The following is a 144,179-nucleotide window of genomic DNA, read 5'->3' as shown; positions in this document are numbered from 1 at the left end:
AAAAAAAAGGAAAGGTGGGTGTTTTGATAGGGAAAATCTCACAGCATTGTTTAAGATATTTTTCTGGTACTTTTTATTATCCTCTGAAGATGCAATTTAATATTTTCTCTTTAAGAAATTCTACTGTTGTGACAGTTATAGGAGCAGGGTGCAGAGGTTCATGGTGTATGTTTTCTGCTAGTACAGGAAACACTTCTTTGAGGCAGAGGCAGGTCGTTTTGTTTAAGATAATGTGTTTTCTTTGAAATAATTGTTGACCATGAAAGTTTGGGTTTTTGTTTGTTTGTTTTTTTAATGCTTTTTAAAATCACCATCTGTCAGTGCTTCACGTACAGGCATCCCTACTGACTGACTGAGAAATGGTCATGCTGAGTTTGTCCATGTCAGAAATAGGAAGATTTGAATTGGAAACCAGTTCTGGATTTCTGCTAAGCAGAGCTTGCACAGTCCAGAAGGTACTTAACACCTTTCCCTGGTCCTTGCATCGGCTATAACAAGAGGCAGCTATGCATGGTTTTGTAAGCAATGTGCAATTTACAGCTTTTTATTCTCAAGGCATTCATTGAGGAGTGGTTTTGCAGATCAAGATGCTTCCAGAACTGGCATTTAGTGCCATAGCACTCTCAAACCTGTGCTGTTGTCTTCAGTTGTACTTCTGTAATAAGTGGGATGACTCTTCAAGAAAGAAGCGGCCTTTCCTTATGTGGTCTTTGATTGAGATTTCTTGTAAGCATCATGGGAAATCTCCTTCTATGTTCCTTAACTGTAATGGCAGGGTTTGCTGCCTAGACAAAAATCTGGTGGTGCATCCTGGCTGGAGTACTGCTGTTGTGAATGTCAGTTCCTGTGGGAAAAGCACTGGCATGCGCTCCCAGACAGTGAACAGACAAGGGTTGGGTTTGGTTTAAAGGCTAGTTGGCTTAATCTGAGAAGTTATATAGATGAAAGAGGCTGGGTAACAGAGAGCAGGTAGGAAATGTGAGAGCATGTGCCAGAAGAGGAAATGCTGAAATAAATGGAAAAAAATCCAAGAGCAGTCGGGTCAGTAGGAGCAGATGGTGTGCACCTGAGAGTCCTGGGCCTCGCTAAGAATGAGGTGATTGAACATAGATTCATCACATCCAGGCTCATTAAAGCTGGCAATTCTGCTGGGCAATAAGGTACAGCAGAGGTTGTACCGATTTCACTTAGAGCCAAGATTGAACAATGAACTTGTCAAGAGTTAGTCCAGGAAAAAAGGTTCAAGTTAGCACTAAAATTAAAAATGTCAGACACTTCACAGGACAGAGAAGGGCATGACAGGATGGCGTGGTTTTTGTGGACTGTATAATCATACTTCCCCACTGTACTGAAAGTCTTTGGCTAGCTGTATTGTGTGATTAAAAAGATTTTATTTAGACTTGCACAAAGCCTGTGGCAAGATCTTTTACCAAGGGCTTTTAAAGTAACTCTGTAAAATGTCTATAATTTCTTGCCTGAAAGATCTGTGCTGGGGTTGTTTTTATTTTTATTTTTTACAATATTTATGTAGAAGCAGGAAGGAGCAGACTAGTCATTCACCATGCAGTTCTGTAGACTGTCAGAATTAGAAGAAACTCAACAGCATCAGCTGGAGATATATGTAGATATATATATACACACACACAGACACACACACGCATCCATGTTGGTCAGGTTGATGATGGTGTTCCCTATGCCTCAAGAACTGAATTTATGCAAAGAAAAAAATAAATCTTGAAAAAAACTGTTTTAAAGTCACTGAGGCACAAAAATATCGCTGAAGTGAAGGTGATCCCACAGCATACTTTGTCACATAGATCAGTATTGGTAGCCCTTCTTACATGGGGAGAAGGCGGGCAGAGGTGTGGGAGCAGTTGGGAGGAAGGGATGAGTGAGGGCAGCTCAGGGCAGGAGGCACTGCTGATGGCCATCAGTAGATGACAGCAACGGGTTTGTGTGCCCAGGAGGGCAAACTCCCTCTGGGGTTTCCAGCACATTCCTTGGAAGAATCTGTTTGGTTATGCTCCTTGAGTGCATTGAAATGTCAATACTCCACACTGTCTGATGTGCCCCAGGTGCTGACCATGGCTGGTTTGCCTTGTCTCAATTTGGGCAGTTGATTTGTGACCCTCTTTTGAAATTGGCTGCCAATGAGGACATACAGCCTTCCAGCCTCTGCTCCTGTGTCTGGGACCCCAAAGTGCGTTTGTTATGGGTACCAACGGGCTGATATCTGCAGGGATTTCAGATAAAATAGTGCATTGCAGAGTCAGTGCCCACTGATCAGCAAAGGAAAGGTACCTTGTGCTAGTTTTACTGTTTGTTGATATTCCTGTGGTCTCTGAATATTTTGTCCTAAGAAATTAAGGAGCAGAATTGGACTCAAGATTTACACTTAAATGCTTATTTCTTTTCATTAGTTTCTGACTTATTTGATTAATTCTTGCTTGGTTGTCTGATGTTATCTTTAATTCTCAGCTTTATAAACCTTATTCTTATTTGTGGATGTGGCACTATCAGCACAGAGATCCGATTTTCTTAATAAAATGTGTTCTTTCCTCTGCAAATGAACACACTGTTATTTTGAGCTCTGAGGATGACAAGTACTAATTGTGTGATACTGGAGCTGTACAGGCACTGCATTTTTTAGCTGGGACTCTCCTTCCAGCACTGTGTGAATAGGGAACACAGACCAACGATCGTGCCTTTCTTCCCCAGGCTTCGTGAGTTAATTTGTGTTTATTGTGCCTTGTCTCTATAGTTACAACTCTGCAGTTTAACTGTATTTCTGTGTTCAAAAAGGAGAAGTGAGAATAGACTAAAAAAAAATTAAATTGATATTTCTTTGGAAAAATGCCAGTAAGGATTGGCTTTCTATATAATTTTTCTTTTTAATTCCATAAGGATAAATTACTACCTACGTGATAGCTGGGGTGGGATTAACTTTCTGCCTCAAACAGGAGGAAAAGAACAAGAACTGTGGCAGTTACAGTACGAACTGTTTAAGTGAAGAAAACCTGGATTTAATGGTACTTTACCAAAGATAAAATTCACTCTGTTGTAGCCGTTGGCAGAATGTGGCATTATGGTAGTGCTGGCAGTGTGATTTAGCTGACTGAACAGCAGGTCCATCAAAAACTGGTGTTAGAGAGAAGTGGCATCCTACTGACATCTTTGAGCCAGGAAGAAACAAAAGCAGGGTACAACTTTATGTAAGTGATGCAGCAAGAGGAAAGGAAAACTGATATTTCAGAATCAGTACTTCTGGCCACAATCTCCTAAGGTGTCATTGCCTTTCTAGAGTTACAAGCAAACTTATGTTTATGTAAGTAGGAAAATGAATAACCCATATGCAAAAAACATAGTAGTAGTATTATTAAAAAAAATTATAAACTGTAACAAGGTAGAAGGTAAAGATTCACCTGAAGCAATCTTGATGTGTTAAAAAAAAAAAAGAAATATTGAGGTCCTAGTACATCTTTAAACTATTTTTTAGCATTTAAACTATCACTTCATAATCTCTGCTTCAAGATTAGAAGTTTTGAGTGGCTCAGCACTGAGATACACAGTAGGTGATTTGTAGGAGCCGTTCCTTCCCAAGTGTGTTTCAAATCGCACTGTAAAACCAGAGACTCTTAGACCTGCTTGTTACAGGTATCCAATGGGGTGGTCAGAATTAGCCTGGTCAGGGCCTGCAGCCTTCAGTAATTAACCCTCATAACAGCCAAGTGTCAATTAATTATTCCATTTTCCAAGTAAATAAGGCATTGCTGTGCCAGTGATTTAAAATAACTCTGCAAGAGGGATGGAGAAAAAAGTTCCATTTGGATAAAGAGTAGCTTTCTTTGTGAGAGATTGTTTAGTATGAAGCAGGAATGATGAAGAACAGGTTTCATTTTTATGTTTTAAGTAAGTGGTTTTGTCATGGGACTTACGTAACTGCAGTGGGGTTCACTAAACATTTGATATAACCCCTTCTGCTCTTGCCTGTATCTACAGCAATATGCTGTCAGTATCATGATGTTTATACACTGATTGATGATGTTGACACAGTCTGTTTTGCGAAGGAGATGTTGAACACAGAATTCACTTCAGTGGCTGAATCTGGTGGAAACACCCCCTGCAAAAGAGGGATGGTATAAACTCTGAACACATGAATTTAGCTGAGCTGAAAAACTTAGTCAAGATAGAAATGCTTGTTCCATCTTTCATGAATCTGTGACAAGGAATCAGGATAAATAACCTATTTAAATTTAAAATACTATGATTTGAGAAATACAACTGATATAATATTTGTAAAGCAAGATTCTTTGATGTATTAACATCTGAACATGCCAACAGTATGGTAAAATAAAACATTAATGAGCCATATGTGCTAGTTCAACTTTTGAAGACAGTGAAACAGTTGAACAGCTGAGTTAGTGGATAATTAACTGGAAAAGGTTGCTGGAGTAGAAAATCAACTGTGGACAAATAGTAATCCCCTCTTCCTGAGCAGGGGGAATATTTTCTTTTTCCAGTGTATTCAGCAGCATTATTTGGTTACCACTGCATAAAATTGAGAACTCTGTTGGGAATAACTTTTTCTTTGTTTATTGTTATTTTATTCCATTTTTATTTTTTATTCCTGCCATTTAGATATGATGATGAGGTGGAAAGATGTGGTGGGATGAGATCCATTCTGTGGACTAGTAGGACACAGTGACCAGAAATAATTGGCTAAATCAGTAACTGCAAATTATATTTAGTTTATTTATCAAAGTGTCTAAAAGACAAAATGTGTGTTTATAAACTTCCAAATCTTTGTATATATAAGAAATGTGTGGCTTTTGTTTCTTTTTTTTTTAGTAGAGGAAGGCTGGCTGTGTATTTTTAAATGGATTCCAGTTTTCAGCTAAATTTGACTTTGCATATATCACATGTGCCTACACAAGTAAGTGTGTCTCTTATTAATTGAGAAAATTTAATATTTTATAGTAACTGAGATGTATATTAAATTTCTGATAAAGTAAGTATTAAAATGTATATTAAGTAATGTGGTTGCTTAAATGTGTTTTAAATTATTACTTGGGGGTAAAAACAAAAATGTTACCATACTTATTTACAAAGAGTAAGAATCTTGTTTTAATGATGACCAATTAATTAGACAGATCTTTATCTAGAAAAATATGAAGTTAAGGTCTTACCTCTTTGAATTCGAATAATATTTTAAATAGCTTATTTTTCCCAAGAATCTGCCTTGCAAACATTAAAGTTAGGATGCTTCATGCTGCCAGTTGTTTCAGACTGGGTGGTACATTTGGAGAGGCGTGTTGAAGATGCTGCCTCTGACAAGTGGTGTCACCTGTGCAGAGCACACCTGTGGTGTGCTGTGGGTGCTCTCTGTTAGCGACAAGGCTGCTTAAAACTACCCCAAGGTTGCACACTGGCTGCCTGTCAAGTCGTCTGTTGTACCTGTTTGAGCCACTCAGGCCTTCATAATGAGCACAGATCACTGAGCAGAGCTAGAGGAGTGCCCCACATCCAGCAGCGTGATTAGCAAATGCCTTAAAAAAAAAAATGCGGGGGGGGTGTCTTGAGAAACTTTAGATACCTTGACTACCAGAGCACATCTTCAGTGTTTCCTTCTGTTGCTTTATTTTTCTGTGTCTGTGGGATTTTTTTGTGCCCTCAGCAGTCTTTCCCCATTCAAAAAAGCTGTGAATGTTGGTTCTAGTATCTTACCCCTGCATCTGTGTCGTCCTACAGGCTCAACATGCAGTACTTGGTTGCTCCCTTTCTCTGGCAGAGGGTGGTGGGGAGGTACTGCCTTGAGCAGGGCCATATTGGAACGCTGGATTTAGGACTCGCAAACCCCACTGGCTTAGTGGCACTGAAAATGTAGAGTCACCTAATGGGAAACACTTGGCTGAGCTTGAATTCGAAGTGTCTGAGCATGGCCATGGTGTCTGTTTGCTCACTAAAGTATGAGTCATGAAGCTGAACTCTACTTTCAATACCAATTATCTGTAACATTACTTTATTATTATGAATATAAATTTCAAGTGTTTTTTTGGCATGAACCTCTCAAATTCATTTATCTTTTTTTTTTTTTAATTCTTTCTTTTTCTTAAAGTGTCTTTCTTTCCACACCAAGAAACATTAGATCAGCTTTGGCATAGGCAACATTTCACATTTCATGCATTATTTACTTCTGGCATAATTTACACAGTGATGTCCTATGGAAGCCAAGATGATGGTATTTCAGATTAAAACAATGTGTCTAATCATTTGCAAAACAGTGACTGCTGTGGGATAACAATTAGAGTCAGAATTATTTTGTTATGAACAGTAACACCAGTGGAGCAGTAAAAGGTGAAGAACTTTGAGGTTCCAAATGCCTGAAATAAAAATAAAAGGGGAAGGAGGCCAAAACTCAATAGTGTGATTCTGTATTCATTTAAAATTTTTTTTTTTTACTTTCCCTTCTCTGAATAATTGCTGCCTTTGGAATAGCATCTTTGTTTTAAAAGCCATAGGCTGCTTTTCCTTTACTGTGTACAGATAGAAATGCAAATACAGGTTTTGATATAAAGTGTGCTGTAAAATCCTGGTATACTGTGCATGGGCACTGGAGATGATGTCGTCTTTGACGCTGGTGTTGCTGCTTTGAAGTTCCATGCTCTTCAGCTGAATTGAGGACAGACACTTGGTTTGGACCCGAACAAGTAGGTTCTCGCTGACTGAATGATGCATTTCTGCACATAAGCTTGTTGGGTGAAATAGTGATAATCTTAGTGCTGTGTTTAGTGCTGTAGAAGAGAAAGAATTTGACCTGCTTTTCCAAGTGACGTGTTGATTCCAACTGGAGGTACATGGGATATAAGATCAAGGAAGAGCAGGAAGCGTCTTCTGCATACACTGTGTGCAATGGAATTACCTATAAGGGTATGCCTTCGGTTTAGATTGACAACTCTACAGTCTTATAAAATAGTCCATAATTCTCAACTAAAGAAGGACTTTAATATGTGTTATTGATTAAGATAAGAGCATGACTGTAGAAGGTAGTGTTTTGGGTGTTTACTGCATTGCCTTTAAAAAGACATGCTGTAGTTGTAAGCACTAGGGAAATGAACTCAGGAAATGTGCTGAAAGTGATAAAAAAGGAGGGGTATGGGAAGCATCAAGGTTTTTTTGGGGTAGCCAGTCTAAAAAATGATATTATAATAACTATGGAAGAAAGAAACTCATTTTAGAAAATTTTGATGGAATGGGAGGTAAGTCTGTAAGGGATTTGTTTGTGGCAAAAATGCGTCATATGTCCCTGAGTTTCTGTTTTTCTTCTGTATGAGTTAAGTCTCATCTTGTCTAAAAGTGGAACAAAACCCAGAACTGCATTTTTATGGGAAATGCCAGAATTTCTTCTGGTCTTCTAGGGCAAAGTAAATGATGAGAAATGTTTGCAAGAGAAATTTCTTTGGAAATGTTTAAAAACTTGTAATTTGTTGAATTAAAACACTTTGTTTTGAACCACTTGGATGTTGGAGCACTGTGACATCTTAAACACATAAATTTTGGGAAGAAAGTTGTTCATGTGCATCATCTCTTGTTCCTTTTCTTTCCTTAGACTAATTCTGCCAATACAGATAGCAGTGATGGTGGCCAGGCAGCTTGTTCAGAAGGGAGACTGTGGTGCCTCAGAAATGTCACCTCCTGAGTAACCACAAGGTTTGAAACATCAAAACAGCTTCCACAGGACTCTATGGTACCTTTGTATTAAGGTGACCTGGAAAAAGCCATTTTATTTCCTGGCAGAAATTTGAAAGGCTCATTGGAATTGTAATGTTGGGTTTTTTGGTTTTTTGGTTTTTTTTCAGGAAGAGATTCAAGATATTGCAATATTTTCAAGTAGTCTAGTTCAGGATGACTAGATCTGGTGACTGCCATCTAGCTGGAGAGGATTTGTCAGGTTTTCCATGTGGTGGTTGTCACTTCTTGGATCCTAACTCCTGTGTTTTTTAGCAACTTGAAGTGCTTTCTGCCATTGCTTTCAGAATGAAGGAGATGCCAGCTGTCAGATCTGCCATGCAGACCTGACCATAATTGATTCTCATTCTGAGAAGTGGGAAGCAAATGTTTAAATCTCTGAAGAGTGGCTTTTTCTATCGTCGTTGAAAGTTGTGGAAGACCTAGATAACTGTAGCTGCTAGAAATGTTCTCTTATTTAGCTATGTGGACATGTCCCATATGTCCAGGCTGTCTGCTCTTCTGTGAAGTCTGAATTCAGTATTAATGGTGAAAAAATTTTCCTTTGGACTGAAAATACAGTAATTCCCTTCTTAAAAAGAGTAAGCGAGAGAAACTGAATAGAAGCCTATTCCAAAGTGACTGTATGTTTTTGAAGGTCATTGTGGGCTGACTTGTGGGTTACTGCCTGGGGTGCTTTCTGGGCTTGGTACCTGTGACGTTCATGCCTCACAGCAGCTTTTTGTGCTTCTGGTACTTATGAGATCCCTTGTGGTTCTGGTAGGAAGCATAAAGAACAGATAGGTTAAGACTTACCTAAGGCTGAGGGAGCTGGGAGGTAAGTAGAAGCAGGACAGCAGTGAATCTCATTAAAAGCAGTGGATATTAGAGAGATTTAAGGAGAAGCTAGGAAGAGTCATCCAGGTGGCCAGTATGTGTATTGGGGGATGTCTGGTTTGGGAGGAGATCAGAAGGCAAAAATAAATAAATACCAATTATGTTGTTAACAGCTGCTCTCTGTTGTTGAGTAATAAAAGGCAGGATCCAGGAAGATGCTTGTTTCTGGTTTTTATTAGATGCTTTAGATATCATGGGGATGAGCAGGTTATAAATATAAATGTCTGCTGCAGATGGAAGGTGGAAGATGCTTGAACCTGGTAACCTTTAAAAAGCGATAACGTAAGGTTTAAAATTACGCTGAGATCTGAAGCTTCCGACAGAGTCCTTGGGTAGTCCCATGGAAAGCCTGTCAATAACAAGAGAAAGACCAAACCCAAAACAAATAAACAACCCCCCAAACCTTCTCAAAACAAGGCAAATTTCAGTGCCAGAGTCTTACCCAGTTTTCAGGTTGTTTCTTACAAAGTGCTACCAAGGTTAGAAATGAAGAGAGCCTCAGCTTTTTTTCTCCACCTGATATATGATGGAGCTGTACCACTGTGACAAATAGTATGCTTGGGGGGTTTTTTGCACTTTTATTGTATCCTGCTGCTACCCTCGCTTAACCAGGGACTTCTTTTTAAAAACAGCACTAGATCATTATTCTGGAGATACAGTATACCTCTAAAATAATACAGCTGTGAAGTCATGCCTGTCAAAACATGTTTTGAGTGTTGTAACAGGAAGGAACTGGGATGGGGGAGCCTGGAGGTGACGATGTTACAGCACCTGCTACCTCACAGTGTGACAAGTCCCAGGTTCACTGGCCAGAGCAAATGTTTCAGGACAGAAAAGAGCAGCACTGGGCTGTGCTGATGTCAGCAGGAAAATAATTCAGTGTTATTTACATCAAGTTATCAGTCCCTTATTTTCCTTCTCTCTCTCTCAGCTCCTTCCTCCTCCCACAGCTGTATGATAGTAATTATATCTTTTATTTGATCTAGTCTAAATCAGGACTGTCCTTGAGGAGGATATTCTCCAAAGGAATATTTTTCCATAGGAAATACTCATTAGCTGTTTTTAGACTGCATTACTTACTGTGCATATATTTGATTGCAGGGGAAGTGTGCAAGAGGTAAAGCTTTAAGTCTAGCAAGGCACTGTGTTTTAGTATAACTACTGAATTTAATCCCTGCAACAAAACAGGTCACTCTGGACGTGGAATGAAGGTCTTCTATTCAGGTACTGAAGGACAGACCTTAAAGTAAATATCTATGAGTAAAGGAAACATCCAAAAGGGCACAAGTAGGGGATAGATTTATGAATCTTTCTGGTTTTCTTTTTTTCCCACTACATAGTTTAAATTTTATAGTTAAAATTATTTGGCAATATGTAGGTACAGATATTAGTAACAATCAAATTAATACTTGGGCATGGTAATACTTGTATTGTTCTTCTAGTAGCTTGGTCACTCATGGCAAGTTAAGTTTCAAAACATGAGTGTTTGACATTTTAATGAAGAGAAAGAGGAGCAATGTGTCAAGGGTTGGAGACGTGAAATACGTTTAACAAAGTGGATGAGTGGTGATACCTAGCTTTCTGTGTTCCCAATTCCCTTCCATATGGAGAATTTTGGTAATATATAGAACCCTAAATAGATGGTTGTGGGACTGTCCTGTGGTCACATTGGCATTGGCCGAGAGCAGCATTTCTACATTTTTCACAGCACCGTCGATTTGAGTGGCATGGGTGATATGTGACTGTAGGGAGAGGAACTTTGTTTGGAGCAGTGCAATGATTTGTGCCAGCTCTAAATACTTGAAATTTGTCTTTGCTTCCTGATGACTTTTGCAATACAAAGTCTTGCAAGAAACATTGTACAGCAATTTTCGTTTGTGGAAGAGCATTAAGCCATTTTGAAAACAGGTCACCAGTGCTGTAAGATGTCCAGAGCTATAGTTTTATAATGAAAGAGCATACTGGAGTTCCAAGGAAAGGTGTGTTTGAATCATAAGCTAATACACACAGCCACAGTAAACCACTTCCCAAACTTAACACTTAAAAAATTTTAACCTAAAATGGCTTTTCAGTCCCATGTAATATAAAATGTGTCTTTTCCTTTGCTGCTTATGTTTCTGTTCTGTTTGAATTTTCTCTGTCAATGCTTTTAATAACTTGTTATGATAGTTTCACTTCCTGTTGAGTTACCCTTTTCTTGTGGTCCATCTAAAACTGCTGCAAACATGATGCTAGAAGTACTCATTTGCAATAGGAACATTCAGTCTATCCCTCTGTAGCAGCAGTAGCTCATTTATTACCAAGGTTGCAAGCAGAATGTACTGGCTATTTATATCCTTGTGTGCACACCCATCAGCCTCATTAACCATTAAATAGTCAAATGGCTGAAGACACCTTTGAGTTTCTGAATGTGTAATGTATACTACAGGGAAGGTATCCTTCATCTGGTTCTGCATTAGGGGCTTGCTTAACACGTCACTCTGCTTTTTATTCAGTTCAAGGTTTTACCACCTGCCAGCTTACCGACTTACCAACTAATGGTCTTTTTGTTCTTTTGTGTTGCTAACCACAAACTTATATTCCTGAAAGATCTTGCCATTTCCTGTATAGCTGTGTGATTTCAGCTCAAAAATGAGCACAAAAATGAGATGGTATCCTTTATTACTACTTAGTCCACTTCATCTTTCTAACTGTCATCTAAAATTTGCCAATTTCCCATGTCACAGGCTGGGGTTTCTTTGGTCTGGTTTTCGAAAGAGGTGATGCTTGTGTAATGATGCTATTAATTCATCCCAGTAATGACTTCTGAATTTGTTAACTATTCAGCAAAATTTCAAGAAAATTGAAAGACTTTGAAGAGTTCCTGAAGTTATGTGAAAGACCTAAGTCATTTGGTAGAATAAAACCCATTTTCCTGCTGAGAGGAAGGTCCCACAATTAAGTCAACCCATACTAAACATTAAAGAATCCATAGAGGAATGTCAACTGAAGATAAGGATCTAGAGAAAGTTGGGGTTTGTCTGTTCTGCTGCTCATTGACAACTACTTAGAACTGATGTAGGCTGGCCAGGGAAGTGGTCGAGTCACTGGAACAGTGCTGGGTTAACAGTTGGACTCAATGATCTTAAGGTTTTTTTCCCAACCTAAATGATTCTGTGATTCTAAATAGTGGTGTGGGCATGAGATAAAAGATGGCTGTAGAATAACATTTTAAAAATTACTGCAGTGATGAGTGGAGAAGAGCAAAAGGGAAAGGCAAGAGTCTCCATATCTGCTCTGTGTCGCTATTTTTGTGCCCCTCTTTGCTCCCCCCATCTCTTCCCACGCAGTTCCACCTGCACTGCTCTTTGTTCCCCTTGTCTCCAGCTGGCGACTTCCACCAGCCAAGAGAGCTGCTGGTTCAGCACTTCTCTGCATCTGCCAGGAAATAAATAAATAGTGGGAAGAGAAACGGAAGGGATGTGTTCTAGCTCTTTTTGTCAGCTTTACTTAGGGCTTTTTTTTCAATTGTATGTCTTGCAAAAATGTATTACTGTGAGAAGATTTCCTTGAAACTAGAGCTGAATCCTGTCGCCTTCTTGGTTTCCTTAGTTCCCTGGCATTAAGAAAAATGCAAGTGCTTCAACATTGATGCGGTGGAGAGTGATTCTCATATATTCCTATAGTAAATAGGCTGCCACCATTGAGAGGTGTAATGGAGCCCCCTAAGGGCTTGCCAGGAGTTTTGTTTGGGGGCACCCCTTGTCCATGGAGTGCTTTGCAGGGTGACCTGCACCTGCAACCCCCCTTTGATCCCTGCAGGGCTTTGGGAACTGTCTGCCTCTCTGTCCTATAAATTGCCTCTTAACTCCCTGTGAAGCTGAAGACAATGTGCCCCAGCACTATTTTTGCTCCTTTTGTGACAGTTCTTTCTCCTAGTGTTTCCAACCTTTGTGACTGCCATCTGCCTGGGACCTGGAGAGAACATTTCTACTCCTTTTTTCCCCCCATTTTTTTAAAAAAATTGTACTTAGGCCCAGGTTCCCTGTGACCCCAAGAGATGTCTCATGTTATATTGGGGATTCAAATGAACAAATGGATTATCCATGGCACTACAAGCAGGTGAGCCCTTCACACACAGTGGGCCAGCTCAGCATGTTGCATTTGATGGCTGCCTCTAAATTAAATACCAAGTTCATTGCCATTTGCTCATTTCTCATTGGTTTTTGTGAGGAGGCATTAATGTCTTCATCCATGTCTGACAAGTCTAGATTATTTAGCAGTGGTTTCCCTGCAGGAATTTTCACTGCCTGTGATGAGGGAACTGCCCTGGTTTTGCTGGCCTGCAGGAGATTCTCCTGTGTGCTTAAGTCTCCTTTGCAGCACGATTGTCTTAATACAAAACATTTCTTTTGTGATGGATATATCTCATTAATTATGTCCATATCTATTTCATTCTTAATTAAGAGAATTGTGTAACTTTCTGAAAGTATTTACAGGTTTTGTTTATTTATCTTTTAAAAAATTCGGTGTTTTTTATTATGAGTAAAAATGAGTAATAGACTTCCCTTAATTTCTTACTATGTCTCTGTTGCCTGTTTTTCTGAACTTGGAAGGAACATATATCTTATTTTTAAACTTTCATTATAGAAATGTTTAAGTATAAACATTACAGGAAAATACTTTCTTGTGCAAAACCTGCAGAACTGTGTCCAGTGGAATTTAAAAATAGCAAACTTCACCATTCATTTCATAGCAAAAACATTTTTGCTGATACTAAATCTTGGAAAAAATTATGTAATATTATCTAATTATGACTCAAACTTTCCTTGACTATGTACCTTTTGACTTTGTAAATGTGTTCTAGGTCTTGAGATACACAAAACGTTTGTGACATGGTTTGTTTGAAAGACTATTTGGAATGCAAAATAATTTCAAAGAATGTGAAATCCTATATGCTTCTGTTTAACCAGCTTTCTCAATCTAGAGTGACCTTTGTGCATGTTCTGAAAATGCCAGGGCTGAGCTTCCTCTGAGAAGCAGGATGTGATCAATGGGCTGTGCACATCTTCATCCCTGTAGCTCTGCTCAGCTAGGTCTGAACGTCTCTCTGCTCTTTGCTTCATTACTGACTGCTGCTTTCAGAGCACGAAACTGGTAGGGAAGAACACCAGTGAATCTGGAGTGATCATGGATCCCTTTAACATACAGAAGGAAGAGGGTTTCACCATTAGAGAGGCTGCCCAGTAGGATGGGACTCCGGCTGTCATTTTTACTTTTCAAAGTGTGACATGGAAAAAAAGAAAGGATAATCAGTAAAAGCGTGTCTGAGGTTTTTCTGGCTATTAGATGAAAATGAGTGGTATTTCTGTAGTTTTTTAATGAAGTGGCTATTGAGGTAGGGACCGGTGGATGGACATGGTCTTGTCTTGCAGTACTTAGGTCTTGAGTTGCTGTCACTTGCTCCTGACCTTGCGCACTGCCTGTTCATGGGAAAAAGGCAAGTGGCAGTGTGAGCACAGTGTAGCACTTTTCATGGGCCAGTGATAGCAGAAACATTAACTGGTTCAGAAACAACCCGTGACACCTGATGGCTGTGTCAGCACAGAGAAGGGGCTGAGCTGCATCAGCGGTGCTGATAAGACCTGTGAAAATCGCGGTTTGGAAAATGCTTTTCTCCGACACTTGTGCCCTTCTTTCAAACCAAATGGACTCCGAAGCTAATGGGCTATGATAAGTATTGGGCAAAGTATTCAGTGTGGTGTGATTGCACTGACCACATCTTTAAAGGCTGAAAAAGGACCTCGGGCCATCCCTATGTTCTCTCTCCGGTCCACAGCAAAATCCCATTTCTGTGTATTCAGCAATTTGTTAATCCCTGGTGCTAACTCTATAACTTTTATAGGTAATGTCCTCTACTGCTGCCTTGTCTTTAGATTTAAGAAGGTTGTTTTTAAGCCTGATGTTTTTAGCCTGTCTATGGAGGATATAAAGAGTAGATTGTTCCTCTCCCTTTTCAAGCCAACTGTTACCCTCCTTTTAGCTTAGTGCTGCAGACTGATGTTTATATGTTTGGACATTTCTGCAGCAAGTCTTGGAAAAATGGAAGTAGAGAAAGTTGTTTGGTTTTTGGTTTGGTTTTTCTTTTTTTTTTGACAATCTTGAGGTAGCATTGGCTAGTAAGACAGAAACCAGTGTAAATGGTCACACTGGATGTAAGAATAAAGGCCATATGGGAGTGATTGTTCAGAGAAGTGGGAATTTCATTGTGGCTTTCCTGTGGGCTTTGAATGGGGGCTCCCTTGTGCCTTAGGCACACCAGCATGTTTTCAAAATCCCCTGGAGAGCTGTGGTACCAGGAGAGGTCCTCCCTATGGACCAGGTTGTGCCACCCATTTATAAGTCTGCTGTGTGCCTGGATAGTGCCACTGATCACAGCCCTCAAGACAGTTAAACTGCATCAACCAACTGCAGGATCTTTACTGTCCATCAGTGAATTGTGTCTGGGATTATTGCCTGCCCCCAAACGGTCTCCTTGACCCAACAGGCTAATCCATAAAGAATTCATGAAGATTTTGAGATTCATGAAAGGATCATAGTTTCCACCAAGGCAGACTTGAAGTTAGAGTTCCTGCAGATGCTCTGAAATGCTGAATTGTATTGCATGGTGTTTACCTGTGTCTGTTTTTGCTTTGAATTCTAGTTTTAAAAACATGGTTCCTACTACTAGTGACTTCCTCACATGGTCATGTACACTCTTTGCCCCTGAAATAATCTTGGTTGTGGACCAGGAAAGAAGAGCCTCATATTGGAGCCCAGTGTTCAACGGGTCCTTGGTTGGCAATACTGGCACCAAAATGAAAAAAAAAACCAAAACAAAAATTAAAACCCAAACAAACCTCAGAAGAGTAGTCCCTCTGTAAGGGAATGAGTTCACAGTAAATGCCTTGTTGAGTAGGAAATATTTCTTATTAATTCCTTTAAAAAACAAGCCATATATGAAGCTCATGGGGGCAAAATAAGTTGCATGGTTGCCATGTTATATGTCTGTCAAGACTTAGAGAAGATCAGCAATTACTGTGAAAACAGTTTCATTACAGGAATGCTTAAGAAGGAGACTTAGAAAAAATATTAAACTCCTGAATTGTTTGTTTTGTTACCTTCCATTCTGCTCCCCTGGGACTTCTGTTCTCAAAGTTGCATTTGATGTGAGCTTGTTCTGTGTGTTGGATTTTTATATGCTGCACTCTCACTACGGGCTATGTTGTAGGTTTGGATCTAAGTGGACTGTAAATATCTTGCACGGGAATTAAAGTTGAATAGTTCACAAAATTTTTGTGGAAAATCAGTTTCCGGTGGAGAGTGTCAAGCTTTTTTAAGGCTAATACTCTGTGGTAGTGTCTCCAGCATTTTTTAGCAAGCTGGAAAAAAAAAAATCTAGTTTTATTATTCAATCTGAATTAAATTTGTACTCTTGGTGTGCAATAAGTACAATTATATACCTCATTAAAATTTCATATTTAAAAGGACAAAAGGTTTTGTATTTTTTCAGTTTGAGTTAATTCCTTTTGACATTGAAGTATGGTGCCAAAGATTTTCACTGTTGTGGGAATTATTATTATGAAAGCAGTTCTAAGGGCTTTAAAACAGTAACAGCCTGGGTATGGTGCCCAAATATTGTGACATTAAAAAAAGGTGCATAATACAAATAAATTCTGTTATAAACTGTAGTTTAATTGGATCATTTTGCATGACTTGTTAATTATGAACAAAACGTTTTCTGTATTTCTGAATCTGGAAGAATGAAACATACAGGTAAGCAAATAGATTTCTAAAAGGACATGGCTATTTTAAGAAGTCGGAGTCATCTTCGTGAAAAATAGTTTTTTTAATTACTGTTCTCAAATTGTTTGTATTATTTATGTGGCATTTTGCATGCTTTTTGCTGCTTAATGGAACATTTGCAATTGTCACAATTTTTTTGGGATTCTTTGCGTAGGAAGGTCCAAATTATCAGTAGATTTGTGTATTTCTCACTGTTTATTTGAGAGAAAAAGGCAACACAGTTTGCCGTCATTTTTCAGAATTAAAATCAGCCTGGTTTTGTACGTACCTCAAAATCACCAACATCTACAGGCATAAAGTTCCTCAAAGCTGTTATTTTATCTGTCAGTGTTAAATACGTCCTTTGTGCTAGTAAGGTACATACAGTGCTCAGATTCAGAATTATATATGCCATCAGTCCCAAACATGATTTTGAAATTGTAGTGAGTTAATGGAGTGTATCTGCTGTACATATTAAGAAAAGGCTTTTATTTTATTTGTTTTCCCTCAAATATGTTAGGAATGTGTACTCACCAGAAATCTTTCTGAGAATTAGACAGTTTACATTTTTTTAATTGTATAATGGACAGTGCTGCCTTTAATTTCTTGGAATTAGTTAGGGCAGGCAAGTTGTTTTAGTTCAGAACTAATGTCATGGCACAGATTATTTTAAAAATCATTTTATGTTGATGTATTATTTTTCATAAAATCTAAGTCTAGATAGTGTTGCAAAACATGTATACACTGATTAGTTTTCAGAGGAAAAAGTGCTTGTGGGTGAAAGTGTTGATCTTTTCCGCTTGAAACAATTGTTTCTAGAGGTTGAATATGCTCTGTGTACATGCTTTAGAACAACTTAGTTGATATGGCTAAGGAGTTGCAGAAAGACAAAATTGTTCACACTTGTGAACAACTGAGATGGGAAGCAGGTCATCAGTGGAGATGCTTTTTTTGATTAGTTGGTGGATGGGTCAATGGGAGAGCAGAGGTAAAACTGACATTTTTCCCCTGCTCCTGTGCAAGCCCCAGCAACTTGTAAGCACCCCCCCCAAAAAAAAACTCAAACAAAACAACCAACCAAACAATATCTTGCATCACCTTCTTTCCTCCTGTCAGCCTACCCTCAAACCCAATGATGAAATGCAATCTAGATCTGTTGTAAGTATTCACACACAGAAAAACCACTCCTGGTTTTTTGACTGAAGACACAGTTTCAACAGCAGAATAAAACTAAGCCACAGTTGAAAAATTACAAATGAAGAAATGTAGCAATAATTTTTTGTTTTATGTTTTCTGTTTTATTCAAATGTTTTCCTGTTCCATTTAGACTTGCTTTCAGTAAGCTGTCAGTAATAAGAACACCTGAAATTTAATTTCGTACTGTAAAATAAAACTTGAGACATCCCAAGTTGACGGGACTTTCTGTAGCAGCAGTCTTGCTGGGCAGCAGCTGGGGAGGTAGAGCAACATTTGTTAGGTAGGACTGGAGTGAAGAGTGTTGGGAATAGGACTTTGCTTGTTATGTGGCTTCTCATGCCTAACAAAGTGGTTGTTGTAAGTCTCCTAAGCCAACAGATTCCTGTGCAAAAGCACTGAGGGAATTAAAAGCTTAAACTCTGAGGAGTTTAAATGGTTTAGTCAAGGAAAATAGGGGAAAGAGTATATATTTGGTAAGTACTAATGCTTTTGCTTGTTCTCAGGCTTCAAACTAACAAGCAGTTAAGAAACTTGGGAGTGTTCAACCTGTGAGCTTTCCTAGTGAATTCACATGGGGCTGTTTCAATGTGAATCTGAGAGAGAGAAATTTAGAAGAAAAGAATTTCTAACTCAGTCATTCAAAGAGTATGTGCTTACTAAAATGTAAATTATTAAGTCTTCTGTGGTTTTGCCTTTTTTTTTTTTTTTTTTTTTTTAAAGCTGATGCACTTTGACCCCTTTTGTGAACATGTGGGGTTTAATTGCATGATAAACTATTTGCTCTGCAAGACTCCTGTTTCATTTAGTGCAGAAATTGTGCAAAGTATAAGACAGAGGGTTAGGATAAGGAAGAGAGGCTGCTGCCTTTAAGACGTGAATTGGCATGCAACACAAGCTTGGGTTTTGGTATTTAGCTTTTGTTTACTTTAAGCAATAATTTGCCTAGAGACTTTTGCCTAAATATAAAACTTCCCAGTGTTAAAGAACAAGAAAGAAAATAGAGCAATTGAAAGGAAAAATGATTGCTAACTAGTTCATTTACTGTCCTGGTGCATAGGCTTAATTTTCAATACTGAAGCAAAGTAATGCTAAAAATGAAGATATTTTGAAAAGCTGCACGTGACAAGCTTTTGCAAATAATTTTTATTCTGATATGTAGTAATATGTACAGATGTCTTTTTGTTTTTCTAGATTAACTCCAGAAAGTCTTGTAAAAGTCATAAAAGCCTTGCAGCTAATATTCTTAAATACTTTGCCTGCTGTGTTTTGTCCTAATAATGGAGGTGTATTAAAATAAGCATGTTGTTAATTGTTGCATTAAGACCAAAGAAATGACAAACTGAATAATTTTGCATTTCAAGTACGTTGTGAGCTCCTCTTGCACAGACCGCTGTGCCAAGAGCGGAAGGTATTTCAGCAACAGCCATGAGTGGAATTGGTACACAGTTGCTCTTTCCCAGTGCATCTCCCCTGAGCTCTTTTTTCTCGAATGATGGAACAATGCGAAATAATTGCTTAATATAGTAATTATTAGAGCAGATTGTGAATACTGTGTATGCAGCACAACAGGCTTTGTGAAGACAAGCATGAGTTGTCTTCCTAAGGCAAATGCAGATTTATTGCCCTGTTTTGGGGTTATTACCCAAACATGGGAGATGCTTGGTTTCTGAATTGTCCCTTGTGATTGCAGAAGGATTTTTTTACAGGCTTAGGGATAAGTCCTAGCTCACATACTTTGTGTCAGTCGCAAATAGATATGAGCATAGCTGTTTTTGATCCAGGTTTCATTTGACACAGAATTCACAAAATTCTGTTATTTCTGTGTCAAATGAAACCTGGATCACAAATAGCTATGCTCATATCATTATAAAATCACCAAGACTAGATTGGACCTTTCCTTCTTGCTTTGCAGAAACAGTAACTTTCCTGCAGTTAGTGCCTTTGGAGATCCAAAATCAGCATGCAACATAGGTCAGAGATCACTCTCCATTTTACCCATCTCTTCAGAGTCAAATAAATCAACATCTTTTCTCTGCCCAATGTTTTAATTTCTTCCTTATTAATTTGCTATTTTGAGCCATAAATGTTTGTTGAAAGTTGTGCCAAGAATTGAGAAATTAAACAGATTTGCATACCTATTGCAAATCTCAGCCACTGAGTTGCTCCCTTCAGCTATGCAAGAGTGTGAGTTCTCTGGTGCAGTGCAGCAGATGCCCTGTGTGGAGAACGATTGAAGTCCAGAGCAATTTTTGACAGTCTCTTGCAAGTGCAAGTTATGCCATCATTATCTTTATTGGATGACAGGAGCAAAAAGTTGGGCAGAAATGACTTGGTAGTGATGTGTGATGGATTGTGCAGCATCTCTGAGAGCTGAGAAATAGGCTGTGCCATTAGTGACTTTTTTTTTTCCAGAGTGAACCAGTCTCAGTTGTTTCACACAAATTGCCACTGACCTGGTGGTTAGAAAATCCTTTCACAGAAATTTCATTCCTGACTTACCCCTTTGTCAATGAATTATGCCCATTTCAATTGAGTGCAATGCTCCTAATAACATGTCAATTAATTTTAAACTGCACAAATCTTCACTCTGCTATCAAGACTTGGAAAACAAGTCTTCATCAAGTCGCTCCCTCTGGGGCTTTGGAAAAGACATAATTTAAAACACTTTTTGTCTCCTTTTTTAATGTACAGAATTTGATTTTTGGACATGCTTAAAAAAAGTTTGCTGGATAGTTGGCTGAATCTTTAAACTCATGTTGCTAAAATTTAATTCTGGACATTAATCTCTTTGTGTAGTGCTGTGGAAGATTTTGCAAGAGAGTTACGGTTCTTAAATGAGGTATGAATTATTTTTGTATATTGTGACATTTGGATCTTACAGTTGTTTTAAGCAATTAAAAATTAGGGAGGAAAGGCTAATGGAAACAAGCATAAAGGTGTTGCTGAACTGAATGTTTAAGCACTCATCTACATTGCACTGACCAGAGAGAAAAAAATCTGGTGATATAAATGTTAGACAAAAATGCATACAAAAAGCTTTATTCTTATATTTCTTTACTGGAAGCAGGGCCCACTGAAAACAGATCCAGAGAGATTAACTTGAGTTTTGTTGTGTAGAAAAATCTTGCTATGAACTTTGTATGGGAGAGGCCTTCCTGCTTTGATCCATGTGCCAGGCTTTCTGCAGTGAAATCCAGAAACCTGCAGATGATAACTTTGCTGCTGTATTTTTTTGACCTACTCTGGTATGTATCAGTCACCAGTGGGTTTGGGTCAGTCTATTTTGTGGGGTCTGGGAATGTTTCCTAGGTGCAAGCTCTAGGAGTTCCTTCAATGTGCTTGCAACTGGTGGTGCTACTGCTGCTTGTGGTCAAAGGAGCTTGGCAAAATGAGTAAAATCCTGATGATAACTGAAAGGGGAGTTTTGATTACTGCCTCTGCGAGTGACCAGAGTGACTTTGTCTGAGCCATGTCTGCCTGTGGCTTTTAGTTTCCCAGATGACCTCATTATTTGGGTAAAATTCTGCGTATTAGAACTCCAACAGCAGAAACTCATGTTTATGCAGAAGCTTCAAAAGATTCAGAGTTTCCTCACAGACCTTGTACTGCAGTTATGCAAGCTGTCACTAAAATGTAAAAAGGTAAACGTTGGATGTTCTTCTATAATCTTTCTAAATAACTTTAGGTATCCTCTGTGTTTTATCTCTTGTCATCTACAACCACTTTTTTTCCCACACAATTAAACTATTGCCAGTGTGGCTCAGCATCTGAGCATCTTATCCGGGTGCAGAGGAGAAGTGAGCGAGGTGCCTTATTTGATTATGGTCCAAGATGATGAATTTATTTACGTCTAATTTGGATGAAATGGGTGATTGGGTGCATCAGGGCTGCAGTGGTGACTGGAGTGCATCCCATCAAGCACGCACTGAGAATGAAAGGCTGTTTGTCTTCCAAAATAAGTAGAGAAATGTTTTTGCCTGGATATGTAAAGATAACAGTAATTGTCATGAGGTTTGCTGTTGGTCACTCTTGGTATGCTTTCAGCTGTGAAAACGCCTACAAATGGAACAGATCGTAAAGTTATCCTGGCATAGCATCTGAGAGTGAAACTCCTGAGATATTTCCTTGTAGTTGCAAAGAAATGTGGAAATAATAAGGCAGCTGTTGTAGAGGCAGCAGGAGCATACTGTGGTACCGTCTGTAGGCAGTCCTGTAGACCTCTCAGTGGTGAAGTTAAAACAGCTTTGTTTTCCAGGGTTCACCCCTAGCAATGCAGTTACTGGGTCAGTAACTGAGGAAAGATTTGACTGTGAAAGATACATGTTTTGAGTAGCCTTGGCTTGAGTTTAACAATGAAAGTGTCAGAAGAAATTTCTGATAGCACTTAATTTTCATATATTTGCAAAGATTATGTGCATTTCTGCCCATTTTCCTTGTTGTACTTTGACTTCAGCGTTTATCTAGTGGTCGTTTCCATTGTTTTTCCTTAGGTGCTAAAAGGGTCTCTGAATTTGAGAACATATTTTGATTGCCTATTCATAAAACATAATAGGAGATGTTATCTCCTTGCTGCTAAAAGCTTCTCACTTTTTCAACTGTTTTCAAGTTACTCTTTGCACCTTAGGTGAGTTTGGCAATCTTCTTTATGAGTGATGGAGCAATATTTCACAAACTGTTATTTATACTGAAGTAGAATATCATTTTACTGATGATATTTTAACATGAGAACAAAACGGAATTGTACTGCTGAGCTTCCTAAGTTAACTCATTTACTGAAGAGTAAATCGCAACAAAGAATTGGTGTTTGCTTCTTCAAATGGTAAGGTAAACCCTGTCTAACAACACTTCATGCTGTGTCAAAATGAAGTGGAATTTTCTATAACACATTTGTTTTGTATGAGTAATACCTAAACTGAATTTTGACTTCAACTAAAAAAAAAAAAAAGGCATCAACCCAACCAATGGAGATTTTTTTTTTTTCCTTTGGAAAAATCTATGATTTCTCAGCCTGTTGTGCACTCTTAAGAGACTGAAATTTGACAAACATAGGATAAGGATTCTTTGTATGAATAAAAAAATTGCAAGATTCAGTTACATGGTTTTGTGCAGGCTTGGAGTGTCTTGCGTTATAATTGGCTTCATGATCTATTATAAAATGTCAGTGTTCTCAGTTTTTTTTTTAAAAAAAAACCCTCAAGGTCTGTCTTCTAATTCATATCTGAACTGCAGCAATGGAGGGACCATTTTCCCTTTTATAAAAAGTCTCAGATCACAAACCTTTTCTATGAAGGTTTGATTTTTTTTTTTAAGATTGAGTTTCAAGTTACATTTAATTTCAATTTTGCATATATATATATACACACACACAGCATTTTGAATAAATTTTACAAAATAAGCATTTTGAAATACATTGGAGTGCATGATAAATGTCATTCTAAATAATGAACTCAAGCTTATAAATGAGTGCTGTATTTTAAGTCAGTGAAAATGTACTCTCAAGATCAAAATATGTTAATGGATATGCTGCTTATGTAAAGTATTCCTTGAAATAATTAACAACTTAGTTGCTGAAGTGGTCTAAAATGCCAGAAACACAAGGATATACACTTCCCCTGATAAAAATAGTGTTGTCCTTTAATGTTCCTGTGATCATCCTGTATTTTCATTCCCAAAGGATGCTGGTGCAGCTCCTGTGCAAAACATGGCATTTCCACTTGAGTTAAAAAGGAACTCCCCATTCACTCTCACTACTAGTAAGGTTTAGATACTATTTTCAGCTCAGCCTCCAGAAAATGAAAGTTTCAGGAACAGATGGGTATTTCAGCTGGCCCAGTGCCAGCCCTGTCCAAATTCCAGTGTAGATAGTTCTTTCCTGCTTCCATCAAGCTCCTTTTGCTATGTCAGTTGCTTGTGGGTAATAGGGTTCGGGATTATGTCTCTGCTGAGTGGGCAAGAGTTGGAGGGTCTGGGTTCTCTTCTCTCATGTTCTGGAGCTTTACTGTGTTGTGCCCCTAGGTCTTGGAAAGGAAGAGGTGAGCAGTAAAATGAACAGAAATCCTTGGATGACTAGTGCCTTTGAAGAACCATATTTGCAATGTTTAAAATGTATAGTGTTAACCATCTGTAGGATGGGCTTTACGAAACTCATGTGCAAGAGAATGAAATGCTCTTGGCAGAGACATGCATCAGAAGAAATTTGGATAACCTCTGGGCAGACTTCGTGCAATCTACTTGTTAGGATGGGATGGTGTGATAGCTCTGTACTTGCCATTTTACTTAAGACATTGTGCTTGCTCTCATACTTCCACAATAAGATTTGAAAAGCAGATAAAGCATCCATAACAATTCTGTGTACTTTGCAGATTTCTGTGGGTTTTCAGGTTTTAATAGTGATTTTTGGCAAGGCTGTGCATGCAGCATTTAAGAGAGTGACCTGCTGAATATCTGCTTTGCCATATCCAGATGCTGAGGGACTGATTACCTACAAAGAATGTGAAGCAGTTCAGTGAATAAGTGGACTCATACTTTTATGAAAAATCTGTACTGCTTGTTGGTATCCTTATGCCAAGTTCTTAAAAGATGGAGTAACCTGTTTTCAGACTTGAAATTTTTGTGTTTTAAGCTTAACTGAAATTTCACTTACACTCCTACACACATTTATTGACACATGCTGTATTTATCGACCTTTTTAATATGAATTTGATACAGACTAGTGCATATGAAACACAGAACAATTTTAGGTGGATGAATGCTGTTCTTGGAGCATTCCTTTTCTAAATAGTGAGAAGAAAAAGGCAAGGAGGTTTTGAAAATAATTTGCTTCATCTCTTTCACCCCTGCAGGCTGTTCACATACTCCTAAAAGCATGTGTTTAGTGAAGGTGGTGCTAGGTTTTTTTTTCAAAGGGAAGACAGATTGAAGTATCAGCAAATGTATAAAACAACCTCTGACCTAAAGCTGTAGGCACTGCTATCGTGAAAATTATTTACTTGGTGTGGTGACTGGCAGATTCTTCTCAGGAATGGAGGTTCTTAAACTCCTCAGTAAGACTGACATGAGATGAAAATGTCCACCTTTTCCACATCATATGCAGGTAAATGATTGAGTTGCCTTTGCATATTAAAGACAAAAGGTTGAGCATGGGAGATGGCATTTCTTTCAGGTGTATTTCAGTGGTTGTAAATATTAGCATGCATCAGCAGCCTTTATTCCCTGGCAGACTTTTTCTTACCAACACTCCTTAATAACTGAAATCTTTTGATTATCAATGCTGACTTGTGTGTCCTGATAGCTGCACAATTCAGATCAATATTTTTGTGATGTGCAGTATGCTGGCATTACTAATCTTCCTACTTGAAGAGGAGTACTGCATGATTCGTGTGCTTGAGTTTCCATAGGCATCTGCAGCTCACTGTTACACAGGAGAGAGGACTGGACAGAGCCTTGCACTGACCAAGTGTGACTGCCTTGCTCCTGCCCTGCTCACAAGGCTCTTTACTGATTGAAAACAGTTGTGTTTCAGGTTGGGGCTTTTTTAACCTCTGCTCAGGAGTCAACTTTTTCTAGTACATAAAATACTTCTACTATTAAGCTTCAATATAAGACTTAGAGTTGTTTGAAACCGGTTTTAGTGTTTGTTTCGTGCAGTTCAGTTGGAGGCTGCGCACGTGTGTGCGCACAAACAGGCACTGAGTCGTAAGCCTTGCAGTTCTCAGTGTTGGCATAAAATGTTCTGCTTGGAGCTGATGGAAAAGTCTTACCCTGTTCCTGAAGTGAAGTGCTTTCCTCAGAGATGTGCAGTGGTGCGATGGCACATGGAGCACTGGTGCAGGCAGATGTGAATGGTTCTGAGTTGTGGTGGGAGCAGGGAGTTTAAGGAAACCCTGATGGTTTTTGCCTGACTGATGGGGTTGCTCTCTGTTGCTTTTACCACTCTGTTAAGTGAAGTTGATAAGCTTTGGCAATTTAGTAATAGCTTACTTTGCAGCATGTGTTCTTGTATGTCAAGTGATGATTGTGCAGAGCTTAAACCATATCTTTTAAAAGACAAGATGACAGAGTAAAATAAATAGTTACACAAATAGCACTTATATGAAGGAGAGGTAAGGAGTGTAATCCATAGCAGAGTCTCTTCCTATGTACAGCTGGGTATGTAACAGCTCCAATATATTCCTTTACCTTTTGCCTTCCCAGGCAATAATCCTCCTGGATTCAGGCTGTGTTGTTTCGTACTTTGCTTAAAATAGTAAAGAAATAGATATATAGCCCTGGGCTCCAAATAGTTTTACAAATGTCTGAACAATGATCTGTTCAGAGAGAAATACCTGTTTAAGAATGTAGCAAAACTTGTCCGTAACAAGCAGATCAAAGAGTCTGTAAACGCAAATAAAAAAAAAAAAGGGTGAAGTGGGTCAGATGCATGACACAATTTTGAGATAAGCTGTTGATAAGCCACTGCTGCAAATATTTGTCTCTGAAACAATGTTATAAGCTGGTGGTTGACCCAGAAGGGAACCTGAGGTCACTCTGTGGTTGAGGTCTGAGTGGTGGCGTCACAGCTGGCTGTCCTCCGCAGAGCGCTGGGTGAGGCGTGCATGGGCCAACGGCAGAAGGTTTTCAACATGTTCCTGTAAGTCAGAGGCAGTTGATGAACTGGAAAATATTTCTACCTCATTATAGGTTGAGCAAGGACGAGTGAACAAACTGCGCTTTCTGGGGCTAGGGTGAGATGGAAAATGCAGTGAGAAAATTTCCTTTAAAGGAGCCAGTGACGCGCGTTTTCTTTTTCCTTTCAAATGAATTGACTTGTGCTCAGTTTACATGATTCGGTTTACGTGTGTTCTCACAGGGCCTCACAACCCACATTGAGATAGGAGCACCTCTGAGCTAGGTTTGCCCACAAATGACAAACAGTGACCATCCATGTGGCAGGTAGCAATACGGTGGCAGAGAACAGACAAAAACTGTGTGCCAGCTTCATACAGAGGATACCACAGCAGTGTTAATGGCTAAATGGAAAAGCAAAAATCCCAGGTGTACCTTCGCCTCACAGCTAAAAACCTTTCCCTCGAGGCTGCAGGATGACCATCTCAGCCTGTCCATAGGTATCATTATTTCTGATTTTACTCCTTTTTCTACTTACAGAAAACAGACTTCAGTTCTAGGCTTATACTCCATTCCCTAAGTTTAGCTCTTGCAATCTGAATTAGACCTGCCCAGCATGTTTGCAAGGTCAGTGCTCTTGGAGAATGCAGTGGAAACTTGTTTGGAGAGAACTGGAGAGAACTGGAACAATTTCAGTTTGTGCTGGGAAAAGCTGCTTCATGTGGGATGTCTTCAAGGAGGAATTATAGAAATAACACTTACTGTCAGCCAGAGTGAGTGGATAAAATTACAAAAAACTGGTTTGTATTCCAGTACCTGAAGATGTAAAGCTTTTCTATTACAAGTTTACATGGAGAACAGTAGTTTGAAACAGCTATCCTTCTGTGGTTTATGAATTGGAAATCTGTTGGTTTTTTTTTTTTACAATGATAGAAAAACTTCTGACTTGTCAGAAGGTGGACAGGCATGTAGATCTTGCTCTTTCTCTCCTTATGGATGCTTGATAGGGAAGGTGGCGTGATTCATGTACAGAACCTGTGCGTTAAGGCTACCTGCTGAAATCCCATTGAAATGAGAGTTGCTGTTCCAGGACTGACTGAGAACAAACGTAAGATTAGACACTATGGTTTTTCATCCTTCTCTGAGAAATGTTTTTTTCACATGTTGTGTGAAATGAGCCTTTTCCCTTAATTGGTATATGACCTGTGAAATTGTTTCATATAAGCAGTTACATCTTACAGTAAGTGTAAACTCAGTCCACTCAGCAACAGTGTTCTTGCCTCTCAAACTGTTGAACAGATCAATTTTCCACAACTGGAATACTGTCATGGATGGCTGTGTATTTTATAGGAAAGACAGGCCAGCAAGATGAAGTGGTGGAGTTGGTTTTAATGTGAGAGAACAACTGGAATATACTGAACTCTGTCCAGAGCTATGGATGAAGAACAAGTTGAGACTGTATGGGTCAGAACTGAGGGGCAGGCTAACATGGGTGACACTGTTGTGGATGGGTGTTTATGGCAGACCACCTGATCAGGAAAAGGAAGTCAAGGCTGCTTACAGTAGCCTCACAATCACAAGCCTTGGCTCTTATCTACCACCTTCTTCAACCACCCTGACATCTGCTGGGAAGACAACACAGTTGGGCACACGCAGGCAAGGAGATTCCTGCAGAGCACTGGTGATAACTTTTTGATACAGATGGTGGAGGAGAGGTGTGCTGCTGGCCCTCGTACTAATAAACAAAGAAGGACTGGTTTGGGATGTGAAGGCTGGGGACAGCCTTGGTTGCAGTGACCGTGTGATGTTGGAGTTCAGGATCCTGCGTGGAAGAAGCAGGACAATAAGTAGGATCCCAGCCCTGGATTTCAGGAGAACAAACGTTGGCCTCTTCAAGGACCTACTTGGAGGAATCCCATGAGTTGGAGCTCTGGAAAGTAGGCGGTGGGTCCAAGTGGTTAATGTTCAAGCATCACTTCTCCAAAGATGACTAGGAAACTGGAGCATCTATTAGGAGGAAAGGTTGAGTGAGCTGGGCCTGTTTAACTTGGAGAAGATGGAGAGGGGACTTTATCCATGTATGTAAGTATCTGAAGGGTGGGTGTTAAGAGGATGGACCAAGGCTTCTCAATGGTGCCCAGTAACAGGACAACAGGCACAAACTGAAACAGAGTTCTATTGGAATATCAGGAAAAGCTTCTTTACTGTGAGGATGACAGAGAATTGGAACATGTCCTTCTCTGGAGATATTTGAAACCCACCTGGGCACAATCCTGTGAAACCTGCTCTAGGTGAAGCTGTAGCAAGGATATGAGACTAGATGATCTCCAGAGGTCACTTCCAACCCTAGTCATTCTGTGATTCTGGATCAATTCTGTTTATTATCCTGAGGTTAGATTTGGCAAGCAACATCTGTAACCTGCCACCATGAAAAATTATTTCCAATACTTTTCTTCAGTTTCCAAATACTTCCTTCAATATTTGACTGTAACTAGAGGATGGCAATTTTCCGCTGAAGACTTAAAGGAAAAATTACAATGTATATTGACCATCAGTAATTCTGTATCAAAATCCCTTGAAGTATCAAGGTGCAAATTGTTTTGATTTATATGTGTGTCTGTTTAGCAGTGCATGAGCAGAAAATACCAGTTCTTTCCTTGCTAGCTTGCTGAAAAGTATGCAATCCAAACTGATAACAGGAAAGGATTTAAATTAAAAATTTCTGTATCACATTCATATGCAATGCCTTTAATTTGGATGGATCGTGGAGATTCCTATTAGTATGTTGCACAAACTAGCCTAATTTAAGAATTGCATATCACTAAATGTAATCTGCCCATCAAAAAGCTATGAGCACTGACCCTATGAAAGGTAAAACTAGGAAACAAAAAAATAGTGCAGTGTTCAGTTTAAGCTGCTGTGGAAATTTGAGCAGGCAGCATGTTCTGAAGAATTACTTTTAGATAAATCTAATCTGCCACCAGCCTCTTTGGTTGCTGGAGAGAAGGCCTGGTCCTCTTTGCAGCTCTAAGCAAGGTCCTGCTCCAGATAGTATAAAATGCTGTCTGGAAGGAACCCAAGACCCTCTCTTTTAACTGTACAGGGAACCTGATGAGAGTAAATGCCTATACCTGCAGTTAATCTATATAAATACCTACAATTAATTGTGTAATAAATTTAACTACTCTGTCAGCTTCCTTTTTTTGCTCTGGACCCTTAGCAAAGAGCTCAGAATCTGGCTGCACGAATAACAGAGACGCTTATATCTACAAAATTAATTCCTGTTGTTATCATCAAAAAGCAAAATTATGGAGAGGCAGTTTCAGACTGGTTGGCTATAAGCGTGCTTGAGAAACAACACTGTATTTTTGAGGGGTGTTATGCCCTTGGTAAAAATTTTTAATGTTCTTATTCAGAATAAAATGTTTGTATTTCCATATGAGGAGCAAACAGAGCATTTACAGCATTCAACAACCTTAATATTTCAAAGCGTAGAAAGTACAAGGAAAATTAACTCTTCGTATCTGATACATGGAAAATATATAATAAATAAACATGGAAAATTAACTCTCTTTAGGAAGATAGTAGCATCTCAAATCCCTATCTGAAAATCCCAGTTACTCAGTATTGCTTTTTTCCAGCAGCCAGCAAGAGGAAGCACAGATCACGGTAATGCTGTTGCTCCGTGTCAGCAAGCGTAGGCACAGCAGGAAGCGCAGCCATGGCAGGAAAAGAGCCCGAGAGGAGAAAAATCCCTATGGGGTACACACCGGTACACCCATGGATTTTGTGTGCCATTTCTGCACCACAGAAGGTGCCATCCCAGGCACTGTCGTGCAGGAGGGGAGCAACCACACCCTCGACAGGAGGACCTGAGTGCCAGGTCCTCCCCAGCTTTTGCCAACTACCTTATTCAGCACTGGCCTTTGTTTAACAAATGCCTCCCATAACAGACCAGAGCTGTGTATCCGGGTTGAATTTCAACTTAGTTGTGTCCCTTGTCCATCTGCTTTGCCCCAGGTTGTTGAATAAGCCAGTGGCTTCCCCCATAGCTGCCACAGCAGCGTTGTCCCCAGAACTGCTGGAATCTGTTGAACCTGGGCTGTTGTACCCACGAGGGGCAGTGTCAGCTGTAGCTGCTGTGCATATTCTGTGTCCAGGGTCAAGTCCAGTCATCTGTGCTCCACACCACTGCATCAGGCAGATCCAGGGCTGCTGGTCAGGAAGGAACTGTGCAGCAGTAGGTGGTGTGGGCAGCAGGACTGAGTGAATTGGAAGCTTTCAGGGACGAGGGAAAGAAAGCTGCTTTGGAGCTCAGAAAGGGTACTGGTGCTCTGCCCAGACCTCCCAAACCAGGGAAGGTGCTATGAAGGTGCTGTTGTGACAGCACACCCATGCTCTAGGCAGGCAACCAGGTGCTGCTCCCACAGCACCATGGGCATCCACCTGTGGTGTGAGTTCCTGCCATGGGACCCTGGTAGGGTCTGTGAACATCTGCTGGGGGACTCGCTGATGCAGCAGGACCAACCCTACAGTGGACAATGCTACTCCCTATGCTGGTGGGGAGCACTCTGCAATGCTGGGGTCTCTATGGTGCTTTCCATGCTATCCACTGAGGTGATGCAACGTGCTGGGCTCCTTTCCGTGCCCTGAGTGGAGTGCAGCTCTCTTCCAAGAAATTCCACTCCACCTTTTCCTCTTGGGCACACTCCATTTTTAATTACGTTTCAGCACCATCCATTTAGGGTGCATCCCAGGTACCTTGCATTCCCACCAGAAAATAAAAGAAGCAAGACCAGTGATAAAGGGAAGAGTGGGATAAAAAAAGGCCAGAGTGACTAAAGAAAGAAAATAAGTAGAGGAAGGAGAATGGCAAATGCTGCTGGTTTAATTGGATCTGACCTTATACAGGAGACTCAATCTCCCTTTTCATCTAACAGTAAGAGAAAAAACTGCTTGATGCATCTTGTGATCAAGTCTGAAACTTGCAGGAAGAGAAGGTAGCCAGAGCTCATTCAGTTAAAGCAGAGACCACATCCAGGGAAGAAAGAGTTTGCTTGAAGACAGTTTTCTTTGATTAGTAAGCATTACTATTCCAAAACATTTGGTTTTTTTCAGTAATTGTTTCATCTGACTTTTACCAATGTCTGTGTGTGTGTGTATATATATATACACACACATATAAAAATAAATCAGAAAAAATAGACTATTCATTTGTGCTATTTGCTTATATACAGTGTGGGGCTACTTTCTGTCATGCTGTTGTAGCTTGGGAGCGTTTCTGAGAGAGCAGCACTTGTCCATGGAGAACCATGACAGTTCTACTGTCCTGCACGCAGGCTGCACTTTGCCAGCCAGGAGACATTGCTAATCAAAGTGTATATTGAAGAAAACAATTTGAGCCTTCCCTTTATGTCTGGGGCAAATGGCATTTTGTTCTAACCTCAGTGCCCGTCTGAGATTTGTTTGTGAACATCTCTCGAGCTCCAGGCATGGGAGAACTGGTGCCTGTGCTTTAAACCTGCTGATAGCGGTTGTTTGTTTAGCTGTTGTCTGAGTGTTGTGAACATAGAACTGCTTGCTCATAGAGGTGGCTGAGTGAAGCAAATAGTGAAGTATACATAGAAGTTAAACTTCAGACCATGTTAATTTTTAGCACAAAGAAGTGTTTGTTGGAGTGGTTTGCTGGGGTATTTTGTTATGTTGTGCTTATGTTCCAGTTACAGTAATTGTCTAAATTGTTGTTGTAAGGGCTAATATTAAGCACAATTTTCTAAAGATACCGTAGCTTCTGCAGTGGAAATGTTTTGCTGGAGAGGCTACTTAAGAAGATATAATTTCACCTGCTGTTAGAATCTTACATAGTATAAGACTCCATAGCTTGTTTTAGGATAGCAGCATTACCCAGCAGTGCTCCTGAAAAGCATAACTACTGTCCTGTCCCTGGTATACCAATGTCCTGAGTCGAAACAAAGAAAACTTCAAATACAACAAGCATTTTGTCTTTTTAAAGACTTTTTCCTCTTGTTTATGTAGAGGTGTTGACATTCCCTGGAAGTGTGAAATGCATTTGACCAACAATGTGTCTCTTCTCTTTTAGATCACAGAAGTTTGTGGAGCTAAGCGTGTGGGTTATTTTGGTCCTGCTCAATTTTATATTGCTTTGAAGTTAATTGCAGCAGCACAGTCAGGGTTCCCAGTACGGATTGAGAGCATTAAGAATGGTAAGTAGCAAATTTTGCTTGCAGCACTGTGCAGTTGTTTCTCACTTTCTTTAATGCTTGTCAGCTCTCCATGGTGGTTAACTTTTTATTACGTGTCTATGAACAATTTTAAGGAACAGAGAAAGAGCAGAAGGTAATGTTACATGCTCTAAGTGACTGGTAGAAAATTGCAGTGAATTTACATGTACGGCAGAGGTGAAACAGCATCCCCCTCTGGAAAAGGCATTACAAAGGAGTTGCACAAATGACAGCTGATAACAGTGATGCATTTCTCTCTCTCCTTCAGCTTCTGATCTTGACAGCTGTCCAGAGTGAGAGCAGATAGCTGCTTTGAGTGGAGGCATGTTGTGGGGGATACGGGCAGGTCAAGGGGTCCCTCTGTGCAGGGCAGCTTGTAACACTCACCTGTTTTAGCAAATAATCTTGCAGAAATAAATGGGTAATGGTGACAAAATCATGTTTCTTTGTATGAGTAGGTTTGAAAATGTGTATTAAGTGTATTTTAAAACATCTTTTTTCTTCCCAATGAATTGGCAATAATATTAAATGTACCATTTTTGATGGAGAAGACTTTTTTTGAAAGAGGCTTATCAAACTGAAGTGATGAAGAGACAAAGCAGGATCCTTTTAGCTGCAGAACCTTGATAGCAACTAAATGGAAGGAACTTCATGTTCTTGCCCTGGTGATGCGTGCTCTGCCTCAGCAGGGCTCAGGTGTCAAAGCATGTGGCTATTTGCCTGAGTTTGAACAGGTTGGAACCCTCAGCTCCCATATCTCAAGTGGACATTCAAACTGTGCACTGAGGCTGTGCTCTGGACTGCAGGGTGTGCCACCATCCCGCTGAAAGGGGGATGCAACTGGTTCAAGATTAGAGAGATGGTTGGAAAGGCAGGACCTACCCACAACCTTGCAATCAGGTCACTGCTCCCAGCAGTTTCTGCTCTGCTGTCCCTGGTAAGGGCAACAAAATGTAAAACTCACGTTCATTACAAGGCACAGGGAGGGGGTTCCCAGGTCTGCCGCATCCCAAGGAGGGAAAGGCAGAATGGCAAGCACATGCAGACCTGTGTGAGCTGAGCTCCTGCAGCGCAGAGTTCCCGACCAAGTGGAGAGGATCAGATGCAGCTGGTGCAGTTCAGTTCAGAGCCTTGCTGGAAGAGGAGTTTAAACCAAGGGTGAAGAGAAGCAGACAGGATTTGTCTGTCAGTTTTCCTTACAGGCATCTTGTGCGCTCTCTTATTTCATTACTGTCCTTTTTAAGGATGTTAATTTAAGAAAAAAAGGCAAAAAACAAAACCAAGCCCCCCAACTAAATTAGAAACCTGAACTGAGGTTTACTGTCTATGTTTTACAAGTCCAGCGTCTGCAAATAATCCAGAAATTTGACTGAAAAGGGATACTTGCAGTCCTTGTATTGTTATCCTGCTTACTTACTGTTTCAGTACAATTTCAGTAAAAATGCTTCCAGTGCTAATTACATTTTCTCTAAAAATATATGAGTGCCTTTAGAGTGGGGTGAGTAACATGTACTAAACTCCAACTGATTTCTTTCTCTTCCTAGTAGTAACTGTAGGTATAAATGATTACAGAGGTGATGAATGGCTTTGCTTGGTTTTGAGCTTTCCGTTAATTTTAATTGTATTGATCTTTCAGGGTAACTGTGCACAAAAATAAATGGTGTTTCTTCAAAATAATTAGGAATTGTCTTAAAGAGTGACAAAGTGTCACTCTCCTGCTCTGCACAGCAGACACAACATGGGACCTTTTGACACAGTCGTCTCACCAGGCCTTGGTGTGATCTCTGAACCCTACCATTTTTAATTTGTTCCTTTCATGATGGCAGTGTTGAGGATTCTGTGATCCTGACTGATTAATTCATCAGTCCCACAGTTTCTGTGGGAAACTATTCTTTTCATTACAGGCAAGGTTTTGAAGGCAGGAAATGAGTTTGCTGCTTGCTTTAATAATGTGCACAAGGCTTACTTCTTTCTCTTTGCATAAAGAGATTATATATTAAGCTGTACATTAAGAATGTAGCTTTGTGTAACATTCACATTTTTATTAAGACATAAAATAATCAAAGGAGTTCCAAACTTAGAAATGTTACAAAATATAAACAGTAGTCTTTTACAGAAAAACTTTTCATTGGTTTTGCAAGACGATACTGCTTAAAGTGGTTCTCATGTTCTGTACTCTCAATTGAATTTTTCTCTCTTTTAATAAAGAATTGCCTCTGCCACGATTTATGGCGCTGAAAAATGACACTGAAGTACGTTATGGGACTCCATCAGAACTCCATGGAGTTAAATTTCAGGTTCCACATGCAACTTTGGAAAAAAATTCCTACAAAAGAGCAGATGAAGGGGACAAACAGGTAACAGGCTTGTCTTCTTCAGGCTGATATATCATTATGCATCCTCCTTTTGGGTCAAGTCCTGTAAATGGTTACACTCACGTTGTTTTTCACCAGTTTTTGAATGAGAAATTAAATGAACTCCTTATGTGCAAATGATCACCATCGTGTCTGTATTCTGGTTTTGATGCATCCCATTTACTTCCCTGAAGAAAATTCTCTGTATGAACTTGTATGAACCTGTCAACCCTGTAAATATTCTGTGTAAATTCTTTCAATGTTGTTCTCCTACTTAATCCAGCGCTGTTTCTTGCAGAGGACCAGGGAGGAGCAGCAAATAGAAGTCTGTCTGTGAAACAGAACAGGAAAGTGAGTGATATTCCATGGCCAGTACAGTCCTTAGTCACTATAGAAATACTCAGTTGGAGAAGAGATGTTAAATCATGAGCCACTATTTTGGGGTGGGATAAGGCCCCCAGGTTTTCTTTCATTCTAATGTCCCCAAGGAGTAGTCCAGAAGAAATCTGCTTTTCTTTTGTCCTCAGTGAAACATTTCCCAGCATCTCTTGTTCTAAGTTGGCAGTTTCATAAAGCTGTCCAAGAGAGGTTTGTATTGCCTGTACTTAGCAGAGTTGAGAGCGCTTGTTCAGGTACTACCAACTTCACAGTGCTGCATAATTTTCATAAATATTGATTTGCATAATTTTCCCCAGGCCCAACACTTTCTCCTCTGGTACCGTATCAGGTCATGTTGTAAGTGTCTGGTAGGAGCACTTTATCTTCCCGAAACGTGCACACACATTTACCACACAGTGCATTGGCGTCAGTAACAGTGTTCCCTGAGGTCAGCCAGCAGGAGTGAGCTGATGACAAGATACACAGGTGGAATAACAGGATGAGGAAGAAGAACATGTGTGCCTATCTATCCGTGTGTACTGACACTGAAGCAGAACACTGCCCTCAAACCCCTGGCTCCATCTGTATTGTCTGTGTTGTGTTTTATTTTCCTCTTTATTCAGTAAACTCTTTCAGGATTACATTCTCTTCTCAAGCAATCTCAGTAAGTCAAAGGAAAGAGAAAGCTTTAGGATAGTTTACCCAGTGATACCTACTGATCCACAGAGTGTTTAAAATACCTATTCAGAGATTTATTTTTAATTTTTGGTATATTTTTTATATGAAAAATGATCTGCACAACAAAGGCACTCACACTAACTAAATACATAAATTCAAAGATGCCCACTCACACTGAGCCTTCAACATGTGCTTCTTCAGGCATCTTTAGAATTAAAATATCTTGAGCTGGTCATTGTAAAGCTTTGCTATAGCACTGCCATGCTTTACTCCCAGAAGACTCAGTACCGAAGTCTGTCTTTCCTATTTTATGATGCCTTTTCTTGGAAATAAAGGGCCTGAGAATGCCACAGCATTTGCCTCGTCTTTGTCCATCATATTGTACGCCTTTGGATTGCTGTGCAGCAGGATTTTGTTTCTTACATCTCATTTTGTGTTGGTGTGTTTTTGAAATAGGAACCCAAGTCTCCTCCAATGTCTCCAATCTGCTCACCTCCTGCTTCTCCATCTACTTACCAGAGAATACCCCTAAGTTATGGATATGGTAAAGCAAGAAGTGGGCTGGAGCAGCAGCATGGAGGTAGGATAAAAACTGCAATGCACACTGTATGCAATTCTTTTTGCCTTTTTTTTTCTTTATCAGAAGTAGCTATATTCCAAATGCAACTGACAATCAGCCTAATGATTTTAAAATTTAATTAGACTTGTGTTTTGGAAAATGATTTGATCTACTTATTTTGACTGTTCAATGCTGTCTTCCTATTTCCTTTCTATTAAATTAGATATGTGTGACTTCTCACAAATGCAACTACCTAATCTCTGACAAGACTACGTGCAATCTATCCCACTGGCAGAGAGCTTGAAATTATTGTCAGAGTGCATGATGCTTTTGGTTTCATTAGAGGGAAAGAAAACCTCATTTCAATAACCACATGTTAATTTTCAGATTGAAAGTGAACCTTCCTTTGCAGGAAAGGATAATAATGGCTCTGGTTTTGTAACAGAAGTAATAATAGGACATGAATATAAAATCAGTGCAACTTAGGCAATACAGACAAAAGGCACTGCGTAGTTGCGCAGTCCTTCATTTTGCTGCCATCAGAGGGGGTGGCAAAACATTCTAATAAGAGGGTAATGGGGCAGAAGCCATTTTAACTATGTCTTTAGAAGCTCCTATTAATAGTAGGCATCTGTGAACTCCTAATTGCAACATATGGTAACCAAGTTGGTGGGGGAAGTAGGCATTGGTGAATACTGACCCTCCCTCATCCCTCCTGCTTTAGGTTAGTGTGTTTGCAGTCAGTGAGGAGTGGAGCATGCTAGTCCTTCAGCTTTTGTCCTTATTTATATAATACATCAGTGGAAAAACAGAGCTATTCAACCTTGCTGTCCCAAGTGACAGTTTAGTACAACAACTACTGGCTCTTCCTGGCCTTTAACATTAAGACCCTTCCAGTTTCCTGAAGAGCACTCCAAAGGGGAGGACTGGAAGTTTCTGCATAGCATATGCATGAGAAGTGCTGTGCCAGAAGGCTGGGCTGGGCTGGGCTGTACTGCAAGTCTGACCCTAAAATTGGACAACATGTCTGAAGGGCAGCCCTTTGCACTGCAACCATGACTATATATGTTTTTCTTGATAGTTTTGGAAGTATTTCATGCTAGCAAACACACAGCAGTGTGGCCTTGTGCTTAAATCTCCTCTCCAAGAATGTCTGTATGTTTCCAACTTTCCTTCCTTTTTTTTTTTTTTTGTTCTGAAATTAGTAGTTACTTGTACAGGAATAAAAATAGATACCAATACAGGATAAGACCACTTAGGAAAACAAGGGAGTTACGGTGTAATTTTTAAGGTCTGCCTGAGCTCAAAATTTTCAAGATTTTTTGGTCTCCTTTTTCATCATGAGTCTTTAAGGTTCTGACTATCTTTGTGGTAAATTTTAAATAGGGTGGCAGCAGAAGTTCTCAGGTCTGCAAGGGTTTGCAAGTGAGATGTCTTTTTGTTTGCATACTTGCCCTATTTTTAAAACATTGTTCCTAAACGTGCTGTTGTGTCACCACTTACCATATTTGCTGCGGTGGAGCTTAAACAACTTATTTTAAGAAAAGAAGTAATTGTTACTTTTGTTCACTAACTTTACTCCAAATAGGTGAAGTGATGAGTCATGTATTTTGATTTTCAACAGAAATTAGGGAAGGGAGAGGAAGCGTATGTGGAAAAATAGTGATTTGCTATTTGATAGCATTGTCAAAGCATATTTTTTTGGCAGCTCAATTGAATGATTTGTTCTTATTTGTAGTGCATTCTTGTGCTTTATATGGCTACAAGTATATAAAAAGTATAAATGCAAAAACAGGCTATATAAATATGTATTTCAACATGATGAACAGCAATTTCTGTTACCCAGTAGTATATAACTGACAGTGTCTCAGTCATGTATGGAGAAAAATGATGCAACATGAAAGACAAATATGTGGCTGGAATTTTGTTGCAGAAGACAAAATGGGCTTTGATACTGTGATATTAGGTTTGCTGGGTAGATACTTGACAAAATGGACTTTGATGCTCTGATACTGTGTTCACAAGCTGCATTCTTGACCTTGAGGTATTTAATTATTTCTTTTAGCCTAGTAGAATTTTTTTGATTATCCTTTCATTTATATACTTATTTTAAATGACTGTAGCTCCTTATGAAGTCAGGCACTCTACTCACCAGCAAGATGGACCATCATCAGGGAATTATGGAGCCAAATCTTCACTCACCTGTTCAACTCCTAAACGGGTAATGAATTGCACATTTTTCCTTAGTAGTACTACTAATAAAACAATAGAGAAATTTAAAAAAATGACAAAACCAGAAGAATTCTCACTTTGAAAATGGAAAGTGTTCTCCATGGTGTTTTTAGAGTAGAGACTGAAGTATGCTTTTTTAGTATATGAGGAAAAAAAGAGCTGATGGGATGAAGAAATTAAAATAAATAATCAATTAAATTGCTAAAAGTAAGTCATAATAAAACATTTTCATTTAAGATACATGAGGTTTCACAGAGATTCCTGCTTGATTTAGAATAACAGTTGCACAGAATTATGACTTAACATTCTTTATATTTTGGTTTCTTACCACAGTTGTTAAATTGCATCTCAAACAGATTAGATTAATTTCTGGGCATTTGTTTGCTTTTGTGAGATAGGTCTTATGTTTTCCTGCTGGTTGCAAAAGCAGATCTTTCTGTGTTTCAGTGTGCCTGCTGTGCATTTATTATGCAAGCAGGTAGTTTGCCCTAAGGAAGGACAAAGCTCTCCTAAACTAGAGCTTTTCCTAAATAAGTGAAACTCAGAGACTCTGCTTTTTCCTCAGTGCTTAGCACTTCACACTCACAATAAAATGTCATCTCAGCCTCTGGAAAAGATCTACAGGTAGTGTCATATAATTTATGCTAACTTGAGTTGAAATTGGGTGTATTTGTGTAGCACTTTGAAATGAAAATTAGTTTACAGCTTTATGGTGATTCTTGTTTCGGGGATCTTTTGATGTATTTCAGAACTGGTGTTTTGCATTTGATTCTTAGGAAATAGATATATCAGAGAAAGGGTTTCAGAGCTGATTGGAGCCTGGTTGTTGTTCATTCTTGCCCTCACTCTTAAGGAGTGTTATCATCCAGGCTTAAATATAGAATACTAGCCTCAGTTTTAACAAATAAGTAGTGGGATGGTAATTAGTGTGGCCATTTCTGCTTCTTGTCTTCTAAAAATAAAAAATAGAAGAGTGTGAATTCTTGAGGTTCCCAGTGCCCTTCTGGTCCCCTGCCTGTGGCTGGTGCCAGTATCCCTCCCTTCAGTCTCTTTCAGTGGAGCGGGAGCAGCAGGATAGCAGCACCCACTACTCGGATGACCCTTGGAGGATAACGGAGGAGCAGCGGGATTACTACATTAACCAGTTCAGGTCCCTGCAGCCCGACCTGAACGCCTTTATTTCAGGTAATTTTTACCAAACACAGTGCATGTTAGGTAGGGGGACCAGGCTGGGAGGTGAGAAGTGTTAAGTAAATAAATTCTTTTTTCTCTCTAGCGGTGGGTTTATAAGAGTTGGTTGTGTTTCCTTTTTGAAGGCAGACTACTCAAAGAGCAAACCATTACTGTGGCCATTACACTTTTTTTCCTAAATATCATGATTTTAGAGAAATAATTACATCTAAGGGAGAAGTGTTAGTGATTTGGTAAAAATTAAAATGAGCTTTCTGTATTTGATGCACTATATTTTTGGATCACACCTGCAGTGTATATTGAGTTGAAACACCCCTGAGGGTTGTGCTTGCTTTCCCAGCAAGTGTAGTGTCTATGTGATGACAGTGAAGCATGCAGTTCACTGTCCTCTGTGTTCAAGCCTGAGGTTTATGGCTCTGAGGGGCTGAGATTTTGACCTTTAGGTCAATAAAAACCAATCCTGGAGAGCACATGCATAGTAGAAGTATTGTTAAGAGCATATTGAGATTGCATTTCTATCTTGAATAGAAGGATCAGGCTGCTGGTGAGAGGTCACTGCTGGGTACAGACAATTGGTGTGGCAAGGAAGATGTCACAGGTTTTAACTTGTGGAAGTTTTAATGAGCTGTGCTGTATCACTAGGGTTCAGGAGGCCCTCTGGTATCACTGAGGTTCAGGAGGCTTGGATCTAGCCTCAGTTAAGTCTCCTTCATGCAGTTTGCTTCAAAGAACAAATGGTTTTTCAATGTTGATTCTTCCCCTGATGGTTGTCCAATGGGAAGAGGACTATAGTCCTGCAAGTCTGTACTTTGTTTCCTTATGTTTTGTAAGCCTATATCCAGGAAGGGCTTTCAGGATACTCCTGACAGCCTGTGCATATGGGATGGTGAATAAGTGGATTTGTTAACTAGAAGTATGAGAAGGGCTGCTATGGCAGGGTGAGTGAGGATGCCTGCAGTAGGACAGGAGCTATGTGCTATCTGATCTTCCGTTTGGGGTTTTTTTTTTTCTTTCTTTCTTTTTTTTTTCCACCATAAAATTTGAGCCACAGCAGGGAAGAGTCGTGGTTGAAACAGCATCTTGGGAGAGCAGTGCAGATGCTACAGCATTGTACTGCAATACAAGTGACTTCTGGGTGAAGCAGGGCTGTTTGTGTCTATTAGTTCATCACTGGTGACATACTAATTATGCTGGTTAGAATTACTAGTACTAAAGCAGATTTTCCTTTATTTATTTTTCCCATATGGAGGGAATGGAGAAATGAGGTCAACAGCTCTGTCTGGCTTTCTCTGTCATTTATTCAGAAGGAGACAACAGCTATATTAGCATCTGGTTGATCTGAGTGTCTCTCGGATGTAAATTAATGTTCTGCTTCTGGTGCAGCAGACCAGGTAAAAGGTAAAAATTTGGTGAATTAATTTCTAGTGGCTGATAAGGCATGCTTTCTCAACAGGTTCCGTAGCAAAGAATTTCTTCACAAAATCAAAGCTGCCCATCCCAGAACTTTCTCACATCTGGTAAGGACTGTAATAGTGTTGGGGATGTGTATCCTGGTTTTTTAAAAGACAAGAGTTCTTGTTAAATTTTAAAAGTGCCTTCAATTATAATTATTTCTCTTATCTCCAGAATCACTTTGAGGCCCAAGCAGCAGGGTGCTCATTGATCTTCCTGACACACTTGTTTTCTGGAGAGATGTTGGCCTACTCAGCAGGACTGGGAAGGTTTGAACAGCGAAATAAATGAGAGCTGTTCTTAAGTATATTGTAAGCAGTGTCATTATCTCAAAGAACTGACGTTTTTCATGAAATGACACAGAGGAGAAGCACCTCTGGAATGTTATAGATGTGTTGATGGCTTTATGTTTCTGTCCTTGTTTTGTCAGAGGAGGCCTAATTAAACAACTGCATAATTCATCAGTGCTTTTCTAATGAACCAGTACACTTGCTTTTAATGAGCTTATTGAGAAACAATTGTGGATGGAACTGTACATGATAAAATTTGACAAGGATTCTATTATATTTTCATAAACAACATGGTGCTTTGTAATTCAGTGTCATCCTTGCATCTCTGATAGGAAGAACAAACAGTTTTAAACATGGATCAGAAATGCTGATAGAGGTTTTATTTTTATATATGCTTTTTTGAAGAGAGATGAGAAGAAAAGCTTGCAAGAGCCTAAACATCTGTCAGGGTCAAAGGATATGTCTGGAATCTTTTCAAAGCGGATTGTCAGTTGTGAAAATAAAAAAACAATTGAAGAAACATAGTGTTGGGGGAAGAGAATATTGGAATTTGAGATTACTTAAAAAGAATGGATTAACCCAATATGTTAACGAAACACATTTTATTTTTATTGCTGATGCAACTTGTTTTCTGTGCAGAATTTCAAGAAAAGTATTCCTTTCTAGTAGATAAGTATATTTTGTGACAATGTGATTTATAGGTTGTCTTGCTGTGTTAAACACATGGTATGTCTCAGTCTTTGTCACTGTAAGCTCAACAGCTTGAAAAGTGCTTGTTACCTTCAAAGAGCAAGAAGTTATGTTAATTTTAGACCATAGGCTCAAGATAAAATATGACTCAATTCTTGCAAAGAGTTAATTTATAAAATCGAGTTCTTGAATTTCTGAAGTCCAGCTTTGTGTTTGTGAAGTATTCTAGAATTAGACAGAACTACTTTAGTGAGAAGCTGCCAATAGTATTTAAACTTGTCATGAGCATTAATTTAGCCCTTTTCTTAAGACTAGCCAGTGGTGCTAAGTAACCATTGCTGAAATCCATATTGAACTTTTTCTGCTTGAACTGGTTTAAGATCCTGCATGAATTGGCCAAAAAGTGCTTCCAACCATTGAAATGTTGATTTCACTCTTACAAGAATGTGTGCTTGCAGCTCAGAAGGCCAACCATATCCTGGGCTACATCAGAAGGGAAGAGATTTCTCACCTCTGCTCCGCTCTGGTGAGACCCCACCTGGAGTACTACATCCAGCTCTGGGGTCCCCAACACAATAAAGACATGGATCTATTGGAATGAAGTTCAGAGGAGGGCCACTGAGTTGATCACAGGGCTCGAGCATCTCTCCTGTGAGGAGAGTCTGAGAGAGTTGGGGCTGTTCAGCCTGAAGAAGAGAAGGTTTCAGCGAGATCTTACAGCAGCCCTCCAGTATCTAAACATAGTCCACAAGAAGGCTGGAGAGGGACTTTTCACAAGGGCATGTCAGTGATAGGACAAGGGAGATAGGCTGTAAACTCAAGGAGGGCAGGTTTAGATTAGACATTAGGAAGAAATTCTTTACTATGAGCATAGTGAGGCACTGGAACAGGTTGATCAGAGAGGTTGTGGATTCCCCATCCCTGGAAGTATTCAAGACCAGGCTGAATGGGCTCTGAGTAACCTGGTCTGGTGGAAGGTGTCCCTGCCCACAGCAGAGGGGTGGAACTAGATGATCTTTAAAGTCCCTTCCAACCCTAATCACTCTCTAATTCTCTAAGTATAGGTTATGTATTTCATGTTCTACTATATACATACCATCATATTGAATGGTATGATGTGTAAAAAAAAAAGTACTTTACTGAAAAAGAAAGAAGTGGCAATTCACTATTAGAAAATTAGCTGGCTTCATCTTCCCTGAGACCAATGTGCAAGTCAGGGTCAAGTGCAAATGACAGAGATGCTTGTCTTGTGTTAAAATATCCCTTCTCAGAGTTGCATTTTTGTCTCCCTTGTGATGGCACACGTACATTTCCCTGAGGTAACAGCTTGGAAAACATGTACCTGTTGTATCCACAGGGAGCTGAGTGACGTGGATTGTGACGGGGCGCTGACACTCTCGGAATTTTGTGCTGCTTTCCACCTTGTAGTTGCGAGGAAGAATGGTTACCAGCTGCCTGAGACACTGCCGGAGACGCTGCTGCCCAAGTACCTCCAAGCAGGTAATGTTCCTGCGGCAGGTCGTGTCCCTGTAGCCATCCCAGAAATCCAGCGTCTGTGTAAGACAGGTTCACTTTCCTTCCTGGAATGGGCTTCTATGCTGTGTAGTGGTTCTCTGGCTGCTTTTTAAAGCATGCTGTTGTTAATTGCTGAAGAAGTGTAATATATCAAAGCACAAAAGTAGGGATGCAAAGTGTAGCAGTTTCCTGCCTGTCGATGTCTGCCCCTTTGCTCCAGTGTGCTTCAGGTGACATTACAGCTGAAGTGGCAGATGATTACCTTTAGCAAAGATAATCCAGCAATGGCTTTGAAGTGAAAGAGGGCAGGTTTATATCAGATTTTAGGAAGAAATTCTTTACTGTGAGGGCAGTAAGTCACTGTAACAGGTTGCCCAGCGAAGCTGTGTATCCCCCCCACACAGGAAGTGTTCAAGCCCAGGTTGGATGGGGTTTTGAGCAACCTGGTATAGTGGGAGGTGTCCCTGCCCATGGCATGGGATTGGAACTAGATGATCTTTAAGGTCCCTTCCAATCCAAAACATTGTATGAATCTATGATACAGCTTTTAATTCTTTTGATAATTTTTTCTTTAAGTATCTGTCTCTTGAAGATTTGTTGAAAATGATACTGGACTGCTTTAGAACTTAATATGCTAATGTATTTGTTAGATGCAGTTACTGGTTGTATCAAAGGCTGAATTTTTTTGTAATTCATTTCATGTTATCCACAGATTCTTCCATAAATAGTTTACATTAATGATGGGAATTACAACAGTTTGTGTAGCACAAAGGTGAATTAATCCAAAATATAACATACCTCATAACAATGTGTAGTGAGAGACCTGCCCTTTCATTTGTTCTCTTCAGTTATGTCTCTTTTAATTATAAATTAACATTGAAATATGTTCTGTTCCATCTAAAAAACGTGCATGCCTCTCTAGGGCAAGGAGGATTAATCACAGATGATAATTACAGTGCTAAGGGATAATATTTAAGACCTAATAAAATCTCCATTAAATTTGATGACACTGAATATATTAAAAGGCAGGAAAAGAATAAATCAAGCTGCAGGTAGGAAAATACAATGTTGACCTGTATCAGATTTGTGAAGTAATTTCTGATGGAGTCATGTTCCCTGTAATCCACTGTCTTCATATCCAAAGCAATAAGCTCCTGGAAAACCTGCACTTCCAAGTCTTCGTCACTTTTAGTCTCTCTAATTACATTCCCTTGTCATAATTACAACTACCCTTTTCCCTCCAGGACCACAACTTTGTTCACTATTGGCTTGTAAGCTCAATCATGCAGGTTCTTCTTGGTGTGTCTTCACATTAAGCCTTTTTGGGTAAAACTGCAATTGAAATAACTCTAGAAGTAGGGAATAATTGTGTCAATGGGAGGAAAAGAATGGTAAGCTTAGTTCCCTGGGAGTCCTCTTTTCTTCTGTTTGTCCCTTTCAGCACTTAGACCTACCATTTTCTTAGATGATTATTGTTTTCTGGTGTTCCATGAAACCAAGCATTTCAAGCTAATCTATGTGGAAGAAGTGAAAGGACAAATTATTTCTTGTGGATCCTTTAAATATCTCGGCTAATATACTAATTCCGGTTAACCTGAGGGTCTGAAAATATCTTGTGTTTATTCTGTCACCTAGTCAGGATTCAGAAATCTGTCTTTTGAAAGTTTTGCATTAATCAAAAGTAGACTATCTCAACACACTGTATCACTGTGAATCACAAGAAAGCATAGAGCCCTGGCTGTGTTGCTTCTGAAGTAAAAGCATTGAGAAGTAAGCAAGTGCCTCATACAATTACCTAAAATGTCAAAAGAAATGTTCAAGAGAAATCTTGTGTTTTCATGTTTTTGTAATTTGATTTCTGCGAAACTTGTAGTTTTTTTCAATTTTTTTGGCTTGTTAGGAACCCAATGAAGGTTACTGGAAACTGTTCTTCATTAGGTTGTTGTATTAGTTTCAGAGCATCTGATAAGAGTGTTGTTAAAGCTTCAAATAAAATGATTTGGAGTGAAAGAGCATTTAAGAATGCATTAATCTAGCTAGTTTTATAGCTTGTACTATAAACTACAAGCACAAGTCCAAATGCTATCCTGGCACAGCTCCATTGACCATTTGACCCACCACCTTGCTTTCAGAAAGTTTTTATTAAAATTAATTTGCAGAATCTGGAGAGCTATTTGCCCTGTATGTAAACCATGGTATTGTAAATTAGGATTGATTTCCAAGAGCTTAATTTATTGAGATAAAATAGATGCTAGCCAAAAAAATAGAAATGTGGTTATTCTGCCTTTTGATATATTGATGTTAAAAAAAGGTGTTTTCCAGCTTTTAAGACAGATGTGTCTCAGAGGGACTAACCCAGAGTGATACCAGGAGAAGGACTTGAGTTTGTGGGATAGAAGGTAGCTTGTTGTGAATATTCCTTTGAGAAGTTAGAGTTGATATTTTTTTTCCCTTTTTTTTTTTCCCCCTATCAATGTTATTTGGTTAAAGATGTTATATACTACAGCATCCACTGTGTTTAGTGTCCTGGTTTTTTGGTGGCCTTAGATTCTAGTGTAGATTCTGCTATACTTTTCAGTCTTCAAAACGTCAAAATTGCAGCTGAAGGTTTTGTAAGTACCCTTAACATTCCAAGGAGAGCAAGGTATCACCTGTAAGATCAGCTAAGTTGATACTGAATTGGAAGGAGGAAAAAGGCGCACAAGCAGTGTTTGGTACTTAATGTTTACTAAAAATAATTTCTTGCAAATCTCACAATTATTTCTACAACAGAAATGAGACATTATCCCTTTCATGACGCTGACTAATTTAAAATGCAAGATAGAAAGATTTTCTTCATTGTATTTGTCATTCCATGTCTTATGGATCAGGTCTGATATGTAGAAATGAAGGGCAAAATTATGCTAAAACAGGTTTTTAAGAACTGTGTATTAACCAAAGACTTGATATGTCTCTGTGGGTTTTTTTTGGTTGTTTTGTTTTGTTTTGTTTCCATTTTTTGTTTTGGTTGTTTTTCCTTTCTTTTTCTTTCCCCTGCAGCTTCTTTGAAGCCTGTGCTTGACTGTGCCCTGTATGATTCTTATTCTGAGCCATTGCCAGGCAGTCAGCAGACCCGGGACTTCAGTCGGACCGAGGTGAGAAAGCTTAAGCAGAGTGCTTACCTTGCAGAGTGGAGGGGAATACACCAGCTTCACAGTGACTGTGCTCTGTGTAGCGGCAGAACTGCAGGTCTCTAAGAGGACTTCAGGAGTCTCCAGGCCTCCTATCTGCAGACTAGACCTAACCTGCTCGTGTGCTGCAGGGCTGTGTTTCGCCCCCGCAGTGTTGGGAGCCAGTGGTGAGGGGCAGAGCCTGTGCTGCAGGAGGGGCAGTGTGGCACACAGGCAGTACTCATGTGTCCTGAGCAATTCTCCTGAGTCTGCATTGATTGAAAATGTGAGGCTTCTGGCACAGCGCTAGAATCATAAAATCATTTAGTTTGGAAAAGATTTCCAAGGTCATCAACTCTGTTAATCCAGCACTGCTTCCTTTCAGGTAGTTGTAGAGAGCAATAAGGTCTCCCCTGACCTTCCTTTTCTCCAGGCTAAACAACCACAGCTCCCTTAGCTGCTCCTCATAAGACTTGTGCTCCAGACCTTCCACCAGCTCCACTGTCCTTCTTTGGGCATGCTCCAGTGTCCTTATTAGCAGTGAAGGGCTCAGAGCTGAACACAGTAGGTTCAGTTGGATGGAGCAAGGGGTTTGGACTGGATCTGCAGAGGTCCCTTGCAACCCCAGCCATTCTATGAGTCTGTGAAGACTGATGCAAGAAAAACTAAATTAAGCAGAAGAATTTAACACTGAGGTTAAGACATGAAACTTTGAAGACCCTGTGAAGCTGAATTAATCATGGCCACCAAGTGGTGCCTGAATATTGCAACTCTGAATATATATACTCTGGGATTTAAGGGTTTAGTTTTTACGGTAGTTAATCAAATGGTAGACTGACTGCAGGAACTGGCCCTTCTGGCACTGCTTCCAAGTTTAAAAGTAATGGGATGTCATGGCAGCTCAGCAAGGCTGTTCTCCAGTTATTTTCTCCCAATGCCCTGCTCCGGGGAGTTCCTGGATCAGAACCCAGCTGCTTCCTCATCAAATTCATCTTGGTAGTGGTATCACCAAACATGATCCTAAGCTTCAGTTGAGTACAGTGTTCACTTTGGACAATGCTGCAGCCAACGTTTTGAGCATCCAGTGTAGAACTGTTAAAATATATGCAGTATCCCTGGGAGGAGTTGCTCATCTTACAGCAGCTTGGCCACAGCACAGCAATCACACTGGGTTTTGAAAGCAGTGCTGCTGGTCTGGTAGTGCAGGCTGCTGGTATGTTGGCAGTTTAGGTAGGTCCTTTGCCAGAAGAGCCTAGTCCCTTGCTTATGACCTTATAGGTGGCTTGCAACCTAATGTATAAAAGAGGATATAGGTATAATATAGAATTAAATTATATTTAAAATATAAACAAATATATAATTATGTATCTTTTATACTCATAATTAAAAAGCTTCAGTTTATGTTGTCTGAGATTAATGGACTTTAAAATCTCTTCTCAAAACTGATTTGAGAATCACTTTGATTTGATTTTTTTTCTGTTCAACTTATGTTTTTATGTTCAGAATTAATACACTGAACGAGTATCATTTGGAAGGTCAGTAATTTATCTCCCATTCATCTCCCTCTATGGGAAGTGCAGTAATTCACTGTTGCAATATAATTTGTATCTTGGCTAGTTGAGGTATTATAGTTTAGAGACTTGATCACTACATTAAAAATATTATCAATGCAATCTGTTATGCATTATCTCCATGGCTTTGTCTCTTTCCACTTATTACCCATTCATTAATTTAATTTCAGAAGGCCATTTTTACTGTGACTGCTGAACTACAGTACTGCAATAAAATGGAAACATTTCTTGAATGCATCTGTAAAGAAAATAATGGCAGGAGACACGTCCCCTGGATGCTAGGCTTTGTTGAACTACAAAACACAGCAAGACTGCTGATATTATGCTTGAGAAGGACAAGGGTGACTGATTTTTGTTTACCAAGGAAGTTTTGTCTTCCCAATGTTTTTTCTCAAGTTTTTATCTATCTCTTTTGGTTCTTTTTTACAAGCTTCCTCATTACCAAAACCTTAAAGATAAAACATGAGATTTCACACTATATGCACAAGATGACTGGCTGGGGTTGCTCTGAACTCCCTCCGAAAGTTCACTGAAATTTGTGAAAGTCATTCCATTGATTAAAGCAGGCACTGACTTAGGTCTTGAGTCTCGTGCTCTTCACTTGAGAGTGTCAGGGCTAGCTATGAATGTGAAATCTTTTGCTCATACATTTTCAGAGTCTTCAAGCTCTATTTTTGCTGTGTTGCTTTCTCAGAAGTATTAGGGTATCCCATTCCTCAGCAACTTTATAAAACAGATCTAACAGACCTTTACTCTGGGAGTTTTCCTTTTTGAACTACTGACTTAAGATTTTTGTGGTCTCTTAAAAATGCCTACAATATCTAGGTTTCTCAATTTATTTGTTTAGGCCCAGTTTATTTTAGATCATTTTTAGGTCATACCTCTTCCATGCTTCTTGGGGAAAATCCAGCATCATTTAATATTTAGAGAAGGTTAGGGTTTCTGACATTTCTTTATTGTTTTTTTGGTTGCAGAGTGTATCCTCATTTTTACAGATAATGGAGGTAGAATTTGTTCCTGTTTCCTTCTTGTAGGCTACACAGTTGCTGAAGTAACAGAAAGTTAAGGAATAAGACTGGGAAGAAGTTCTCTGTTTTCCTATCAGAGGCCTGAATGGGCATCCAACAGACATACTAGTGAATTTTTTTTTCCCATCTCAGTGACTGCATGCTGAAAGAAAAGAGTGGTTCAAGGATCAGCCACACCAGCCAGAAGCCTTTAAAGCATAACTACCAGGCTCTGCATTACAGCTGGATTTTTGGCTAGAGAGACTTTTCTCATGGAGACAGACTCTTGTGAAGGAGCTTGAGAAGGTTTCATCAACCCTAAACACAGGTGTTACACATGGCTCTGTTGGGAGAAGTCTCTCCTTACATATAGTCCTTACCGCCTTGTGATTTATTGTTGAACTGCTTCTCTAACTAATTTCAGGTGTGGAACTGCTGTACCTTGAAAAGCAGATTTTTATTGTCTTTCTGTAGGTCCTTTATGCTTCTTTACCTGACAAAGCAAATTGTGGTGCAAGGGCAAATGTCACCATTATTTGTGTTGATTAGTATTCTTAAATATTTGACTGTGGAAAGGTGTGAACTATACTAATCATTATAAATAAACAGATCTTTTTTCTTTAAGAAGTCATCAGCTGAAGAGATACCTGATAACTCTGCACTGTTACAAGATGGAAAGAAAGATGACAAACAAGGTATTCAAATAAATAACTATTTTTTTTCCACTAGGGATTAAATTCTGTGTGTTTTTAGTAAGCCCCTAAGTTTACTGACAGAAGAAATGGTACGTTTAATTTCTAAGCTGGCTATGTGTTGCTGTAGGTTTAAAGAGACAACTCACTGACAGCAGCTGAGTTAAAGACAAATAAATGGAGGGATTTGCTTCAAAATTAGCTATATATGAATGATATGAAATGCACCATCTAAAATATGTCTAGTTCTAAGGCAGTTAGTGTTAAACTTCTTTTTTAAACAAAATTCTAGTTGTTATCAGGAATTTTGTAAGAGTAAAGATTACGTTGGGTCCAATTTTGCATTTCCCTTTTTGCAGGAAACAGCTACGCTTCAAAATTAGTTTTTATTCCTATTTGAAAAAAAAACCAAAACCTGCATTTTCTTGCAAAACAAAAATTTTAGTCAAACTGGAATGAAAAAACTTCATTCATTCATTTCACTTGAAGTCTGTCAGTAGAAAGCCATGAAAAATTGAAATGGTCTTTTTCCAAGCAGTAGCTTCTATGGCTTCCAGAATTGGCACAAGATCATTACACAGTCATTCATTCCCTTTTATATTCCCTTTTACCAACCTTTCAGGTTCTTACTTGCTGTCTTTCAATTGTGGAAACAAAACAGTTGTGGGTATTTTGTTGCCTGATTCTCAGAGCTGCAGATTATGTATTAATTAAAATAAAAAATATCTTGACCTCCCAGGTGTCTACACATTAAGGTTGCATCAGAGGTGTGAGACCAGGTAGTCCACATTCCTGAATCACTAAGTTTGACAGATTCCCAGTGTCCCTGTTTCAAAGGAAGGTTATCAAGGTTGATGTGTGTTTGTAAAACATTTTGACAAGTCATCATATTCCAAGAAATTAGTGTTTTGTTGACAGGGTTTGTTTTGTTGTAAAATGCATTATGAACCACAGGAGGACTTGAACCTTCAAGGTTATGGCTTTGAAATGTCTAGGGAAGCTTTACTTTCTACTAAGAGGGTTTTTTCCCCCCTGTTTAGGTGAAAAACTTGTGCTTTGATTTTTGTAGCTGGCACGTTAAATCACGTGGGAACCTGTTTTGAGACATGCAGTCCTGCAGGACTGAAAATTTGACACAGATTCTTACCTTTTCAGCCAAAGAACAAATGCTTTTGTTCTACCATTTATTGCTATTCTGACAAAGCAGATCACTTTCCTGACTGAGGGGATCTCCCTGGAAGTCAAGGATCTGTAGTTTAGGACTGTAGAAGCAAATTTTCCTGCATTTTCAAAAGTATATATGTAAATTAGCTTTACTTTGTCAGATTATAATGTATTTAAATGTGGAAGATCATGTAAATTGAACTGGATCACAAGAACCAGACTTTTCTCACGTGTTTTGTTTGATAAAGGTGGATCACAGAATCCCAGAGTGGGTAAGGTTGGAAGGGACCACAATGGGTCATCTGATCCAACCTCCCTGCCCAAGGAGGCTCATCCCAGTGCTCAGGGTCATCATAGAGCATGAGAGATTTCCTTCCAAGTGGTCATTTAACACTGTTTTCAGTACAGTAAACGTATTGCAGTACGTTTAATTACACTATGAAGCATTAAAAACTTCTTTAAAAAGTCACCAGAAAGGATGCATAGGGTTCAGTGGAATGAGAATAAGCACTCAACCCCCCAAATTATCAGAATTTAAGGTTATTTGGCAACTTGGTCATAGGTCTTTCTATTCTTGACTTTTGTGCTCTTAGAAATTGTTACTTGTTTGAGTGTTTGGGTTTTCTGAGGGTATTTGGCTACTGTTCAAGTATGTTTGGTGGTATTAGATGTTCTAATACCAGTTTAGGTTCTTCTTTCTTAGAGCTGATGCCTGTAGATTTTACCTACACATAATTAGAGTAATTATCTTTTTATTCTCTTTTTATTTTTTCTTAAGCTCTTAAAGTAAGCACTACTTTCAAAACTATACCAAAGGAATTTCAGCACTTGACTGTGAAAACAGGTAAGAAAAAAATGCCATATGTTACTTACTCTAGAATCTTGACTAAATATTTTTATATCACAGTAAGCCTAGGTTAATTTTTGGAAGAACCTTTTGCTCTCATTTTACTACTGAAATTAGCTTTTACCTCATAATGACTACGACTTGCAAGATAAATATTAATTACTACTTCAGATTGTCAAAAGGTTTTCTTGCTTTCTTTCCCTCATTGTTACTGTATGGGCTCTTGATTCGTGGGAAATATTTTAACAGAGCAGTTTTAAGGAGTCTGAAGTTTTTCTGTGCTACAAACAAGATGCAAGGATGTGAATATTGTACCTTTTTGTAAAAACCTCATCTAAAGTATAGAATGACTATGTAAAGTTTCAGGAAACATTCTGAAATGGCTTATTTCTTTGTGAAAGCTAAGCTTTCATAGTTTGTGTTAAGGAGTTAAAAGAAGAGGACCTTTTGGAAACGCGGACCTGGAGGCACTTAAGACTCTGACGAAACCTTTTGATTCAGGGGGTGTTTCTTCGTTGAATCCAACCCTGATTTTTCTCTCCAGCTCCAACATACACTTCTTGTTCCTATCTTTCTGGAAAATGTTATTTTTGGAACAGCATATGTAAAAATTACTTAGTTGCTCCAGAAACTTCCCCTGCATTCAGTTCAGTTCCACTGACCTCCCTTGCCTTCCTCTTTGTTAGTCTCTTTCCTAGTGTGGTGAAAATGTTTGTAAGCCCTCCCTGGTCCCAGCCAAGCTAAAATTTGGACTTAACTTTCTTTTCCTTTTGCATAGATGATTTTACTCATGAAGATATCCTTGATTAAGAAAATGGACCCCACATGTCTGTCACAGCAGTTTTGTCTTACAGCTCGATTTATTCATGGCTTCTCAACAGCTGCATGCCTCATTTCCCAACTCTTTTTTTTTTTTCCTGGCTTCTTCCCAAACACTTGGCAGCTGCCAGATTTCCTATCTTCAGCTCCTATTCTTGAGTGATTGCTGCTTCTCCTTCACACACACGCACTCTTGCACTTCCCTCTCAGGGGAAGGGGAGGGTGGTTGCAGGACTTTCAGTTCTGTTCTCCTTCCCCCCAGTTTTGCCCAGGAGCATACAGGGGAGTTTTATTTTCAGTTCACCAAGTACATCTTCAGTACTCTTAGGTAAAAAAACCTACTGCCACCTGCATGTCTCCTTTGCCACCAACCTCTTTTCCACAGTGTCCTTTGTATGCTACTCAGTGAGGTCTTCCTGCTGCCTCTGTGCTGCTCCAGCAGTGTTGCTGTGTTTGTATACCAAGGGAGACGAGGGCAGAGTTTCACTCCATCATCGTGGCTCCTGCTGCTGTAGGGGTTCTGCTCTTGCTGTCCTGCACATTGAGGATTTGAGAAAGCACATTCTCAAGTTGCATGCTACAACTGATGTGAGAAGTAAAAATGTTTCTCCAGTGGACTAGATGCAGCATGGTAATTGAGAGGTAATTTCAGAATCAGTCACCACTCTGAAAGGTCACTGTAATCATTAACCTTCAGCATGAAAACTCAGTCGGGATGAAGTGGGAGAAATTTTACATGCCTCTTTGGTTATTTGGGTTGTTTATGTACTCAGGAAAGATAATAGTGCTGTACTTCATTATGTGAAAGTTTTCTTTGCCATCAGAAGGTCTAGAAATTTGAAATCAGTAAGAACTTTATAAATTCAGCATCTCTGAATATCTGGCCAGTTTATTTAGGCTCCAAAGTGCAAGATCACTGTTGAGCTTAGACTTTTTTAAGTATTGAGGGCCAAAATTGTGAGTGTTTAAATTGTGTTAAAGCATTTCTCCCTAGGCCACCAGTAAGAGATGAGTTAGTGAGGTTGATTTAGACTAGTGGGGAATGCTTTGTTTTTTTTTCCTTTAGCCACTTGGCATACTTGCACCTTTTATGGCACAGATTTCCTGTAAAGCGAGGAGGCACCTGTTGAGTATAAGGTATTAGGCTACAGCCAAAAGTTACTGAACTGTTATCCTCAGGAATGTTAAAATGAAGTTGTATTGTAGGAAGGGTGTAGGAGCAGATCTACACCCAAAACGGGAACCTTCACACTCTCCTTTGAATGAATAAATACAGTTCATGACTGTATGTGACTTTAGTTAGTGCAGACCAAGCTGTTCACCCGGCTCTACTACTCCAGGAGTCATACAGTGTAAATTATTTACTCAACAGTTTTAATTTATCCATTTCATGAAAGTTAGGCTTATGTATCCATGGCAATAGATATATGGAAAACTCATGAGCTGGATAAATAGTTTTGTATTGTCTTGCATGATTATGTCATGTATGTGTATAAACCTGCACCTCAAACACTAAATACGCACAGACTGAATGTACCAAAATAACTGCATATTTTATGGAAATCCTGCCACAATTATTTGCATGTCCTAATAATGAACTACCTGTTTTATAGTATTTTTTATATTACACTACTTCTTCTGAAAGGTAAAGCTAAGTCTAGGTATTCTGTAATTGTAGCCTTGAATTTCCTAGTTTTTTAAAAGCTTAAAAGAAAATCCTTGGCAGCAGTATTCTATTGCTATAATTTTTTATTAGTAGTCATTTTGGGATTCTCTCTTCCTTATGTACTTTCCTCTTTACCTCAACAGGATGTCCTTGGAGAGTTTGAATGTCAGTTTTACCTATGGGTTTTTATATGAAAGACTTTCTAAAAGTATAAGCAGAATTAGTCTCCATAAGAAAAGGAAAATCTGAAGGTTCTTAAACATGGTTTAGCTTGGAAAGGATTTATACTTCTATTTCTAAGTGGCATATTTAATAATTTTGCATGTAATTTAATAATCAGCAATTTCAGCACTGGAAAATTGGGTCATGTGGCTGTAGGGAAGCAGTGTCTGAAGTTGTATTCTCTGAGAGTTTGACACAGAGAGAGAGAGGAGGATTATCACCACTGCATATTTTAATATTAATTCTCTCTCCCTCCTTTAGTTGCTAGGAAGAGTTTGTTGCACAGAAATCTGGAATGACAGTGAACCAGTTTGATCATGGCAATAATCTTGGTTTCTAAGTGGTCATTTGTGTCACTGCCAGCTGCATTTGGGTTTATTCCATCCGAAGCACCAACTAGCACTGTGTTACCTTAAAAGCAGTTTCTTTTATGAAGATCTAATGTGTGACTGTACATGTGCCATATGCTCTAACTTGTGTTTTTGTGAACCTAAAGCCTCCTATGGAGAGTCTATGCAGTACTACAGTGCAGGCTATTAAAAACTCGGTATTTACCAACTGCTACCACTGGTAGTTCCTGCTCTTGTGTTTTGGAGGATCTGTCGTATTCTCAGGTAGTGCTGTATAGAAGCTGGTGATAAATGTCTGACTTGAAAGTAGGGATATATCTGAAGGAAACTGGAAACTGAGAATTATTTTTTTCCCTAACATACTTACTTGTCTTAAGTGTTGTACCTTGATTAGCAGATAGGGAAAAGTAAAGGGATTTACTTTGTGTGTGCATTGGGATCATTGATGCTGCTGTAATACCTTGAGGATGTCTCAGTGGGATGAATTTGAAAGCAATCATGCAGATACATTTTCTCATAATTGTCTGATGTTAGTAAGGCGAGTTACAGAAAAGACAATGTAAACCAAGCAACAGCCTCAAGGAATTACCTAGAAAAGATAAATCAGCGCTGTTGTTTTCCTGTCACGTAAGACCTGCATGTGGCAGGATATTTAGAATTCATCCAAATAAAAAAAAAACATTTTATATTGATAGAAATGTATTTGATCAGCATTTAGACTTGAAAGCTTTCTACCTTCCCAATGTCGAAATGGTCTCAACCCGATGTGTTAATTTTTTTTTTAATGGGTGATGAGATAATGTACATTTATACTAATTAGTTAAAGTATTTAGGAAGGACAAACCTTTGTGCTTTTGGAAGGAGGACAGCTAATAGATATCTGAACTAAGAAGATTTTTTCTGTAAAAAGTTTATGCTGTTCCTTATGTTGCTTGGTCATAACTACATCCATGAGTACAGGTCAGAGCTGCCAGACCTACTGCTTTTCCTGTATTGTGGTAAGCATATTAAAAAGATGAAGCTCTGCCTGTATGTGGGCTTTTGAATTCTTAGGACATTCAGACACTACAAAAGCAAAGGAGAAGGAGAAGTGAAAATCAATCCCCATTACTCATGTGAGATGAGCACACTCTCACATCCACATTTGCAACACTCACATTTTTCATGAACACTGATTCTGCAGCTAAAGGCATTTGTTTAAAATATGATGTTTTAGCAGTTCTTTTTTCTTTTCTGTTCCAGCTGCTCAGGAATCTAATGCACTTAAAGCCAGACCACGATCCAGGTACTGCTTTCACTTCTATTTCAGGAGAAATAGACACCTCTGGTGTTAGACACAGAGCATAAGAACTGGTGGTAGATTTTTTTTTTTTTAATTGATGTGGTACTGGAAGTACAGCTCAGATCAGACAGATTTACCAGGAGGAATCTGTAAGCTATAGACCCTACATAAGTACTGCTCTGGGGCCCCATGATCTCTGGTCATATGGTGCTGGAAGTTTTGCCTGTCTGCCCAGCCCTGCTCTCTTATCAGGGTGGTGACTGCCTCCAGCCCAGCCCCAGAGGCTTCCTGGCAGGACAGCTGGGACCACCCCATTGCAGGGAACATCCTCAACATTTTGATGCTCTTGAAACCTGCAGGGTGGTTTCATATGGAGGGAGACACTGCACATTGCCACAGAAACAACAGTAGTAGCTCAGCTCTCTGGTGTAGGTGAGTGAATCCTTTTGTTGGCATGTGTGTACTTGGCTACAGTTGGTTGATGTGTGATGGAAGGACTTAAGGACTGACACTGTTGTGTGCTAGAAGTGACACACACTGAACTTGGATGTTTGAAAGAAAAGGGAAACCTGTGCCAGAAAATATTGTGTATAAATGGATTGCATCTTGGGTTTGGCTGTTCACTTACTGGTGTATAGCCATATTGTTAATTCACCTTCCAAGTTTTCTTCTTTGGTGCCAGTTAGAGGATTCAATTTTTTTTTTTATTTTTTTTTCTTGGGTAATGAGAGTGTAAACAGGAACTCCCTGCTTACAAGCTTGTCAAAGTCTGCTAGTAAGAGAGGGTCAGCTATAAGCAGGATGATTGAAGATTGAAATCCTGTCTTCCTAGGACCTACATTTGGGAAGGCTGAACTGCCTTGCGTGCCTGTTTTTCTGCTGCTAGCCAAAGCTTTTTAGTTTTAACACAGTTTTAAATTTTCTTGCTTTGTTATTGAATTGCAAGTGCTCAAAAAATGTGCAAAAATGCATAAAATAGCAAATGCTTAAGTTCATAAAAAGTCACTTAAATGTGACTACTCTGTCACACATGAATGACTGTCTCCATCTGACTGTATGTCACTGGTTCAGTGCAGAAGTTGAGACTAAAGATGCCTCAGCACATCCTTGAACTCAGGCCTCTTGTGCTTGTTGAAAAATGGGATGAAATGCCACAGCTCGATTTATTTTTCTCTTTAAAGAATGACTGAAATGTTAAAAATAAGTGTATTAATGGACTTTAAACACCTGATAGGAATATATTCAGTAACTGAGAAAAGAGGTAAAAACATTGAAAGAATTTGTGGTGTGAATAGGAAATCTAATAAACTCGGTGATGATGATAAACAAATAGAATTGTTGGTGGCTCCTCCAGGAGGTCCTAAAAACTAATTCAGTGAGTGAGGGGGAATCTGACAGTCCCATGTCAGGCAATGTTAGAGAAAGAAGTAAATCAGGAAGTCCTGTGTCTAGCAGAACTAGGGGAAGAAGATGGAGTGATTAAGGCTCCTTTAAGACAAGCTGTGGGACCTGCTGGGAAAGCATTCTATGTGCACATACTGTTTACTAACTCTGATTTATTGACTTGGAAACAGAATGTTGGATCTTATTGTAACAATCCTGATGGGATGTATAGTAGTATTAAGTCTGTGATGATGACACATAACCCCATCTGGGGAGGTACACAAGCTTTGTTACAATATTTGTGTATTTATGTAGCAAAAAAGAGCAGGTTTAGAAAAAGGAAAGGAAGGACTGGGGGTGGGGGGGGAGATTGACGGGCTAGATCAGAAAATCAGGAATACCACATTGTGATGAACTTCTCCCTGAAGAAGATCCTGAATGGGATCTGAATGAAGATGTTGGATTAAAAAGAATAAAAGTATATCAAATGTTGATTTTGTATGGAATTCAGAATGGAGTGGAAAAACCCGAGAGTCTTGTGAAGTTGTATGAGGTAAAGCAAGGAGACACAGAATCTCCATCAACTTTTTTGAGTGGTTGTGTAAAGTGGCTCTTAAATGGACAGACTTGGACTTGGAGAGTGAGATGTTCAGTATATACTTTTTATCAGACAGTCAGCACTGGATATAAGGAGCCTGTTTGGCAAAAAATATTATCCATTTCCCATTAGTGGGAGTTATTTCTGTTTTACTTAAATGTGCTTTTGGTCTTGCCCTGACATGCATAATGTGTTACAGTGAGTATAACATCTCACATTGTCAGTGCTCATTTTGAACAAAGTCTCCTCCTTGCAGGAGAACTGTAACTACAACAGCTGAAAAATATCGGACAGTATTCAGCAAAATCAGAATTCTTAGCAAATGCACCGCCCTTAATTGGGATTAATTGATGTGTGAGGGCCTGGAAGATGTACTGAACCATGTATTTGACCAGTTTTGGTCACTGGAGCTATTCAGTTTTTCTGGGTTTTGTGGAATTAGGTGACTGTATGCTATGAAAATTTTTTTCTAATAGAATTTTTAAAAATTACAAAATGTGTACTTGCAAGAGGTATGTTGAAGCTATACCTGTATAAACACTCCCCTTGCAGTTAGAAAAGGCAACAGAAGCTCTAAGGGGTGTGTGTATGGGGCGTTCTATTTGGATTTCTTCAAAATAGTTGCTGCAATTATCGTGTTGACAAAGTTACATAAGAAGGCCTGAAGCTGTGTTACAAAAGACCTTAAAAAATACTAGCCCTGTAAGCATGACTCGTTCCTTTCTCCAGACGCTTGGGTCCCTCTGTTGCCAAATAAATCTGTCTTGTTATAAGGGGGAACTTTTAGTCATTAGGGCAAGGAATTTCCACCATGAACCTGAGTTCAGGTCAGTGTATTTTTAGGTACTAATCACTGTAGCTGTGTAAAATTAACGCTTTTCCCCTACCTATTTTTCCTTAGGTCTTATTCTAGCACATCAATAGAAGATGCCATGAAAAAGGGAGAAGAGCCCCCTACTCCGCCTCCAAGGCCTCAGAAGTCGCATTCCAGAGCTTCCTCTTTGGATCTGAACAAAATATTTCAGCAAAATACACAAGGTGAAGTTTGCTTTCTTTCCTGTTTTTGAGACCTTTTAGGTTAACTGCATGCTGGGCAACTTGATCTGTTTGCACAAATGCTTGACAATATGTGCACATGCTGGCCTTTGCTGTAGACAGTATTGTGCTACAGAAGAGGAGTAGTTGCACTTGCGTTACGTCGCCACTGAAGGGAAAAATCACTGTTGCTGTAATTAAGGTGATTATAATGTTTTCTGGCACAATAATGGGAAGCTTAACATATGGTAGTCTGTCATCACTGACTGTTTATAACTAGGCTGGCTGTTTAGACAGCTCTCATCAGTAACTGCAATATAATTGATTTTTATTACAATTTATTTTTTGTAGTTCAGAAGCAGTAAGAAAACCCTTAATGTTTAAACTGGGAGAAAGAAAGCAAACATTTTAGATGTTAAAGTCTACCATATGCGTATGGACAATGAAAACACTTTTTGAGTAAAAAGAAAGGGTAATTTCTTTTGACACAGGTGCATGTTGAGGGGAGAGAAAGAAAATGTAGAATAGTAGCTGGGGTGAACTGAAAGAAAATGGCTTTTCATCATGTTACTGTTCAAGTGTGCCTCTTGCCTTGCACAGTGAACAGTGAAAAGAGGAGCTGTTTGTTCACGGGCAGCAGTCATCCAGTATTGCTGTGCCTCACCAGTGTCCTTGAACCACGTAAGAGGTTTATATGGGGCACACCAATCATCTGACTCAAGGACCAGGTTAAACATGGTCATGCTTATGCTTCAGAAGAAAGCCAAGGTTTGACTGTGTCAAGGAATGTTTGACTGGGCTCTGTAATGTGGTTTTGAAGTAGAAGTGTTCTACCTCTTGCTCTGTGGGACTTTGTGCAAACACTAAAGAAAATTCAAGAGTCCCACTATGTGTGCTGAACCCTATTATTCCTATTCAATAGGAATAAAATTGTTTACTTTTTGGTTTTTTTTTTTGTTTGTTTGTTTGTTTGTTTTTTTTACCTTACATGGAGAAGTAGTTCCTTATCTTTGACTATGGTTCCTGTTGAGAGATATGTTGCCTCCAATTTTGATTTTGTTATACATCAAAATAAAACCCCAAACAGAGCCAAGTACACATTTTATAAGGCAAAAAATCTTCTCAGAATCCAGATAACAAGTATAACTGGAAGGAAATAAACTTGGATTTAAGTTTTGCTTGGAACACAAAAGAAGAATGTAAATTCTCAAAGAAGTCATTCTGTGAATGAAAATTAACATTTTGCTTTTGCAGTGGATCATTTTGAAAGTCACTATTAATTTTGAAGTAACATAACACTCTCAGGCACGTGATGTGATTCTTGGGGTGTCCAGTGCAGGGCTTCGGTGATGCATTTGTGTCCCTTCCAACTCCTGATATTCTCTGAGTCTGTATATGTCCAACATGATTAAAATAGTTCTATTTTGGCATATTAGTTTTTGTCCTACTAGTTCTAGTTCACAAATAATTCCTATTTGGGGAGTTTGGTGGATAATCTGCTTCCAGACCTACAAAGGAGTGCTCAGTAATATTGAGCTCTGTTTTCAGTTCCACACAGGTCATGTTGATCTATAGCTATCACTTCTTTAATTGTAAAGCTGTCTGTAGTTTGGAGCATTTATTTTATTTATTCCCTTTTTAAAGGGCAGAAAAAGAGAAATAGCTTTTCTTCAAGTAAATTCAGTCAAAGACTGTGGCAGATCCTTGTTGCGGGCGATGGTGGGGGTTTTTTTGCAGTGTTTTTTTGTTTTGGGTTTTTTGTTACTCATTTACTGCTGCTGTATCATGTTTGTCACCATCTTACTATGCCTCTCTCCTGGCAAGTATACACACAGAACATTTATCCATGATGACTGGGATGTCCAGCAATGCATTAACCACAGAAACTGTGCTTTAAAATTGTTGAATTGGGATGTAACTGGACTTGAAGGAGGCATCTTCATTCATACTTCATAGCTGCACTCCTCTGGGATGCTGTAACTAGTGTTACCTAGGAAAAACGTAAAAAAAGCAAGAGAACTTATTGAAAGCTCCCACTTTCTCAAATATCCATGTATGAATTTCTGTTAGGAGATGTTAAGAGACAGAAATCTTACTTTTTTTTTTTTTTTAAATGCATGTAGTCTTTATGTTGGCATCTGAGCATCTGAGAAAAATTCTGTACTGCTAGATTCTTTATGTATTTCTTTTTGTTGAATATGTAATCTCTGGCATTTGGGCTGTGTATGTATTAAGAAAATACTTGGCTAGAATGTATGAATTCCTGGAAGGACAACAGCAGGCTTTAAGTAGAAACAAAAATGTCAGTTTAAATGCATACTTGACCTAGTTTACATCTTCATTTCTTCTCTAGCCCACTCTAGTCATTTACAAGCCAAGCTTCCAGAATAAGACCTGGGTATTGAGAGGGCCAAAACTGGGGCAGCTCAGAGCCTGACAGTCCTGCAGCAGAGCCCCCAGCAGTAAGCTAGAACCTGTTCTTGAGGTAACTCTGGGGCTGGGGCAAGTCTCAGCTTAAGTATTAAAACCCAAAAATGCATCCATTGTCTTCTGGTGTTTTGCTCAGTTACGTTTTCTGCCCACGACAACTACTTAAAGAATTTACTTCTGGGCAATTAATAGGCAGTGACAGCAGTCTGGGTCTTGTTAGATTCATACAGATGCCTCTGAAATACAATTTATTTCCAATTAGTTTCATTTCTGAATCACATAACCATTTTTAATTAACAGTTCTGTTGAACAAAGGATACTTGTTGGGAAAAGACCATTTTCTTTGATGAAACAACAGAATTGTCATAAACAGTGTAGTTTCATGTTGTTCTGGAAGCAGGTTGAATATTGCTGTGTGATTCAACAAAACAGCCATATAACTATTTACAGATGAATTTTTGACTGAAGATTTTCAGCACTCATTTGCTTTTGGAACTCACCTCCTGCTGTGGCTGTCCCTGCAGTGAAGAACGTGTGGAATGCAGGCACCATTTTTTACATCAGCTCTTAAGCAAACACTCAATGTAACCTGGATTTGCTCCTTCTGGGGTGCTGCTTTCAGCCAGCAATGTGGGGCTAATTTTGGGGGATTTTTCTCCCTTTTAAAATATGAGATGTTAAGTTCCACACTTGGGGGGAAACACAACAAGCATTTTGTTGCAAGTGCAGTATTTTCTGTTACAGATGATGTTTTCCTGGTTACAGTCAGATCTGTAACCTCTACTTGGCATTGCTGCGCTATGATGACTACCAAACAAGAAAACATCCCTTTTGCTCTAAACATAGTGTTCACAGTATGGAAACAAAGGAAGAGATTTATTGGTGGGCATCAGCATTCCCAAAAGTGATACAAATGTGTCTGCACATCACTTCTGTACTCCTTCATATACATGTTTCTCATGCAGTTTAAAGTGGTACTTTTATTGTTAAAACTCACTACAATCTTCTTTCTGCACCCTTTCGTTTTCATTAGCACCAGGAGAAAACTGTGTTCAGCATCTATTTTGTCTTCTTTTTCATACCGTTGAAGAAGAGTCTTCATTACTTCCTTTGCTCCATCAAACTCTCATGATTTCATTCAATTAGAACATCCTTTCCTTGAGCATACAGGCTTGGTGGGTTTTATTTGCCAAATGTGGAGATTTGTGCATAGTTAAACATACGTCGAGATGTCTTTGTTTTTCCGTATTTGCCTAACTACAGTCAAATTCTTTGTATTTCTGAATTGTTTAAATCTACACGACAAATAAAACCATTCTGTAATTTTGTAAGAAGCAGGATTTTGAGAATTAAAATCATGGTTGCTCTGGTGTCATATGTTTTGATACAAAGAAGCCCAAATAGTTACCATAATACAGTGTTTCCAGTTGTTTTCAGGAATATCTCTTCAGCTAAATTGTCTTTTTAACTTAGTGAGCCAAATGCGGGAGACTTTCCCTTTTGTACATGTGGAACTGGTACCAAAAAACCTGTGAAATTTAACCGAGATAAGTATGATTACTGTATTATCTTCTGTATTCTTTTATGCTTAATTGTATTTGCTGGGAAATGTATGTGTTCACTGAGGTTAGCTGTCTTCAAGACAGTTACTAAAGACAAACTTTTAAGGGGTGATTCAAGGAATTATGTTTTTGTGTTGACCATAAATACAGATTTCTTAACTAAAATTTTATTTGAAAGCCAAAGTGACATGGAGGAACTTAGAATAGTAATGTTCTTTTTTTAAGACTGAATTTATATCAAAATGAATTTAATTAAGTAATTAATTTTCAAGACTTCTTTCTCTCATGGCTTTTATATTAGTCTTGGTTTAGTAAAATCCAGCTACTTTCTTGAGTTTTGCTCATGCTGTAGTACAGTACTGTCTTGCATGTTACTGTGTTGAGTTTATTAATCAGACCATTAAATATTAAATTAGGAAGATGACAATTCTGAAGGACCTTTATTTTAGAATAATAACAAATACCATCAGCAAAACATGCCATTTCATGAATATTGTTTGCGTGGTGTACAAGAGCTGTAATGTTGCAAGCTTTGTCAAGTGAGGAGTGTAGAGTCAAGTTCATGACTTTGATTGTAAGGGTTGTTACAAATTTAAATTAAAAATGTCTTATGCATAAAACACAGAGAACACAAAATTGGGCTGCTTATCATATTTTTCTCTGGCTATGAAACACTTTTTTAAAATAATTGTTGCAAAAATATTTTTTTTGAATTGGAGAATAGATTTTTTTTTTGGGGGGGGGGACACAGTTCCTGATCTGTTACTGGAGCTACTGTTTTCTTCTAGTCCTATTCCTCTTCAGAATATGTGATCACTGAACTGAGCTTATTCTGAATAAACTGTTAATGTCTTCTTTCTGATTTGAATGGAAGAGTTTTACGCCTCTCAGTCTATCAGAAGTTTTTATGAAGGATTTATGTGTTTACAACTATGTAACTTATTTCTTTGCCCAGCTGGATAAGAACATAATTAAAGTTGAATAAGATGGAGAAAATAGTGACAGCATTAATAGATGAATGGTTCTTACGTGATAGGAATCTGATGGGGTAACTTATATTGCATTTTTAGATTTTTAAATTTTTATGTCTATCTGTAAGAGGAGAATCCAGAGAGTACTTTACTGGGGTAAGTCATACCAGCCTTTGAAGTGTAGCTGTTCCTTTACAATTTGTGTAAATAAATTGAACTTTTTAAAAATTATGTTCTCCCATTTATCTAATCTTAGCTCTTTCAGGGATTGAGGAATGATTTGCAATCTGTTTCCATTCTGTTGCAGGTTGTTATAAATTAAATTTTAATCAAAAAACTCTTCTACAGAAAATTGTAAAGGTTGACATGTTCTTGACTGACCCTATCAGCCCCATAGACCTTTTTCATGATCCCATGTGGGTTACTCTGTTCCATGAAAAAAATGTTGGTCCATTGTAGAACAGCTTTATAGGTTAAAGAAGAGAGGATCTGCTGTTTCTCACATGGAGCAGTGGTCAAGCTGCCTCCCTTGTGGGGAAGACCCTGGAGATGCAGATGTCTCCAAAAAGTGTATGTGCCACACGTGGGACCAGAGGGGTGATGACTGGTAGCCCACTGGTGTTCCTGGCTCCTGTGTGCTTGTTCTGAATGTATCCACGTTGGAAATGGTCACAGGCAGTAAGTACTGGAGCCTCCAGCACTTACTACTCCAGTCTCCAGAGGTGAGAAGCTCTGGCAACAGGGATCTGTGGGAGCGTAGGTGGAGGGACTGTGCCTCCCTGTGGGTGGAGAATGAAGCTAAATGCAGAGTGAGACAGAACAAAATCTTGAATAGTTTTGTTTAGGGGGGAAGGGAGAAGGCAGAAACAGTCCTCAAATAGAAACACGCAGGAAAGGAAAGGGTAGAGTAAACAGTAACTAGAAAATTAAATGGTTTAGAGAAAATAAGGGCCAGGAAGATAAAAACACAGATGTTGTGCACATATGATGCAAAACAGAAAATAGATGTTTAAAAAAAAATCTCTTTTACAGATTTTACTTAAAACATGCTGAAATTCATGGATAGGGCATTAAAAACAGGCATCATAAAAACCACCTGTAATAATGTTTTGCTTGCTTGATTTGTAAGTGACCCGTTGAATATGTTAGCATACCAGTGTCCTGTATGATCACACCTGTGAGTTCATGGTGCAGAAGCATTAATTACTTAAGGTCTGGCTGTATCGCTTCCTAATTACTTGGAAAGTACGTGGATAATTTTCCATTCAGTTGAAGTACAAATGATGTTTTATATGATTAGCAGGTGAAACAGACCTGTAACAAGTGTGTGTTTGTGACATCAGGTATATGTATCACTTGCTATGACAAATGAAGCTTTGCCTGCTGAGCAGGTTCCCAAAACTTACTGTGAGAAGAGGGGTTATTCTGCCACAGACAGTGCTTCCTACAGCATTTCTACAAACCTGGTAACAAAATTAATATCAGGAGTCTAAAATATCGTTTTTGCATTGCTGTTACCTTCTGAGGAGACATTAGTAAGAATTATTGAAACAGATCCCTGGATCAATAGGTATTTTGCAACTCTATTACTAGAAGCCTTCATTAAATTTATATTCCTGGCTACAGCTTTACAGTTTGGTGGGGTTTTTTTTGTAGATGTAGTTTTGAGAATTAATAAATCAGATCTCTTGAGAAACAGTTATTTCACAATTACCTTACTAATGCTGTTGTTGGAATGTAAGTAAATGAAGTGTAAAGAATGGTATCAGTGTTATGGGATAACCAAGTAGCAGTTTCAGTGAACAAGAATGGAAGTTTTGTAAGAACGAGGTAAACAGAAACCAGCTTAGACAGAGAACTTTTCTGTGGTGTGCCCTTGGCAACAGAAGCAGGAAGAGTATCTCAAAAAGCTCTCCGAAATACTGTCAGAGCGGAAGGGTGAAAGTGCTGGCTTCCCTGAGGAACCAAAACCTTAGGTGGTTGTGGGAACTAAAGAATAATTCCTCCTGTTAGCTTATCTTTTTTGAACTGATTTCAGTATTGCAGACCCTTTGCTCCCAGATAAAATGAATTGGTTGGTCTTTTGTTAAACCTGATCTAGAAGCTAAGGACTCTTAAGCAGCATGAACTGATGTAAATCTACTGTGCAACCAGCTTCTACCTTCATCCAACAGTGCTGTAGCATCCACTTGGAAAATACCAAATACATCAGCCAGACTCTACTGAGGGACCCTATCAGAGTTTTTTCCCAGATTTAAGTCCCTGGATGGTCCCTGTGCAATTGCAGAAGGTCATGGTGGGGAAGCACAGCAGAGGCAAGAACCAGGATTTAAGCCATCTGGATCTGGGTCAGCCTGGATTTAAGCTGGGTTTGGTTAGACCTGCATCCTTTGTATGAGCTGAGAAATGCAGACCAACAAACTCTGGGTGCCCTTTTCATCGTGGGTTGAAGGGTGTATAGGCTTTTGACCTGAGATGAGGTCAGTCTCTTTTGGTAGGCTAGCAAGGGACAAAGTGACCCTTGATCCAGGAAAACCACTCTTCTTTCAGGACACTGCTTATATAAGTATTCAGTTTGGATGGGAAGGAGAGAGTACATTTTTTCCACCCAACTTGTCTGATGTGACACCCAGTGTATGGTGATAGACATCAAAACCAAGATGTCAGCCACATGTAAAGAATGAATATTAAATAAACACCTGACATGGAAATGTTTCAGGAAGTGTAGTTGTATATGCTGCTGTTACAGTATTAACTAATTTTAAAGAAAAATAGACATCCAGAAGCTCAGTGTATTATGGCAGTTTTCTTCAATACTGAAAAACAAGAGGACAAGTGACTGTTATTGAGTGAGAGAAGTAGAGTACCTTGCTCTTAGGTTGCTCTAAAGGATTCCATGGGCCTAGATTTCTTCCATCCTAATTTTGGCATCCTCCACTGCTACTGTGCCTGGTGAGCTAAAGACCTATTTCCCATAGGTTTGACTGGGCTGTCATAACTTAGTTTTTCCTTTGTCTCCTCTTCCTAGGTCAAATAAGTCAAGTAAAGGAGCTATTCAAGTGGTTACTGTGATTGATATTTTTCACTACCGCAAGTAATGAAAGTGCTGAGGGTTTGTGTTGTCTGCTAGGGAGGCTAGAGGCAGAACAGCAGTGTGGCCAGATAAGATGCCATGACCAGTTCTCACAGTCTACAATTACAGCCTGGTGTTTGTTTTAAAATGTTAATCTAGCTTCGGATTGGAAAACTTGTTTTTTTAATCTAGTGTGGTGTCATTTTAATACTATCAGACCTTTGTGATTGCCAGAATAGGACCTGGGAGGTTTCCATGCAGATAATCTGTCTTAAAGTGTAAACATGCTAAGTAAAAGCCATGATTTTTGAACTGAAAGCCTTATCTCTATTTTTGTGGGAGTAACTAGTGCATGAAAGTGCTGTCACTTGCAGGAAGACATATGATATGGATACTTAAATCTGTTTTACTGGTACCTGTATGTGCTTTCCACATTGGGGGATTTGCTTTACATGATGGGGCTTTGAGCAACCTGATCTAGGGGAAGGTGTCCCTGCATGTTGCAGAGGAGTTGGATCAAGGTGATCTTTAAGGTCCCTTCCAGCCCAACTGTTCTATGATTCTGTAGCTCAGCCTGGTTTGAATGTCACCAAGTTGCTCAGTAGCAAGAGGACCTGTGTGAGGTCCATCCAACTCCCTCAGCTTTTCTGCAGAGTATGAAGACTTTATTTCAAAGAGCAGGGGCAAGCAGCTTTAACCAAGCTCTGAGGTGTGCACCTGGAGGTGTGACATTTGTCTGTTTGCTGCTCAGACCCAGGGTACTTGCTTTTATTTTGGAAACAGACCTTCCTCTGTATTTATATTTGCTTTGAGAGCTAGCTAATGATGCCACCTCTAACAGCAAGAGCTGATCTGTGCAGGGTACTCTCCCAGGAAGGAAGGTATTATGGAATAGCCTAATAATAAAACAGTTCACCTACCTGTACACATGAAAACCTATGAGTATCTGTTAATACTATCCTCTTTAGAGTAGTGACACTAGAGAAGGCTGAAACATGGGGTTTTTGTAATAAGTTGTTATGAGTCCTCAAAAGTCAACTAACTTTCACTAGTAATTGTGCTCACATAAGCATGATTTCCTTCTAACAACAGGCCAAAGATCTTCTGCAACAGCAGGAATTTTATTAATATTTCATGAGTAGATTAAGTTAGAATTTGCAGGATTAAAAAGAGGAAAGTGGGTCAAATGCATGTGGTGTAACCATCTAACTTCTTTAGTGCTAGATTCATATATGTTGTATTTGAAAGCTGAAGAAGCAGGGTTTTTTGTGGTGGTTTCTTTGTGGTGTGGTTTCTCCATTTGACTATTTTATGGAAAAAATTATTTTTTGCTTTGGAATTTTGTGAGCCAAATCTCAGGAGACTCATGGAGTTTCACAGTGTGTCCAACCACTTCAGGAGTTGCTTTTCTAGCAAGCCCAGCACATTTCTGCACAAAGACTACACTGCTGCTTTCCAAGGCATATTACTGGGTTTGAAGAATGAGAGAGTGAGGATGGCAAGTGCTGTATCCTCACAGCTGAAATTTGAATTCTCAACGCATGCAGCTCTTGCAGTAGAGCTTTTGAGGGCCTGCAGGAGCATAAACCAGCAAAGACAAAAACGATGGGCCCTAGAGGGGGCTCAGAAGGGCTGAGGGGACCTCTGGGTCTAGTGCCTGCCCACAGGACCACAGACCCCGACCCCACATGTCCCTTCCCAGGGACCCCTGTGCTCATGGTGACAGGGTACTCCATGGTCTGGGCTGCCACGGGCTTGTTAAGAAGTATGTGTGATTCATGCTTCCCAAAACGTTAGAACTGTTCTGAGAGCAGAGATGATTCCCTAAGGTGCACACAGGACTTTTCATGGAGCACCACAGCACAGCTTCCACAAGGTTTCCTGAAGCTAAACAAACCACACTGAACATATGTACTGTTCCACTGTAACAGCGTGCAGCTGATGGACATACAGAGCCACTGCCAGCACACAGATAAATGAAGTAATAACCTGAAGTTCAGACTAAAGGAAAGGAAGGTTTCTTACTCTGCTGTTCTTTTCTCAAGACTGGTTGCACAGGATAGATGGAGAATGTAGTGATGACATCATGCTGTTATTGCAGGGGTCTTATAAACTGAACTAATGAAATGCAAGAGAAAGCATCCTAATGACCATATTTTTTCAAATCTCTCTTACACCTGTAGGTGTGTTAGTGGCTCCCTTGCATAGCTTCAGTTCTGTTTTAGTTGTTCTAACTCTCTCTTCGGCATTATGTGCAGCAATACTAGGCTTCATTTTGATTCAGGAGATGATGACACAGAGGATGGAAAAATAATCAATGTATTATAAGCCTCTTTGGAGCTTATATAGTCGATATGACTGCTCCCAGTGTTTTCACACACACATTTTTATTCTCATGTCACAATTATTCTTAATGGTTGATACCTTTTTTCTTCGTATTTTCAACCAGGCAGACATTTTTAGCGTTGGTGTAAAAAATATATAAATGGCTAAGCTATAACAAGGCTCTTAAGGGTCTTTGTGGCTTTGTAAAATATGCGTGGAAATAAAAAGTGTATTAATGTAATTACTTTCTTAGCATTATTGTGGCAAAAGGTTTCTAAGTTTATTATTGTTGGAGGTTTTTTTGTTATACAAAAATACACCGGTGCAAGATGGACTCTTGGGTATCTTTGCCAGTGCAAGTCCTGGAGCACTCAGTGCAACTGGAGCCTGGGGAGGGTAACCCACCTAAGGAATCTCACTAGTCCTGGTTGGTGTCTCTTTGCTAGCCTAGTCTTCCTCTCTGCAGCTGCCTTTGGAAGCCATCATCTGTCCTGTAGTTTTGTCCTGTGAAGGGGTTTAGGTATTTTAAGAAAACTGAGAAATACAGTGGTTGAACCTACGTGATTATTATCCTCCCTTTGTGTTGGTTCAGATTCAATGCTGACATTGCATTGTGTTAAAGGGGACCTGAACTAACTACTAGGATTTGTCTTCCTCCTCCCTCTGAAACATCTCCACTGAGTAGTAACATGCAAATATAAAACATAAAGCCAAAGAAATGGATTTGTTTCTGTTTCATTTAGGCTTTTGTCCTGTTAATTCCATGGCAGATGTTTTCTTTCTAAGGCTGTACTATAGTGTGTTTTATCTGAAGTGAATGCCAGTGTCTACACTGGATGTTAAAATATCACTTTTAAGAAGGGCAATATTGTTAATGACAAAGAACACAGTCCCGAGGACAGGAGGGCCCTGTTTCTGGGTTTCTTTAACTAGAATTGGATTGTTTTAACTACAGCTTTTATGACTGACTGGCTTCTATCTCAGCTTTTTATCATAACATTGGGGGTTTTTCAGCAATTAAATCACTACTCCTTCACTACTTGTGAAGTTATTTCAAACAAGGTTTTGCTCAGTAAAGATCAAGTTTGGTTTCTGTTATTAAATGTTATATACTGCCCCTTCACTAAGAGGAATTCCACCTTCTCATGGGAATTAATTCTGGTTTTACTTGGAATTGAATTACTGTAGTTTTGTTTGGTTGCGGGTTTTTTTTATCATCATCTTCTTCTTTTCCCACTGTTCAGCTGTGAGGTCCGGCTGGCTGCCCCCACCACCACCTGCACTGCCCCCTCGACCTTCTGTGTCTCAGGTATGGACAAAGCTTTAGCCCTTTTCTCTGTATTATTTGCTTATTTATATTGCCACTGCAGTGATTAGCAGTAGTTGGCTTGGACACAGCAGTTGTCCTTGCTTCCAGGTTCATGCAAATCTTCTTGCTCTGTGGTTCCATGTCCTCCTTCACTGGTCTGTCTAATTGGTGTGTTGCAGCATCAAATTACAGACTAATTAAATCTCTTTGTAGTGGAGCTGACATGCACCCACTAGACCCAACTGCAAATTAAAAGCTAGCAAGGCTAGTCTACTAAAAAGTTTCATGTGTGAAGGCATGGGTTTGATATGTGCTATTTGCTTCTCAAGCTACAAATGCTCAGAGGACATCTGCTAAGGGAACCACGGCACGTAAGAGTATATTTCACCCGTGGGTTTAAAAAATAATGCTAAGAGGAAGCAAATGCAACGCCACTGAAGTTGTTAAGTTTCAAAACATTAGTGACTTGCTTTTATGACAAGTCTTTGGTTTTTGTTTTTTTAGAGTGTCATACAACCACAGCACAACACAAATTGAGAAAATCACGCATGTCTGCATCCAGATACTACTTCGTGTTTTAGGAAATGATGGAGGATCAGCATCCTGTTCTTTTTATGTTGTTGGCTCTGTTAAGTCTTAGGCAGCAGTATGCTTCATATATTAGTCCTTTAGGTGAAATGTATAATAGAAAACAAGTCCACAGGGGAGTTGACAGCCCATTAAGTATAAAAAGCTGGTGAGATACCTTCCTTGGGCCAGAAATGGTCATCACTTGAGTTTTGAATCTACTCTTAAGTGTGCTGTTGAACACCTTCTACTGCACAGTACTTACGATATAAATGATTAAAGGCTTGTTGCCATCCCCAGCTCCACCAGCAGCTTGTTTCTCTCTTCCTCTCCCCAGCCCTTCTTAACACCTGAGTGCAGTTAGTTTCTGCCTCAAGGACTGTGGAGCATCCTGGTTGAGCTTGCATGCTTTCTCCCTGTCAGTATGGCACATGCTCCTTAGGGCACCCATCGCATTCCTGCTTTGTCTAACACATCCTGGAGAGCAGTGTTTCCCTCTGGCTTCCCCTGATCTGGGCAGCACAGCTCCCTACCTCACAGTTGTATGCTTGCAGCAGCTGTTGCAATCCAGTCTCCTGCCCATGCTCCGGCTTCCCACAGCACTGGCTCTGTGCAGTGCAAACCCTCTTACTGTCATTGGGAAATGCAATAAATACAGCAAATCCTGTTCTTAGACAAAAAAACCCATTGGTTTCAAGCAAGGTTCTGTTAGTTGTTCGTTTTCTTGTCCTGTGATCAGTTTGCGTTTCCTTAGCGGGAGAGTGAGAACTTTATTTATTTATGCATGTCCAACATCTTCCTTAGCAAATACTGAACCAACTGCTCATCCTACACTAGGCCATGTAGAATGTAGGACCTTTCTAAAATGGTAAACACAAGAAGATCCTCATGTGAAATTCTTGATCCAGTCCCCTCTAATACAAAAGTCTGATTTCTAAAAGGGAAAAAAAGAGTTGCTTCTGTGTCTGCTCAGTAATGAATATGCAACTGATGCTTTACTAACATGTGTCACATTTACTTAATTTATTTCTGATTATATTTAAAGATATTAAATCAAATATCTTATCAAAATACTATTGTTTTGATGTCTGTCAAAAATGTACATAAAACCAGTTCTTGAAAACATAATAAACTTCACACTCATCACATTGTTTATTTTATCTCCAAGTATGCCTTTCTGTGATAGAGGTAGCCAACAGTAGGGAACTGTGTGTGATGGGGTCATAATTCAGCTGAGCTGACCCTTGCAAATACCATGTAAGCAACAGTAAGCATATGGATTACATTAGTCCAGGGGGACCCTTGATTTAAAGAGCATGAAGAAGTTGGAGAGAGGGATCTGCTTTCAAAGCTGAGACAAGATCAAGAACTGAAGAAAAGCCATGATGCTGAAATTGCACATTCAGCTTTTTCCTGTTTCAAGATTTATCAAATTCTTCTTAAATTTCTGCTTTAACTTATTTTTCAACAATGCTATTGAAACTCCTTCTTTATTATCATAACATTTTGCTATATGCCTGCAGTTAAGCACTGTGAATGACAAATGTAGCTTGGAAATGAAGCAAACCCTGCATATTTCAGGTGACCGTGCACCTTATAAGTATGCTCATGGTGTGATTATTTTGGCTCAGCTTCGGAAATCAGTTGACGGAGGGGAAATAATTTCTTTCTGAAGACTACAGTTTTCTGTGGATGGCTGAGAAGCCTGAACCAACTACCTCTTCAGAGTGAGAGTAAAGGGCTCATGGGATGTAAAGACCAAAGTGCATAAAAAAGAGGTACCAAGGGATAGGTATTACATTTCAGTGGAGCAGAAGTCCTGCTATGGGCTTAATCAATAGCAATATAGAAATGGCATCTTGACTTTAGTCTTGTGTTGCTAGTTTTTTTAGTAGAATTTACTTCAGCCTTTAGGAAAACATTATTTTTCCTGTCAGAACCTCCAAGGTAATCAGCCTTGGTGAGTTACTGAATCACTGGTTGTTCAGAGTGTGCCAAACGTCTCTAGTCATATCACAAACTTATTAAATTACGTCCACATCCAACTCTGCCTCCATAGTGCAGTCAGCTGAATAACGAAGGAAAACAATTGTATTTCTGGGTGAGCATAGGACAAGGTAACAGAGCTAATGCTGCTGTGGTCTTGATTCCACAGCTCAGGGGAATCACAGGCTTACTGTGAGAGGCTCAAGTCTTGGGATGCTGTGAGGACTTGGCCAGTTTATGGGGAAATAGCAGCGGGGCTGCCTCTGCTCTGGGTTGCTGCTGCCAGCCCATGCTGTTCCACGCCTCTGGTGGGCAGACACCTTTACAGGTGGTGGCTGCATCTATTTTTATTTCTACAACAGCTTTTAGAGTTGGTGGATTTAACTCTGTGTTTCTTTCTTCTTGATGGCCTCTAAAAGCTCCTTCTCCTCGGAATGTTTCTCACTTGGCAAAGTCAGCATTTTATCAGCTTTGTATCAGTCTGTGAACTGTACCTAAGTTTTCCTCAGAGCTTTCACCGCATGCTCCTCTGATGCAGTGGTGCTTTTATCTGAGGTCCCTATGGTGACTATAAATAAAGATGAACAGAAGGCAAGTTTAAATAATGTGGATACACCATTATCTCCAATTTATGATCTTTTAACCCAAATTCCAGCCCATACCTCTCCGCACTGCAAGCCATTTTGAACTGATGTTTTCAGTAAGACATTGTGAGTTGCAGTATGAAATGTTTTATTAGAATCATCAATTCATACTGCTTTCATATTAAAAAAAAAAAAAGAAAGTAATTAAAATTTTACCTCATTTATGTAAAGAGTGCTTGGAAAGATTATGTATAGAAACAGGCTTATACAAAGACTTGGAGGGGTTTTTTTGGATAATATGTTATTTTGAAGCGTTTTACTTTTGTGTGTATCTTCACTGACACCCTCTTAATCTCTAGTAACGCTTATCACCTTTTATCAAGTCTAAAGTAGCTGGCTTGGATTTAAGGATAATTTTATCTGTATCAGTTTCTCAATTTCTTTGGACCATAAGTATTTAATATGCTGCAAACTATTGTAAAGACTTAGGACATGGGCAAGGCCTTACCTCTCTGCTAACTTCCCATGGCATGCTGTAGTTATGGTTTTTCTGCCTTTTTTGTTTATTACTTTTAATTTTTGTTGTTTTTTTAAAAATTTTTAGGTGTGTTTTTTGTGTCATCCTCATCATCATTCCCTCACCTCAAGTGATAGTGTAATAGAACAAATAACCTGTAGCTTGTTGAAATACCTACTGTAGTTTATTTCTGGGCTTGTAGAGAACAGAATTCAGTGGCTTGAGTAAGTTTTCCCGATCCTTTGTTCCTAACTTGATAGTAAACTTAAGTCATTGAGGAGGACTGGCATAAAGATGGCCCCAAAACTTTTGAGCAGATCCAGGGCTGTACAGAGAAAATTGGTGTAACTTGGACTTGCAAGAATCATGGTAGGAAGGCAATAGCTATGTAGCTGTTTTGCAGGGGCACATATTTCAGATAGGAAATAACTTTGAATAATGTTCCACTGAAACCAAAGTTTCATATAAGCATTGTTGTTGTTGTTTTTTAATGGAAATAATACTTTATTACTGTTGGCTTTTAAGCCTACAGAAGTCATTTACCACAGCTGCTTTCTGTGGGAGATTTAGTAACATATTTATGTTAATAGGAATTACAGATGAACAGTGTAGAACAACTATAACTTTAGGATTTTATCCAACATCAGCTAACTATCTGCAGTGTTGGCCAATTAGATCAACATTCCTTTATTTAAATTACTCTATTTCAGTACCTTCCTGTCCAGTTATGAAGGCATATCTTCAATCCTGTCTGTGCTGTATAAGGGGATTTGAAAACAGTGGAACTGGAAGAAAACTCTGTATATCTTGGCTGAAAAAACTGATGTTCCTAGTCTCTTCCCAGAGTCAAAATTTTAAGCCTGTTGGTTTTGTAAATTCACACTGGTTTGTGCTGGACTTTTGTTTCTGGAGACCTTGGGATGTGTTTTTCCCACCGGTTCCATGCTGGCAACTTTGGCAGGCACTGAAAATTTATGGGTGAAGGAAAAGCGTTCAAGTGAAGTGGAATAGGTAGGCAGCTGTTAACATTATCAAATTGAAATATCCTGAGTACAGTGCAACTCTGAAGATTAAAATCTCACTGTGTTATGTGAGCTCAGAATTCAGCTGTCAGTTTAGTAGCCATCATTACCATTAGATGTTATTGATTTGGTGAAATTGTGGAAATGAAGCACTGTGAGGGATGATGGGTGGGTCACCCTGCCCAGTCACAGGCATCTGGTGGTGTTGGAAAGCAAAGATATTATTCTTTTTAACATATTGTATGTTCTGCTCTCCAAATGTTACTTGATACTTCATAATTCCTTGAAGCTTTTTGGCCATTTATCATCCTGAATTGCAAGTGAAAACTGGGACCCAGTTCAAGAAGTTGTCTCTACTAACATGCCTTCACGTTCTGCTGAATCCATGGAGAGCCACAAGTGTGGGGTATGCTCAGGCTGGATTTGTAACCATCATGCCCATGCTGGTGTGTGGTGCTGAGGCCAAGAGATGGGGCAGGACTCCTGTCTGTCCTGCTGAGACCTCTCAGCCTCCTGAGCAGGCTGACCATGTGCAGGCTCTGTGCTGGGAGGTGGTCCAGGCATCCCCCCACTACCAGCATCTTTGGGTAAAGCAGAGATACAGGTTTGCTTATCTCTTACCAAGTTGTTTGGAGAAAATATTCAGCCCACTGAGGAATTCCTTTACTCTCTAAAATTATGTGAGGAATTTCAAGTGCTGGCAGGACACCTGGAGTTTTACAGGAAGAAACATTTTTGTTATATAAATAAATTACTCCCCAAAAAAGTAAGATTTTCCTTTTAGCATCCTGCTGTTTGTATATCTGATGGTATTCTCCCAAACAACCATTTTATATTAAACCAAAGGATACTTGTTAGCTTGCATTTACAATCACTGTGCTAGAAGAGGGTGGGTTTTTTGATCATCTCCATAGTTTTGGCTGCAGAATAACATACCTTGTATAAGCAGTGCAATAAGTACTGAAGAAGGCTGTAACAGTAATGAAACTGAAAGTGTTCCATAACATGAAAGATTTTGCCATCTGCCACTTTAATATAAGTGGATTATCTTCCTCTCATGAAAATTATATATTAAATCTAAGATGGCCAGACAAAATAAATTATGATTTAAGAAGTGGTGGAAAAGTAGCACAGTTAAAATTGAATTTGAGGAGTAGTTGATGGATGCTATAAAATCCTTTCTAAAGAGGTTTTTGGGAGAGTATCTTAATTAAAATATGTTGTAATAATTTTTTAACTTGGCTTCACATTTATCATAAAAACAACAATAAAAAGAAGCTAAGAACTCAATGTCTGTATCTGTAGTGGAATTCACATAGCCCTTTCTAGTTTACGTTAATCTGGTTTTGTGGAAGTTGAAGCATTAAAACAGATTGTTAATGCTTCCATCTGGGTCCCATTCTTTCCTTGCGAATGAGCTGAACATTGCAGCAATTTGTTTGTATTTACTGCCTTTCTCCTCAACCTTATCACCAGCTCTCAGATAGCTCAGGGAAAGAAAAAGCTTATCAAAACTTCTGGGCTGCACAGTGCTGAGAAAGCAGTCAGCACACTAAGACCCTGGCAGCTTGTTGCATTTGCATCCCTGTGGGTTTTTTCCTGTCTTACCATTTTCAGTTTTTGTAACAAGCAATAAAAAGAATTGATGATTCAGTGTGGGATGCAGAAGACTCACAGAAACTGGAATTGAGATGTCTTGACTTCTCAGAAATTGGCTTTAAGCACAAAAATATGAACGTTTAGAAAGGAGCAAAATACCTATTAAATGAACTTATGTAGAGATGATAGAAGATTGCAATGGGCACATACAGAGTGTTAAGTATATGTAGTATCCTACTTTTTTTTACAGATAAGCTATTCTCAATACTTTTTTTACAAAGCTAAGCAGTGGCACTGTGTAGGTAATGATTATAGGCTACTTCAGTGAATGCACAGAGATAATTTCATTTCTGTGAGTAGTGCCATTGACTACAATGGGACTATTTCCATATGTAAAGTTAACCTGGAGCACAAGTGTGGGCAAAATTGAATTGTGGGAAAGACTGAATATATATTTCACCTCTTACAAAAAGCGTCTCAGGTAACAGAAATATGAAAGGTCCATGTAGACCTTGTGTTCTGGAAGATCAGTTACGGATTATCTTGAAATGAGAGTGTGAAATCTACGTATAATCCAGCATTGCAAAACAACAGAACTGGAAATGTAAGCAAAGACCCAGTTGTTAAGATGCTTTGTTCTTTTACAGTTACGAAAATCTTTTATCCAAGGCTTTCAAACACTTAGTGCTTAAATGAGTGTTATATAGTCTTTTAGAAAGGTGCTGTTAAGTATCATCACATGGAGCTGTGAGGAGATTATGAATGTCTGGTCAAGGCTCATGTGATGAAATAATGAGCATTTGCAATTCCTAATGCTGCCCTTAATGATGAGGAATTATCTGTCCTAATGATCAGTGTTGGCCGTAGGCCACAGGTTGGGCTCTGGCTGTGGCTGTTGCACAGAAAATTCGTTGGCCAGTTTTACCTTTTACCTGGAAGAATGGGAAGGCTATGACTCTTCCCAGAAAATTCAAGACCGTGCTGAGGAAAAAGTAGATACTGTCTGTTAATAACACACTGGTCTCTGCAAAGAGAATCTCTTCAGGAGGTTTGGAATAGGGCACTGTCTTGCTCTTTTCTATGGTCGCTTAACTCTGCTTCCCAAAATCAAGATACTCTTTTAGACCTGGTCTGCAGCCTCTGTTTGCACTGCTGGTAGTGCAGATGAGCAGGATATTCTTTGCTCATCTACTGTAACCCTGGGTGTGTTCCCAACCGTACCACCCAGCACAGCAGCACTTGGAGTGTCAATAGCTTATTGTGTTCTGTGGACGTGAGTGAGACATCTCCATTGAAGCACTTCACTACTGTAACTGAGATTTCCTTTGAAAGACCGTATTGTATAATGTATAATCTTTCCGTTTTATGTACCAATGGTGAAGTATTTAAATATAAATGTGCTAAGTTTCCAGCATGTGGGAAAATTCTAAGACATTTCTGTGGTGGAAGGAGGTAGTTTATGGCTGTGTTTCTGAATGAGATTAGTTGCCCAGAGACTATACTAAGCATGGTATTAAAACGATGAAGAGCTAAAGAGAACCCACCTCAGCTGCTCCTGATGGATCACCTTTTCCTTGTATACCACTGCAGGAGCTTGGACTAGAGTACTATTGAGCCAGACTCACTCTGCCCATACTAGAAGGCTACTACTACTGGCTTTCACCCCATATCCAAATCAGTGAAGGGAAGGAAATCTGCAAGGAATCCCTCTGCCAAAAGAAAAACCAGGAGTTATTTTTCCTTTAGAATCTGTGTAGGGACAGTGTGGGGAGACATCAGCTTGGAGATGTATTTGTAAAGCTTCTCAGAGAAGACTTGGTTGTGTTAGCTGCATCAACAAACCTTTGCATTGATGCATGATACAGTTAACAAAAAATTTTTGCCGGAATTAAAAAATTTTTACCTGGGTTAAATGCTGTCTGTCCCTGAACAAAATCCCCTGCAGCAGCACACAGATCTGTTTTTATGCTTGGGCTCTTGTGTCAGAGTCATTGCCCTGAGGAGTGGAGGTCTTTCTAGAGGAGAGTTGTAACTCTGACAGCAGATAATTCATGTATAAGAGCTGGTTTCTGCGTGAGAGGGAAAGGTGACTTTGGGAAGAGCCGAGGCTCAGCATGCCCAGTGGCAGCGTACCCGTGGGGCAGGCTCAATCTGCAGGCTCCTAGTGATGCAGACACCTTTTTTTTTTTTGGTACTTTCCTCCGAGCAAAGTATTCAGAAATGGCCTGTCCCACATGCCACTAGGTGGCACTTTAGGGACATGTCAGTCGCTCGGTTTTGTTCATTATGCATGAGCTGCATCACCAGAACTAGTTGTCTCTTTGGGGTTTTTCCCCCTTTATTTTTTTTTTTTTGGTCAGATATTTCTTTATTTTTACCAGTCCCTGCTCCGCTGGCTGCTGAGCTTTGCCATCCTCCATCCTGGCAGCAGGGAGAAGTGGCCAGACCAGTGACCCAGCCTCAGGCAGCGGGTACTGCAGCCCTGCAGCACAGCTGCCACAGCCACATCACAGCCCTCAGCTCTCAAAAAAATGTGTCTTGCATCACTAGGAACGGCGATACCAAACTGTTGGAAATTTCGGCATCATCCCTGCAATTTATATTTGCTTTTACCAGGGTGCAAAGTTTACCCTTTTTTTCTTTTGTTTAGTTCTCTTCAGTTTAAAGCAGTGTTCTTCTGCAATGACACCATTAAAAAAATAAATAAAAAGAAATAAAAAAAAAAAAGGGAAGAGAGGAGGAAGAAGAAAGGGTGTTTTTGCTAAAGTTTGAGGTTTGGTTTTTGGTATTTTTTCTTCCCCTCCAGGCCCTTTATCTTACCATGACTTTTTCCGCTTTTTTGCAACTGACATTGTAGAGTACTGGTCTATTCAATTACTCCTAAGAGGTTTGAACACACTGGTTCTTCAAAAGCTGCATTTTTTTTATCTATACATAAATAACATGGGGTTGGTCTCATTTATTTTTTTTAATTCATTATGTGAAATAAGTCAGAATATTCATGCTTTTGATGCAAGTTTTACTGTATGCTCCAACAAGAGTGTGTGCACCAGAAACTTCCAACCTGACCAGGTTAGGGAGGGTTCTAGGACTTCCTGTCCAAGAAGGGTCATTAAGAGCTGTCTCTCATGTACCTTGTCACTGTTGTGGGTTGTGCAGCAAAGCTATACCATGAGGAATTTATAGTATGCATATTACATGGCTCTCTGAAAGGCTGGGTTTACTCTTGCTGTCCTTAAGTGAATGAAAGATTTGTCAAAGTGATGTGGACCAAATTTACGATGTGGTTCTGTTTGTTATTTGAGCTTTTCTATCCCCAAAGCATTCATGAAAGCCTTGCGGACTTTGCCAGGCTGCTGTTACCAGTGCTTAGAGCCTTCATTTCTTTCAAACACAGAAAAAGTGGTTGTAGAAATCAGAGAGGTTATGGGCTACTCAGCTTTGCTGATATAAAAAATACTCAGTTGCATTCAATGGACTTTTTTGGTTTTTTACCATTTCACTCTCATTGGACCAGAAATCTACAGTTAGAGAGGAAGCTCTTCAATACATAAACAGCTTTTCAGAATTCAAATGTTAGTATTCAGTAGTTATTAAAATTTTTAAAAATCAAGATATTATTATTCAGATACTGGAATATTACAGTGTGAGGGGTTTGGGGTTTTTTTAACCATCAAGTAACACTACAGATGTACCACACTTAAAAGAGGGTGGGAGAGAGATCTTGTCAGTCAAAATACCTTTTCCCTCTCCCCTGGGGCACTTCACATGTGTTTTAAAAAAATAAATTCCAAATTTCCCTCCTCTGTGCACATGTTTGACACCATATGGTTGGAGAACAGCAGTAACCTGACAGAACCACATTTTCCCTGTACCTTCCTCTACAGTTCTTATTGTGTCTGTTATGGACAAAATGAAAGTAGTATGAAAAAATTCCTCCTTTTTAAATATACCAAAGTCTGTGCTTTCTGTCATTTTTGTTTAACTTACAGTTAAGCACTGGTAAACTTGTGACTGCTACAGAGCTTGGCAGGCTATGCAGAAACCTCTTGGCAACAGTGAGTTAGGTTCTTCAGTGCGCAACAAGTTATTATGGCTAAAATTTTGGTCCCTTGAAAGTTTGAGGTTTGCCTCAGGCTTGGTTTTTCACTTGTATAGAAATGAGCCTTTCTTGTGGAGGGAGCAGAATGGCAAGTTGCCCCTTCTGCCTGGGGGCTCTTGCCAGTGTGGCTCCAACTTGGCAGAAGCTGGGAAAGAGGAGAGGTTGTCTGCTGGTGCCAAGTGCCCTCAGCCTTCTGCTTCTACCTGCCTTCCCCATCTTGGAGAGCATTTCCATACTTTCTGGACAGAAAACAGCTGCACTGTGTTTATACCGTGTTTGCTGCCGTGTGCCCAGGGACAGGCAGCTCCAAATCCTGCCACCCTTCCCTATGCTGTGCCCTGTCAAAAGATGCAGAGAGGTTTCACAAAAGGCAAAGCAAGGGATTAACCCTCTATTTTAATTTGCTGCTCAGTCAGATATGTTGGCAGGAGGGTGTTTTGTTTTGCAGATGTGTAGACCTGGGTGGTGAGTGTTCATCCCAGTTTCTGTTTGAAACGTGAGAAGGGAGGAGGGAAGATTTATTTGTCTGCTTTTATGACTCGTGTTTTCAGTAACTTTGCTGGAATTTTTGGTATGATTCATGCTTTCACACTTCAGCCTTGCAAACTTCAAAGACAGAGGTTTACTCCAGTGAATTTTCATCGGTTTCAGGTGATAATAAGGTGACAGGGTGCATCCAAGATCTTTCTAGCTTTTATCCACCCTCCTTAGTTTTTCTCTAAGTATCTAGGCCATATGGGTAACTCTAGAAGAAATTGTGAGTATTAGATTGTTTACATTCATCAGTTCCTAGTGCTTCACAAAGTTTTCTTCTGTTTTCTAAGCACAGTAAAATGCAAGAAAATGGTTTCATTAAAAATCTGCAAAAGACATATGTCATCCATTCAGCTGTCACCCGAGATCTCCATTTTCCCTACTGTTGAATTGTTAAAGTAACTTTTCTTTTGTGTGTAACATTTCCTTTCATTGACTTTATTGTATGTGACTGGGTGTAGCACTGACTGATTTGTTGTTGCAGACAGAGCAACCATCTGAGGTTGATTTACATCCTCAGATGAATAGACCCCCATCGCAGGCAGAAGAAAACAGTTCAGCAAAAAAGGTGAGACCTGCACACATTGTACCATTATGGAGTGATTTGCCTTCATCAACAGATGTGGTTGTTTTAAGTTTTAAAGCAATTAAACAGAGGGTTAAGGTTATGTTTTCAAATGTTTACCTTCTGTGGAGGTCAAGACGCTGGAGAGAACTGGGATCGTGTGTGACATCAACTTGGATAAATCATTAAGAAGCTCTTAGTACATACACGTTGATGCATGTGCTTTAAGAGAGGCAGCTTGCCATTTATTTCAAAATCAATAGGAGAGCCTTAGGGAGCCTTGTGGAGCCTTAGGGAAGACAAAAAAAGAGTTTGATTGTACTCGACCCTTGTCTCGCTGTAGTTCTTGCACTTCTTGGTTTCAGTTATTGAGGATTTAATTTTGATGTAAACACACCTGTTTGCTAGAGGTCAGGATCTACCACTAAATGTACATAGACTGGGAGAGATTTACTCAAGATGTGCAGTTTCTAATATGTTTTTGTATGAGCATATAATTGTATAAAGTAAACACTGAAATTGCAATGGCACTCTTCAAAGGGCCTTGCTTAGGGATGGACTGGCCTTAGCAGTGGCTGTGAGCATTTCCCCTCTCCTGGTCATGGGCCCACCACCTCCTTCCACCAGCTCCTGGCAGAACAGGTTTTGATAGGGGGCAAATACAGATTCTCACCCCTCTGGCCCCTCCTGCAGCCAGAGAGCACCTGCAAGACCTTTGCTTAGCCCAGCCAAGAACTGTTTGCAGGTGCTGTGTGTAGTGTGTACCTTGCCCAGGGAGCACCATCACCCTTCTTACTCTAACAGGAGGCACAGACAAATGTCCAGTGTCATCATTTTCTGTGTGTGATAGGGCTTTCCAGGCAGTGTCCTTGTTCCTGTAGTGTTCATCACATGCTACTTCTAGCCTGTCCCAGCTTCTTCCTTGCTCTGCTTTATAGCCCTGCTGGGGAAATGAAGTCCTGGTAATCCACTTACTTCATGCTCACGCTTATCCCACCTGGATCTCTAAAATGCAGCGAAGCCCCAGGCTGTGGGGTGTGGGAGGCAGGTTGCTGTTGTGGTGCTGACCCACCTTCCAAAGCCTTGTGCAGCAACAGGCAGCCAAAGAACCCGTGCAGAGGGATCTGCTTTTACGTATTGGATTATTGCTTACAGTATTGTGTTTCAAATGGCAAAGGAATTTATCCTGTGGATTTGGTAGGGTTTGGACAGTTTAAGGTAGACTGGGATTGTATGTCTAGCATCCCACCAGTTTATACTTGTAGAAGGCATACACAAGTTCCTCACTTGCCACATGTGGTGTTTGTAGGGACCTGTGCATGTGCACGGGATTTCAGAGCATGGTATTACCAGAGACCTGTGCAGTCATGATGTGCTGATGTCCTGATCAGAACATCTCATAATATTTTTAGATCTTTTTTTCCAGTAATGACAGAACTGTTTTTTAATGTTGAAACCCTTTTTTCCTTATAATTCAAATTCCTTTAATAATTGCAATCCCTCTAATACTAATGATTGATGGTCTTATGCTGGTTTCATTTTGTATCACTCATAGTGGTCTCTTCTTGTGTCAGGCTGCTTCTTACAGTGTTGGTTTTTTTCTCATAATTGCTGTGTCATTAAATATTTCCCCATTTATTTTTTTCTTATTTTACTAACATTTGATCAAAACTTAGTAATGCATGTACTCTAGCCCAGTAAACTGTTCAATAAGAAAATTTGGTCTCTGGTTTTGTCTGTGGTGCTAAAAAAAACTTTCTCAAGTCCCTTCAACTTTTGAGTCTTAGCTTTCTCATTCATGAAATGAGGCAGTAATAGTTATATCCCTTGTAAAACAAATCCAATAATAAAATACACTGAAAATGATATATTTATATTTCAGTTTTAAAACAGCTATAAGGCATTAAAACTGTTCTCATTGCTAAAGAAATGATGTCTTAATTTAAAATAATTAAAACTCTTCTTACCACTGAAGTCATAAAAATCCAAGACTCTGTTTGACCTAGAAAACCCACACTATTTATTTGATGTAATTTATCAAGAGAAATAACTGGCCTTCTATACTTCCAACATGTTAATTTTGCATGGATAATTTTATATATTTGTATTTCTAAGCTATCTTCAGTGTTGCTTCATGTAAGAGAGGAGGGGAGAAGGGAGAAACTCCACACCAGATGTGTGAGGCAGTGAGATGGGATACAATTGATTGATTCATTATTAATTCTTACCAACTGAGCATAATCAAAATTAAATCTTGCTTTGGTTTTAATGCTTTTGGGTCAACTGGGGGCCAGTATATGTATTTATACCCCTCCCTCCACCTTCGCCCATTGCACACAGAGCTACACAATACAATCCAGATGAAGACAAAACACTAGCATAATCATTTAATTCATTAAGGGACTACAAGCGTTATTGTTCCTTTTTCAAAGTCAGAAAAGTGAGAAGCTATTACCAAATTTGAATTAAGCTCTGTACCTCTTTAAATTATGAAATCTTTGTCCAGCTGTCAGCAATTTATGTGTCACAAATATTCTCCAGCCTAATGATGGGACACATATGGCCTGACTTAATGTTGCTGTGCTTCTTCCTTTCAGGAGGTTGTTCTTGCTCAGCCACCCTCCAAACCTGCCCGCAGGAAGCTCCGGACAGAGGCACAAGGGCTGGAGACCCCTGAGCTTTCTCCCACTATAAATGTGACTTCTTCCCAGCCAGCAGCCAAGGCTCATCTCCCAGTTCAAAAGTAAAAACCTGTACTTAGCATGCCAAACTGCACCATGAGGTCTGATGTGGCAGGGTTTCCTCTTTGCATAATTCTGTGCTTAATAGTTCTGGTTTTGAGAGTGCTTCACTTGATACAGGTCTCTGAAATGTACATTGGTCTTCTAGAATGCAGACTAAGCCTGTAGTGACTGTTGGTGGTATTTGATTGATAGATAACCTCTTCAAAGGTGTCTTACTTCTGTACCTAATAGACATGTCTGAAGAGCAAGCCTAGCTGTTCAGCCAGCATCTCTAACACAACTTTTATTTACGGCGGATTAGTTGGAGGGGGAACCTTCAGGCCCTGGGTGCCAGCCCAGGGTCCCCCTGCCCCCACCACATGGCCTGGCAACCCCATAAGGAGCTCACACAGACCACCAGGGAGAGATGGACGAAAGAGGAAGTTTATTGTGGGGATAGGGGTTTATAAGGCTTTTAGGAGGGTCAGAAGGGGACCAATTACAGGTTCAGGGTCATACAGAAAAAACCAATCAGGTAAGGAGTTAACAGCCAATAGGAAGGGGTTAACAAAGACCAATGAAAAACATCTCAGGACATCTTCCCAGGACATTCCCATATGGGAGACAATAGTCCTTCTCAGGGGGTGTCGGGAAGAAGGGGCAATGACTTTGCAGAAAAGCAAAAGCCATTTTAAAACCTGTTTAAACCACCTTAAAAACTTCTGTTTCTATAACATTTGAGCGGTTTTCTTCTTTTTCTTCTCTAGTCCGTCTCTGACAGGACTTCTTCCATCCTACATATGGCAAATCCATTGCCACATTTTATATGTGAGGGTGTATGTTTTTGCCTTGTGCACATCTTCTGGAATTTTGGTCGTTCATTTGGACAGATATGACCAAATAATTGCCCGGGAAACTGAGTCATGAAATGCTTGACGTTGGTTATATCCTTGTGATATTTTTTCATTGCAAGGCATGTTGGAAATGAGCTTGCCAGTGGTGTGAGTTGAGCCACTTGTAATAATCCAGTAATGGCCAAACCCAACATGTGTTGTTTGCTCTCATAAATACAGCTGTCAAAGCTGTCAGCAGCAAAGACTTGTATGTGTATTTAATAGCAGTGGAGAAGGGGCTGTACAAATGGTAAACAAAGGCACTTGAAGCCCTATTGGATCTGTGCATCTCCCTCAGCTGAAAGACTGTGCAAACATTATACCCCACCGTCACTCAGAGCCTTGCAAAGCCATCTGATTCAGCTTGAAACAAAACCAAGCTGCCCAAAGCAATTGAGCGTTTCTTGGCAAACTGTTTATCAGTAGACTGAATCTGTGCTGCATAATTGGAGATTAGAATAAGTAATAAGACTCCTAGGATGCTCTTAAAGTGCTATTTTGTGTTTTGGGAGTGCATATTCCATAGTGGTTCAGAGATAACAGCATTTGTTAACATCTCAATCCTGTCTTGTCTGTATCTTTCCTAAAATGTTTAAATGGCCACAGACATATATTGCCCTGCTTTTATTTTTTTTGCATCATCTATTACTTTATAGTCTATGGAGAGTAGTTTGAACCAAAATAGTGAAGCAGAAAACTGACAGTTCACTGGAAGATAACAGCATAAAGTCCTGTTGCTGTACTGTGAAAAAGATTCTGTTGCAAAGATCAGTGCCATCAGCTCTGTTAAGACAGAAGAGCTAATGGGGACTGTGTGCCACTGCGGACTGTATTTAAATAGGGCATCTGGTTTAGATCAAATTTGGCATTAAAGAGCTCTTTTAACCTCATGTAAAACTTTAAAATAATCTTTTTGGATGAGGGATTGGATATTGGAGCCAGTATATTCTGTATTTTCTTTCCTTTTCCTGTTGTTATCTCCATTTCTTGGAATAGGATGGTCCTTACATACAGAGCTGTCTCTTTTTGTACCTGTCTGCCTAGCTGTCATTTCCTCCAGATCAGTTACCACAGGCTATGAAGTAATAATAATGAGCAGCAAAACAGATGAGGAAAGTCCATAAGCCATTCCTCTGTTCCTGTTTGTAATATCAGGCGGTTTGGGTGGAAATGACTGCTTTGAATGAAAGAAAGATTAATTTTTGAAGTAAAAAACCATCAGTATCAGCAGTGCTCCAAAAATCTGAGGCAACATTTTCATGCCAATGTCTTTTATTTCTGTATAGAATGATTTTTATATTTTGCAGTAGCCACTTCTGACTCTCTAAACTCTACAAGTGTCTGAAAACAGCTAGTGCAAAGATGCTACAATAACCACAGCTATGCAGGGATTATTCTTAAACTCAATAATGAAGTGATTTCGAAATAATTGAGACAGCCTAAAATGTTTCTGTCATTCAGGTTAACAGGTTGTGACTGTTTTACTTTAAAAACTCTACCTGATTCAGGCATCTAATTTCAAGTGTTACCTTTTTCTTCTCTTGAATCTGTAGTTTGTACCTTGTCTTTGAAGCATAGTCCAGTGTGTATAGAGTACAGTCATGCAAAATGGATGGCTGGTCTTCTGGCATCAGCCACTGTTGAGGTTCTTAATTGAAATGTTTTGTATCTGTCTGGCAGACAGTCTTCCAAGCAGAAAAGGGCTATTCAGACTGCCATACGAAAGAACAAAGAAGCCAATGCTGTGCTCGCCAGGTTGAACAGTGAGCTCCAGCAGCAGCTGAAGGTAAGGAATGCATTGCAAATCAGTGACAAAACTCCTTGTAATCAGTTATGTGTCACCTCCAGCAGAGAATCTTGTTCATCCTCTCAGATGAGACCTATTTCATTCCTTCCTGCTTTCAAGAAGGGAATAACTGTATTGTATATGTGGGTAGGATGGTGCTTCCTGTGAAAAATTACAACCTATGAGTGTACAGCTCCACTGGCAGCATAAGTCTAAAGAATGAACTTCATCTTTCTGAAAAGTTTGATGTGATGGTGTCACCTGCTGCAGAAGACCAACTCAAGCCAAGCTTTCTTGTCTTCTGATCAGTTGTGCTACATAATTGTCTCCTGGAGTCAGGCATTTGAGATACATGGACCATGTTTTATGTGAGCATCTAACACTAATTTTTAATGTCTGCTGACTTGTCCTTTAATGTGTTCCCAAGGGGCTGTTTTCTTATAAATATCAGTTCTTCATTTTTCCATTGTCTTAGTCCAAATGAAGTAGACTTCAGGTTTTTATCTCCTACAGCTTTTTCTTCCTTGCATGTTATGAACACGCTTGTCTGGAAAGGGTGGTGAACCTGCAGATGCACTTTTTTTTTTCGGTCAGGGGGGAAGTTTGATTGCATGTTCAACTTTGCTTAACGTAATTTCTTAACTGCTTTTCAAGGATCTCCCAAGAGAGATTGAGGGTGGATGCTCTGCACTGAAATCAGAGCAAAATATAGAACAGTAATTGAAATAAGCATAGAGATGAAAGCTTTTAATGACAGCACATTGTCATCATTCCTTGACTCAGGTCTTACCTGCTCCCTTCTTCAGCCGACCAGTGCTGTTACCTGTGTTTTACAGCAGGAAAAGACATAGAGGTTTGCCTAAGTTCACACAAGAGCTTGTCCTTTAAGCTGTGTTGCTGCCTGGAAACTTTCTGATAAAGCAGGGCTCTGCTGTTTTTATGGAGACCAGAAGACTTGATGGGTACTCCTCAGGCACATCTTACACTGAGGATGGGGAAGGTTCAAGTGCACTCCCCTGCTGGGGCTCTGAGCCTGCCCAAATGGGGAACCAAAGCCTGGAGGAGGTTCAGCCCAGCTCCCACACTGGCAGGGAGCCCTTTGATGGGAGGTCAGCGAGAGCTGGGTGCCTCTCCATACAGGGGCACCCTTGAGACAAGGAGAGCTTTCTGAAAATCACTGGTCCCCAAAGCCTTCATGCTTAGTTTCTGACTGAGACTGATGATCTTCCTGCTGCAGCAGCCACAGAGGTAGATTGCAAAATCTAAGTCTTGTTCATTTTCCAAAGGAAAGAGGCTGCTTGTAGAACAAAATACTATCAAAAAGCAGTTTTGAAGGAAACCTTATTTCAAAATAGCCTGATTTTCTTTGGTAAAAGTGGCCATTTGAGGCTATCTTTGCTGCAGCCCCAGCTGTTCCACTGGCCAGTGGATGACTGCTCCTCTCCGTGGTCACCCAAGCACGTGGTTAAACCTCTGTGTTGCCCCCTGTAAGGAGGAGGCAGCAGAAGCTGTGCAGGGGGGTCGTATGGAATTGGTGCTGTGTTTTGAGACCACAAGGACAGTTACTTTAACAGCAGAGCCCCAAGCCTTGAGTCAATGCCAGTGGTTTGCCTGGCTGCCCTTTGCCAGAGCAGGGTGGTGCATTCGAGCATCCCAAAAGTTAGAACACACATCTCTCCCTCCTGCAGGAGGTTCACAAGGAACGAATTGCCTTGGAAACACAGCTGGAGCAGCTACGTCCTGTCACCGTCTTGTGACTTCCCGCACTGCTGTGCTGAGCACGTGTCCCGACAGCCTTGCAAGGAGAGGACCTGGGTGTGGCTGAGCAGGGTTTCTGCCAAGGCAGTGGGGAGGACCAGCCTTGTCAGGTCTCCCCTCACCCCACTACACGCTTTTGCCTTTGCAGGTGAGGAAGAGACAGAAAACAAATACCTGACTGCCAGATATTTCTGAGTGGGGGATGCTTTGCCTTCTTTCTTCCTTCTTCCCAGCCTAATGTGTAAGAGCAGTTTATCACTGAAATGAATAACCTAAGAGTATTTTATTTATGTAAAGAATTCCTGATTTATATGCATTTTGGCAACACCTCCTGCCCTGCTCATTATGAGGTACAGCATTCCTGAATTCTTGCTTAAATTGAAAACTCATCTGCTGAGGATGTGCTTCTGGATGTCACTGATTCTTGTAGGATTGTATCATGGTAGAGTACCCCTGGATTTAACATACCATAGGAATAAAACTCACAAGATGTACAGAATCTTTATCCTCAATCACATGTCAAATAATTATTTTCTTAGTACTGTTTATTATGCAATCATGGATGTATTTTAATGTTAGAGAACTTGTATTTTAGAAGTTCAAGGCATATGAGAGAACAGTAAAAAATACTAAAATGTAGTTATTTTGGAGATTAGGAAAAATATCTTTTTTTGAACTACAGTTGTTTTTTATCACCAGTGTTTGATCACTTGCTTGCAACTGCCAGTGTCTGTGCATTCTTCTGGCATATTTGAGATCACTGGTTTATAGCTTTTTTCTTCTTTTTTTTTTTTTAAACCAACAGTGTGTTTCTAACAACAGGTTAAAAATCCATTCAGGGCATTTTTATAGAAGCTATTCTATGTGCATCTGTATTAGTCTGCTTTGTTGTCTTAATAGCTGCTGATTTTTTTAAGGATGTGTACAAGAACTGTATTTCCAAAAGAAGAAAGATAGCAAAGTGCTATGTATGAGGCTATAAAATGTGTGATGGAAATAATTGCCTTTTACAGCAGGCTTTTGTTAAGGTTCCTTTGCACATCAGTGGAGATGCTACTGATAGGATAAAACTGCTAATGCCCATCTATTTTCTAAATGAAGAAGCAAAGATGAATTTTTAACCTGCGTTTGATCCAGGGCCAACTGAATCCCGTGGGGATTTTTCCATGGATGCACTGGTCAGTGGCTTTGGTCTCAGTTCTTGCAATGGAAGCTGGCTAACTAATATTGCTGTATTTTTTTAGGCAATACTCTTAGATTGCGTGAGTTCAGACATAATAATATCAGCCCTGCTCCCACCATGGGTATGATGTGCTTCACTGCAAGGGAATGTCGCCTACCTGTTATCCACCTTAAACATGACACTGCACATGTTTCATATCCTGTTGCTCACTGACCTAATTTAAGTGTATGTGTTTGCCTGGCAGAAACAGTGCAAAAATTTTGTCACTGTCGTTGGTGTGACACTTTCTCCCTGTAGCTATAGGATGACCCTGGGGCTGAGAGGAAGGAGAAGCAGGTTTGAAGCAGCTGGGCAGCCTCTCTTCAGGGTGTATCGTGGAATGGCTGCCATGGCATATCAGAGGGCACCAGAGCAGCCAAAAGTTTTGTTGGGAGATAAGAAGGGCATCAATGAGAATGTTTAAACTGATGAGGAAACAGTCTACTTTTGCTGGAAAGAATGTGGATGTGGAACATGAATCCAGAAGTCTTAAGGTGAAAATTGCCATTTGCAGAATTGTTACTGAAAGTGTTTTTGTGATACATTAGTTTTGATTCAACTAAACATCACTATGTTAATAAAAAAGAACTGTTTTCTCTGGATTTGAGACTTTTCTTGTGTGACTATTGCATAGCTGAGGTCAGACAGTCATTCCTGGTCAGTGACAAAATGTGAGGAATGCAAACATTTCTGGGAAACTGCAAAAGAGCCACTGCCCTCTTGCTTGTAGTGATATTTTTCCAGATTTATCATCATTTATTTAATTTGTTCATAGTATTACTGAGTCATTCTGGAGATTTAATGAGGCTAAGTGCTCTCTCTCTTTGCTTTTTAGTTCTTATGTTGTCATTTGGTTAATAAACCGTTACTATTTGGTAGAAAATAATCGTATGGCACACTTGTTTTTTCTTATATGGGTGATATTTTAAGGAAAACTTTTCAATTATTACAAAGAAGTGTGCATGCTGCATTTTTAAGGCAGTGGAGGACTTTTTCATGTTTGATAGGAGCTTCCTTTGGAATAATCTTGCATTTATTTCACTTGAGTTATTCATGGAGTAGATGCTGTTCTAAGGAATTATGGAAGAGTCTGCTTTATAGTGTCTTTTTCAAATGTCTCCCTTCTAAAATATGGAAAGTTTTTTCATTCACTGGAAATTATGATCCATGCTTAACCAACAATGAAATACTTACTTGATTGTTACTTTACCACTGGACTTAATAAATAAAATATTTAACCATCTCTGCATTTTTAGAGTTGCAGTCAAATGCCCTGCTCAGCTTCAATGACTATAACGTGAGTTGATTTGTATTCTTTTTGGTAAAATGTCAGTTATGATGGTGATACACTAGTTCACATAAAGAGTAAAGTGAAATATTCAAGGAGAAATGTTGGTGTGTTTTACATATGGTGCAGAAGTTACTCTTCTGTGTGTCTCAACAGTTAAGCATTTATGATAGCCCGTGCAAAATGAAAAAGTATGTCTAGTCTTGGGAAGCTATTAGCATTTTGAAGAGAGGAGAAGGCATCACGAAGCTATATAGACAGTGCTTCTGGCAGTTGCTCCGTGCAGCCATGCTCATGGCTACTGTTAGCAGGCCTTGGCTGGTCCAAGTTCACATCTAAATCCAGGATCACAGATTTTCTCAAAAATTATTTTTCCTTTAGAAAAATGTGGGTGTAGCAAAATCATAATTTCTTGCAGAAACCTTTGCTTTCTCAAACTTTGGATGGGAGATGCTCCTAAATTCAAAATCAAAAAGGGAGACCTCAGAGGCACTTTGCTTGACCTGCAGGTGAGTGATCAGCTTTAAGCCCCTGACATGCCTGACCCAGAACAGTAACTAGGGTCTGCCTGTCCCAGCTTCCAGCCTGACCAAGGAGAGAGAGCAGATTCCCATGCATAAGCTCTCACTGTCCTCAGTTCATGGTTTCTGTATGTACTGGGCAGAGAACATGCCCAGCAACAGAGAATAAATGGGAACAGGAGGTGGAGCTCGGCATCCTTGTATCTGAGAGGATGTGCTGACTGTGAGCCCCATGCCCCATTCCCAGTCTTCAACTGGACAATTAAATATTTTTATCTGGAGAACAGGACTAGGCAGAGTAGATAAGGATCTTCCTCAGTGTGGGTGTAAGTGTGCACTCATGTCTTCCTTTTGATTTTGCATTTCTTTATGGATCTGTTAATGTTTATATCACCAGGAGGAAGAGAGCCTGTAAAAGTTGCTAGCTAGGGAATGAGGGATGTCCATTTCCCAGTACCTTCAGCCTTCAGCATACACAGTCCTTGACAAGAAAATACATGGGCTCATGAAACTGCATATTTTATTGACTAAAGAGTACTTTTTCAGGAAAAAAATAAATCTAAGTGATGCAGTGTCTTTGAGAAGAGATGATGTATTTTGAAGCTTTTTTCAGCTATCTTCATGATAATGTGCTATGAACATATGCATTATGTTTTACTCTGTTACTGATTTTTTGATATAAAAATTGTATTGCAAGCATTGTCATTGTTAATCTAAAAAAAAAATACCCCAAGGCTATTAAATATTTGAATTTTAATTTATAAATTGGTTAGCCAGATTTAAGTAATTTGTTTTCACAGCTGCAGACTATCCCCATGGTAAGCTGCAAAATGTATAGTGTTCTATACTATGCCCATCTAATTTTGGAAAATGTATGTGATATGAAGCTGGGTGCTACATTAAAATAAAAGCGTCCAATAACGTCCAACTGCCTTGCTTTTGTGGTTTATTTAACATGTTGATGGTGCAGACCTGCAAGGAGGGCAGAAACTGTGACTCGCTGTGGAAAAAGTACCGTGTTGAAATGGCTGACCTTCAGCTATGAAAGATGAAATCACTTACATTGGGACTGCGTGTACGCGATAGAGACAGAGAGAGACTTATTTAAAGTGAAATCATATTTCCTTAGGCTTCAGTTAAGTCAAAACTTCATCTTTACTGTGTCAAGCCTCACTTTGTCTGAATTCAGACTGAACTCTGTGATTTAGCCCAAAGAGGCACACCCTTTCACCACCATGAAGGAAGAGGTGTTCCCAGCTTCTGTCAGACCCTTGGTTGGAGGGTGCCTAGGCAGGACCTGCAAGAGGATTCAAGCTGTTCCCCCCAGCACTCCTGTGATCAGTGTTCTTGGTCCCTCATCAGCTGCAAGAGCTGAAATTAAACTGGGAAAAGGAAACCATTTGAATAGCTGGCCTTTGTGGGCAGGGAGCTGGAGGGGACAGCGTACTTCTGCTCTTTAACTAGTGTGATTTTTAAGAATTATGTCACAGCTGTCCAAAGAGCAGCGCTTTAAAAGAGGAAATAATGAGTGATAAATTAATTCTTCCAGCATTAAGCCATGACAAGGGATGTTTTATTGGCCTAAAAGTATGTCTCTGGTGCACGTGAGGCACCAGGCCAAGGCATTAAAAACTTGTAAATATCCTGTGGGGAGCTGTTCTCCATTGGCAGTGGGATGGATTTAGATGGCTCCTCAATTCTTAGTTTTTACAATTAGATGATACTCTGGGGTGCCTTTATGCAAATCTAGATTGGCTCTCTGTATTTAAATTCACGTTCCAAATAATCTATCTTAAAAATGCATCTTCCCACTCTAGAAAAAAGTTCTTAGTTGAAGGGGGAAAGAAGAGAAGCAGGAGAAGCTTCAAAAGCCATTTTATATCTGTATTTTGAACCAGTGCTGCTTCACAAGCGTGCCTCATTTGGTGGGATGCTTACATGGTTTCTGCAGCAAAGCAGAATAAAGGAACATTAACAAAGAAGTGGAATCCCTGGGTATCTGCAACCCATAGCCAAATCAGAGCTCTTTCACCTAGTGATCTCATTGCTCCTCCTGTTTTACTGTGCCCTCAAATGCGCCTTGGAGTGGGAGGCCTTGGAACCAGCTTGCAGCAGGTTCTCAAGTCCTCAGTATTGCCTCAGTGCCCACCATTTTGGGCATCCATCTGCAAACAGTGGCATTAGCTGTTTCCCAGATGCGTCACCCCAGTAGTCCCCCTGCTAAATGCTGAATCAGTATTCCCAGTTAAATTCTGAATGGCTTTATGTTTATTGATTGTTAACCTAAATAGCATAAGGTAGAAAGAATGTCTTATCTGAGGACATTTTGAGGATGCTTTATGCATCAGAAATGTGATGGGCTAGACAAGACTAAGGCTATATATTGCATCTAGTCTGGGGTTTTTTTGGGAGGGAGGGAGAGGGGATTTCTTTCCTTAGCTGGGCTGATCCCACAAGACATATCATCTTTTTATGTGCCATCCTTGGTTCATGTAGGGAATTCTCTCATCAGTGTGCTGTTGTTTTCAATGAAACGTAGTTATAACAGCTGGTATGTGTAGGTAATGCCTCACTGCCCCGGGCCCTCCACCAGGGTCTCATTGCCCTCCAGAGATGAGCAGGAGTGGAGCAGTGATAGTGTGTCCAGCCCTGTGACAGCAAATGGCATGCAGAGCCCAGCAAGGAGGAAAGAGGAGAAGGAAGCGATATGTTAGCTCTGGTAGGACCAGGATGGAGGGAAAACGTGACTCAAGTAATATGCTTCTGAGATGGAAGGGGAGTCAGTGTACTTCCACCACCTTGCTTGACCCCCATACAAAAGAATAACATGCTCAAAAAAGCTCTGCTGGACACCTCACTATCAGGAAGCTTGGACATAGGGCTACCAATTGGTGCACGAACTGTTCCCTTCCAAAGTAACTTCAGGAATTCAGTAGTTCATGCTGTCTGTCACAGGTTTCAGTTGCATTAAGCCAGCGATACTGGTATCAGCAGACCAATACAGAGCGTGCATTGTTTACTACAGTTTTCACACTCTTATCTGAAAGGAAAAGGCCAGCACATGATCTCACCTGGGTCTTGTTTCTGTTCCGTGCTATTCCTAAAGGACACTGTATGCTCAGTCAGAAATAGTGGCTTCCTGTTCAGTTAATGAGTTCTTAGAGCAATTTCCCTTCAGAGTAATCACACTGGGGGAAGGAGGTGTACACTTCCAAAAGTGATTAACCTTCCTGGTGGGTCATACTGGGAGGCGCCATTCTCTGGCAACAGAAAATCAACTCACTTTTGGGTGTCTAAACTTGGATGCTAAAGAGACCAGTGCTGCCTGAGTCATCAGTCACTTGAAGCTATCAGTGAAAATGTCTTCTCGGATTAAAAAGCTCTCCTTGGGAAAAAGTTTGTTTCCAATGCTTGGTACGATAGACAAAACAAAAAGAAAAAAAATGAAACAAAACCAGAAGCACTCCTCCACTTACATTAGAGGAAATAGTAACACCTATTTTTAAGCCCATTTATTCTTACAGCCTTTCAAACTGCTGCTGCAGGTATGTCATCCTCCAATTAGAGCTGGCCATTAAGTGCACTTGAAACAATGTCAGAGTGAGAGCAAATAAGTTTAAGTGTTTGGGTTGAGTGTGGCAGGCAGTGCTGGACTGCAGATAGAGCTACTGCTGGACTGCAGGGGCTGAGGCAGAGGCAGGCCAGCAGCATCTTCTTCCTCCTCTGAATTTTGTCACCATAGGTAAACTCTAGTTTGAGGAATAAAAATGCAGCTTGATTTCTCCCACCTTAGTTATAAATCTAACTTAGCTTAATTCATATTTTAATGAGTTGAATCCTCAGCTATACTATTACTCTTCCCTCTAGTTGATTCATTATCTTATTTTCTAGATTTGGCAACCCGCACTTTCTTGGTTTTGCACGAACTAGGAAGGCTGAGCAGAGTGCAGGTGCTTACTGGCTTGTCCTAATTTCAGCCCATAGCTTGGGGGACTTGGCATGCTTTTGCTCTGGGTACAAATGTATGGCTGAGTTTACGTCACTGCTCTGGTTTAGTTGATCCTGGAAGTGGCTTTGGCTGCAGGTGATGCAGCACAGGGGCCTCTTCATGATGTATCATCTGGATGGACATGGTCTTATCTTGGACTTGGAGCTCTGCAAGCTGGATATTGAAACGGTCAGTGGAAACCTGCACTTGGCTCAAACTGTGCACAGAAACCTGCTTGACAGAGTTTGGGAAAAGTTACAGAAATAATATTTGAGAGTAATAGCAGCACCAGCACGACACGCAGAGCTGTAGCTCCAGGTTGGCCCATCTCATTCAAGATGTCACTCTGACATTGGACAGTGCTCCAAAGTGTTAGAGGAAAAAGAAGGAGCTACAAAGTTGTCAAAAACAATTCAGTAAATAGTTTGGGTAACCACTGCCTTGGCTGGCATGCTGGTGTTTCTTCTGGCATCTCTGGAGCCTGAAGCATGGACTGCTGTAGGTTGCTCGAGGCCAACATCTGCTTCAATTCTGACCACAGCCATTTCTCTCTTCCTTAAATGGAGAGCAAGGAATACCTGTAATGCACACTCAGCAGTATAACCTCTGTACAGACATATTTACAGAAGTTTCTGCTTTACTTTTCCTTTTGCAATTTGTTATTTGATATGTATTTTTTTTATAATTTCCTGTGTTTTCTTCACTATAGACAGAGGAATTCCCGTATGTTCAGCCTCTCTTCTTCCAGACATTTCTTTGTCTCTAGTTGCTTTTTTTGCTTCTCTCTTTTTTGGGGGACTTTTTGGGGGTTTTTTTGATAATAGGGTAGCCAAAACTGAATCTACTTTGTTGTCATCTCATTTCTGAAGCAGTGACTCTGTAAAAGAGAGCATCATAACACCCAGGGGTTTATACTTCTTATTTTCTTTTATTTTCCCTGTATCTGGTGGCCCTGCAGACATGAGCTGGCATCATGGAAGGGTGGGATCATACTAGTGAATTGATAAATTTGTAAACAACATTGTACAAGTCCGTAAAAGAAGGTGTGAGTCTCTGTCTCTCACTCTCTTTTCTTAATGTTTGCATCACACTTGAGGCATCATTTTAAAGTAATAATATTTTTCATAAACCATCAGATGTGTGTGAACCACCCTGCCCCATAGCAGGTATGCTCTGTAACTGTATTTTTCAGGAGACTGCATGGGAAAGTTTCTGTATGACCTGGAGAGGAAACCTCAGGCCTTACCTAATTGAAAGCCTATATCTTCCTGAAAAACAGTGCTGAAAAAAGTGTCTCTTCAGATGCATAAAAATTGTCCTCTGACCTTGTGCACTTTGATTTCCACTCCATCAGATAACAGCATCACTGTATGCATCTCCTGAATCCCAAGCTCAGGATTTGTTGTGGAGCTTATGGTAATGGTGACTCTTAACATGGGCTTGGGAAGCTCCCAGGGAAAAGGACCATTTTGCAGGTAATTTTGCATCCTGAGGTGTCTCATTAGCAGACAAATCTATTTAGTCTTAGGAAGAAGAAGCAGGATCCAAATGCAGGGGAGAAGTGAGATAACAAAATCAGTTCTAATTAAAGTAATAGATGTCTCAATTTTTATTTCCCTTAAACAGGAGTATTTATTGCTCCTCTTTGAATTTTGCAAAGCCTTTTGAGAGTTGCACTCATTTTTGTGCTCAGACATCACTGCCTATTTTGCCTTATGCAGCTGTCTTTTATCATTAGAGAAGAAGTAATAATTCAGGCCTCAAATTTAGCTTTTGTCTAAAAGAAATGAGGTTGATTATGTACTGCCTACACAATAGGATACCATATAATCCCCTCATCTGTTAGAAGGGCACAAGTTATTTATGTTAATCCTTAACCTAGATGTATGTGTTTGTAGCTGTTATTTTGTGACAGTAGTTTCATTATGCATCTTTTACTGCAATGGCAAGTGGGTGACACATAGGGGAATGTGAACTTGTTTGCTGCATGTGTAAGTTTGCTGTAGGCAAGTGCTTTAGGTTTAAAGCAGTAATTATGCAGGTCAAGGGTAGCCACAGTACTCAGAAAGACTGGTCTTTTTTCATTTTCTGAGTTGAGTAAATTGCAGAAGTCAATACACATCACAAAGTGGCAAAATTAGATTAAATTTTAGAATTCTTTAGGAACCTAAGAAATTAGTGTGAAAACCAACTTTATCTAAAATGGTTTAATTTTCACTTCCTTGTGTCATGTTGGCCAAGGTGTTACAAGCCCCAGTGACTGAAATTTATGAATCCAGCTTTCAAAATCACAGGGCAAGCTTAAAAATGGTGAGAACCATAAATTAAATGGGAAGTTTGCTTACTGTGACTTCTGGCTCCTGAATTTTTATTCAGGGCCCCTTTTTAATTCTTGACCACAGATTTTTCAGAATTAAAGCTAAGCTTACTCTTTTTTTAATCCCTTGCTGCCAACAGTTGAAGCTTTAAGAAACATAGTCAATACTAGGAGAGAGCAAATAGGCAGCAGTTCTGTTCAGCTGTTGATACTCATGTAACAGCATTGCTCCCATCCTAAAGCATCATATCCAATGTGTAAGTAATAGCCATATAGAAAAACCCCTCAAACAGCTTTGATGTTATCCTTTTCATTCTCCAAAATAAATAGAAAAAGTTTGAGGGAGTACATAATTATTTTGCAGTTTTATTTGTTCTAAATCAAAATATCTGAAGTGTCAAATAATACTTTACTCAGGCCTGTCCTGTCTCTGCTATCAGGTGCAGAGTGTGAAAGGTGCCAGATGTCACACCCCTGGATGTGCATTTCCTGTTGCTACAAACTCTTTTTCACTGTGAGGGTGGCCAAGCGCTAGCACAGGTTGCCCAGGGAGGTTGTAGAGACTCCCTTCTTGGAGATATTCAAAAGCCATTTGGACATGGGCAACCAGCTCCAGGTGGCCCTGCTTGAGCAGGGGGGTTGGACCAGGTGATTTCCAGAGATCCTTTCCAACCTCAACCAGTCTGTGATTCTATGATAAAACAACATCACTATTGTCCCATTAGAAATGGGAACATCCCTTGTGAAGTGACGACCATATCCAGCTTTATAAAAGAAATTAGAAGACATTCCTTGCTGTATTTTGCTTATGAATTGTACCCTGCATGTATCTCATGTTTACGCAGCAGCTGATCATAATTTAGCTCAGTGTTTCTTTAGGAAAAATTAATGAAACTGAATCCTTGTTTCTGTGCCCTGGAGAGGTAGGAGAGCAATGATCTTTGTTCTGAAAACACTCTGGGGGCAGAGAAATCACAGCCTATATTCCTGACAAAGCCAGTTCGTTACTGCAGTTCCTTCTCCATCAGAAATCTCTTTCAACCCAACAGCATTGGCCAGTACCACCAGCCTTCCTTGAGGCAAACAGGATTGGCCTCAGCACATAACCCACTTTTTTTGAGGACTGTAATTTTTCAGAGAAACTGAATTATTTAATCAGCAGTGACCTGATAACATGTTTGTGGCAGGTGCAACAGGGCTCAGCGAACTAATGAAGTATGGATGGCCCTGGCTCAAGAGTATGGGGGATGAATCAGGAAGCTAATATGGGATGAGCCAGGCAAAGAGATTATTTTCTTGTACAGGCAATAGGAGAGCTCCACAAAGCTGTCTGAAATCCTGCCTTCCTAGAAATCCACTCCTTTAAGCTTGTGGACTGGATTCTTTGGCCCCCCAAAGAGAGGCAGAATGCCTTTCCCCTTATGTGTAACCAGCTGACAAGGAAATAGAGACCTCGACTTTATTTAGCATTAGCATGAAGAGAACTGGAAAACCTCAACTGATGCTACTGACTGGGGCCAGGTGTTAAACATTGCCAGCCGACATCCCGCATGGTGAGAGGCAGTGGGAGACCCTGACAAGCAGCCGCTCGTAAATATAGGTAGTAATGGGATGGGTTACAGTTATATTAATAAAATATTATCCTGAGGAAATAATCTGATTAATTCTGAGAGGAAAAAGTGCTTGAGGCTGTCTTTGCTGTCATGGTGTTTGATTAATTGCCACTGACACTGCAGACGAGAGTCTGGCTCTCAGATGCCTGCATCCAGACAGGAAAGATTGCCCGGGTGTTAGAGCATGACCCACAGAAATCTGGATTCAGATCCTTTGCTGTGGCCTGGGGAAGTTGTTAGAGATGGAGTTAACCTTGCTTAATTGCACATGGGTAGGAATTGAAAGCTCTGGTATCATCTAGTTGCCGGGGCTCCCTCTGCTTTCACAGGGAGAGAAGAGCACTCTGAAAGGTTGCTGCCAGCACCTCACTGTGGCCCATGATAGTTGTGCCTTAAACCACACTGCAGCAGCACTGCCCTCCTGCCTTCCCAGCCCCACAGCTGCTCCTTCCCACCGTGGCAATACCCTGTGAGCCCTGTTGGCACCCCAGCCAAGGGACAAAAATGAGTTAACACCAATCTGGCAAAAAACATGTTGCCTTAAACTAATTCCTTCCTTTGGCTTGCTATGAGGCCACTGATGCTGTCACCGGGACAGCAGAGGTGGCAAACAAGGTAAGGATGGTGGGCATGTGGGGAGCAGGACTGCCAGAAATTGAGATGTGAAATAGATGCCTGTCTTTTAACTGGTGGGCATGAGGGGAGGTGAGTCCTATCATCAGCCTTTCTGTGTTGACCCAGAGCACTTCCTTCTGCATGTGCTACTTGAGAGATGGGGGAGGCAGGCCCCAGATGGGCAAGTGCCCTAAGGATGGGGTAGGAAATTCCAACACAGACTGGGAATTCCTTGAACAAGCTCACTGCAGGTGAAGGATGGCACCAAAACCATCATTAGCAAAACCTTCCCTACTGGCTTGGAATTCCAAACCTGAAAACGTCATCATCCAGCAAGGGCCAGATTCTGCACCTGGGATGGGCAACCCTGGTTGTGTGTATAGACTGGGGAATGAGATGCTGGAAAGCAGCACTATGAAGAGACCTGGAGGTCCTGGTTAACCAGTTGAATGTGAGTCAGCAGTGCCCTGGCAGCCAGGAGGACCAACTGTGGCCTGGGGGGCATCAGGCAAAGCATTGCCAGCCAGTCGAGGGAGAGGATTGTCCCGCTCTGTTCTGCACTGGTGAGGCCTCACCTTGAATATTGTGTGCAGGTTTAGGCACTGCAATATAAAAAAGACATTAAGCTATTAGAGAGTTTCCAAAGGAGGTCCACAAGGATGATGAAGGATCTGGAGAGAAAGCATTATGAGGAGTGGCTGAAGTCACTTGATTTCTTCGGCCTGGATAAGAAGAGACTGAAAGGAGACCTCATTGCTGTCTTCAACATCCTCACGAGGGGAAGTGAGGGGGCAAGTGCTGATTTCTTTACCCTTGTGGCCAGTGACAGGACTCGAGGAAATGGCATGAAGCTGAGACAGGGGAGGTTTAGGTTAGATATCAAGAAAGTGTTTTCCACCCAGAAGATGGTTGAGTACTGGCTCCCCAGGAAAGTGATCACAGCACCAAGCCTGAGTTCAAGAAGCATTTGGATGCTTTCAGGCACATGATGTGATTCTTGGATTGTCCTGTGCAGGCCCAGAAGTTGGGACTCAGATGATCCTGATGGGTCCCTTCCAACTCAGCATGTTCTATGATTCTCTGATCACCTCTGGCACAGCTCAGTGCCTGACCGGGGGCAGTGACTCAGCAGCCAGGGCTGGTGAAAGGGTCATCAGCCACACCAAGGAGCCTGTACTGTCACTCATGTGTACACTCAAAAGCCAAATACCTTCTTCTGTGAAACAAGACCATCATCTATGATGGGCTCCTGGAAAAGAATTAAGGCTATTTGACCAAATAAGGGCAGAGCCAAATCCTTACCCAGCACAGCAGAGATATTTCCAGCAGCACGTTGTGGAAGAGCCCTTTCTTTGGCATTTCTGCAGAAGCAGGGTACTGTGGTGTGGTATCACATCAGTGCAGCATTATGACTCATCAGCTCAGCTGGTCCATGTGCACTCTTAATCCATCCCAGTCTGTTTCTCACATCGTGTTGCTTTGAAAGTTTGAGAAAGTTTGCTTTACTTTTGATTCGTCATTTTTGCACAGCTCACTCCATCTGGGCCTGAAAGTCAAAGCACTGAAATGTTGCAATAACAGCTGTGCTTGCAAGCCTCCTATCCCAGCTGATAATTAAAAGCAGACTATCTCAAGAAAAACTCATACCTAGAGAAGACAACCCCAGCTGTTAAAAAAAACCAAAACCAAACAACTGAAATAAACATCTGAATCTGCAGGTGCTTGTGCAGATTAAAGCTGCTCTCCCTTTCCCAGGTTAAAGCTGAGGTCACAAAGGACTTTGCCTATTGTTTAAAGCTCGTGGTGCATAACTTGCAAGCAGCTCGTAGTTGTGTTAAGCAGCAATTGGCAGGGACACAAAGTGTCTGCAGCCACGGCCATCGCTCCCAGCATCTATCATTTGAGAAGATGGATTCTCTTCAGGCAGTGACTGAGCTTGTTAGTGTGCCCTGTTCCTTCCCAGCCTGTGAGCCAGTGCAGGAACACACATCAGGGTTTACAGACCCAGAGCTACAGGGGAAGGTTATTTACTCAAGGCTGGCTGAGGGCAAGGCTTCACCCAGAGCCAGCTGGCCTCGGCCAAGGTAGGATTGACTGTGCCTGCATGTTAGTGATAGGAAAAGACGCACTTGATTCTAGATTATGTCTATCATGTATCTCTCTGGCTCGTATGGGGAGCTGAGCAAAATGTGAACAGATCAGAGCAGCTGACCTGAACAAATGTTTACTTTTCCTCTGCTCGACTGGGGCTTTTGTTGGTTTTAATTTGCTTGCAGACTGTGGTGCAGTGAGCAATACCTCCACACCCTGAGACTGGGTTAGCACAGTGCAGACCTCCCAGCAGCAGCAGTGGGGGACAGTAGGCAGCAGTTGCCTTGTGTGGGTACATCTTGTCTGGAAAATACCTGTGTCTCACCCCTGATTTCCATGTTTTGGCTGAGGACAGATCTGGAGGATCTATAAAAGCTGAAAATGGGCTGGGATCCCCTGTCATGGAAGACCACCTAGTTTTCTCATGGGGTGACCTTTCAGTGTTTCAGCTGAGGAGCAGTGGCGTGGGTGTGAGCACTGCGGTCAGTTTGGGGACCAGGTGGGAGATCAAGCACCCAGGCCCCCCAGGACAGCTCTCTGTGTCACATCTGCCAGGCTGGAGGGTGTCCAGTGGCCCCCAGGGTGGGCCCAGGCAGTGCTGCCAAGTGGAAGTACTGCAGCTTCTCGTGTAGATGAAATGAAGACACCCAAGCATTTTCAATAAGAGTTCTTTCTCTTCCTTCAATCTATAAAATCTTGATCTGTTCAATTTTGACAAAATTTATTCCTTCAGGCTTACATGTAAGGGGTGGGAAGAGGATGATTTATTTGATGGGAGGAATGGCAAGTGCTTGTTCCCAGGGGCAGGAAGGGCATTTTGAAGGGGATGCTACACATCAGCGCTTTTGTTGAAGGTGCTATGTTGTACACACACTTGAACTCTTGAAGAAGTGCGCTTCATAAATCAAGGAAAAGCCTCCCTGAAAATAGAGAGTTGGAGCAAACAGGGGAGGTGATAGGTAAATGCTTATGTAGTTCATGGCTGCCTCATTCTTCACAGAATTAGCCATTTACCTCAGCATTAAAATGCTCTGCAGGAATTGAAAGGAGACATATTTGTGTAATGAATTTAGAAAAATGTGGATCAAGTTCAAACTGCCATTGGGTTTTCTTCCCGGGTCTACAGAAGTCTTGAAACCACAGTTTTGAGAGAGGCAATTAACTCCTTAACCTCAAGATGTGCATTGACTTGCAGTGTTGTTAACGGTTCCCTCGTTCCCAGCTAATCACTTCTGTGGTCTTAATCAGCTGACACACACATTCCTCGACTCCAGACAGCTCCTCAGACAGCCAAAAGTAACGACCCTCCTCTAAAGCAACCTCTACATCATGTCCTTAATACTTTCCATGTTGCACATGTTTTCTTAATATAAAAAGCTGTGGTATATTGAGTTTGTGGGGGCAGCATAAAATTAGTATAAAAACAAATAACACCGAATCTACCATGCTTATTTTATTACTGTGGTTTGCATTTCATTTATTAAAAGGCCTTATTTTTTTTCTTTTTTTTCTTCCTTTTTTTTTTATTCAGTGTGCTAGCTGACAAATTCCCCAGCTCTTACACTTGATCTCTGCAGAACTTAGGGGATTTGTTGGAAAATTTAGTTTGAGCTTACAACTCTCTGGAGACAGAGGGCTAAATTCCCCTTCCAATGATGAACTCTAGATGATGAGAAACTTCAGCAAGAACCTCAATCAAACTGGTATCAGCTCCACTAACTTCCCCTTCTCAGTGAGGCTCCAGGGGAGCAGGTGCCTCAAGACCTAGAACAGTTCCCCCTCCCAGTGCTTAGGTTCTGTGTGTCCTGGCTCCTGTAAGGCAAGGTGGTCTGTGGGTTGCCATTGCTGTCCCAGTTGCCTATCTAGGTAAAGATTACTCATATGATGCTTTTGCTGCAGCTGGTAAACATTGCCATTAACCAACCCTGCAGGGTCTGGGTACTGGGACTGGAGAATGATTGGCATTTCTCAAGGTAAACAGAGGGATTTAGTTGAGAAGTAGCTGCTGCCACAAGTGTTATCCTAGCTTTCAGCACTGATGGTGATGATTGGTGTGTAATGTCAGCTCAAGATGAGAGGCCATAACCTTCTAGGGAAAAAAAAAAAAGGCCAAATGAGCATGAATGAGAAATGCACTGTGCACTGTTTAATCCTCCTTGATTTAGTGCTGACTGGAGGACCAGGAAAGCTCCATTTTGTTTCCAAATTTAAAATAATAAAGATAATTGATGCTGTTTCTTCAAAAATATGCAAATCATGACTAATTTAAAACAGAAAAATCCTTAGTGGATAAAACTAGTTATAATTTCAAAATAAGATTTTCTAAACATAGGTATATTTGGTCATTCCTAGAATACCCTGTGACTTTAGCTCTTTACATTTTGCCTGTTCACTATGAAGTGCCTTAAAGGGAATTGAATGTGAGAGACTTTGAAAATTGAAGATTTTTGGTTTGTCTGCATGGACAGATATGGAGGATGAAGTCAGAGGCTTATGATTTTCAGCAGGCTCATGGCTATTCCTTTTCCCTCAACCTGTCATCACATTCCTATCTTGCCTCCCACCACCTGCCCCCAGCCCCCTGTTGCTCTCGACTTGGATATCTCCAAAGGTCACTAGGGATTTTAAAAAGCTCTTTTTTTTTTTCCAGTCATGACTATTGAAAGGATGCTCCAGTTTTGTTTTCCTCTCATTCTTGATGCTCTTCTCTGACATTATTTTTCATTTTCCTCAGCTTGCACAATTAAACGAGCCAGTGCCATCTCCCAGTTCACCTGCCTGTTTCCTACTGATCCCAATTAACTGACAGTAGTTACCTGTATGAGTTGTATGTACACAGGGCAGGGTTTGCTCACCCAGGGCACTCCATCATTTTTCCTTATTAGTTATAAATCCATAGGAAAGGGAAGGGAAAGGAAAGGGAGGGAAGAGAAGGGAAGGGAAGAGGGAGAAAAGGGGGGGAAGAGGGGGAAGAAATGGGAAAAAGGGAAAAAAAGGAAGGACTTGGCAATGACATATGGTTGATGTTGTCCTTTCAGTTACATCAGTACCGAGTCTATAAGGGAAAAGGTTTGCAGTAATCAAAGACAGCACTGGATCTGAATCCACAGTCTGAGCCTTTGGCAGTTTTTTAAATGTCCGCCTCCTTCCTGATCTCCATTTTATGTACCTTCTCTGAGTCTGTTTTGCACAGACAGAAACAAAGTTTGCATCCATGTTGCCCAGCCCCTTGCCCACTCCCCACAGATCTGCACTGTAGGTTGTGCCCCACAGTGAACAAATGAGCTCCAATGTGTGAGCTCAAGGGCAACTCCCAACCTCCAGTGCTTTCAAAACAGGGCTGACCATGTTGCCAATCACCCTGTGACAGAGTACTTTTGGGATCTGCATGCCTTCCCAACCGTGAGTGTGCTGTCTGTGCCACCAGCTTGGGGACCTCTGTCATTGGCAGGTGACAGCAGTTGTCCTCTGCAGCTCTCTACATTCCTGTTTTTTATTTTGACTGATTCTTTAATGCCCCTGTTTTAAGGCATAATTTCTCATGGTCCATGTTTCTTCTTCCCATCAAAGACTAGCCTTCCTGACATTAGTCACCTCCTGGAAACTGTTTGGGTATTTTGGATGCTTGGGAGACAAGGCTGAACTGACCTCTTCTAATTCTCTTCTACAATAGCTCACACCATCTCCCACAGTGGGATTCCCTTCGCAAAGAGAGGAATGAACCCTAAAATGGGATTATGGAAATAACTATGACAACAGCTTCTATGATCCTTAAAAACGCACACCCGTTTCTACAGATTTCCATCCTATCAGGGGTCACCCAGCTTCTCTGAAACCAAGTTCCTAATCTGAAACCAAAAAATTCTACTCGCTGGGGGATATTTCCATGTGCAGTTCCCAGATCAACCACACTTTGCCAGAAGCATTGCCGTTGGAATAAAGCCCTGAGGTAGGCCCCGTGCCATGCAGGTGGCAGCAGACAGCAGGAGGTATTTCAGCAGGGAGAGCAGACTGGTAAGGTTTACATGGCAAAGGGGTACTAAGGAAAGAGCAAGGAGGCTTTAAGGTCTGAACAAAGAGGAGATGGGAACAAAGAGGTCTGCAGTAAACTTTTTGCAAGTCTGTGATCTCCAGTGAGCAGCTTCACATGTGGGGATTAAGCCCTGATATAAGCACATAAAAACGTTGAGAACACACCAAGAAAAACTTGTTTTGCCATTCAACCTGTTGTGTTTGGTTGAAGGGGTTTGTTATATTGCCTTGACCTGGTACAGTAAAGCACTGGCTTTTACTTTTACCATACTGAGGTTTTCACATGTCCTTGCTGGCTCCTGTTCTCAGTCAGGGGATACCTGCATATGGCAGAGAGAGGTGGTAATGCCACAGGCAGACAAATTTTTCTCAACATATAATCTGTTCCTGGGACTTCTGTCACTGTAGTACCTGAATACTCAGCAGTCCTGAAGGTGAACTAAGCTCTATCCCCTCTGCTTCACCAGCTGTGAAACTGGGGCTCCCAGAGGCTGCACCCAGCCAGGTGCAGGTCAGGTCTCAGTGGGTGGTGAGCCCTTGCTGCATAACCCTCTCAGCAGCATGGACTCCTGGCAAGTAGTGGCCTGGGTGCCCTTGATAGAGACAGGTGCCCAAGGCAGCCTGCAAAGAACATGGGTGGCTTCTGGGTCAGAGGATGGAGATGGCCTCACCATCCTGCTGCTCTGGTCAGTCTTCTCTGGGCATAAGGCACTTGTGGTTTGGAAGGAAATGAGAGAGATTTATCACTCAGAAATTATCTTGGCTACGTAGTTTCTTGCTGGAAGAGGAGAGTTCGGCAAGATCAACATAACCAACATAATTGGGTCCAATTTCTTTAAACACACTGCCCTGTATAATGAGAATAATGGAGGCCTTTTACTGCCAGGTTGTTGAGTCACAAATGTGAAAGAAAGAAACCCAAAATAAACAAATTAGTCAGGGATTTGAACTGACTACTTTGGAACCATTTTTAAGCAAGACTTTAGCTGTAAGAATATTCAGAATTAAAATTCTGCCTGTATCCTGTATATATAGTATTTGGCACTTCAGTGGAGTTCAGTGTCGAAAGTTCAAGGAATAGCTTGGGTTTGGACTCATCCGTAGATATATTGTCAGCAGTTGTTGATTTTTTTGCAACATCCACAGCATTTGTAGTTGTGTAAAGCATGTGAGCTCGTGTTGGTCTTAAATGAAAGTGGCAGCTGTAGCAGCCAAGTGCTGTTCACAGCATCAGCTCAGATAAACTTCTTTTTTTTCCTCGAGGGCAGCCCCATTTCCTAAAAGTGCAAACCCACACAGTTTGCATGGGAATGTGAAACACAAACCACTGCACTGTAGCTGAAACACACTCCCCTAACCCTCTGCTGCTTCTTGGCTCCTTCAGCAGAGAAGGAGGGTGAGTTTGAACTGTCTCGTCTGAACAGCTCAGGGCTGTTTTTGAGCAAAACATGACATATTTGTGAATATCCACAGAGATGCTCAGATCTGACCTTAAGTGAGATTTCCTCACTTTTGTAGACTCAGAGATGGGGGCAAAAACTATCAAGCCCATCTCTCTGCCATCATAGGTTTGTTTTCACTGTATTTCCTCCAGTAAATATTGCATGAATTGTCCTAGTTTAAGTCAAGGTGAAACTTGCCTGCCTGTATAAAGAAATGTTGCTTTTTTCACAGCAAAATGGAAGTCTTGCTTTGCAGTGCCAACACAGATGTCATCCACTGCTGGCAGTTCACATGCCGAGCAGCTGCAGCCTGAGGAGCCCATGCTTCAAAAACAGAAGGCAGTTCTGAATCCCTTCAACTATTTAAGGCAATAAAGCTTTGAATGTAATAAAGCTTTGTTTCTTGGTCTGGGAGCACTTCAGATGGTGATAAGGACAACAGACATCCCCCCAGCCCTGGTTCATGCCCCCACTCCCTCCCTTAGGGCTGTAGGAGCAGGGTGGCTTGCTAGTCTTGAGAAGATTTTTGTTCCACCTGGCAACAGAATAGGGTTCCATGCAGCCACCAAAGCATCCATGGGACCAGGTGGCCAGGATGGCTCCTGCACCCACCAGGCTCTGACCATCAGTCTTTGGTTTGCAGCTATTTTGATGTGCACAGGAGTAAAACAGATTTGGAAACAAGTCGTAATTTTTTGCCCTGTACCTTACTGTAGCTCATTGCACAGCAGCACAAATGTGAATTTGAGTAGGTCTGGGCCCACAGGACCCTCTGGCCTCATCTGTGTGCTTATCTTTAAATGAGTTGTGGCAAAACTCAGCTTGTGGCTGTTCCAGAGCACCTTCCCTGCTAGATGCAACAGTGACCTCCTGCAGCCATGGCTGGAGGCACTACTGTACACGGACAATGCACTCACACTTTAGCTGTAGGAACACCTACTCTTTCTGAACATTTGAAACCATGAAGACTACTATTTATTGATGATTATTATATTGGTGGGCAACAGGGACACATACTAAAGGTGAAATAGGGGTCTGGACTCTACCTTCCTCCTGCAGCACTCCGTGGTCAGGTGCCTCACAAGGACCTCTCCTACAGCAGGGAACAAATGATAAGAGGAGCTGGAGCTTGCTTATGTCAGGAAGTGTTTACAGAGCTCAGACTGACATACTGAGGCAAATAGCAAACGCTCCTGGACCACATAAATAAGCCGTCGCTTTGAGCAAGTATGTAACTGAAAAGCAAGCAGATTGGAAAATTATCTAAAAATAGTGGAGCAAAGATTAGCAGCACAAGAATCAGCTCAGAAGCATCAGGACACTCCTGGGCTTATTCAAATCACAAGTTCTTAAAGAAGGATTGCAAAGATGTTGAACGTGCACAGCCAGCTCTACACATTACTTGGGCTTGCCTGAACTCCAGGAGAGCACCACATTCCCGGCAGGGCACAGTGGCTACCTGGGAAGTCTTAACATTTTTAATGAGAAAGAATGTCATGAAGAATTTTATTATCATGGAAAGGAATATAATAATTTTCTCAATAAAAAAACTCCTTAGTCAGTAACCACTGCCTAGCACTTGGAGGCAATTCAGCCATCTTTAGCTGTCATTTCAGAAAACATATGGCAAGAGCAAGATCAAATTCACACTGCCTTTCATATCAGTTAAGTATCCCATTAATAACAGGTTTGTCTTTATAATGTGTGTCTTGGAGTGAAATAGTTTGAGCTATGTAGGGTTTTATGAGACAGTAAAGAAAGAAGTCAGTAGAAATCTCTGACCAGCTCCTCCCTTTACCTCCCTCTCTTCAGACTCCACTTATGAATTTCACAGTCTGCCAGTTTGTTTCTGTTGCACTTGCATTTTCTCCCACCTTATCATGTTTGGTTTTTTTATTTAATTCATCATTAAATATTTTTTGCTTTACTGAACCAGCTTGGTTCATTAATGCATATTTTCTTTCCCTTATTTTCCCCTACTTTTTACCATGTATTCATTAAAATTTGCATCTCTTGTTGTGGGAGTATGATACCAGCCTATAATACTAATACTTTTGCGGGAGCTTGACAACATAGCTCCCTTTTTTTTTCTCCTAAGTAATGAGGCTTCCAAGCTGACACCTCTCTTACAGTTGCTCTTCGAGTCCTCAATACGGTGGCCTGAAGCACTGAGCTTACCATGAGAGCCTTCAGAAGATTTCCCCCTGCAGCTGTAGAAGTGACTCGGGTCTCCATACGCCATTGTGATCTGATCTCTATTGTCAGTAAGGGCTTGGTTATGGGTGAGCTGAATCAGTAGCTACCTGCTGCTACAGGAGGGGAGAGCCCATTTTCCTCCATCCCTGGATCCCCTCGATGCCCTCCTCCAGATTCCAGTCTACACCACACACTCCTCACTCCTCCCTGACTCTCTTTGCACTGGCACTTGTCTGATGACAAGATAAGCCAATTCGTCCCAGTGAAACAGCAGATCCATGAGTTATTAATTCAACTCAAGGTATCTTGAGTATATTAAGCTATATCTGAACACAGTTTGCCCTATAACAAGGAGTATACAACCTTTCTTTCTTAAAACTGGGATTATAAATTCTGGAGGGCATGGAAAAACATGTCAGCAGACAATCTGAAACAGCTACTAGATTATATGATCGCTAAGAATCAACTTCTGTGTCATTTCTCGTGGGCCAACATTTCAGTGGGAAAGCCTGGGCAGCTGCATCAAAATAACCCACTCCTTGTCCAACAGCACAGCTACTTCCCCTGTTGGTTTGCCCTGCAGCTTTAGATGGGTCATCCCTTTTAGGCCCTCTGTGTCTCCAGCTATGAAGCTATTATCTGCTGTGCACCAGGTTCTCCACAGGCTATGCTCTACAGCAGGCTGGGAAAATTTTTAAGAGTGAAATGTAGTCCTTTCTCTTTTTTGACTTGCTCCCATTGTCTCTTATAGACACCCTTAATTCCCAGGAGAAAAATGTCCCAAGCTCTGAAAGTCATTAGTAAGAGCACAGCAGATAAGCAGTTGCAGTAAGCCTGAGTAGAGATTATAGGGCAAAGTATGTACCCAGGAAGTTATAGAACTACTTTTTAAAAGCACTTTAAAGATGAAGTGAGCTTCTTCATGGTGTATTCTCATTGTTATGACCAGTCTTTCTATCTACAAAGGAGCAATGACACCTGCCAGGGCTTGCTATTGCTCTCCCTGTGTCGCTATCAAAGTAGGGGGAGTCAGTTTAGAAAGCCTGTGGCAGCCGGTGCTGGGTTTGCTGCTCTGGCAGCACTGCTGCCTTCCCTTACTGTGCCTGAACCTTGTTTAAGTGGGAACAATAGCTACCTACAACTTGTCTCCTCGGTGCTGTGAGACTGGACTCATTAGCACTGGCAAAGTACACAGCCACCTGGATAAAAGGGAGAGATAAGTGCTCGGTTTCGTTTTTTGAAGACCTGTATCAAAGAGCCGAGGACAGCCTTGATTTACCACTGGAGGTACACCTGCAACAAATGTCCGATTAGAAATCAAGCAATAAAACCACTGACAGTAAAAACAACAATGAAGGCATGAAAAAAATGTTTGCAGCTGGTCATCTGGAACACAATGAATCAAGGAAAACCCCAAAGCAACCGCTGGTTTTTCTCTGACACTTTTTACCCTCTTGTTGCAGAGTCTTTTAAAACAAAACAAAACAAACACTCCATGGGATATATAACTTGGGATTTTTTTTTTAGAGGAAACAAGGAAAGAGCAGAAAGATCTTTTCTCCCCGTGTAATAACTGCAGCTTTTGGAGTATGGAGCCTCTACATAAGATGTTAATAATTGAACAATAAATTCCTTGTAGTTAAGGCAGGGTTGAAGCACAAATCTGTCTCTGCCTCTATTCCTTGCCACTCAGAGCCAGCAAAGGTTGTCAGGTCTAAAGCCACCAATAAATATTCCTGGTCCCTGGCAGCATACTGTAGTCTTCATGCCCCAGTGTCTCCAGGTAAGTGCCTTCACATGGTATTATGTACAAGCTGACATGTTTTATACATCCCCTCTGGTTAGTATGCACTCACATTCCTGCAAGGTTGAGAAAGGGCATTCAGCCAGAGAGAAGTAAAAGGATGCAGAAAGGTAGGTCACGGTTATCCAGGGCAGGAGAAGAGGCAGCGTGGACTTTTCTGGGGAGCAAGTTCTGGGTGCCAGAGGGATCTGCACCCTGACCTCTGAATGACAGGCATACCTCCACCTGGGCTTGAGGCATGGGGAAGCAGTCATTTCCCACCTCCAGTGCCATCCATCAGCATGACATGATGAGTTTCCTAGTTTGTAAGGTACCTCAAGACAGACATGATGAGCCACTGTGAAAACCAGCCACCTAAAGAGAGGGGAGAGGTGATGGAGAGCTGCTGGTCACGTAGAACATGAGCTGTAAATCAGAGCTGAGTGTCAGGGATTTTGCCCTTGGTTATCAGAGAGATACCCTGAAGCCTTACTCTGTCAAATAATCAAGCTTACTTCAGCCTGTTTCAGTGCCTTATAAAGGGAAAACTGAAGGGCTGGGGCTGAGTGGGTTCAGAGGGTTGTGTTAAAGATCCTTGGATAGGGAGGAACAGGCAAAGCAGATGTGAAAGAAAGTGATCAGGAATTGTCATGGAACCACTCAGCAAATCTAGGAAACTTTTTTTGATTAAGTTTATATGGGAAGACTTAAAGGAGAGAAAAAGAGACCACCAACATAGCAAATCCAAGTTGAGCTAATGGAAAGAAATGAGTTTTTGTTATTTTAGCAAACATTGGTGGGGATGGGATTGAAACAACCCACTGAATCAAAACTCCCCCCTTTAGGAAGCTGATCAAGCTCCAAATTTCCCTGCTGGCCTCAGCTCCTCTGAAGGGCCAACCCAAAGCCCTGGAGATGAACAGTGGGAACATGACGAACAACAGGAGCAGATCCAACTCTGTGTGGCTTTGGCTTGTATCCCAGCAGACATAGTAAAAGAGGGGAGAAATCAAACCTGTGGAGGCTGGAAAAGGTTGAGACACCAGTGGGGCTCCTCTCTTTAAGCCCTAGCAGTCTGAAAGCAGGGCATACAGCTCTGCCTGGCTGTCATAGCTCTCTTAATTGTATCTGGAGCCACAAATGCCTTCACAGGATTATTTATCCCGACAACTTGTGCATTTGTGCTATCAAATCAGTCTCCTTTTCACCCACACTGCCTAGTAATTCTTACTGAGATCCTTCCACACCCTCTGTAATGAGTTTCAAGAGGAACGCTGGTCACTGCTGGCCACAGTTTGCCCCACATCTTCAGAGACTGTCCCACAGCACTATCGTGGCAGATCTAATAGTCTCTCATACCCCTGTACCCCTCCAAGGCTCACATTACCAAGCCTTAGCATCCCATCATAAAACACTCCTGTGACCCTGACACTTACCCCTCTGTGGAACAAAAAGGGGCCCTTGTCCTTTCACATGATCATCTTTCCATAGAGACCACAGAGAGAGGGCACATGGCTCCCTCAGAGGAAACACCCTGCTTGCTGATGGTGAATATTTAATGATACTACTCCTACCTAAAAGGATAAGGAGTTGTCCATGGGCAGCCATTCCAGCAGCATTGTAATGCTCTTTAATAAAGCAGCATTTCTCTGATGCTTAAAATAACTGCCCCTGAAACTAATAGCGCCTATAAGATATCTGTCCTTGGTATGACGACAAAGCCAAGTCTTCATCCACAGAAACTCCTGCTCCAGAGAAATGAGTATAGGCTGGATTTCAGACCTTCCTGGAAGAGATGCATTTTTTATAAAGCCAACCCAACAAACTCCTTCCACACGTGGAGGCATCAAGGTTTAAATGGTGAAGAGGAAGGACAGGGAATGAACTGGAGGAGATCTGAAAAGAGGGCTGGTTGGTCTACCATTCCTCTAATTGAAAGGCTGCTGGATTTTATTGTGGGATGTTGAGGACTTATTAGAGACCGATAAATTGCAATTGTATTGCCAGGAGGAAAGAAGGCTCTCTAAGTTTTTCCAGTACATATGAGACTAAATAGCTCATTTCTATGGGAGGGAAAGAGTGTCCCTTGCAGGGAGCAGTGCTGTTCAAACACTGAGCACTCAGGCCTTTAAACATGTGAGGCATGTCAAGGCTTGGGGAGCCACGCTGTTTCTGGGGGGAATCCTTCACACACAACTTACCCGGCCTTTTGAACACAGTTCAGTGAGAAGTTAGAATAGCTGGCTGAGGAAAAAGTTGCAATATGAAATAAATTCCTAAAAATACTGGACACATATATAACTCTCTCCCACTGCAAGCCCATCCCTGCTCACTACCCCCCCCACTTCTGCTAAACCAACCAAAACCAGAAAAAGATTGTATTTCAGGAAAAATAAACTAGCATAATCAAGTCATTTACCATATACAGGATACTATTCAGGAAGTTACAATGCAATAAATTACTGTAAAAACACAAAATACATGTGCTCTCAATGACTACCTGTATTTGTAGCCTTGTCCTGTGCCAAATTTGGCAAGAGCAAGATAGCATCCCCCTCCCCACTTGAAGGTAAACTTCCTCACCTTAATGGAGGATTAAAAAGTTCCCCCTAAGGGCCATACTTATGCCACTGCACTGCTTCTGCTGTAGTTCTGTGTCTCTGCCAAGAGCTGAGGATGCTGCTGGATCTGCTCCTTCCCCAGGAGACAGAGAGACCGATATTAGCAACAGGTTATCATTGTTGCAGCCACTTTTAATATCTGTTTTTAAATGAGAGCATTATTGAAACAGTGAATGTGATTTTAGTTAAAACATAGCATTTTTCTGCGAATTGATATTTTGCACATTCTTCTTTGAAGTTTATTTCCCTCTCCACTTATATACCTTTCTAGATGCAGTACCTTTCACTATGGAGTATTACTCTCATAGTGCATTTGCCCTTATGTCCCAGCCCCTTGCAGCAGACACCGTGTGAACATACCGAAAAGAACTTACAGTCTCTTCACAAGACCAAGAATAAAATCCTTCCAGGACTTCGGGTCCTGACAGCATTTAAACAAGTCTCTTCCACAGCCTAAAACTCTGTTCTTTTGAGTGTATAGCCAGAGATGGAAGAGCCACATTTCTTCTTACATGCTTATTATTCCCCTTCAAATGAATATGAATGAAAACGAATCAAATCATTCATCAGATCTGATAAACTCTGCGTGAGCAGGATACAGATCACCTCTGAATGAACAGTAGCTGATAAAATACCAGTATTTCAAGACAATAGCAAATTCTCTTTCATAGTATCAGATCTCCTTTTATGTGCTTTCCACAAGCATTCAAGTAGATTAATTTTCCTTTTTCTTCCCCTTCCCCCCCCCCAAATAAGTCTGTAAAATGAAAACCATGTGAAAACTCATCTGATAGTGATCACCTGGGGACTCTCACTGGCAAGGCTGGTGGGACAAGACTGAAACCTTTTTTTATGGTCTTGGAATTGTCTAGTCTGAGAGAGGGTAGATATGAATGATTTGACCAATTACACAGATCATATTTCAGGTAATAACCAAATTGTAAATAGTCCCATAGTTCCTATCCAAATCATGAATGAGAAAATAGTTGGGCTGCAAAAACAAAATTGTGGCTTTCCATATTCCCTTCCCAGTTCTGTTTGACAGATAGAAGAGGAAAACATTGGGCTCAACTACAAATAAAAGACACAACCTCCAAGTGCAGCACAAAGTTTCTGAGCCTGGATGGGAGTGCTGATAGTTGATTTTCATGGAGCGGTATTTTCAGTGTTCAACAGTCTGTGATCCGGCGTCCATTTTAGACTGGCCATTTTTTTTTTTTTAATTTTCAGATAGCCTTCTTAGTGAGGAATTTCTCCCCTATGAGTACAGAAATATAAAAATATTAATGACCACAAGATGAGAAGCAGATGAAGGATTCTTGAAGATCTACAGCCAAATGTTCACATCTCAGTGACAGGGATCTAGCCAACAGAAGCATGTAATTTGCATCTACATTTTTGGCACCTGGTGAAATAGTCATTTTAAAGTAACCACCTCATTTCTCTATGGAGAAGTACATGCCTTTGAAGGTCTCCCAAGCAGACATGTTCTGTGGAACAGAAGCACCTCAATTTCTCTGCATCACATAAATAGGAAACTGGCAATATTTATCTGCTCTCAAGGCACTTATTTGGCAGTGGCTGGAGCCTCCATGGGAGATGCCTTTCAGTCTCTGACCAGGGAGCCTAAACTTGTTTTAGGAACCACCTCAGCAGAAGACAAATCCGCACAAAAAAGTCATGTGTTTTCAGCTCTGCAGCCTGCAGCTTTCCCTACCTGTTTGCTGAAATAAAAGTATGTTTAGGATACTGCATGAATGTGCAGACATGCAAAACTTTGGCAAATCAACATTGGTTTTAAATACATCAAAATTCAACTGCTGAAGAGAACACTTTAACTGATACTGTAACACTCACATGCATTAATTTCTTTTTCCTTTTACAGACAAAAAGATTAAAATACTCAAAAACATTAATTGAAATACAGTGGGTAAGCATTACTGCCTTTTATGCATATAGTTGTCTATTTAAATCCTATTTATATATTTTTAGGACAAGACACAGCAAAATACACACAGAAACACAATCGTACAAACTCATATATTCATATTGCTGAAATTACATAGCAAGTCTGGAGCTTACACCAGAAATAGAATCCAGATCTCTTGATGCAAAACCTTTTGCAAAACCATTCAAGATTAGATCCCCCCAAGCCTCACAGACTGTCAGATTAAAATGAAAGATGAAAAGAATCACAGAAACTTCAAATCAAAACACGAAATTGAAAATCTGTCAGATCCATAAAATGAAAATTCCCTCCAAAGGAAAATTCTGACACAATCACATTTTCTCATGAAATTGGAACTGGAAATAAGGTCATTCTGGGGGGGGGGGGGGGAAGAATAAGAATAATAATAAGGAAATAATCCAAACCACTCAGCATCAGCCACTTCAGTAAGAGAGTCTGAAGGGTTTTGACAAATACTGTGTCTAAGCCAAAAAACCTGAGGGCTAGATCTTCCACAAAAATCAGAAAACTTAAAGGGACATTGTCAAAGTTGGTAGACCAAATATCTGAGCTACTTTAAATTTAGAGTAATACAGAAGTGTTCGTATTTTTCTTTATTAAAAAGAACAGCTGAAAGATGTTTATGAAGAGTATGGTGACATAGTTTGCATATTTATTTTGTAACTCAGGATAACAGGCTTTTCAACATTTTTTTCCTGGGTTTTAAAGCCTTACTTACATTGTAGGTTGAAAGATTACTTTCTAATTAACACTTAGGTATTTTCTTTCCTTTGCTCATGCCAAGAAAGCTATGGAGAAAGTCAAGTGAAAAAAGTAAGTTAAAATGGGACACAGAGAGGGGGCAGGAGGGGGAAATGTTTATTTTTAAGTGCAGCATGGCATCATTCTGTTATAAAAATCTGGTACAAACTGATTTTCTGAAGTGCTGAGAACTTACAGCTCCTTTGAATTCAACAGGAGATCTGAGTGCTCAGCAAACTCACTGGGAAATGAGGCCACATTGCTTTAGCTTCCCAAGTCTTAACCCTGCAACCATTTCTTCACGTGTCTAGTTTAGCATATGTGGTTACTCCAGCTGGAGTTAAATGTTACACTTCATGGTGGCTCTGTTGGTGTATGTGCAGAGCTTAGTGGCTGGGTATCTAACTTAGCACAGTTGCAATTCATCTGCTTAAAGATGAATAAAGACTAAAGCCTGCAGTGAGCTGGTCACACAGGGCTCCAGTTAACAGAGAAAGTAAGTACTTTGTTGGCACAGGTCATCCTTCTCAAGCATGGCACACAAACTACAGTGCAGGAGCATTGAAGAGCACAAACCACTGCAGAAGGTCGCAGTGGATCCCATTAATGTGAATATCATTTTGGGTTTTGATGTGTTCCCTGCAGCAGTTTCTGCAACATATGTAAGGAGGGTCAGCCAGCATGCTAAGCAATATTAGATAAGGATTTTAGTATGACAATATTGCTAAATAATCTGGCAGCATTTGGTCCAGTTGTTACTGGAATTAGTAAATATGCAAAGCAGCATTTGCATTGGTAGGTACCTTGCATATTTACCCACATTTTCCTTGTGATCCTTTCTCCACTAGCATCTCTAGAGAAATTTAGGTTGTGAGCCCAGTTGGGAACATTTATGTAAGGAAGACCAAAACCAGCCCTCATATTAAAAGAACATATGTGACAGGACATTGCATCTGGGGACTGCAAGGCTGCCATGTCTTTTTGCTGCCTTTACCATGGAGAGAGAAGTTTCCTAGAAGATTGACTGGCTCCTGCTCTGCAGTCTGTATCTCCCCAAGTGGGTCTTTAAATCAGGAGCTGGAGATTTAGGCAACCTCCCTATTGCCCATGGCAGCTTTGGACTACAGGCATCAAGGTGAAGTGCGTGTGGCCTGAAGAGGCACCTTGCTGGATACTTTAGTGAATATTCAAGCAAGGAAAAGCAGGGCACTGGAGAGGTCAGCTACCAAGCTGGAGTCCATCGTGTGCCACAGTAAGAAGCCCACTGGCCAAAGGACAACTGATGGGATAACTAACATGCACAAAGAGCTGTGTGTCTCTCATCCCTCACCTCAGCTCAGGAAGTACCTCTGAGCATTGAGAAGGACGCCTTCATCTTTGAAAGTCCAAACTCTGTGAGGGACCAGGAGTCAGAATGGGGAAAATCTCAGGAATGGAAGGAGATGTGCAGCGGTTGAACGGACTTTGTGATACAGACTTTACAGTTTTTATGTATACACACATTGTATGCTTCCCCAGAATTTATATTTCCCGGGCATGTCCCGGCCTGTTCACCTCCCTGCTCCTCTGTTTCTCTGCCGATTGGCTGGAGAAGCTGCAGAGAGAGGGGACAGCCTCCATTCACCCCTTCTCTCCCCGGTTCCTCCCATGTTCCTCCCTCTTTTGCCCGTGTCCTTATCCTGGTTTGCCCCCCCCCCCACACTTGTCTGTCTCATGCTCCGCCCTATGTTCTGGCCCTTTCCCCTCTCGAGCTGATAAAAGATTGGATACACACGTGAATAAAGCATTCTACCTGCATCCCACCCTTGTGTCCCATCCCCTCTTTGGACCGCGGCAAAACTCCATTTCCAGGCTGCTTGAGAAGGCAACAGCCTCACCTAAAACTGTGACTTAAGCGGTGACATACACCAGCAGGAACTCCCAGACCCATAGCACCTGCATGTGGCACAAAAAGCCATCACAGGCCTAGCACACAGAGATCTTCCCTAGGGAATTGAGACAGCTGACTGATATCCATTTCCTCGGTTTCCAGCCTCAGATTTTTATAAGCAAAAAGACATACCTTTGCCAGTGGGAAAACTGATGGAAAGGGCAGGTCTTTTACTTGCCTCTCCCAGAAATTTAGGCTTCAGTCAATCACTCTGTGAGAAAGTACTTCCAAGAAAAGATCTCTCAAGCTTGAAGCTGTCCTACTTCACATGTAATCAGTAAATATTAATTAGGCAAGGAAGAGAGGTAAAAATAACCTCTTCACCATGGAGATTTTGTATGAAATTTACAGATAATTTTTTAAACAGTGCCTGGATCCTCTTTCTTCTCACCAAATAAACATCACATTCTCTGTGATGAGAAGAAGCCATTCCCCCCTGCATGGTCCATCTCAAGACAGGAATGAATTTGATTCAGAGTGTCTGAAGACAAACTAAATGCAGATCTCCAGTATTTTTGGGGTGGTCTTCAAAACGTGACCCTTTCCACTCCATATCTAGAAGGCAACCATACAGATCTCCTCCTGTCCAAAGCAACTCCTCATATTCTTTGCCCGTTCAAGTCTCTTGTTCAGAAAAACTGAAAAAAAAAAAAAAAAGGGGGGGGGAGGGTGGGGGGAAAGACCAGCTGCAACCAGTGCTGCTGCTTCTTCTAAAAAGTCTTGTGAAGAGATCTTACATGCAGATTTCAGCTCGCAGGTTCTTAACAGGTTGCTTCCTGGGACGATTTCTTTGCTGTGTGAGTATTTTAGGAGAGTTCTTGGTAAGTTCTAGTCCTAATGCTAGTCCTAGTTGCCTTCCTCACCTGGTGAGCTCTGCATTTACAAATAAACATGGATTCCATCTTCAACGGCTTTTCTTCCTCTGAAGAGTAAATGATATGCTACAGAGTCGTTTTCCCCAAGTGCCATTCTGTCTGTAGAGACATGGACATGGATCAAGACATAGCTTACAATTTACACAACATCACAGACACATTTCTTTGTGCTGACCTAATTGTCCAGTCTGATTTGGAAGGTAAACTCTGAAAAGTACTGAGCAATTTTTCATGAGCAGTTGTATATGGTCACCTTTGTTAAACTGGAATTAACTACCTGCTAACCAACAAGTGGAGATCAACTGCAATATCTTGGTTGAAACGAAAAAATAACCAGACATTCATGGTTATGTCAAGTCATGCTGGAAAAAAATATGAAGGACAAGAACAGTGGAGCTGGATCTGAAGCCACAGGGAGTGCAAAGAAATGTGGATTTCCTAAAGCTTAGAAGCATGTTAGGATATACTTTAGTCATATGTTGTCATATTTCAGCAATCCTACCTATGTTTCTAGTTCAGGTTTTCTTACAGTAGAAAGATGTGAAACAAGTAGCAAAGGAGGTGCTTAAACTTTAAGAAGGCCTCGAATAAAGTTGGCTGAGAGACCAACATATAAATCATGTTGAACTTTGAAAATGAGTTTATTTAATTTAATACTAATCTGGATCTATTATGTTTTCCCCCTTCCTCATTTATCACTAGGATCATTTGCATAAGAATAGGATCTCTGTGTCTTAAGTAGTCCTTTGCTGCCAGTGAGCAGCCCATGGTGCCATGGCTCCCACAGTGCTGTAAGCCCCATGGGATGTGGAATGTGTTTTGACTCCCAGATGATGGGAGAAGAGCCGTAGCAGTGTATGTGATGCCATCCACCTCTCCTCTGCATGACATTATAATTATTTCTGAGTAATTAACATCATATTCCAGACAAAGAGACACAAGGGAGAAGAGCAAGCCTACCTTATAAAGCTGGGTTTTTAGAAGTATTTTAGCTTCTGGAACCTTTAGGATTTTCCTGTGGGGATAGGGATTCCTGCATGGGAATTTAAGTCTGCTGAAAACTCTGTTTTTCTTTTCTCTCAAGGGAGGGACTCAGGAGCTGTTTATGGGCCTTAGCAGTTCTGTGCATTGTAATCTGATTTTAATTTATTTCTTTAAAGAAATACACCAAAATCCACATGCTGGTCTTGACCTAGTGATAAGTGTTTAGTCTTCAGACATTGAAGTCACTGATTGGGGTGAGTGAGAGCAGAGCTTGCATGATATTTTTATGTAAAATTTCCATAGTAATAGATTTACCCAACTTACTATGTATGAATATTTCTTTAAAAGTGTTATGCAGTAACAGAAAACACACAATCGGGAAATACAAATTGTTCTATTTTCCTCTTCCGAAACAAAGTAGTAATATCTCTTGAAACATTGGCTTGGTTAAAGAGAAACCTGGACCTTACCTCAGCAGCAGGGTTTCACCATCCAGAATAATAATCTAGTTGCTGCTGGTGAGAGTGGGGATGATGAAGATGGCTTCAAATCTCCACTATGATCAGCCAACAGAGTTCATTATTCCAAGAGTCTGGTTTGATTTTTGACAGTCCAAATAAATGTCTTTGGATTTTCAGACTTGTAACTGCGGAAGCCACATGGTTGTTGGTCTCAGAGCAGGCCAGCCTCATTTGGTCCTCAGCCCACGTGGTCAGCACATGCTTCATTTGCTTACAAGAAAAATTGCAGTTCAGATTTGAGGTTTACCGGGAGCCTTGTTAGGATCCCATAGGAAAGTATGCCAGGTTTAAAGGCAGGGTTTTTTTGCTACTCTTTGGTGTAACATTGATCACAGGGTAAGTGCCTTGTTTGCAAGTCATGGCATTCCCAATAGAGCAGAGATGTTTATAATATCCTTACATTTGCGAGCACTGCTCGCCCAGTTGTTTACAGGTTAATCCCACTGCAACCCACACCAGAGACCACTGGACAGCCACTATGACACTGTGGTCTACAGACATGTGGGGGGATACTGTGGTCTGGAGAGAGCCCACAGAATTTAGCTTCCATGGATTTCACTTCTCAGTCCTTTAAACAATAATTGCACTCATTGCCAACAAAGCAAAGGCTGTGCATGCTTCAAAATGCTAATGACTGTTAGTGTTACAGACAATCAGACGTTCCTTTCATTGGCTAGGGGAAAAAAATATTTTTGAACTTTTTATCTTAAGTTGCCACAGATTGAGGCCAAAATTTTGCCATTTAGTTTTGTGTGGGTAGACTTCTGCAAATGTCAGGCAGTAAGGAGGTTTCTGCATAGATAATATAGGGCTGAATGAGACCACTTAAGAGGTTGAGACTTCCAGTCCTCCTGTAGGACTTCAAGCACAGGCTGGACTTTTCTGTACAGGGAGCAGTTCTTCTAAGCCAAGAAGGCTGTTCACTGTGCAGGAGTTTAAACATAGGTGTAAACTTCTGCATGACGAGGTCTGAGGTTACTATCTGTGAAATGTGGCTGGTGCATTATAATTAACAATTGTTAAGAAAAGGGCTTAGAGGTATGATCGCAGCTTTAACACCAAGGATTATGCAAGAAAATAGAGACAAAAGAGGAATTATTTTTCTTTTATTATATTTCTCAGTGCAAGAATTATGAAAGGACCCTGTATGCATTTTTCCATCATTTTCCCACAGTCATTTATAATAATCTCTTGGAAGAATCAAAATAAAACTTCAGTCCTTGCAGGAAAAATTTGCCAACTCATGCATTTGTTTTGTTACGTACAGTTGTTCATGTGGGCTCAGACAGTGTCATGAAATAGAGTTTATATCTGACCTTCAAAAAGTCTAAACTCATTTGGGGAAACTGCATGCAAAGAGTTAAAATGGTTGCACAAAGTCGATCCCAAAACCAGCTAGTGAGATGCTAAGTCTGGCAGTTGCAGCAACTCCTCTACATCAGACTCAAGCCTGTAAGATGCATTTTAGAATCACCCACAAAGGAAAAAAAAAAAAAGAAGCATGCTGGTCTAGTATGGGTCAGAAAAACTAATTAGCTGAAATTGTTTCTCATGATCAGTGACTCAGCAGTTCTCCTGCCTCTATTAGAGAATAGAGTTGAAGAGTTGTTTTATTAAAATAGCAATAAACAGCTTCCAAATTCTAAACACCAGTCAGGCTTAAATTTATCTCCCGTAGTGCTTCCTTGTGACAGTGGTGATGACAGCGTCGATTAGATAGGGCTGGCACGTCACACCGTGTGTCACTCCTCATTATCTGATGAGAGCCCCTGCAAGAGGCAGGTGCCAGGGAATGAAAGATTAGGTGCAGCGCATGTAATCAGGCTAAATCCCTCACTACCTCCACCGAGTGATAACAAAACGTAAGCAGCTTTCTCCTTTCCGCAAATTCTTCCCTGCTTTTGCCGTGCTCATGAGTCTGTGGATATAATTACCCCAACCGTGGCTAAGAAACCACACGGCAGAGACCATCATTTCCAGGATGAAGTTAGTTTTGGACCACAGGCTTGTATTCCAGGCAATTTCTATTCTCCCAGGAGTATGTGCAGTCCTAGTTACACAGCCTTAAACCAACCTGCAGAAGTGCTCCTCCCTTCCTTCTATGCAGATGCTTAAGCTTTTCTTGCTCTGTTTCATCAGATCCTCTTTAATTCTCCCTGCTGGCTCCCTTACTCCCCCCAAATAAGCAAGTGAATTTTGCAAGTGAATGAACATAATGAAAAAGCAAAGTGTGAGGTTTGGTGACATGGACTGGACTTTGACGTTTGCTGCATTTGTTTTAATACTTCGTAATGTGCCAATCAATGTTCAGCAGCATGGCTGTTAGAAATAAACTTCCAGTAATGAGATCTAGCAAACTTCATGGAAAAAAGACAATCATTTTCTGGTGCCAATTACCAGTGAGAACTACTTGGGCTTTCTTTTCAGAGACAAATCACTCCTTGGATTTGAAATGAGAACAGTAGCTTGCTGGGAGAGAGCTGGGCCACAGAAAAGAAAATACTACCTTTGAGAAGGAGTCAACTACCACTTGCTGCCTTCCTAGAGTGGCCCAGATAGAGACTGTCTGCCACCAGCTCTTCTATTAGAGGTTCACATGGGAAACCATCAAGGTGGCAGTTGGAGTCCATGCCTGAGAAATAACAGACCACAGGAAACTGAATGGGTACTTGCCAGTGGTCACAGATTTGGGTTACAGCTGGTGAAATGGCAAATGTGATGAATGGAAGTGTGTTTCACTGGAGGGCTGGGGTGTTAACGAGGAGGAGGAGCAGAAAATATTCCTGTCTGTCTATCAAACAAGACAGCCTAAAGCCAGTGAGGGAGAAGTGTGGTGGTGCCTGGGGAAGGTGAAGAGCAGTACTATGGTGGTGGCTAGTAGCATTCAGAATTACTGGCCCCAGTCAGCAGCTGTGGGCACCCCTGCTCTGTCCTGCCAATACGGTCACACCATTGACTGTACAGTTTAATCATGGCTGGATGAAGCACTGGAAATACACTGTGGGGAAGATTTTTGCTTCTGGGAGGTGAACCCCAAGGTCATTTTGACTTCTTTGTCATACTGAATGTGTACCAGTAAAACTCACATGGCTGCTGCTTGGATAGATGCTCCCCACAGAGCACTGCTGTGACATTGTGATGCCAAGGAGATTTACTACTGGTTGAAATGTCTGCCTAAGCATGCTGGCCTTCCCAGGAGCTCAGATGTGCCAGAGGTCTCCTTCCAGAGACTGAAACCCAGCCAGGGGGCTCCTGTTCTCTGCTGGTGTTCTGGGTATTTGTCTGAAAAATAATAAGATGCTCCTCACAAGGAAGCACAAGGGAGAGGCCTGGGGAGAAGACCTGGATTTCGGTGCACGCTGCATCTCCTGTAAGCTGATTAAAAAAGCAGCCTTACATTTTTAAACTCCCCTCATTCTCTTTTGAGTGGAGTCTGCATGCAAAACCACAGCTTTACACTGTGGAGAGGTAAATAACTACACTTGGTACAGCGTTAGGCCAGCGCCATGATTTGGGAGGAAGAAGACTTTTCTCTGACACTCTGAGTCATCTCATGCCTGACTTAGTGGGTTCAGAGGAACATCTTCCACTCCCCAGCAAGAGGCCATGGCCTTGTGGTGGCTGAGAGGCAGGCAGGATTTGGCAACAGCTGCTGCGAACATTTCCCAGACCCCGGAGAATAACATTTAGTCATACAAAAATCCCAGTTGGGTGTTTCATACTTAAACTGCTGCTCTGTGCAGCTGAAAATCTAATTTCAGAAAAATGGCTGGATGACGAAACAAGGAAAATACGGTAAAATTATCTTAATTTTATTTTTAACAATTGAAGTTGCTGGTAGATGAAGAAATACTGGACATAACCCTTATTTAGAACCCTACCATTTGATCTTTATGGTTACAGAACATGTGTTTCTGTGCACTGAAGATGAAAGTAGGGAAAAAATCCACTGCTGACTGTCCATTCAGGAATGGGGCTTGAGCCGGAAGAATGCATCAAGTGAAATGCATGTTTTTATAGGTGGCAATTTCTTCTCTTTTTTGTTTTCTTGCATTTAAAGCCAGTAATTTCTACTCTGTGCATGACTGCTTTTCTGTATGAAAATTGTAACCACGCTGAGTATTTTTAGTATTGTGTTAATTCCACTGACACACAAAAAGAATATTTCTTGTTTGGCATTTATTAAATGTCACTGATGTTCCAGTCTTGCAACCTAACCCATCAGCTGAACACCTTTGAGCTTCTCTGAACCCTTGCAAGGTCTTAGGTCAACTATTGCAACCTTCTCAAGATAGGAATCTGCCTCTTCTGTGTGTGCACCCATCAAATAATCCAAGCCTTTGGAAAATATGCTTGGGCTAGGCTCATGAGAATAGAGGAGCCACTTCTGTGCTAAGGCGTACTTGTTACTGATCAAGCTGAAACCTGACTCCTGAAACAATGCCCTGGTAAGCATTACTGCTCCACTTCCCTAAAATAGCACATGCAAGTTGTAGTTTCTTCTGGTGAACCAATGGGTAGTCTTGTCTACGTAGGAAGAACAGTTCATCACCACTGTAGAAAAGCAGGGTGGCAAGCAGGTGTACAAAGGCCCCATTGTACAAATCAGCAAGTAAAGCCCCATTTCTACTGTCAAGGGGTGCAATAGGCAGATATTTATTATTCAGGTCTTATTTCACTGTCATGTCAAGATGCTAAAGGTGAATGTTTTTCAAGGATAAGTAATGAAGATGTTAAAAACCTGGAGTATGAGAAAGGTAATGATAGTTTTGTCTACATAGTGAGCTAATTCTTCTCTCCAGGTATGAAAACACATCAGATATATATCCATGTTTGGCCACTCACAACCTGAAGTCTTTCTGCTGCTGCAGCGATGCACCCACCCAGTGCTTGCGGGTAGAAAAAGCATCCAAGCCTGAAGTACAAGTCACACAATGTTCACAGAGAAGTCACTTTTAGAATAAATTGTATGAATACACAGAATCTCTATCCCACAAACAGATGTTTGAGGTCTTGAACAATGAGCTGTGGCTCAGCATTCATTCTCATCACATGAGCATGGAAATCCCCAAGGAGCTGGGAGCTGGTGGTCCTCATGAGCTTTGTGGCACATCCAGTGGAGGTGGAGAGTCTGCAAGTTTCTAGTGGCCTCTTACAAAACTGTGGAAGAGAAAAGCATAATCTAATGCGCAGAAGAGAGCAGTGGAGAGAGCACATTTTATAGAAATTTTCTAAAAAGGCCCTCAAGACTAATTGTGTGAAGTGGTTAGAAAAGTGTAATAGCCTTTAAGATAGGCTCACTGCTTCTCAGAGAACACAGCATGGATTGGCTAAATCCAGTACAGTGCTCTGTCCTTCAGCTGGGTAAAAACTAGTTTTAGCCCTAGCACACCGCGTGTTGTGCACAGGATGCCCACGGAATAGGCTGTGTAGCACTTTATGTGCATAAAAACTAGAAACCAACAAGACCTTACCACAGATATCAGGTTCTGGTGTGCTTACCAGAGGTGGTCAAGCCCCATATGTGTTCAGTTGGCCCCAGAACAACAAGCATTTGGAGGTTTTGACGAAACAAAGTTTGGTGCGTCAGTCAGATTGAGAGCCTGGTCACATAACTGGTCTTTTCTTTATTCTGTCTTTTCTTTTAGAGCTGACAAACACAAAGAACTCCTCTTTGTCCTTTGGAGGACTTTGACACAAGAATAACCTTAAAATATTCCTTGTCATCTGAGGGGGAGGTAGGGAGGGAATGAAGGGATGGATAACGTGGTATTGGTGTGTGAGTGAACAAGCAGCTGTAGCTGGATACTGCTATCCTTGGGGTCAATTGAAAGTGCTAACTCAAAATTACTATGCTGTTTCAGCCGATGGCAGCACTGATGAATCCAGGAGAATGCATCACATGGAGGGAGCACACCAATCTGACCCACATGTGGCAGTGCTCTCTCTCTTACCAAGTTTGCCTTCCCACATGGCTAAGGGGCTTTTGCAGCCACCAGCTGTTTGTTTATTTTGGGTTTTCTAGTTGTTATTATGATAATACTTAAAATTTACATTCCAAAACCTTTACCTTGTTCTAACCTGCTCATTGTCTAGACAGCCCACATTGGAGGAGAGAAATTATCCATGCTATCGAAACTACAGTCTGAATTCCTGGCTTTTTTTTTTTTTTTTTAGAACCAGGCAAACAGAAAGTACTTGTCCTACTTTCTAGTCAGTAAGCTGAAATTCTGCATGTTTAATTATAAATCAAATAATTGACTACAAAGCTATTGTGGTATGGCCTTCCATGCTGTTGATGGTTTTAATTGCAAACTGTTACATGATGTGCTTCAGTAACGAAGAATGAGCCCTGAAGTAGCAGAGGAAATGTCCTACTTTGACTCTATTTTTACAGTCAGGATGCAGGAAATTTTCTGATGCGTCACTCCTCTCCATAATGGACATGAACAAGAGAACCATAGGCCACACAAGATGCTAGTGGGGGCCATGCTGTGTTCACAGGGACAGCCCAGGAGCTTGCTGTAGACTGTTCCTGCTGCCCCTTTTCAAGGCCTACTCTCATGAGAGTAATGTTCCTCCCAATAGCCAAAGGGGAGTTTGCATGGCTCACCCTGGAGTAAATTAACAACCCCTGATGCCAGGGTATGTAAAAGGAGTCCCAGAAGTAATCTTTCCTTCTCTCAGGCCATCCAGTTGTGCCAGGCCCAGCACTGACACATATTGAATCCTCTGGGAGATGGTGACACCTGCTTCTGCTGGACTAGACCACTGTCTCTTATTGTCTCACTGTGCAGCTCATTAAAGTGTTCCATCTTCTCAGTAACTTCCTTGTAGGTACTGGCAGGTTTCCCTGAAGCTATCCCTGCTCCAGACTGAAGAAGCCTATGTTTTCCAGCACATCTTCACAGGACAAGGTGCTCCAGCTGAGTGGCCCTCTGCTGAACTATTTTTGGGTCATCAGTGACTTCCCTTGATCAGGGACCCCTAGACACAGACTTCAGACATGGTCTAAGGAAAGAGTAAATGCAGCTGGTCTACTGGGGTCTTCAGAGCCTCCTCCATGCTCCAGCATCCTACTCAGGCACAGCATGTTGAGATCCCTTACCATGGAGGCATTGACACTTCTGAGGCCATCAGTGGAGAGACTGTGTTGGATGAACTGTGTCTCCAGTGTTGGACCCCAAACTTAGAGAGGTGTCAACACACTGGAGAGACCTTATTGGAGGGACACGAAGGTAGATAGTGAGGGCAAAAGTACTTGCTGTATGAGCAGGAGCTGAGGAAGCAAGATCTGTTTATCCTAGAAAAGAAACCACAAAGAGGGGGATCTATTTGCTGTGTGCAGCTGCCAGATGGGAGGGTGCAGAGCCAGGCTCCTCTCAGAGAAACATGAGGAAAAAAAGGACAAGAGATGAAGGATAGAGATTGCAGCAAGAGAAGTTTTGATCCCATACAAGGAAAAATTATCACAGAGATGACTGAGCACTGGAACAGGCTGCTCATAGGCATTGTGGTTTCTCCATTCTTGGGCACACTCAAAACCAAACTGGACATAACTCTGAGCAACTTCTTCCAATTGGACTTGCCCTGAGTAGAGGGACCTCCTAAAGCCCCCTCCAACCTGATTTTTGGGGGATTTTATAACCTGGAAAGTTTTTCACAAAGCAGACGCTATGGGTGTTTTCACTGAATTGCGTCTTCAGCAGTGAGAAAGAGATGTAACTTTGCGTCCTTATGCACAGCTGTACCAGGCAGCAGCACATCTGTCAGCTTCTCTGGAGGTCCTGGCTGCTCTTTTCCACTCATCTCATCCATCTATTTCCATCCTTCTCATCAAGCATCCCACCAGATTATTGGGTGCTTGTACAGTATCTTGCACACATTGAAGTGAGAAAGACAAAGGAGATTTTCCCTCAGCAGATTAACTTGAACTAGGAATGATCCTCACCTGCACTGGAGCCAGGACCCACCATGTGCTCAGTTTGGAGCCAAGAGTGCTGATGAGGAAGGGCCATCAGCCCCAGGAGGATGAGGAGGTTGGGAGGAGGCCAGGAGGTGCTTACTTAGACAAAGACATCACAGAAGTAAAATGCAGTGCTGGTGGCAGGTGTTTTTTAAAGATGAGGACAGGTACAATTTCAACAGATCAGGACAAGTGGGAAGGAGAGAAAAATTGTGTATTATGTGGCCAGAGATGCACAGGACTTACTAATGGGAGAAAAAAACCTGAAAATCGCTTAATTTTTCTCCCTTCCTGTCCACAACTCTGCTCATCCTTGTGAATCCGTATCAATCAGAAGCAGCTGCAGACTTATGTGCTTTCTTTTTCTTTTCATTCCTGGTGTGATAGGAAAGAGAATCAGAAAAAAAATAAAATACTAATAATACTAATGGGAAAAAATAAAGAAAAAGAGAGAAATAAAACCCAAGAGAAGCAAGTGATACACAATACAATTGCTCACCACCTGCTGACCAGTGCCCAGCCCATCCCTGAGCAGAAATCAGTCCCTTCTGGCAAACTCCTTAAAAAAGAAATCTTGAAAGCTGCCACCCAGATGGACTGGAAAACTGTCTCCTTCACCCATGGACAGGAAAATGTGGAGCCTTCCTTTGTTGAACACAGAGACTGAGCAGAGCCAATTACCTGCAGTGACAAACAGTGTTACAGCAAGTCTTTGGACAGAATAAATATAAAATCCTCCAAGTCAGCTATGACATCTTTCAGGCATATTTAGTCATTGAAGCTGAATGCCCCCAGCTGTGTTAAACTGTTAAGCTGTTGAGTTTCCGTTTGCAAGCCACTAACAAAAAGTAAGCTAAAACAGTCTTGCTGTGCCTGCTCTTGCCTAGCATTGCTGAGGAGAATGAAACTTAAAGCTCAGATCAAGTTTCTTGGAAAAACACTCAAGTCCTTCATGCTGGTGAGAAGTTCCAGTACCTTCCTGCTAGAGAAGATTTCTTCTTTAGCAGTGCCTAAGGATGTGACTCCTTAAACAGGGACAAGTGAGCTGCTGCTTTATTATATAACAGTCTGTCTTGACCTTGCTCTCCTAGGTGTACTGATGTGGCTGTGTTGAGCAGAGCACCTTTGTGCTTAGGAAATGTTTTTGGTCCTGCGTTTCTTTAAGTAAGGACAGAGATCCCTTTTCCTTCCTTTTGTATGCAAAAACAGTTTCTAGGAAGTACTGACTTAAAATCCTCTTTTTTTGTATGACTAACTATAGCAGCATAAAGCAAAATGGTTGAGATTTTTGTAAGAACTTGAAGTCCAATCTCCTTTTATATTTTAACCAAACTGCAGCCTATGAATGTATGAAGACAAACACCTGAAAGTGTATAAGAGGGGAATCAACAGGAGCAACCAAGAGACACATCTGTGATTAAAAGCTAACATGGAGAAGTATAAATCTCCCTGAGCTGTAATGTTATTTCAGTGTGAAGTATTTGTGGGGAAGAGTTGGTTTCCCCTCTCTCACTCTGCCTGGTGGGCACTGTGTAGGCAGATGATCCTCTGCCAGTGAAGACTGATGCATTGTGCTTTTTTCTTGATGTGATATAAAGAAGTAGCAAAGGTTATTGCTAGGATGGGTGGGTGTTTAACAAGGTCACCTGGTGTTGGGGGGGCCAAGTGTGGCAATTCAGTAAGTCTGGATGGCAGCCCAAGACCACTGAGGCTGTGCCAAAGCAGGGTGTCTCCTGGTGAGGAGAATGAGGAGGAAAAGGAGGAGAAGAAGTAAGAAAGGATTCAGGTCTCAGCTCTGCTTGCAGGCAGTGGTGGCTTCCTGCCTTCTGGGGACTCTGCAGAGATGCCCAGGTGCAGAGTTCAGGCAGAGCTCCCTATTCTGCACAGAAAGGAGGAACCTGTGCCCTAGTGGGAGTCCAGTCACTGCTGAAGCAAAAGCCAAATGTGGAAAAATTTGATCAAGTGGAGCAGTGGGTTTTTCTTTTGCAGCCATGTTTTTCTGCAGTCCCAAGAGCAAATGATGCTGGACGCTGTATTGTGTGAAGAACTATTGTTGTGATCTGTATAGATAATTACCAAAACCTTTCTTTAATAATCTCTGATTAAAATCCTAAGTAATTTAGATGCAAATTAACTGCTTTGATTATGATCCTGACAAATGGCCAAGCTGGCCCTCGGCATGGCAGAGCTGGCTACGGTCCCTGGCAGCTTGGGCCATCAATACCCTGGAAAACATTGCTGAAAACTCCTCAGCTGCATCCTAAACCCTCACAAGATGTAGAATCAGCCCATGCCAGCAAGGACTAGGAGGCACCCAACAGGTCCGTGGCTGGGAGGGCTGGGTGAAACCTCTTCCTTTCCCCCTTGACCCAAAAAAGCCCCATTGCACAGGTGCTGAAAACCATGCATTGTCAGCACATGTGTTTGAGGGGCTGCAGACCAGACCATGAATGCTGGAGGATTTCTGAAAGGTGCTCTTTGCACAGTGACAAAGGAGGAAGTTGGGGCCACTCTACTTTTTCTTACAAACTTCTGTAGGGTAAGTTACCACTTTGACCATTTTCTCAGCTGTGAAAGTGAGTGGGTAGTCCAGATTTTTCTCAACTGTGTGCAATGTTAGGGAAAAATATATAGCTAGCAAAATAAAAAGCTATTTGTGAATTTTTTTATATTTGTGGCTAATGTTTTTAAGGTAAGCTATTGATTAAATGGATTTTGTTTTGGTAGCGGAAGACACCAATACTTGTCAATGGTTTTCAGAGTAAAAGATAGGTTTTGAATGACAGGTTTTATCTTTCCCTCTGCCCTTCCAGGGCTAGTGAGAGCTGAAGAGAGCTGATGCTAAAGACTGAGGCAAACCTGTGGTGGTTGTTACCATCTTTCTGCACTGCCTGAAGATTATTGAAAGGCATTTTTTCTGATTGTCCTTAAGAAAACTGCACCATCTCTACATATCTCATCAGCAGAGTGATGAGCCACTGTTTTCCTGCCAAAAAGCACTTGAAAACTGCTGGGGCCATGTCCTGTGCAGTGCTCTCTTCAGGGGTGCAGCGGCAGAGCCAAAAAAAAGGCCTTGTTTCTTGGATGGCGGTGCGAACACCAGATTTGAAAACCAAGTACAATGTTATATTACAGATAGTGGTCTCTAATGAACTAATTTCTAATTAGAGTCCCATGGTATAGGCATAGGAAGGCACTGTGCTCCTGAGAGCAGCAGGGCTTGTGAAGGACCCTTTACTACATAAACGCTTTGGTGCCTGGTGAGGACTGAACCACCTCATGGAGGGGAATGGGGCATTTGTCGTTGTGCTGAGCTGAGACTCCAAAGCCTTTTCTTTAGTAGGGCATTGTCAGGATGCCTCCATCACCTAGATGTCTGTTTTTATAGCATGAGTTGGACTGGATTTCCGAGATGTCCAGGCCTCTGGGTTGGATCCAGCCTGCATAGTGGGCTGTGAAGCTGTGGGAAGCTAAGAGAGGAGCATGGCCTTGCATCATGTGGGCCAACATGGCTTTTGCATAGTGCTCAATGACTGAAAAACCTCTTCCTTCTTATTGCTGATATGCTCCTTCAGCCTCAATTTGCCATCTCAGGAGCTGAGGATACTTCATGAAGTTAAACAAGTGTGAGGGGTTGTATCAGAGCCTAAAAAGGGAGAATTCATTAGCTTTCAAGAGCACAGCTCCCTAATAGAAGTGCACAGGAGTTCATGGCTGTGCCTGGGATAATAAATTTTTCATCAAAATAATAGTTTATCATTCTCTCTCAGGTCAAACAGAATTGGGCTTTGACTATAGCTGCTTCAGGCCTGAAGAAATGACTCGTCTGTTTTTCCAAGGCCTGTCAGTAGCTCTAATAACAGATGTTTCTCTCCCCACAAACTTCAAAACATTACAGCTAGAGGAATAATCCTATTGCTTGTTTTGCTATTTAGTGTAATAACTTTTTTTAAAAAGGAAAACTTTCCTGCATTTTAAAATGAAAACCTAACAGTAGGAAGTAGTAACCAGAAATGTAGACTTCCCCAAATCACATTGCAAAAAACCCACATTAAATCCTGGCTTCAAAAATTCTTTTATATACTAGAGCGTCTTTTGTGAAAACCCCCTGCTGGGCTCTTAAAAGCAAATCTACAGAATTTCTGAATGTTTGGACTTGCTCCAAATTGTGCCATTGAGATAAAAATGCTAAAAAAAATAAAACCATTACTATTTTATCTTATGCTGATAATATGATCTAATTTGATTGCTGTTTTTTACCACTGACTGCCTAAAGTGAATTAGACTACCTAGAAGGGAGATGAAATAGATCACTGGAAACAACTGAAGCTGGTAGTCCTTAAGTCCTTAATTCCCTAGGCACTTCCCTGGGAAGGAAACATGATAATACTTTGTAAGGGTTGAACTGTTGAATAGAAACATCTTTTCTTTTTCCCCCTTTTTTTTTTTTTTTTCCCCTCCACATAGACACTGAACTGGGAAGTTCCATCTTAAAATTGTGACACCAAAGGAGAGCAGCTTGGAAAGGCTGTTTTCAGAGCTGAGTTCCTTGATTTCCCATCCGTTACCAAGGTCAGAGCTGTTCCCGGGAGCTACATGGCAGCTTTGAAGTTACATTGAATAAATATTTCAAAAATATTTTACATGGAAATATATGAGGAAAATATACCTTCCCTTCTAAGATGTTTGCCTGTGTATTAAATACTTTCCACTGTCTCAGGAGAGCCCAACAAGCACGCACAGCCCAGTGCATATAGTTTGTCAAAGCCTAATGAACTCTTTAGTGGAAGTTCTCTGTGGCTTTGTGGAGATTAGGCTAGCAACTACATTTGTGCTTCAAGCTGAAATGAATCAGTCTCTGCAGGCAACCTGACTTCCAGAGTGTTTTCCTGTCAAAATTTGTCTCAAAAGGAATTTGTTATCTTCTTTTGCCTTCTTTCCGCTCACCTTTCTCTCCCATGTGCATAAGTGCACCTCTGGTACATCTAGGTCTTTCAGGTGTTTCACAAAGTTGAGAAGCAGGAGACCACCTGGCAGGAAACATATTTTCTAGACCACCTGGCTGGAAAAATATTTTCTATGGGGACCTCTCCTTTTCACTGGACAAGCACTCTCCTGGTCACTTCTGGTCTGCACTACTCCACCACCACCACCTCCCAAAAAAAAAAAAAAGTCTTCTTTATGTGAAAGAAGGGAACTCAACCACAAAAACACACATCTTATAGAAATTATTAATTTTCCTCAGAGGTAGGGAACTACATTTTTCCTGCAAATTTTGGAATAAAACTCAGACAGTTAATGCGTGCAGAAATAAATCTTCCACTCTCTTCTAATCTACTTGACAACATCCATAGTGCAGCTTCATGTGCAGCACACACCCCCTTGCCTTGGTTGCTGGAAACCTGATCTTTGTGTGGGTGTACTCTCTGAAACTCACCTAATGTTGTCAACAGTCATGTTTCTCTGGTTGTCCTATCTGTCACCAGAGCTGCATTGGTGTGAGACAGAAAGGCAGCATCTTCCCAAAGTGGGACAGGTCTGAGATGGGTTAGGAATCTTGTTTGTTTGGTTTTTTCGGCTGTATCACTCATTCTTATGGTTTGTTTCTCTGGGCAGAAACACATGATAAAGAGCAGCACTACAGATGAGGGGCTGAGGTGTTGAGTGCATGTTCTCCAGATGTTTTGTTTCCTCATGGAGGCAATGGGAGATCATCGCTCTCATTTTCCAGGACTGGTCCTGGGCAAATCTCATGGCATTAGCAGGATAGGTGTGAAGACGCACATGTACCTCTGATGCCAGGATAGTTGAGTAGGTGTTTCTGCAGAAATGTGATGCCAATGAGCTATTTTTTTTAAATGACTCCACAGCAGGCTGCAGCTGCAGCTACAGCAGGATGGAAGGGCAAGAACTAAAGTGGTTTCTGTGCCACAACCTGTCTCTTGACCATTCCTTCTCTCTTCTCAACCATCAGGTTAGTGTTTGTGTTTCCAAGGAACAAAGTCTTCATGTGTCAAGCTGTAATACTCAAAAGAGAAACAAACACTGTAGAGCTAAGTATTCCACCATATTGTAAGGCAAAGAAGTTTCATAAAGTTTAATGACTACATCTTACGGCATGTCCTTCATCCTGGTACTTGTCCATGTGTTTGCTCCTAACCCAACAGCAGTGAAATAGCTTCTTCCCCATTTTCAGGAAAGGTTACATATCACAGAATAAAGCTACAGAGTATCTGTGTAATCTTTTTCATATGGTCATGCCTTCAGAACCCAACATGCCTGCTTCCAAGCTGTGTAGCAGCACCTACCACTGTGGAAGCAGCAGGATGCTGTGGCAGCCATAGTCTCTCCCTCCAGCTCCACTTGAAAGAGATTTTAGGCAAGTGAGACTGAGGCACTTCCTATAAATTGCTTCTAGGGTTTCATTTGCTGTGGTGCAGGTCTCTCTGCTTCCCACCCTTGTCATTCCAGCTCCCTCTGATTTGTGTGGTCTGACCCAAAGCTCCAAACCACAGAGCAAATTCTGGGAGAGCACAAGTTCCTGGCTGTTCTGCATGTCTTCAGAATCCCTTTTTTGTGCACTTTTGTGGTTTGATTCAATGCTGTACTCAAGCCTCACTGGTTGCACTTTTCATCAATGCAACCACGTTTCCTGCTTCCCATTTCTCTACACTGTCTAAGAGCAATCATCTCTTTTTATGAATGCTGATTAAGTCTTGCCCCAAACAGGTCTGGAAAAGACTGTGGAGCAGAGGTGCCTTTGAATTAGCAGAGGCCATGAGTGACTATGGGTGTCCAAGAAGAGCAAGCTTTTAAAATGTCTGAAAGCTTTTTCTTTTGCTTCCAGAGGACCAGTGACCATCATGTTCTCGAAAAGCTGCAGATTGCACAAAACTTCGAGGTACTCAGAATCCCTGGTGACTTCCTTAAACTGCAGCATGCATATGTGCTGAAGGCCCCTAGCTATCGTACATGCCCCCGGATATATTGCACTCTGTGCCATAAATGTTCCAAACTACTTTTGAAAGGATTGAGAGAGATGGTCTTGCCCAGCACATCTTAGAGTTTCTCACCTGTGTCTCCACTCACTCTGGTTGGGTTTTTTGTACCCCTCAGGTGAATGCAGTTCCAGCTGGGCAGTTGGTGTGGTTCAGAGCACCTCGATGGCTTACCACAGATCGGATTCCTTCTCTGCCCAACAGCAAGATCAGCTTGTACCTAAGCTGTTCACAACAGATGTTTGCCTAAGCTCTTATTCAAAAACAAACAAAAAATAATAGAGATGTAACAGTTTCTGCAGCCAATCTATCTAGTGCTTAATCATCCTTACTATTAGAATTTTTTCATGTTTATCCTAAATCTCTTTTGCAACTATAAAAACCCATTATTTCCTATCCTATCATCAAAATTATTCCCGCATATTTACAGATAACTTAGATGTATTTAAAGACTGATATTGACTCCCTTCAGTCTTGTCTTTTCTAGACTAAACAACATAATTTCCTTCAGTCTTACTTCATAATTTGTGTTTTCTAGATCTCTAACTGATCTACTCTGAATAATTGTATTTGGGACATAGCTTTTTTTCGGTCCCTCAAAAAAATAAATTAAGATGTGCTTAGAACTGAATTAAATACTCCAGCTGAGGCCTTGGCAGCACTAAATTGACAAAAGGTATGTCAAACAGTTTTATAAGTGGTAGTCCTGGTGCTGTACCCCAGCACTATGCTTCCAATTTCTGCAGTAGCAGAACATCATTGGTTTCTCATGCCACAGTCACCCCTAAATCATTTTCTTCTTTCTGGTGCTCTGTCCCAGTGTTTTATATCAGTCCTATCTTCATATATAAGCAACTTGTTATCTGGCTGACAGCAGGACAAATGGAGACTTTCACATTAATGGCATTGCACCTCATCTTTTTCTGGCTGCTGCAGCAGAGCAAGATCCTTCAAAGTCTGTCCCTAATCCTCAGCTCGAATTCAAAGGTTTTGTGATTTGATAGGTGGTGACTCCATTCTCCCAGCACGAGGCAAAGTGGTTGCGGTACATCAACTTCTAAACCTCTTCTGCCAATAACCCATTGTCTCGTTTCCATACGCTCCCCCATGCTGTTGCCTCTTGCCACGGGGGCTCAGCTCTTTGAAGCAAGAACCAGCCTTATGTTCTCTCTTTATACAGTGACTGGCACGATGGCGTCTTGATCCATGATTAAGGATCCTAAATATAATGACAAAAAAAATAATACTCTCTATATAATTGAGAAGCTCCAGTTTGTGGCAAAATGGGAAAGGAGTGGAGCTTATGGGCACAATAAAGTTTCCTTTTGTAGCTCTAAAAAATGTAATGGAAGGCAGCTTTTAAAATTTAACTGCTATTTCTGTAGGAAAATACTCATTTGCTGAGGAGAATGGTACATTCCTCTCTGTAAAAATGTCACATTTTCACCTGGGGCATATTCATGAAAATTAAAACTTTGCTTCTTGTTGTAAATCTTTGTAAATTTCCATGAATTTGCCCTAGGTGAAGATGTGACATTTTTACAGACAAGAATGCTCCAGTTTTGCTGAGAGAGGCAAAAAGGCCTTTCTGCTAAAAAAATGACAACAGCAACTTTCTGCTTGTGAAAAATATCTATTCCTTTTACTCAAAAAAAAAAAAAAAATGAAAGAGAAAAAAAAAGGAGAATGGAGTTGAGCTGTTGCAGAGCTGTATTCTGCATTCCCCACCTTCTGATCTGCTTTTATACCTCACTATGCTCAAAGGCAGAGAGTGAAATTTAACCATGCATTGAATTTACAAATGCACTTGAGAAAAAATTATTTCATTTTCTACTGAGAACTGGTAACTTTGCCATTAAAGTGTCAGCTTTGCTGGCACTAATGCTGTTATATAGTCAATGGTTATCATGAATTAAATACGGCAACAATCACTCATTCAAAACTTCCACTAAAATTGATGCAAGTTACACTCATGAAAGAAACTATCAAACAATGTAATTTTGTAATTAAGAGAGAGGGAAAATGAAACTCTAGTACTTTCTATAAGCTTTTTTCCATTTCTGTCATTGATTATTCACTCTGTTCCTGACATCGTACAGTCAAGCTGAACCTTTTTGTCCAAAGTTGCAGAAGAAGGAGGGGACTTACAGATCTAACTGCATGGGATTAACCATCACTTAGAGAGAACAAAGTGCCTCATGTCAGCCTATTTTCTTGAATGAGCTGCACACAGGAAGAAGCAGTATCAGGGAGTATCAGGGGGTGATCATGGTAACGTGGGAAAGAAGAGGCTGCTGTAGGATGCTCTTGACAGCTGTAGGATACTTCTCTGACAGTCTGAGGCAAGCTAGTCTATGTCCATCAATTAACACATCCTAATTGTGGGTGGACTCTCAGGGTTTTCATAGAATCATAGAATAGTTTGGTTTGGAAGGGGTCTTTAAAGGTCACCTAGTTTAACGCCCAAGTTTTTGTAGGGATTAGTAAGTCTTTCCAACCTCTAAGAAGTAACACTTGTAATCTTGTCCCATAGCAGAACATTTCCATAATCAATTTATCAGGATTACAGAAAAGATTTGCTTCCACAGACCCAGGAATGGACAAGGCAGATCCTTCCATGGACCAACAAATCAAAAGCTACCAAGTACGTGTATCTGCTGAGGGACTTTGCCTGCCTGCTGGAGATCTCACCTCTCTTTCCTGCTCAGGGATCTCCAAAAGCTCTTGCAATCCAGGACTGCTCCAGCCTGAAAAAAATGAAGGTCTAGAGCTGGTGGGAGGACATTTGCTTCAGTTCTTTGCTTCCTTCCTCCCATTCTGCCCATGGTGTACTTTTGATGGATGGGTTCCTAGATGTTGAAATATACTAAAGGGTTTAGGTATTTGAAAAGAAGAAGTGTGTGTGCACATGTGATAACCTTCATGTTATCACCCTGATCTTGGCCTGGCAGCTGTGGAGGAGAAGGGTTAGCCCACCAAACATGCTCAAAGGTGGCATGTGTGCTCTGATGATGGGAGAACAAAACCAGTGGGGACAGTGAGCAAGAGGGGCGAATTTGCAGAGATATGGGTAACACAAGGAATTGGGAGCAGAGAAACCTGGAGAAGTCTCTGGAAAGGGGAATTATGGGAAAAGAATAAGGAAGACCAGTGCTGGAACACTTGTTTAGCACAGGAGCAAACAGGCCAACGCACCTGCTAACAGCCCTCCACCAGCTTGATCAAGGGTGGGAAACTCTTCCCTCTCAGTGGCACATCAGAGCTCACAGCTCCTGGGGATCTGGCTTGTCCCAGCACTGGCTGATTCGGGAGCCACTGGATGCAAACCAGCCGCTCACCCTCCTTGACAGGCTGCTGTGCAAGCACTGTGTGACACAGGGTCGGATCAGGAACAAAAGGGGATATTTCTGCAGGTTTTGTCTGGCACTTGACCTTTTCATACTGTAGCTGGAACATTAGAAACCCAGAAAGAGGTTATTTGGTGCCTGAAGTCCAGTTGATCTACTGTGAAGCTTCTGCTTGCTGTGTGTGCATGTGAGTTTAGAGCAGCCCCTGTGTATCTAAGCTCTTGTTATTGCCCACTCAGTTGTAAAGAAATGAGAAGCTGATGCTAATGCCAAAAAATGGTCAATGAAGTATAAAAAGAAAAGAAATCCCAACCAGCAATCTATACACCCCAGGAAGATGGCCCCCTATGTTCCTTAACTGGTAAAGTCCTGAAAGGTTTATTAGAACTGATATTTGAACTGGCAAGTTAGTTCGTTCTCACTCAGTGCAAACCCATAAAAAGTATCAGTCTAAAAATATTCTCTGTCACAGAGTTGTCTCCTCACTCTAAGAACCATAAGCGCAATAATTACCAGTACTCTAACTCTGTGGTATGTATCTGCTCCAACACATCCTGCCAGGGAACAAGACTCCCATTAACCACTCCTCACTGGTAAAACTCATCCCTGCTGGCACCGGTGTGAGCACACGGGGCATTCCCAATAGCCCCTGTCTTGCCACTGGGCAGGTAAGGATCTTGCCATGAGATCGTGAAACCAGTGGAGCTCCCTCTATGAAAAGAGTCACTGTTGGCTTTGCAGGTGTTGTTCACAGCCTAAATAAGAGAAGCCATCAGCACTGAAAGTCTTGTGCTTCCATGTCACAGCTGTTGGTGACCACTGTCTGGCCCTAGGGGTGGAAGCCAGCAATTTCCCTCCCAGCCCAAATCACTGACCCCTGATACCCAGACGGAGACATGTGATAAATTAGTGCCAGCTCAGTGCTTTCTGTGAACATTTCCTGAACTCATCACAGTGTCAGGGCAACAAGAAAAGCTCAGTTCAGACCAGAGCAACTAGAGTTAACTATATTTTTTTTCACTGATAATTGGCTTTTAAGCACAGGTCCCAGAAGGGATTTTTGGGCTGACCTCCAAATCAAACTAAGAGAAATCAATAGCATTTAGGTGTCAGAAGAAGAATTAGATCCTCTTGAGGACTTAGACATAAGTTTCCATGCCAGTGACTTATTCCATGTTCATCAGTGGCTAAATAGAGCCAATAGGTCTGGAAATCCATGAGAGTAAAACATTTACAGCCCATAGCTGTGGCGTTCCCATAGGAATAAAGGGAGCAGCAAGGCAGGTTTGGATGTTTTCAGCACTGATGGTTCTGGAGAATGAGCTGATAAGGTGTACAAGCCTTGTCTGTGCTGTGACAGCCACCGCCCTTCCCCGTGGCTTAAGGAGTTGTACCACTTGTCTCTTAGAGTTCCTGACTTCCCTATTGCAGATGGATGAGGCCATGGAGAAAAATGCATTATTATTTTACTTAAATAGCCTAAACTTCCTAGTACCAATTGCCCTAGGGGTCTTTACAATTAATCTTACAACAAAAGAACGGTGACCACCCAGCAGTCTTACAGATAAATCTGTTAGGCAGCATGCAAGCTCAGCCTGCCAACAGCAGTACATAAATGCTAGTAAGTGAACTTTGGCAATAAATCAAAGCTACAAACTGTCCCCCCCCCAAACCAAAACAAACCACAAACCTAACCCAAAACCCAAAACCAACAGCCTTTTCCCCCTTGCTTCTGGAATGCATCCCCAGCCTCTCCACAAAACTAGCTCTAACAAATGCCTTCTGCAGTGTATCTCCAAAAGGTTATCGAGTTTGAGTTATTTTGAAGTGAGGGGAGATTTAAGGAAAGTTTTCTGTCATCTGGCAGAAACCACGGGAGCAGTTCCCAGGATCCAAACCAACCCAATGGGAGACCCTGCCATGAGGCTTCTGTGGGGTTTCCCCAGACCCACAGAGACCAACTCAAGGGCTTTCCTGGGTCTCCTAGTAGCTTCCTTGTCCTTTTCTGCATAACAGAAAACTATTTGGCCTTGGTCTTAGCCTCAGCCATGAACTGGGCTGGAAATCTGGGTGGGATTTGCTGTTATCACAGTGTTGTCTTTGGCAGTCCAATGTACCCTGCAAGGATTGATGGATCTCCCTATTGATTTGGCACCAGATCTCTCCTCTCAACTGTCACCATATACATCCTCTTGGGACAAATGGGCTTGGGTCCAGTAGTAAATAGATAAAATAAAACATGAGATATACTTAACATTTTGTGTTATCATAAATAATTTATTTACCTGAAAAGACAGCTCATGCTCAGCATCTGGTTTTCAGTCAACTCCTGTTTTTTTTTTTTCTGTTAACCTGGTTTTCCAGCTGAGCAGACAGAGGAACAAACCAAGACCAAACGATTTGCCAAAGTTCATGCAGAGAATCACTGGCTCATGCAGGATTTATAGGGAGATTTGCCCTGGCCTCACTCAGCAATTCATGTTGTCTCTGTTTGGGTTTGCTCTGAGACTAGGGGTTCCTGATTCAGTCTTGCTAGTTCATGAGACTTTCTCACAAGTCTGTTAATATTTGCTGTTTCTTAAAAATCTGGCTAATTTCAAATTTCAAACATGGCTTGTATGAATTAAGCTTCTAGTTGTGGTGACAGCAGAGCAAAAAAATAGCTTTGGACAGAAGAAGATTGGTGTATCTTCTCCATACTTAAAAACCGGAATAGAAGTTTCTATTCTTTTAAAACCTCCCCTGACTTCTGAGCTTTGGAAAATAGTCTCGTGTCTCGTGACTGCTTGGGCCTCTCTTGCTGTTGAGTTGCTCATACTTCTGAGTTTTCCTGTCTCTTGTATCCCCGGTGTTGTGAGTAGCTTTCTTCCCTTTCTTCTTGACACCTGTGACAGTTTGAACTACATTAGAAATCTAAAATCCAATTTTTAGGCTTCCCCCCACCCCTTCCCAACAATTTATCCTAACACCAGAGAGAAACTTTCAGGCCAGAGGCTTCTGTAGGGGAAGGGGGAAGTATACATTTATTTACACAAATAAATACTGTACAAACTAAAGGTAACTAAATATATATATATTACATTACTATCAGTCAGTCCTTTCAAGCCCCTCCTTTAACTTTAGTCCAGGAGCAGCCTTTAAGGCTGATATGTAACGCAGTCTGCCGTGGGAGCGTTCTGGGCTCCTGAACGCTCCCCCCTCACCAAGTTCCAGCAGTTGTT

General features: G+C 40.8%; 1 protein-coding gene across 1 annotated transcript; it reads left to right on the top strand.

Moving 5' to 3' along the window:
* Nucleotides 1–29,947: 29,947 nt before the first annotated feature.
* Nucleotides 29,948–93,483, top strand: REPS2 (RALBP1 associated Eps domain containing 2). Its single transcript, XM_029964755.1, has 18 exons — nt 29,948–29,998; nt 32,327–32,450; nt 34,677–34,825; nt 36,335–36,458; nt 38,561–38,658; nt 39,716–39,854; nt 41,314–41,377; nt 43,650–43,792; nt 46,847–46,941; nt 50,160–50,229; nt 52,169–52,234; nt 56,537–56,579; nt 59,459–59,595; nt 71,198–71,262; nt 82,658–82,741; nt 85,336–85,481; nt 88,035–88,140; nt 89,829–93,483. Exons 1-18 carry the CDS (start codon nt 29,948–29,950, stop codon nt 89,895–89,897), a joined length of 1,773 nt encoding a protein of 590 aa, XP_029820615.1. The 3' UTR covers nt 89,898–93,483.
* Nucleotides 93,484–144,179: the final 50,696 nt, after the last annotated feature.

Source organism: Manacus vitellinus, unplaced genomic scaffold (genome assembly GCF_001715985.3).
Source record: "Manacus vitellinus isolate BGI_N305 unplaced genomic scaffold, ASM171598v3 scaffold_7_pilon, whole genome shotgun sequence".
In the NCBI taxonomy this organism is placed as follows: domain Eukaryota; kingdom Metazoa; phylum Chordata; class Aves; order Passeriformes; family Pipridae; genus Manacus; species Manacus vitellinus.
The sequence above is the reverse complement of the archived record's forward strand: the minus strand, read 5'-3'. Positions and strand labels throughout refer to the sequence as shown.

Bases quoted from the DNA above. Each gene is read 5' to 3' on its own strand.
- REPS2 (XM_029964755.1), top strand. From the start codon at position 29,948: ATGGCAGGAAAAGAGCCCGAGAGGAGAAAAATCCCTATGGGGTACACA. The intron at 34,826-36,334 runs GTAACAGGCTTG...TTTTTGAAATAG, and splicing joins CAGATGAAGGGGACAAACAG to GAACCCAAGTCTCCTCCAAT. The intron at 46,942-50,159 runs GTGAGAAAGCTT...TTTTTCTTTAAG, and splicing joins GGGACTTCAGTCGGACCGAG to AAGTCATCAGCTGAAGAGAT.